Source organism: Mesoplodon bidens, assembly GCF_964165515.1.
Source record: "Mesoplodon bidens genome assembly, contig: HAP1_SCAFFOLD_172, whole genome shotgun sequence".
Taxonomy (NCBI): domain Eukaryota; kingdom Metazoa; phylum Chordata; class Mammalia; order Artiodactyla; family Ziphiidae; genus Mesoplodon; species Mesoplodon bidens.
In genome coordinates, this window is record NW_027671505.1 from 900,682 (window position 1) to 1,044,860 (window position 144,179).

Below are 144,179 nucleotides of genomic sequence, written 5' to 3' on the forward strand. Positions count from 1 at the left end.
GAACCCGTATCCCCTGCATCAGCAGGCGGACTCTCAACCACTGCGCCACCAGGGAGGCCCCTCATTGTAGTTTTGATTTGCATTTCTCTAATAATTAGTGATGTTGAGCAGCTTTTCATGTGCGTCTTGGCCATCTCTGTGTCTTCTTTGAAGAAACGTCTCTTTAGATCTTCTGCCCATTTTTGTATTGGGTTGTTTGTTTTATTAATATTAAGCTGCATGAGCTGTTTATATGTATTGGAGATTAAACCTTTGTCCATTGATTCGTTTGTGAACGTTTTCGCCCATTCTGAGGGTTGCCTTTTTCCATTCCCGTTTTTTTAACAAAGAAAGAAAGCAAGCAAAAGAAGCAGAACACTAATGTGCGTGAAATATGCCTCTTGAAACTGTCGTTTTGAAATATGGACGTCTTTTGAACTTTTTGGTCGATATATGACCCCAGGATATGTTTTCAGGGCAGGTGTCATTTACAGGCCTGTAATGATTTGGAATATCCACTGACCATTAGCGCTGGGATTAAAGCTGCTGTTGTGTGAAACGGCCACAAGGTGGCAGCAGTTCTCCCTTACCAAATCTGGTTACTAGGGCAGCAGAGCCTCAATGGAAGTCGCGTTCTAGATTGGAATGTAGAACGGAATGTGCCAGGAGAAAGCCCCTCAAGTTTGTCTCACTACTTCTTGTTCGTGTTTTTAATTTAATTTTTTATTTTTTATTACAGCAAGTTTGAGTACAACGTTTAGCTTGTTGTAGGTGTGCAAGAGGTGGTTCTTTTACACATATACCTATGTCTGCTCTTCCTGGGATCCTTTTCCCATGTACGTTATGACAGAATGTTGAGTAGTCTTCTCTTGGTACTCCGTAGGTCTTTGGTGATTCTATACGTCTACTGTGTTTGTATATGTCTGTTAACCCCAATATCGTAATGAATTCAATCCTCACACCTTTCCTTTGGTGAACCATAAGTTTGTTTAATGAATCTGTGATTGCCCTTCTCCGTGGAAATATCTGCCCTGGTATCAATTTATAGGTAACACCTATAAGTGATATGATATGATATGTGTCTTTCACTTTCTGACTTACTCCAAGTCACGTGATTACCTCGAGACTCATCTACGGTGCTGCAAATGGCATTGTGTCCTTTTTTTCCTTGGCGAATATTCTGTCTTAGCGAGGTCCATTTTCTGCAATGTGATTCCCCGACGGCTGAGGATTAGCTGACATGGGCAGCCTGACCCTGCCGGCAAGCCCTCCCCAGGTGTGCCTGGGTTGAGGTCAATATAAACAGCACTCCAGGCAGCAATAGCCCCTGCAGCTGTGCCTGACTGCATATTCTCTGCCCCGTCAGCAGTCTAGGGGCTGTGCTGGTGGGAGGGTGTGAGGGTCCACGGCTTTGTGGGTGGCCCGGTGTTAGTGGGGCTCTGCTGGACTTTCGGCAGGAGTTGCCAGGCTGCCACCTGTAAAGAAGAGGATGTGTCACCCATAACTTCCACTGGAATATCTCTCCGGGCTGAGGTGAGGAAGGAAAAAAAGGAGTGGGGGCCGGGACAGGAGGGGTATCTCAGGCAGGGCAATGGAAAGCTTCCAGAAGAGCGCCCGTGGCCAGGACCATCCTGGCTGACCTGCAGGCACCAAGTTGGCCTGTGTGCTGTCGCTGGTGTGGCTCCACGGCCCTTCCTCTAGGCTTTCAAGCCCTTGTACATATTCAGGTGTTTCACCTGGGAAGGGTGGGAAGAGTTCAGCAGCAGCTGGCCTTGGGCTCAGCTCACGTTTACTCACAGAGGCCTCGGCACGGTCCCCCAGCTTTGCAATAAGGACGCTCCTTGCGTGGCCGGGTGGGGCTGCTGGCTGTATGGGAGATGATTCCCCACCTCTGACCAATTTCAGAATTGTTTACCACTGGAGCAAGTGCCTTGGTAGTGTTTTCCTCTGTATAAATGTTAGGTTCAGTTTTCTTTTTCTTTTTCGGTTCAAGTTAGATTTTATTCCTCTTTTATGTATTTATGGATATAAGCATGGAAATAATTCATTCTTATAAATACATCAGTGTGAATGGAAGAACTTTTTTTCTGTTTTATTTTTACATTTTATTTTTAAAAATTTTGAAATTTAATTTAATTTATTTTTTATACAGTAGGTTATTATTAGTTATCTATTTTATGCATATACATGTATACAGGTCAATCCCAATCTCCCAACTCATCCCACCACCACCACCCCATGGCTTCCCCCACTTTGTGTCCATGTCCATACGTTTGTTCTCTACCTCTGTGTCTATATTTCTGCCCTGCAAACCAGTTCATCTGTACCATTTTTCTAGGTTCCACATGTAGGCATTAATATACAATATTTGTTTTTCTCTTTCTGACTTACTTCACTCTGTATGACAGTCTCTAGATCCATCAACTTCTCTACAAATGACTCAGTTTCATTCCTTTTTTTGGCTGAGTAATATTCCATTTTATATATGTACCACATCCTTATCCATTCGTCTGTCTGTGGGCATTTAGGTTGCTTCCATTACCTGGCTATTGTAAATAGTGCTGCAATGAACATTGTGGTGAATGTGTCTTTGTGATTTATGGTTTTCTCTGGGTATATGCCCAGATGTGGGATTGCTGGTTCCTATGGTAATTATCTTTTTAGTTTTTTAAAGGAACCTCCATACTGTTCTCCATAGTGACTGTATCAATTTACATTCCCACCAATAGCGGAAGAGGATTCCTTTTGTCCACACCCTCCCCAGAATTTGTTGTTTGTAGATTATCTGATGATGCCGATTCTCACAGGTGTGAGGTCTTACCTCATTGTAGTTTTGATTTGCATTTCTCTAATAATTAGTGATGTTGAGCAGCTTTTCATGTGCGTCTTGGCCATCTCTGTGTCTTCTTTGAAGAAACGTCTCTTTAGATCTTCTGCCCAATTTTGTATTGGGTTGTTTGTTTTATTAATATTAAGCTGCATGAGCTGTTTATATGTATTGGAGATTAAACCTTTGTCCATTGATTCGTTTGTGAACGTTTTCGCCCATTCTGAGGGTTGCCTTTTTCCATTCCCGTTTTTTTAACAAAGAAAGAAAGCAAGCAAAAGAAGCAGAACACTAATGTGCGTGAAATATGCCTCTTGAAACTGTCGTTTTGAAATATGGACGTCTTTTGAATTTTTTGGTCGATATATGACCCCAGGATATGTTTTCAGGGCAGGTGTCATTTACAGGCCTGTAATGATTTGGAATATCCACTGACCATTAGCGCTGGGATTACAGCTGCTGTTGTGTGAAACGGCCACAAGGTGGCAGCAGTTCTCCCTTACCAAATCTGGTTACTAGGGCAGCAGAGCCTCAATGGAAGTCGCGTTCTAGATTGGAATGTAGAACGGAATGTGCCAGGAGAAAGCCCCTCAAGTTTGTCTCACTACTTCTTGTTCGTGTTTTTAATTTAATTTTTTAATTTTTATTACAGCAAGTTTGAGTACAACGTTTAGCTTGTTGTAGGTGTGCAAGAGGTGGTTCTTTTACACATATACATATGTCTGTTCTTCCTGGGATCCTTTTCCCATGTACGTTATGACAGAATGTTGAGTAGTCTTCTCTTGGTACTCCGTAGGTCTTTGGTGATTCTATACGTCTACTGTGTTTGTATATGTCTGTTAACCCCAATATCGTAATGAATTCAATCCTCACACCTTTCCTTTGGTGAACCATAAGTTTGTTTAATGAATCTGTGATTGCCCTTCTCCGTGGAAATATCTGCCCTGGTATCAATTTATAGGTAACTCCTATAAGTGATATGATATGATATGTGTCTTTCACTTTCTGACTTACTCCAAGTCACGTGATTACCTCGAGACTCATCTACGGTGCTGCAAATGGCATTGTGTCCTTTTTTTCCTTGGCGAATATTCTGTCTTAGCGAGGTCCATTTTCTGCAATGTGATTCCCCGAGGGCTGAGGATTAGCTGACCTGGGCAGCCTGACCCTGCCGGCAAGCCCTCCCCAGGTGTGCCTGGGTTGAGGTCAATATAAACAGCACTCCAGGCAGCAATAGCCCCTGCAGCTGTGCCTGACTCCATATTGTCTGCCCCGTCAGCAGTCTCGGGGCTGTGCTGGTGGGAGGGTGTGAGGGTCCACGGCTTTGTGGGGGGCCCGGTGTGAGTGGGGCTCTGCTGGACTTTCGGCAGGAGTTGCCAGGCTGCCACCTGTAAAGAAGAGGATGTGTCACCCATAACTTCCACTGGAATATCTCTCCGGGCTGAGGTGAGGAAGGAAAAAAAGGAGTGGGGGCCGGGACAGGAGGGGTATCACAGGCAGGGCAATGGAAAGCTTCCAGAAGAGCGCCCGTGGCCAGGACCATCCTGGCTGACCTGCAGGCACCAAGTTGGCCTGCGTGCTGTCGCTGGTGTGGCTCCACGGCCCTTCCTCTAGGCTTTCAAGCCCTTGTACATATTCAGGTGTTTCACCTGGGAAGGGTGGGAACAGTTCAGCAGCAGCTGGCCTGGGGCTCAGCTCACGTTTACTCACAGAGGCCTCGGCACGGTCCCCCAGCTTTGCAATAAGGACGCTCCTTGCGTGGGCGGGCGGGGCTGCTGGCTGTATGGGAGATGATTCCCCACCTCTGACCAATTTCAGAATTGTTTACCACTGGAGCAAGTGCCTTGGTAGTGTTTTCCTCTGTATAAATGTTAGGTTCAGTTTTTTTTTTCTTTTTTGGTTCAAGTTAGATTTTATTCCTCTTTTATGTATTTATGGATATAAGCATGGAAATAATTCATTCTTATAAATACATCAGTGTGAATGGAAGAACTTTTTTTCTGTTTTTTTTTAAAAATTTTGAAATTTAATTTTATTTATTTTTTTATACAGAAGGTTATTATTAGTTATCTATTTTATGCATATACATGAATACAGGTCAATCCCAATCTCCCAACTCATCCCACCACCACCACCCCATGGCTTCCCCCATTTTGTGTCCATGTCCATACGTTTGTTCTCTACCTCTGTGTCTCTATTTCTGCCCTACAAACCAGTTCATCTGTACCATTTTTCTAGTTTCCACATATAGGCATTAATATACAATATTTCTTTTTCTCTTTCTGACTTACTTCACTCTGTATGACAGTCTCTAGATCCATCAACTTCTCTACAAATGACCCAGTTTCATTCCTTTTTTTGGCTGAGTAATATTCCATTTTATATATGTACCACATCTTTATCCATTCGTCTGTCTGTGGGCATTTAGGTTGCTTCCATTACCTGGCTATTGTAAATAGTGCTGCAATGAACATTGTGGTGAATGTGTCTTTGTGATTTATGGTTTTCTCTGGGTATATGCCCAGAAGTGGTATTGCTGGATCCTACGGTAATTCTCTTTTTAGTGTTTGAAAGGAACCTCCATACTGTTCTCCATAGTGACTGTATCAATTTACATTCCCACCAATAGCGGAAGAGGGTTCCTTTTGTCCACACCCTCCCCAGAATTTGTTGTTTGTAGATTATCTGATGATGCCGATTCTCACAGGTGTGAGGTCTTACCTCATTGTAGTTTTGATTTGCATTTCTCTAATAATTAGTGATGTTGAGCAGCTTTTCATGTGCGTCTTGGCCATCTCTGTGTCTTCTTTGAAGTAACGTCTCTTTAGATATTCTGCCCATTTTTGTATTGGGTTGTTTGTTTTATTAATATTAAGCTGCATGAGCTGTTTATATATATTGGAGATTAAACCTTTGTCCATTGATTCGTTTGCGAACGTTTTCGCCCATTCTGAGGGTTGTCTTTTTCCATTCCCGTTTTTTTAACAAAGAAAGAAAGCAAGCAAAAGAAGCAGAACACTAATGTGCGTGAAATATGCCTCTTGAAACTGTCGTTTTGAAATATGGACGTCTTTTGAATTTTTTGGTCGATATATGACCCCAGGATATGTTTTCAGGGCAGGTGTCATTTACAGGCCTGTAATGATTTGGAATATCCACTGACGATTAGCGCTGGGATTAAAGCTGCTGTTGTGTGAAACGGCCACAAGGTGGCAGCAGTTCTCCCTTACCAAATCTGGTTACTAGGGCAGCAGAGCCTCAATGGAAGTCACGTTCTACATTGGAATGTAGAACGGAATGTACCAGGAGAAAGCCCCTCAAGTTTTTCTCACTAATTCTTGTTCGTGTTTTTAATTTAATTTTTTATTTTTTATTACAGCAAGTTTGAGTACAACGTTTAGCTTGTTGTAGGTGTGCAAGAGGTGGTTCTTTTACACATATACATATGTCTGTTCTTCCTGGGATCCTTTTCCCATGTTCGTTATGACAAAATGTTGAGTAGTCTTCTCTTGGTACTCCGTAGGTCTTTGGTGATTATATACGTCTACTGTGTTTGTATATGTCTGTTACCCCCAATATCATAATGAATTCAATCCTCACACCTTTCCTTTGGTGAACCATAAGTTTGTTTAATGAATCTGTGATTGCCCTTCTCCGTGGAAATATCTGCCCTGGTATCAATTTATAGGTAACACCTATAAGTGATATGATATGATATGTGTCTTTCACTTTCTGACTTACTCCAAGTCACGTGATTACCTCGAGACTCATCTACGGTGCTGCAAATGGCATTGTGTCCTTTTTTTCCTTGGCGAATATTCTGTCTTAGCGAGGTCCATTTTCTGCAATGTGATTCCCCGAGGGCTGAGGATTAGCTGACCTGGGCAGCCTGACCCTGCCGGCAAGCCCTCCCCAGGTGTGCCTGTGTTGAGGTCAATATAAACATCACTCCAGGCAGCAATAGCCCCTGCAGTTGTGCCTGACTCCATATTGTCTGCACCGTCAGCAGTCTTGGGGCTGTGCTGGTGGGAGGGTGTGAGGGTCCACGGCTTTGTGGGGGGCCCGGTGTGAGTGGGGCTCTGCTGGACTTTCGGAAGGAGTTGCGAGGCTGCCACCTGTAAAGAAGAGGATGTGTCACCCATAACTTCCACTGGAATATCTCTCCGGGCTGAGGTGAGGAAGGAAAAAATGGAGTGGGGGCCGGGACAGGAGGGGTATCTCAGGCAGGGCAATGGAAAGATTCCAGAAGAGCGCCCGTGGCCAGGACCATCCTGGCTGACCTGCAGGCACCAAGTTGGCCTGCGTGCTGTCGCTGGTGTGGCTCCACGGCCCTTCCTCTAGGCTTTCAAGCCCTTGTACATATTCAGGTGTTTCACCTGGGAAGGGTGGGAAGAGTTCAGCAGCAGCTGGCCTTGGGCTCAGCTCACGTTTACTCACAGAGGCCTCGGCACGGTCCCCCAGCTTTGCAATAAGGACGCTCCTTGCGTGGGCGGGCGGGGCTGCTGGCTGTATGGGAGATGATTCCCCACCTCTGACCAATTTCAGAATTGTTTACCACTGGAGCAAGTGCCTTGGTAGTGTTTTCCTCTGTATAAATGTTAGGTTCAGTTTTTTTTTTCTTTTTTGGTTCAAGTTAGATTTTATTCCTCTTTTATGTATTTATGGATATAAGCATGGAAATAATTCATTCTTATAAATACATCAGTGTGAATGGAAGAACTTTTTCTGTTTTATTTTTACATTTTATTTTTAAAAATTTTGAAATTTAATTTAATTTATTTTTTTTATACAGTAGGTTATTATTAGTTATGTATTTTATGCATATACATGTATACAGGTCAATCCCAATCTCCCAACTCATCCCACCACCACCACCCCATGGCTTCCCCCACTTTGTGTCCATACGTTTGTTCTCTACCACTGTGTCTCTATTTCTGCCCTGCAAACCAGTTCATCTGTACCATTTTTCTAGGTTCCACATATAGGCATTAATATACAATATTTGTTTTTCTCTTTCTGACTTACTTCACTCTGTATGACAGTCTCTAGATCCATCAACTTCTCTACAAATGACTCAGTTTCATTCCTTTTTTTGGCTGAGTAATATTCCATTTTATATATGTACCACATCTTTATCCATACGTCTGTCTGTGGGCATTTAGGTTGATTCCATTACCTGGCTATTGTAAATAGTGCTGCAATAAACATTGTGGTGAATGTGTCTTTGTGATTTATGGTTTTCTCTGGGTATATGCCCAGAAGTGGGATTGCTGGATCCTATGGTAATTCTCTTTTTAGTTTTTTAAAGGAACCTCCATACTGTTCTCCATAGTGACTGTATCAATTTACATTCCCACCAATAGCGGAAGAGGGTTCCTTTTGTCCACACCCTCCCCAGAATTTGTTGTTTGTAGATTATCTGATGATGCCGATTCTCACAGTTGGGAGGTCTAACCTCATTGTACTCTTGATTTGCATTTCTCTAATAATTAGTGATGTTGAGCAGCTTTTCATGTGCGTCTTGGCCATCTCTGTGTCTTCTTTGAAGAAACGTCTCTTTAGATCTTCTGCCCATTTTTGTATTGGGTTGTTTGTTTTATTATTATTAAGCTGCATGAGCTGTTTATATATATTGGAGATTAAACCTTTGTCCATTGATTCGTTTGTGAACGTTTTCGCCCATTCTGAGGGTTGCCTTTTTCCATTCCCGTTTTTTTAACAAAGCAAGAAAGCAAGAAAACGAAGCAGAACACTAATGTGCGTGAAATATGCCTCTTGAAACTGTCGTTTTGAAATATGGACGTCTTTTGAATTTTTTGGTCGATATATGACCCCAGGATATGTTTTCAGGGCAGGTGTCATTTACAGGCCTGTAATGATTTGGAATATCCACTGACCATTAGCGCTGGGATTAAAGCTGCTGTTGTGTGAAACGGCCACAAGGTGGCAGCAGTTCACCCTTACCAAATCTGCTTACTAGGGCAGCAGAGCCTCAATGGAAGTCGCGTTCTAGATTGGAATGTAGAACGGAATGTGCCAGGAGAAAGCCCCTCAAGTTTGTCTCACTACTTCTTGTTCGTGCTTTTAATTTAATTTTTTATTTTTTATTACAGCAAGTTTGAGTACAACGTTTAGCTTGTTGTAGGTGTGCAAGAGGTGGTTCTTTTACACATATACATATGTCTGTTCTTCCTGGGATCCTTTTCCCATGTACGTTATGAGAGAATGTTGAGTAGTCTTCTCTTGGTACTCCGTAGGTCTTTGGTGATTCTATACGTCTACTGTGTTTGTATATGTCTGTTAACCCCAATATCTTAATGAATTCAATCCTCACACCTTTCCTTTGGTGAACCATAAGTTTGTTTAATGAATCTGTGATTGCCCTTCTCCGTGGAAATATCTGCCCTGGTATCAATTTATAGGTAACACCTATAAGTGATATGATATGATATGTGTCTTTCACTTTCTGACTTACTCCAAGTCACGTGATTACCTCGAGACTCATCTACGGTGCTGCAAATGGCATTGTGTCCTTTTTTTCCTTGGCGAATATTCTGTCTTAGCGAGGTCCATTTTCTGCAATGTGATTCCCCGAGGGCTGAGGATTAGCTGACCTGGGCAGCCTGACCCTGCCGGCAAGCCCTCCCCAGGTGTGCCTGGGTTGAGGTCAATATAAACAGCACTCCAGGCAGCAATAGCCCCTGCAGCTGTGCCTGACTGCATATTCTCTGCCCCGTCAGCAGTCTCGGGGCTGTGCTGGTGGGAGGGTGTGAGGGTCCACGGCTTTGTGGGGGGCCCGGTGTGAGTGGGGCTCTGCTGGACTTTCGGCAGGAGTTGCCAGGCTGCCACCTGTAAAGAAGAGGATGTGTCACCCATAACTTCCACTGGAATATCTCTCCGGGCTGAGGTGAGGAAGGAAAAAAAGGAGTGGGGGCCGGGACAGGAGGGGTATCTCAGGCAGGGCAATGGAAAGCTTCCAGAAGAGCGCCCGTGGCCAGGACCATCCTGGCTGACCTGCAGGCACCAAGTTGGCCTGCGTGCTGTCGCTGGTGTGGCTCCACGGCCCTTCCTCTAGGCTTTCAAGCCCTTGTACATATTCAGGTGTTTCACCTGGGAAGGGTGGGAAGAGTTCAGCAGCAGCTGGCCTGGGGCTCAGCTCACATTTACTCACAGAGGCCTCGGCACGGTCCCCCAGCTTTGCAATAAGGACGCTCCTTGCGTGGGCGGGTGGGGCTGCTGGCTGTATGGGAGATGATTCCCCACCTCTGACCAATTTCAGAATTGTTTACCACTGGAGCAAGTGCCTTGGTAGTGTTTTCCTCTGTATAAATGTTAGGTTCAGTTTTTTTTTTCTTTTTTGGTTCAAGTTAGATTTTATTCCTCTTTTATGTATTTATGGATATAAGCATGGAAATAATTCATTCTTATAAATACATCAGAGTGAATGGAAGAACTTTTTTCTGTTTTATTTTTACATTTTATTTCTAAAAATTTTGAAATTTAATTTAATTTATTTTTTTATACAGTAGGTTATTATTAGTTATCTATTTTATGCATATACACGTATACAGGTCAATCCCAATCTCCCAACTCATCCCACCACCACCACCCCATGGCTTCCCCCACTTTGTGTCCATACGTTTGTTCTCTACCTCTGTGTCTCTATTTCTGCCCTGCAAACCAGTTCATCTGTACCATTTTTCTAGGTTCCACATATAGGCATTAATATACAATATTTGTTTTTCTCTTTCTGACTTACTTCACTCTGTATGACAGTCTCTAGATCCATCAACTTCTCTACAAATGACCCAGTTTCATTCCTTTTTTTGGCTGAGTAATATTCCATTTTATATATGTACCACATCTTTATCCATTCGTCTGTCTGTGGGCATTTAGGTTGCTTCCATTACCTGGCTATTGTAAATAGGGCTGCAATGAACATTGTGGTGAATGTGTCTTTGTGATTTATCGTTTTCTCTGGGTATATGCCCAGAAGTGGGATTGCTGGATCCTATGGTAATTCTCTTTTTAGTTTTTTAAAGGAACCTCCATACTGTTCTCCATAATGACTGTATCAATTTACATTCCCACCAATAGCGGAAGAGGGTTCCTTTTGTCCACACCCTCCCCAGAATTTGTTGTTTGTAGATTATCTGATGAGGCCGATTCTCACAGGTGTGAGGTCTTACCTCATTGTAGTTTTGATTTGCATTTCTCTAATAATTAGTGATGTTGAGCAGCTTTTCATGTGCGTCTTGGCCATCTCTGTGTCTTCTTTGAAGAAACGTCTCTTTAGATCTTCTGCCCATTTTTGTATTGGGTTGTTTGTTTTATTAATATTAAGCTGCATGAGCTGTTTATATGTATTGGAGATTAAACCTTTGTCCATTGATTCGTTTGTGAACGTTTTCGCCCATTCTGAGGGTTGCCTTTTTCCATTCCCGTTTTTTTAACAAAGAAAGAAAGCAAGCAAAAGAAGCAGAACACTAATGTGCGTGAAATATGCCTCTTGAAACTGTCGTTTTGAAATATGGACGTCTTTTGAATTTTTTGGTCGATATATGACCCCAGGATATGTTTTCAGGGCAGGTGTCATTTACAGGCCTGTAATGATTTGGAATATCCACTGACCATTAGCGCTGGGATTAAAGCTGCTGTTGTGTGAAACGGCCACAAGGTGGCAGCAGTTCTCCCTTACCAAATCTGGTTACTAGGGCAGCAGAGCCTCAATGGAAGTCGCGTTCTAGATTGGAATGTAGAACGGAATGTGCCAGGAGAAAGCCCCTCAAGTTTGTCTCACTACTTCTTGTTCGTGTTTTTAATTTAATTTTTTATTTTTTATTACAGCAAGTTTGAGTACAACGTTTAGCTTGTTGTAGGTGTGCAAGAGGTGGTTCTTTTACACATATACATATGTCTGTTCTTCCTGGGATCCTTTTCCCATGTACGTTATGACAGAATGTTGAGTAGTCTTCTCTTGGTACTCCCTAGGGCTTTGGTGATTCTATACGTCTACTGTGTTTGTATATGTCTGTTAACCCCAATATCGTAATGAATTCAATCCTCACACCTTTCCTTTGGTGAACCATAAGTTTGTTTAATGAATCTGTGATTGCCCTTCTCCGTGGAAATATCTGCCCTGGTATCAATTTATAGGTAACACCTATAAGTGATATGATATGATATGTGTCTTTCACTTTCTGACTTACTCCAAGTCACGTGATTACCTCGAGAATCATCTACGGTGCTGCAAAAGGCATTGTGTCCTTTTTTTCCTTGGCGAATATTCTGTCTTAGCGAGGTCCATTTTCTGCAATGTGATTCCCCGAGGGCTGAGGATTAGCTGACCTGGGCAGCCTGACCCTGCCGGCAAGCCCTCCCCAGGTGTGCCTGGGTTGAGGTCAATATAAACAGCACTCCAGGCAGCAATAGCCCCTGCAGCTGTGCCTGACTGCATATTCTCTGCCCCGTCAGCAGTCTCTGGGCTGTGCTGGTGGGAGGGTGTGAGGGTCCACGGCTTTGTGGGTGGCCCTGTGTGAGTGGGGCTCTGCTGGACTTTCGGCAGGAGTTGCCAGGCTGCCACCTGTAAAGAAGAGGATGTGTCACCCATAACTTCCACTGGAATATCTCTCCGGGCTGAGGTGAGGAAGGAAAAAAAGGAGTGGGGGCCGGGACAGGAGGGGTATCTCAGGCAGGGCAATGGAAAGCTTCCAGAAGAGCTCCCGTGGCCAGGACCATCCTGGCTGACCTGCAGGCACCAAGTTGGCCTGCGTGCTGTCGCTGGTGTGGCTCCACGGCCCTTCCTCTAGGCTTTCAAGCCCTTGTACATATTCAGGTGTTTCACCTGGGAAGGGTGGGAAGAGTTCAGCAGCAGCTGGCATGGGGCTCAGCTCACGTTTACTCACAGAGTCCTCGGCACGGTCCCCCAGCTTTGCAATAAGGACGCTCCTTGCGTGGGCGGGCGGGGCTGCTGGCTGTATGGGAGATGATTCCCCACCTCTGACCAATTTCAGAATTGTTTACCACTGGAGCAAGTGCCTTGGTAGTGTTTTCCTCTGTATAAATGTTAGGTTCAGTTTTTTTTTTCTTTTTTGGTTCAAGTTAGATTTTATTCCTCTTTTATGTATTTATGGATATAAGCATGGAAATAATTCATTCTTATAAATACATCAGTGTGAATGGAAGAACTATTTTTCTGTTTTATTTTTACATTTTATTTTTAAAAATTTTGAAATTTAATTTATTTTTCTATACAGTAGGTTATTATTAGTTATCTATTTTATGCATATACATGTATACAGGTCAATCCCAATCTCCCAACTCATCCCACCACCACCACCCCATGGCTTCCCCCACTTTGTGTCCATGTCCATACGTTTGTTCTCTACATCTGTGTCTCTATTTCTGCCCTGCAAACCAGTTCATCTGTACCATTTTTCTAGGTTCCACATATAGGCATTAATATACAATATTTGTTTTTCTCTTTCTGACTTACTTCACTCTGTATGACAGTCTCTAGATCCATCAACTTCTCTACAAATGACTCAGTTTCATTCCTTTTTTTGGCTGAGTAATATTCCATTTTATATATGTACCACATCTTTATCCATTCGTCTGTCTGTGGGCATTTAGGTTGCTTCCATTACCTGGCTATTGTAAATAGTGATGCAATGAACATTGTGGTGAATGTGTCTTTGTGATTTATGGTTTTCTCTGGGTATATGCCCAGAAGAGGGATTGCTGGATCCTATGGTAATTCTCTTTTTAGTTTTTTAAAGGAACCTCCATACTGTTCTCCATAGTGACTGTATCAATTTACATTCCCACCAATAGCGGAAGAGGGTTCCTTTTGTCCACACCCTCCCCAGAATTTGTTGTTTGTAGATTATCTGATGAGGCCGATTCTCACAGGTGTGAGGTCTTACCTCATTGTAGTTTTGATTTGCATTTCTCTAATAATTAGTGATGTTGAGCAGCTTTTCATGTGCGTCTTGGCCATCTCTGTGTCTTCTTTGAAGAAACGTCTCTTTAGATCTTCTGCCCATTTTTGTATTGGGTTGTTTGTTTTATTAATATTAAGCTGCATGAGCTGTTTATATGTATTGGAGATTAAACCTTTGTCCATTGATTCGTTTGTGAACGTTTTCGCCCATTCTGAGGGTTGCCTTTTTCCATTCCCGTTTTTTTAACAAAGAAAGAAAGCAAGCAAAAGAAGCAGAACACTAATGTGCGTGAAATATGCCTCTTGAAACTGTCGTTTTGAAATATGGACGTCTTTTGAATTTTTTGGTCTATATATGACCCCAGGATATGTTTTCAGGGCAGGTGTCATTTACAGGCCTGTAATGATTTGCAATATCCACTGACCATTAGCGCTGGGATTAAAGCTGCTGTTGTGTCAAACGGCCACAAGGTGGCAGCAGTTCTCCCTTACCAAATCTGGTTACTAGGGCAGCAGAGCCTCAATGGAAGTCGCGTTCTAGATTGGAATGTAGAACGGAATGTGCCAGGAGAAAGCCCCTCAAGTTTGTCTCACTACTTCTTGTTCGTGTTTTTAATTTAATTTTTTATTTTTTATTACAGCAAGTTTGAGTACAACGTTTAGCTTGTTGTAGGTGTGCAAGAGGTGGTTCTTTTACACATATACATATGTCTGTTCTTCCTGGGATCCTTTTCCCATGTACGTTATGACAGAATGTTGAGTAGTCTTCTCTTGGTACTCCGTAGGTCTTTGTTGAATCTATACGTCTACTGTGTTTGTATATGTCTGTTAACCCCAATATCGTAATGAATTCAATCCTCACACCTTTCCTTTGGTGAACCATAAGTTTGTTTAATGAATCTGTGATTGCCCTTCTCCGTGGAAATATCTGCCCTGGTATCAATTTATAGGTAACACCTATAAGTGATATGATATGATATGTGTCTTTCACTTTCTGACTTACTCCAAGTCACGTGATTACCTCGAGACTCATCTACGGTGCTGCAAATGGCATTGTGTCCTTTTTTTCCTTGGCGAATATTCTGTCTTAGCGAGGTCCATTTTCTGCAATGTGATTCCCCGAGGGCTGAGGATTAGCTGACCTGGGCAGCCTGACCCTGCCGGCAAGCCCTCCCCAGGTGTGCCTGGGTTGAGGTCAATATAAACAGCACTCCAGGCAGCAATAGCCCCTGCAGCTGTGCCTGACTGCATATTGTCTGCCCCGTCAGCAGTCTCGGGGCTGTGCTGGTGGGAGGGTGTGAGGGTCCACGGCTTTGTGGGGGGCCCGGTGTGAGTGGGTCTCTGCTGTACTTTCGGCAGGAGTTGCCAGGCTGCCACCTGTAAAGAAGAGGATGTGTCACCCATAACTTCCACTGGAATATCTCTCCGGGCTGAGGTGAGGAAGGAAAAAAAGGAGTGGGGGCCGGGACAGGAGGGGTATCTCAGGCAGGGCAATGGAAAGCTTCCAGAAGAGCGCCCGTGGCCAGGACCATCCTGGCTGACCTGCAGGCACCAAGTTGGCCTGCGTGCTGTCGCTGGTGTGGCTCCACGGCCCTTCCTCTAGGCTTTCAAGCCCTTGTACATATTCAGGTGTTTCACCTGGGAAGGGTGGGAAGAGTTCAGCAGCAGCTGGCCTGGGGCTCAGCTCACGTTTACTCACAGAGGCCTCGGCACGGTCCCCCAGCTTTGCAATAAGGACGCTCCTTGCGTGGGCGGGCGGGGCTGCTGGCTGTATGGGAGATGATTCCCCACCTCTGACCAATTTCAGAATTGTTTACCACTGGAGCAAGTGCCTTGGTAGTGTTTTCCTCTGTATAAATGTTAGGTTCAGTTTTTTTTTTCTTTTTTGGTTCAAGTTAGATTTTATTCCTCTTTTATGTATTTATGGATATAAGCATGGAAATAATTCATTCTTATAAATACATCAGTGTGAATGGAAGAACTATTTTTCTGTTTTATTTTTACATTTTATTTTTAAAAATTTTGAAATTTAATTTATTTTTCTATACAGTAGGTTATTATTAGTTATCTATTTTATGCATATACATGTATACAGGTCAATCCCAATCTCCCAACTCATCCCACCACCACCACCCCATGGCTTCCCCCACTTTGTGTCCATGTCCATACGTTTGTTCTCTACATCTGTGTCTCTATTTCTGCCCTGCAAACCAGTTCATCTGTACCATTTTTCTAGGTTCCACATATAGGCATTAATATACAATATTTGTTTTTCTCTTTCTGACTTACTTCACTCTGTATGACAGTCTCTAGATCCATCAACTTCTCTACAAATGACTCAGTTTCATTCCTTTTTTTGGCTGAGTAATATTCCATTTTATATATGTACCACATCTTTATCCATTCGTCTGTCTGTGGGCATTTAGGTTGCTTCCATTACCTGGCTATTGTAAATAGTGATGCAATGAACATTGTGGTGAATGTGTCTTTGTGATTTATGGTTTTCTCTGGGTATATGCCCAGAAGTGGGATTGCTGGATCCTATGGTAATTCTCTTTTTAGTTTTTTAAAGGAACCTCCATACTGTTCTCCATAGTGACTGTATCAATTTACATTCCCACCAATAGCGGAAGAGGGTTCCTTTTGTCCACACCCTCCCCAGAATTTGTTGTTTGTAGATTATCTGATGAGGCCGATTCTCACAGGTGTGAGGTCTTACCTCATTGTAGTTTTGATTTGCATTTCTCTAATAATTAGTGATGTTGAGCAGCTTTTCATGTGCGTCTTGGCCCTCTCTGTGTCTTCTTTGAAGAAACGTCTCTTTAGATCTTCTGCCCATTTTTGTATTGGGTTGTTTGTTTTATTAATATTAAGCTGCATGAGCTGTTTATATGTATTGGAGATTAAACCTTTGTCCATTGATTCGTTTGTGAACGTTTTCGCCCATTCTGAGGGTTGCCTTTTTCCATTCCCGTTTTTTTAACAAAGAAAGAAAGCAAGCAAAAGAAGCAGAACACTAATGTGCGTGAAATATGCCTCTTGAAACTGTCGTTTTGAAATATGGACGTCTTTTGAATTTTTTGGTCGATATATGAAACCAGGATATGTTTTCAGGGCAGGTGTCATTTACAGGCCTGTAATGATTTGGAATATCCACTGACCATTAGCGCTGGGATTAAAGCTGCTGTTGTGTGAAACGGCCACAAGGTGGCAGCAGTTCTCCCTTACCAAATCTGCTTACTAGGGCAGCAGAGCCTCAATGGAAGTCGCGTTCTAGATTGGAATGTAGAACGGAATGTGCCAGGAGAAAGCCCCTCAAGTTTGTCTCACTACTTCTTGTTCGTGTTTTTAATTTAATTTTTTATTTTTTATTACAGCAAGTTTGAGTACAACGTTTAGCTTGTTGTAGGTGTGCAAGAGGTGGTTCTTTTACACATATACATATGTCTGTTCTTCCTGGGATCCTTTTCCCATGTACGTTATGACAGAATGTTGAGTAGTCTTCTCTTGGTACTCCGTAGGTCTTTGTTGAATCTATACGTCTACTGTGTTTGTATATGTCTGTTAACCCCAATATCGTAATGAATTCAATCCTCACACCTTTCCTTTGGTGAACCATAAGTTTGTTTAATGAATCTGTGATTGCCCTTCTCCGTGGAAATATCTGCCCTGGTATCAATTTATAGGTAACACCTATAAGTGATATGATATGATATGTGTCTTTCACTTTCTGACTTACTCCAAGTCACGTGATTACCTCGAGACTCATCTACGGTGCTGCAAATGGCATTGTGTCCTTTTTTTCCTTGGCGAATATTCTGTCTTAGCGAGGTCCATTTTCTGCAATGTGATTCCCCGAGGGCTGAGGATTAGCTGACCTGGGCAGCCTGACCCTGCCGGCAAGCCCTCCCCAGGTGTGCCTGGGTTGAGGTCAATATAAACAGCACTCCAGGCAGCAATAGCCCCTGCAGCTGTGCCTGACTGCATATTCTCTGCCCCGTCAGCAGTCTCTGGGCTGTGCTGGTGGGAGGGTGTGAGGGTCCACGGCTTTGTGGGGGGCCCGGTGTGAGTGGGGCTCTGCTGGACTTTCGGCAGGAGTTGCCAGGCTGCCACCTGTAAAGAAGAGGATGTGTCACCCATAACTTCCACTGGAATATCTCTCCGGGCTGAGGTGAGGAAGGAAAAAAAGGAGTGGGGGCCGGGACAGGAGGGGTATATCAGGCAGGGCAATGGAAAGCTTCCAGAAGAGCGCCCGTGGCCAGGACCATCCTGGCTGACCTGCAGGCACCAAGTTGGCCTGCGTGCTGTCGCTGGTGTGGCTCCACGGCCCTTCCTCTAGGCTTTCAAGCCCTTGTACATATTCAGGTGTTTCACCTGGGAAGGGTGGGAAGAGTTCAGCAGCAGCTGGCCTGGGGCTCAGCTCACGTTTCCTCACAGAGGCCTCGGCACGGTCCCCCAGCTTTGCAATAAGGACGCTCCTTGCGTGGGCGGGCGGGGCTGCTGGCTGTATGGGAGATGATTCCCCACCTCTGACCAATTTCAGAATTGTTTACCACTGGAGCAAGTGCCTTGGTAGTGTTTTCCTCTGTATAAATGTTAGGTTCAGTTTTTTTTTTCTTTTTTGGTTCAAGTTAGATTTTATTCCTCTTTTATGTATTTATGGATATAAGCATGGAAATAATTCATTCTTATAAATACATCAGTGTGAATGGAAGAACTATTTTTCTGTTTTATTTTTACATTTTATTTTTAAAAATTTTGAAATTTAATTTAATTTATTTTTCTATACAGTAGGTTATTATTAGTTATCTATTTTATGCATATACATGTATACAGGTCAATCCCAATCTCCCAACTCATCCCACCACCCACACCCCATGGCTTCCCCCACTTTGTGTCCATGTCCATACGTTTGTTCTCTACATCTGTGTCTCTATTTCTGCCCTGCAAACCAGTTCATCTGTACCATTTTTCTAGGTTCCACATATAGGCATTAATATACAATATTTGTTTTTCTCTTTCTGACTTACTTCACTCTGTATGACAGTCTCTAGATCCATCAACTTCTCTACAAATGACTCAGTTTCATTCCTTTTTTTGGCTGAGTAATATTCCATTTTATATATGTACCACATCTTTATCCATTCGTCTGTCTGTGGGCATTTAGGTTGCTTCCATTACCTGGCTATTGTAAATAGTGATGCAATGAACATTGTGGTGAATGTGTCTTTGTGATTTATGGTTTTCTCTGGGTATATGCCCAGAAGTGGGATTGCTGGATCCTATGGTAATTCTCTTTTTAGTTTTTTAAAGGAACCTCCATACTGTTCTCCATAGTGACTGTATCAATTTACATTCCCACCAATAGCGGAAGAGGGTTCCTTTTGTCCACACCCTCCCCAGAATTTGTTGTTTGTAGATTATCTGATGAGGCCGATTCTCACAGGTGTGAGGTCTTACCTCATTGTAGTTTTGATTTGCATTTCTCTAATAATTAGTGATGTTGAGCAGCTTTTCATGTGCGTCTTGGCCCTCTCTGTGTCTTCTTTGAAGAAACGTCTCTTTAGATCTTCTGCCCATTTTTGTATTGGGTTGTTTGTTTTATTAATATTAAGCTGCATGAGCTGTTTATATGTATTGGAGATTAAACCTTTGTCCATTGATTCGTTTGTGAACGTTTTCGCCCATTCTGAGGGTTGCCTTTTTCCATTCCCGTTTTTTTAACAAAGAAAGAAAGCAAGCAAAAGAAGCAGAACACTAATGTGCGTGAAATATGCCTCTTGAAACTGTCGTTTTGGAATATGGACGTCTTTTGAATTTTTTGGTCGATATATGACCCCAGGATATGTTTTCAGGGCAGGTGTCATTTACAGGCCTGTAATGATTTGGAATATCCACTGACCATTAGCGCTGGGATTAAAGCTGCTGTTGTGTGAAACGGCCACAAGGTGGCAGCAGTTCTCCCTTACCAAATCTGCTTACTAGGGCAGCAGAGCCTCAATGGAAGTCGCGTTCTAGATTGGAATGTAGAACGGAATGTGCCAGGAGAAAGCCCCTCAAGTTTGTCTCACTACTTCTTGTTCGTGTTTTTAATTTAATTTTTTATTTTTTATTACAGCAAGTTTGAGTACAACGTTTAGCTTGTTGTAGGTGTGCAAGAGGTGGTTCTTTTACACATATACATATGTCTGTTCTTCCTGGGATCCTTTTCCCATGTACGTTATGACAGAATGTTGAGTAGTCTTCTCTTGGTACTCCGTAGGTCTTTGGTGAATCTATACGTCTACTGTGTTTGTATATGTCTGTTAACCCCAATATCGTAATGAATTCAATCCTCACACCTTTCCTTTGGTGAACCATAAGTTTGTTTAATGAATCTGTGATTGCCCTTCTCCGTGGAAATATCTGCCCTGGTATCAATTTATAGGTAACACCTATAAGTGATATGATATGATATGTGTCTTTCACTTTCTGACTTACTCCAAGTCACGTGATTACCTCGAGACTCATCTACGGTGCTGCAAATGGCATTGTGTCCTTTTTTTCCTTGGCGAATATTCTGTCTTAGCGAGGTCCATTTTCTGCAATGTGATTCCCCGAGGGCTGAGGATTAGCTGACCTGGGCAGCCTGACCCTGCCGGCAAGCCCTCCCCAGGTGTGCCTGGGTTGAGGTCAATATAAACAGCACTCCAGGCAGCAATAGCCCCTGCAGCTGTGCCTGACTGCATATTCTCTGCCCCGTCAGCAGTCTCGGGGCTGTGCTGGTGGGAGGGTGTGAGGGTCCACGGCTTTGTGGGGGGCCCGGTGTGAGTGGGGCTCTGCTGGACTTTCGGCAGGAGTTGCCAGGCTGCCACCTGTAAAGAAGAGGATGTGTCACCCATAACTTCCACTGGAATATCTCTCCGGGCTGAGGTGAGGAAGGAAAAAAAGGAGTGGGGGCCGGGACAGGAGGGGTATCTCAGGCAGGGCAATGGAAAGCTTCCAGAAGAGCGCCCGTGGCCAGGACCATCCTGGCTGACCTGCAGGCACCAAGTTGGCCTGCGTGCTGTCGCTGGTGTGGCTCCACGGCCCTTCCTCTAGGCTTTCAAGCCCTTGTACATATTCAGGTGTTTCACCTGGGAAGGGTGGGAAGAGTTCAGCAGCAGCTGGCCTGGGGCTCAGCTCACGTTTACTCACAGAGGCCTCGGCACGGTCCCCCAGCTTTGCAATAAGGACGCTCCTTGCGTGGGCGGGCGGGGCTGCTGGCTGTATGGGAGATGATTCCCCACCTCTGACCAATTTCAGAATTCTTTACCACTGGAGCAAGTGCCTTGGTAGTGTTTTCCTCTGTATAAATGTTAGGTTCAGTTTTTTTTTTCTTTTTTGGTTCAAGTTAGATTTTATTCCTCTTTTATGTATTTATGGATATAAGCAAGGAAATAATTCATTCTTATAAATACATCAGTGTGAATGGAAGAACTATTTTTCTGTTTTATTTTTACATTTTATTTTTAAAAATTTTGAAATTTAATTTAATTTATTTTTCTATACAGTAGGTTATTATTAGTTATCTATTTTATGCATATACATGTATACAGGTCAATCCCAATCTCCCAACTCATCCCACCACCACCACCCCATGGCTTCCCCCACTTTGAGTCCATGTCCATACGTTTGTTCTCTACCTCTGTGTCTCTATTTCTGCCCTGCAAACCAGTTCATCTGTACCATTTTTCTAGGTTCCACATATAGGCATTAATATACAATATTTGTTTTTCTCTTTCTGACTTACTTCACTCTGTATGACAGTCTCTAGATCCATCAACTTCTCTACAAATGACTCAGTTTCATTCCTTTTTTTGGCTGAGTAATATTCCATTTTATATATGTACCACATCTTTATCCATTCGTCTGTCTGTGGGCATTTAGGTTGCTTCCATTACCTGGCTATTGTAAATAGTGATGCAATGAACATTGTGGTGAATGTGTCTTTGTGATTTATGGTTTTCTCTGGGTATATGCCCAGAAGTGGGATTGCTGGATCCTATGGTAATTCTGTTTTTACTTTTTTAAAGGAACCTCCATACTGTTCTCCATAGTGACTGTATCAATTTACATTCCCACCAATAGCGGAAGAGGGTTCCTTTTGTCCACACCCTCCCCAGAATTTGTTGTTTGTAGATTATCTGATGAGGCCGATTCTCACAGGTGTGAGGTCTTACCTCATTGTAGTTTTGATTTGCATTTCTCTAATAATTAGTGATGTTGAGCAGCTTTTCATGTGCGTCTTGGCCATCTCTGTGTCTTCTTTGAAGAAACGTCTCTTTAGATCTTCTGCCCATTTTTGTATTGGGTTGTTTGTTTTATTAATATTAAGCTGCATGTGCTGTTTATATGTATTGGAGATTAAAACTTTGTCCATTGATTCGTTTGTGAACGTTTTCGCCCATTCTGAGGGTTGCCTTTTTCCATTCCCGTTTTTTTAACAAAGAAAGAAAGCAAGCAAAAGAAGCAGAACACTAATGTGCGTGAAATATGCCTCTTGAAACTGTCGTTTTGAAATATGGACGTCTTTTGAATTTTTTGGTCGATATATGACCCCAGGATATGTTTTCAGGGCAGGTGTCATTTACAGGCCTGTAATGATTTGGAATATCCACTGACCATTAGCGCTGGGATTAAAGTTGCTGTTGTGTGAAACGGCCACAAGGTGGCAGCAGTTCTCCCTTACCAAATCTGCTTACTAGGGCAGCAGAGCCTCAATGGAAGTCGCGTTCTAGATTGGAATGTAGAACGGAATGTGCCAGGAGAAAGCCCCTCAAGTTTGTCTCACTACTTCTTGTTCGTGTTTTTAATTTAATTTTTTATTTTTTATTACAGCAAGTTTGAGTACAACGTTTAGTTTGTTGTAGGTGTGCAAGAGGTGGTTCTTTTACACATATACATATGTCTGTTCTTCCTGGGATCCTTTTCCCATGTACGTTTTGACAGAATGTTGTGTAGTCTTCTCTTGGTACTCCGTAGGTCTTTGGTGAATCTATACGTCTACTGTGTTTGTATATGTCTGTTAACCCCAATATCGTAATGAATTCAATCCTCACACCTTTCCTTTGGTGAACCATAAGTTTGTTTAATGAATCTGTGATTGCCCTTCTCCGTGGAAATATCTGCCCTGGTATCAATTTATAGGTAACACCTATAAGTGATATGATATGATATGTGTCTTTCACTTTCTGACTTACTCCAAGTCACGTGATTACCTCGAGACTCATCTACGGTGCTGCAAATGGCATTGTGTCCTTTTTTTCCTTGGCGAATATTCTGTCTTAGCGAGGTCCATTTTCTGCAATGTGATTCCCCGAGGGCTGAGGATTAGCTGACCTGGGCAGCCTGACCCTGCCGGCAAGCCCTCCCCAGGTGTGCCTGGGTTGAGGTCAATATAAACAGCACTCCAGGCAGCAATAGCCCCTGCAGCTGTGCCTGACTGCATATTCTCTGCCCCGTCAGCAGTCTCGGGGCTGTGCTGGTGGGAGGGTGTGAGGGTCCACGGCTTTGTGGGGGGCCCGGTGTGAGTGGGGCTCTGCTGGACTTTCGGCAGGAGTTGCCAGGCTGCCACCTGTAAAGAAGAGGATATGTCACCCATAACTTCCACTGGAATATCTCTCCGGGCTGAGGTGAGGAAGGAAAAAAAGGGGTGGGGGCCGGGACAGGAGGGGTATCTCAGGCAGGGCAATGGAAAGCTTCCAGAAGAGCGCCCGTGGCCAGGACCATCCTGGCTGACCTGCAGGCACCAAGTTGGCCTGCGTGCTGTCGCTGGTGTGGCTCCACGGCCCTTCCTCTAGGCTTTCAAGCCCTTGTACATATTCAGGTGTTTCACCTGGGAAGGGTGGGAAGAGTTCAGCAGCAGCTGGCCTGGGGCTCAGCTCACGTTTCCTCACAGAGGCCTCGGCACGGTCCCCCAGCTTTGCAATAAGGACGCTCCTTGCGTGGGCGGGCGGGGCTGCTGGCTGTATGGGAGATGATTCCCCACCTCTGACCAATTTCAGAATTGTTTACCACTGGAGCAAGTGCCTTGGTAGTGTTTTCCTCTGTATAAATGTTAGGTTCAGTTTTTTTTTTCTTTTTTGGTTCAAGTTAGATTTTATTCCTCTTTTATGTATTTATGGATATAAGCATGGAAATAATTCATTCTTATAAATACATCAGTGTGAATGGAAGAACTCTTTTTCTGTTTTATTTTTACATTTTATTTTTAAAAATTTTGAAATTTAATTTAATTTATTTTTCTATACAGTAGGTTATTATTAGTTATCTATTTTATGCATATACATGTATACAGGTCAATCCCAATCTCCCAACTCATCCCACCACCACCACCCCATGGCTTCCCCCACTTTGTGTCCATGTCCATACGTTTGTTCTCTACCTCTGTGTCTCTATTTCTGCCCTGCAAACCAGTTCATCTGTACCATTTTTCTAGGTTCCACATATAGGCATTAATATACAATATTTGTTTTTCTCTTTCTGACTTACTTCACTCTGTATGACAGTCTCTAGATCCATCCACTTCTCTACAAAAGACCCAGTTTCATTCCTTTTTTTGGCTGAGTAATATTCCATTTTATATATGTACCACATCTTTATCCATTCGTCTGTCTGTGGGCATTTAGGTTGCTTCCATTACCTGGCTATTGTAAATAGTGCTGCAATGAATATTGTGGTGAATGTGTCTTTGTGATTTATGGTTTTCTCTGGGTATATGCCCAGAAGTGGGATTGCTGGATCCTATGGTAATTCTGTTTTTACTTTTTTAAAGGAACCTCCATACTGTTCTCCATAGTGACTGTATCAATTTACATTCCCACCAATAGCGGAAGAGGGTTCCTTTTGTCCACACCCTCCCCAGAATTTGTTGTTTGCAGATTATCTGATGATGCCGATTCTCACAGGTGTGAGGTCTTACCTCATTGTAGTTTTGATTTGCATTTCTCTAATAATAAGTGATGATGAGCAGCTTTTCATGTGCGTCTTGGCCATCTCTGTGTCTTCTTTGAGGAAACGGCTCTTTAGATCTTCTGCCCATTTTTGTATTGGGTTGTTTGTTTTATTAATATTAAGCTGCATGAGCTGTTTATATGTATTGGAGATTAAACCTTTGTCCATTGATTCGATTGTGAACGTTTTCGCCCATTCTGAGGGTTGCCTTTTTCCATTCCCGTGTTTTTAACAAAGAAAGAAAGCAAGCAAAAGAAGCAGAACACTAATGTGCGTGAAATATGCCTCTTGAAACTGTCGTTTTGAAATATGGACGTCTTTTGAATTTTTTGGTCGATATATGACCCCAGGATATGTTTTCAGGGCAGGTGTCATTTACAGGCCTGTAATGATTTGGAATATCCACTGACCATTAGCGCTGGGATTAAAGCTGCTGTTGTGTGAAACGGCCACAAGGTGGCAGCAGTTCTCCCTTACCAAATCTGCTTACTAGGGCAGCAGAGCCTCAATGGAAGTCGCGTTCTAGATTGGAATGTAGAACGGAATGTGCCAGGAGAAAGCCCCTCAAGTTTGTCTCACTACTTCTTGTTCATGTTTTTAATTTAATTTATTATTTTTTATTACAGCAAGTTTGAGTACAACGTTTAGCTTGTTGTAGGTGTGCAAGAGGTGGTTCTTTTACACATATACATATGTCTGTTCTTCCTGGGATCCTTTTCCCATGTACGTTATGACAGAATGTTGAGTAGTCTTCTCTTGGTACTCCGTAGGTCTTTGGTGATTCTATACGTCTACTGTGTTTGTATCTGTCTGTTAACCCCAATATCGTAATGAATTCAATCCTCACACCTTTCCTTTGGTGAACCATAAGTTTGTTTAATGAATCTGTGATTGCCCTTCTCCGTGGAAATATCTGCCCTGGTATCAATTTATAGGTAACACCTATAAGTGATATGATATGATATGTGTCTTTCACTTTCTGACTTACTCCAAGTCACGTGATTACCTCGAGACACATCTACGGTGCTGCAAATGGCATTGTGTCCTTTTTTTCCTTGGCGAATATTCTGTCTTAGCGAGGTCCATTTTCTGCAATGTGATTCCCCGAGGGCTGAGGATTAGCTGACCTGGGCAGCCTGACCCTGCCGGCAAGCCCTCCCCAGGTGTGCCTGGGTTGAGGTCAATATAAACAGCACTCCAGGCAGCAATAGCCCCTGCAGCTGTGCCTGACTGCATATTCTCTGCCCCTTCAGCAGTCTCGGGGCTGTGCTGGTGGGAGGGTGTGAGGGTACACGGCTTTGTGGGGGGCCCGGTGTGAGTGGGGCTCTGCTGGACTTTCGGCAGGAGTTGCCAGGCTGCCACCTGTAAAGAAGAGGATGTGTCACCCATAACTTCCACTGGAATATCTCTCCGGGCTGAGGTGAGGAAGGAAAAAAAGGAGTGGGGGCCGGGACAGGAGGGGTATCTCAGGCAGGGCAATGGAAAGCTTCCAGAAGAGCGCCCGTGGCCAGGACCATCCTGGCTGACCTGCAGGCACCAAGTTGGCCTGCGTGCTGTCGCTGGTGTGGCTCCACGGCCCTTCCTCTAGGCTTTCAAGCCCTTGTACATATTCAGGAGTTTCACCTGGGAAGGGTGGGAAGAGTTCAGCAGCAGCTGGCCTGGGGCTCAGCTCACGTTTACTCACAGAGGCCTCGGCACGGTCCCCCAGCTTTGCAATAAGGATGCTCCTTGCGTGGGCGGGCGGGGCTGCTGGCTGTATGGGAGATGATTCCCCACCTCTGACCAATTTCAGAATTGTTTACCACTGGAGCAAGTGCCTTGGTAGTGTTTTCCTCTGTATAAATGTTAGGTTCAGTTTTTTTTTTCTTTTTTGGTTCAAGTTAGATTTTATTCCTCTTTTATGTATTTATGGATATAAGCATGGAAATAATTCATTCTTATAAATACATCAGTGTGAATGGAAGAACTCTTTTTCTGTTTTATTTTTACATTTTATTTTTAAAAATTTTGAAATTTAATTTAATTTATTTTTTATACAGTAGGTTATTATTAGTTATCTATTTTATGCATATACATGTATACAGGTCAATCTCAATCTCCCACCTCATCCCACCACCACCACCCCATGGCTTCCCCCAATTTGTGTCCATGTCCATACGTTTGTTCTCTACCTCTGTGTCTCTATTTCTGCCCTGCAAACCAGTTCATCTGTACCATTTTTCTAGGTTCCACATATAGGCATTAATATACAATATTTGTTTTTCTCTCTTTCTGACTTACTTCACTCTGTATGACAGTCTCTAGATCCATCAACTTCTCTACAAATGACTCAGTTTCATTCCTTTTTTTGGCTGAGTAATATTCCATTTTATATATGTACCACATCTTTATCCATTCGTCTGTCTGTGGGCATTTAGGTTGCTTCCATTACCTGGCTATTGTAAATAGTGCTGCAATGAACATTGTGGTGAATGTGTCTTTGTGATTTATGGTTTTCTCTGGGTATATGCCCAGAAGTGGGATTGCTGGATCCTATGGTAATTCTCTTTTTAGTTTTTGAAAGGAACCTCCATACTGTTCTCCATAGTGACTGTATCAATTTACATTCCCACCAATAGCGGAAGAGGGTTCCTTTTGTCCACACCCTCCCCAGAATTTGTTGTTTGTAGATTATCTGATGAGGCCGATTCTCACAGGTGTGAGGTCTTACCTCATTGTAGTTTTGATTTGCATTTCTCTAATAATTAGTGATGTTGAGCAGCTTTTCATGTGCGTCTTGGCCATCTCTGTGTCTTCTTTGAAGAAACGTCTCTTTAGATCTTCTGCCCATTTTTGTATTGGGTTGTTTGTTTTATTAATATTAAGCTGCATGAGCTGTTTATATATATTGGAGATTAAACCTTTGTCCATTGATTCGTTTGTGAACGTTTTCGCCCATTCTGAGGGTTGCCTTTTTCCATTCCCGTTTTTTTAACAAAGAACGAAAGCAAGCAAAACAAGCAGAACACTAATGTGCGTGAAATATGCCTCTTGAAACTGTCGTTTTGAAATATGGACGTCTTTTGAATTTTTTCGTCGATATATGACCCCAGGATATGTTTTCAGGGCAGGTGTCATTTACAGGCCTGTAATGATTTGGAATATCCACTGACCATTAGCGCTGGGATTAAAGCTGCTGTTGTGTGAAACGGCCACAAGGTGGCAGCAGTTCTCCCTTACCAAATCTGGTTACTAGGGCAGCAGAGCCTCAATGGAAGTCGCGTTCTAGATTGGAATGTAGAACGGAATGTGCCAGGAGAAAGCCCTTCAAGTTTGTCTCACTACTTCTTGTTCGTGTTTTTAATTTAATTTTTTATTTTTTATTACAGCAAGTTTGAGTACAACGTTTAGCTTGTTGTAGGTGTGCAAGAGGTGGTTCTTTTACACATATACATATGTCTGTTCTTCCTGGGATCCTTTTCCCATGTACGTTTTGACAGAATGTTGAGTAGTCTTCTCTTGGTACTCCGTAGGTCTTTGGTGATTCTATACGTCTACTGTGTTTGTATATGTCTGTTAACCCCAATATCGTAATGAATTCAATCCTCACACCTTTCCTTTGGTGAACCATAAGTTTGTTTAATGAATCTGTGATTGCCCTTCTCCGTGGAAATATCTGCCCTGGTATCAATTTATAGGTAACACCTATAAGTGATATGATATGATATGTGTCTTTCACTTTCTGACTTAATCCAAGTCACGTGATTACCTCGAGACTCATCTATGGTGCTGCAAATGGCATTGTGTCCTTTTTTTCCTTGGCGAATATTCTGTCTTAGCGAGGTCCATTTTCTGCAATGTGATTCCCCGAGGGCTGAGGATTAGCTGACCTGGGCAGCCTGACCCTGCCGGCAAGCCCTCCCCAGGTGTGCCTGGGTTGAGGTCAATATAAACAGCACTCCAGGCAGCAATAGCCCCTGCAGCTGTGCCTGACTGCATATTCTCTGCCCCGTCAGCAGTCTCGGGGCTGTGCTGGTGGGAGGGTGTGAGGGTCCACGGCTTTGTGGGGGGCCCGGTGTGAGTGGGGCTCTGCTGGACTTTCGGCAGGAGTTGCCAGGCTGCCACCTGTAAAGAAGAGGATGTGTCACCCATAACTTCCACTGGAATATCTCTCCGGGCTGAGGTGAGGAAGGAAAAAAAGGAGTGGGGGCCGGGACAGGAGGGGTATCTCAGGCAGGGCAATGGAATGCTTCCAGAAGAGCGCCCGTGGCCAGGACCATCCTGGCTGACCTGCAAGCACCAAGTTGGCCTGCGTGCTGTCGCTGGTGTGGCTCCACGGCCCTTCCTCTAGGCTTTCAAGCCCTTGTACATATTCAGGTGTTTCACCTGGGAAGGGTGGGAAGAGTTCAGCAGCAGCTGGCCTGGGGCTCAGCTCACGTTTATTCACAGAGGCCTCGGCATGGTCCCCCAGCTTTGCAATAAGGACGCTCCTTGCGTGGGCGGGCGGGGCTGCTGGCTGTATGGGAGATGATTCCCCACCTCTGACCAATTTCAGAATTGTTTACCACTGGAGCAAGTGCCTTGGTAGTGTTTTCCTCTGTATAAATGTTAGGTTCAGTTTTTTTTTTCTTTTTTGGTTCAAGTTAGATTTTATTCCTCTTTTATGTATTTATGGATATAAGCATGGAAATAATTCATTCTTATAAATACATCAGTGTGAATGGAAGAACTTTTTTCTGTTTTATTTTTACATTTTATTTTTAAAAATTTTGAAATTTAATTTAATTTATTTTTCTATACAGTAGGTTATTATTAGTTATCTATTTTATGCATATACATGTATACAGGTCAATCCCAATCTCCCAACTCATCCCACCACCACCACCCCATGGCTTCCCCCACTTTGTGTCTATGTCCATACGTTTGTTCTCTACCTCTGTGTCTCTATTTCTGCCCTGCAAACCAGTTCATCTGTACCATTTTTCTAGGTTCCACATATAGGCATTAATATACAATATTTGTTTTTCTCTTTCTGACTTACTTCACTCTGTATGACAGTCTCTAGATCCATCCACTTCTCTACAAAAGACCCAGTTTCATTCCTTTTTTTGGCTGAGTAATATTCCATTTTATATATGTACCACATCTTTATCCATTCGTCTGTCTGTGGGCATTTAGGTTGCTTCCATTACCTGGCTATTGTAAATAGTGCTGCAATGAACATTGTGGTGAATGTGTCTTTGTGATTTATGGTTTTCTCTGGGTATATGCCCAGAAGTGGGATTGCTGGATCCTATGGTAATTCTCTTTTTAGTTTTTAAAAGGAACCTCCATACTGTTCTCCATAGTGACTGTATCAATTTACATTCCCACCAATAGCGGAAGAGGGTTCCTTTGGTCCACACCCTCCCCAGAATTTGTTGTTTGTAGATTATCTGATGATGCCGATTCTCACAGGTGTGAGGTCTTACCTCATTGTAGTTTTGATTTGCATTTCTCTAATAATTAGTGATGTTGAGCAGCTTTTCATGTGCGTCTTGGCCATCTCTGTGTCTTCTTTGAAGAAACGTCTCTTTAGATCTTCTGCCCATTTTTGTATTGGGTTGTTTGTTTTATTAATATTAAGCTGCATGAGCTGTTTATATATATTGGAGATTAAACCTTTGTCCATTGATTCCTTTGTGAACGTTTTCGCCCATTCTGAGGGTTGCCTTTTTCCATTCCCGTTTTTTTAACAAAGAAAGAAAGCAAGCAAAACAAGCAGAACCCTAATGTGCGTGAAATATGCCTCTTGAAACTGTCGTTTTGAAATATGGACGTCTTTTGAATTTTTTGGTCGATATATGACCCCAGGATATGTTTTCAGGGCAGGTGTCATTTACAGGCCTGTAATGATTTGGAATATCCACTGACCATTAGCGCTGGGATTAAAGCTGCTGTTGTGTGAAACGGCCACAAGGTGGCAGCAGTTCTCCCTTACCAAATCTGGTTACTAGGGCAGCAGAGCCTCAATGGAAGTCGCGTTCTAGATTGGAATGTAGAACGGAATGTGCCAGGAGAAAGCCCCTCAAGTTTGTCTCACTACTTCTTGTTCGTGTTTTTAATTTAATTTTTTATTTTTTATTACAGCAAGTTTGAGTACAACGTTTAGCTTGTTGTAGGTGTGCAAGAGGTGGTTCTTTTACACATATACATATGTCTGTTCTTCCTGGGATCCTTTTCCCATGTACGTTTTGACAGAATGTTGAGTAGTCTTCTCTTGGTACTCCGTAGGTCTTTGGTGAATCTATACGTCTACTGTGTTTGTATATGTCTGTTAACCCCAATATCGTAATGAATTCAATCCTCACACCTTTCCTTTGGTGAACCATAAGTTTGTTTAATGAATCTGTGATTGCCCTTCTCCGTGGAAATATCTGCCCTGGTATCAATTTATAGGTAACACCTATAAGTGATATGATATGATATGTGTCTTTCACTTTCTGACTTACTCCAAGTCACGTGATTACCTCGAGACTCATCTATGGTGCTGCAAATGGCATTGTGTCCTTTTTTTCCTTGGCGAATATTCTGTCTTAGCGAGGTCCATTTTCTGCAATGTGATTCCCCGAGGGCTGAGGATTAGCTGACCTGGGCAGCCTGACCCTGCCGGCAAGCCCTCCCCAGGTGTGCCTGGGTTGAGGTCAATATAAACAGCACTCCAGGCAGCAATAGCCCCTGCAGCTGTGCCTGACTGCATATTCTCTGCCCCGTCAGCAGTCTCGGGGCTGTGCTGGTGGGAGGGTGTGAGGGTCCACGGCTTTGTGGGGGGCCCGGTGTGAGTGGGGCTCTGCTGGACTTTCGGCAGGAGTTGCCAGGCTGCCACCTGTAAAGAAGAGGATATGTCACCCATAACTTCCACTGGAATATCTCTCCGGGCTGAGGTGAGGAAGGAAAAAAAGGAGTGTGGGCCGGGACAGGAGGGGTATCTCAGGCAGGGCAATGGAAAGCTTCCAGAAGAGCGCCCGTGGCCAGGACCATCCTGGCTGACCTGCAGGCACCAAGTTGGCCTGCGTGCTGTCGCTGGTGTGGCTCCACGGCCCTTCCTCTAGGCTTTCAAGCCCTTGTACATATTCAGGTGTTTCACCTGGGAAGGGTGGGAAGAGTTCAGCAGCAGCTGGCCTGGGGCTCAGCTCACGTTTATTCACAGAGGCCTCGGCACGGTCCCCCAGCATTGCAATAAGGACGCTCCTTGCGTGGGCGGGCGGGGCTGCTGGCTGTATGGGAGATGATTCCCCACCTCTGACCAATTTCAGAATTCTTTACCACTGGAGCAAGTGCCTTGGTAGTGTTTTCCTCTGTATAAATGTTAGGTTCAGTTTTTTTTTTCTTTTTTGGTTCAAGTTAGATTTTATTCCTCTTTTATGTATTTATGGATATAAGCATGGAAATAATTCATTCTTATAAATACATCAGTGTGAATGGAAGAACTTTTTTCTGTTTTATTTTTATATTTTATTTTTAAAAATTTTGAAATTTAATTTAATTTATTTTTCTATACAGTAGGTTATTATTAGTTATCTATTTTATGCATATACATGTATACAGGTCAATCCCAATCTCCCAACTCAACCCACCACCACCACCCCATGGCTTCCCCCACTTTGTGTCCATGTCCATACGTTTGTTCTCTACCTCTGTGTCTCTATTTCTGCCCTGCAAACCAGTTCATCTGTACCATTTTTCTAGGTTCCACATATAGGCATTAATATACAATATTTGTTTGTCTCTTTCTGACTTACTTCACTCTGTATGACAGTCTCTAGATCCATCAACTTCTCTACAAATGACCCAGTTTCATTCCTTTTTTTGGCTGAGTAATATTCCATTTTATATATGTACCACATCTTTATCCATTCGTCTGTCTGTGGGCATTTAGGTTGCTTCCATTACCTGGCTATTGTAAATAGTGCTGCAATGAACATTGTGGTGAATGTGTCTTTGTGATTTATGGTTTTCTCTGGGTATATGCCCAGAAGTGGGATTGCTGGATCCTATGGTAATTCTCTTTTTAGTTTTTTAAAGGAACCTCCATACTGTTCTCCATAGTGACTGTATCAATTTACATTCCCACCAATAGCGGAAGAGGGTTCCTTTTGTCCACACCCTCCCCAGAATTTGTTGTTTGTAGATTATCTGATGATGCCGATTCTCACAGGTGTGAGGTCTTACCTCATTGTAGTTTTGATTTGCATTTCTCTAATAATTAGTGATGTTGAGCAGCTTTTCATGTGCGTCTTGGCCATCTCTGTGTCTTCTTTGAAGAAACGTCTCTTTAGATCTTCTGCCCATTTTTGTATTGGGTTGTTTGTTTTATTAATATTAAGCTGCATGAGCTGTTTATATGTATTGGAGATTAAACCTTTGTCCATTGATTCGTTTGTGAACGTTTTCGCCCATTCTGAGGGTTGCCTTTTTCCATTCCCGTTTTTTTAACAAAGAAAGAAAGCAAGCAAAAGAAGCAGAACACTAATGTGCGTGAAATATGCCTCTTGAAACTGTCGTTTTGAAATATGGACGTCTTTTGAATTTTTTGGTCGATATATGACCCCAGGATATGTTTTCAGGGCAGGTGTCATTTACAGGCCTGTAATGATTTGGAATATCCACTGACCATTAGCGCTGGGATTAAAGCTGCTGTTGTGTGAAACGGCCACAAGGTGGCAGCAGTTCTCCCTTACCAAATCTGGTTACTAGGGCAGCAGAGCCTCAATGGAAGTCGCGTTCTAGATTGGAATGTAGAACGGAATGTGCCAGGAGAAAGCCCCTCAAGTTTGTCTCACTACTTCTTGTTCGTGTTTTTAATTTAATTTTTTATTTTTTATTACACCAAGTTTGAGTACAACGTTTAGCTTGTTGTAGGTGTGCAAGAGGTGGTTCTTTTACACATATACATATGTCTGTTCTTCCTGGGATCCTTTTCCCATGTACGTTATGACAGAATGTTGAGTAGTCTTCTCTTGGTACTCCGTAGGTCTTTGGTGATTCTATACGTCTACTGTGTTTGTATATGTCTGTTAACCCCAATATCGTAATGAATTCAATCCTCACACCTTTCCTTTGGTGAACCATAAGTTTGTTTAATGAATCTGTGATTGCCCTTCTCCGTGGAAATATCTGCCCTGGTATCAATTTATAGGTAACACCTATAAGTGATATGATATGATATGTGTCTTTCACTTTCTGACTTACTCCAAGTCACGTGATTACCTCGAGACTCATCTACGGTGCTGCAAATGGCATTGTGTCCTTTTTTTCCTTGGCGAATATTCTGTCTTAGCGAGGTCCATTTTCTGCAATGTGATTCCCCGAGGGCTGAGGATTAGCTGACCTGGGCAGCCTGACCCTGCCGGCAAGCCCTCCCCAGCTGTGCCTGGGTTGAGGTCAATATAAACAGCACTCCAGGCAGCAATAGCCCCTGCAGCTGTGCCTGACTGCATATTCTCTGCCCCGTCAGCAGTCTCGGGGCTGTGCTGGTGGGAGGGTGTGAGGGTCCACGGCTTTGTGGGGGGCCCGGTGTGAGTGGGGCTCTGCTGGACTTTCTGCAGGAGTTGCCAGGCTGCCACCTGTAAAGAAGAGGATGTGTCACCCATAACTTCCACTGGAATATCTCTCCGGGCTGAGGTGAGGAAGGAAAAAAAGGAGTGGGGGCCGGGAAAGGAGGGGTATCTCAGGCAGGGCAATGGAAAGCTTCCAGAAGAGCGCCCGTGGCCAGGACCATCCTGGCTGACCTGCAGGCACCAAGTTGGCCTGCGTGCTGTCGCTGGTGTGGCTCCACGGCCCTTCCTCTAGGCTTTCAAGCCCTTGTACATATTCAGGTGTTTCACCTGGGAAGGGTGGGAAGAGTTCAGCAGCAGCTGGCCTGGGGCTCAGCTCACGTTTATTCACAGAGGCCTCGGCACGGTCCCCCAGCTTTGCAATAAGGACGCTCCTTGCGTGGGCGGGCGGGGCTGCTGGCTGTATGGGAGATGATTCCCCACCTCTGACCAATTTCAGAATTCTTTACCACTGGAGCAAGTGCCTTGGTAGTGTTTTCCTCTGTATAAATGTTAGGTTCAGTTTTTTTTTTCTTTTTTGGTTCAAGTTAGATTTTATTCCTCTTTTATGTATTTATGGATATAAGCATGGAAATAATTCATTCTTATAAATACATCAGTGTGAAAGGAAGAACTTTTTTCTGTTTTATTTTTACATTTTATTTTTAAAAATTTTGAAATTTAATTTAATTTATTTTTCTATACAGTAGGTTATTATTAGTTATCTATTTTATGCATATACATGTATACAGGTCAATCCCAATCTCCCAACTCATCCCACCACCACCACCCCATGGCTTCCCCCACTTTGTGTCCATGTCCATACGTTTGTTCTCTACCTCTGTGTCTCTATTTCTGCCCTGCAAACCAGTTCATCTGTACCATTTTTCTAGGTTCCACATATAGGCATTAATATACAATATTTGTTTTTCTCTTTCTGACTTACTTCACTCTGTATGACAGTCTCTAGATCCATCAACTTCTCTACAAATGACTCAGTTTCATTCCTTTTTTTGGCTGAGTAATATTGCATTTTATATATGTACCACATCTTTATCCATTCGTCTGTCTGTGGGCATTTAGGTTGCTTCCATTACCTGGCTATTGTAAATAGTGCTGCAATGAACATTGTGGTGAATGTGTCTTTGTGATTTATGGTTTTCTCTGGCTATATGCCCAGAAGTGGGATTGCTGGATCCTATGGTAATTCTCTTTTTAGTTTTTTAAAGGAACCTCCATACTGTTCTCCATAGTGACTGTATCAATTTACATTCCCACCAATAGCGGAAGAGGGTTCCTTTTGTCCACACCCTCCCCAGAATTTGTTGTTTGTAGATTATCTGATGAGGCCGATTCTCACAGGTGTGAGGTCTTACCTCATTGTAGTTTTGATTTGCATTTCTCTAATAATTAGTGATGTTGAGCAGCTTTTCATGTGCGTCTTGGCCATCTCTGTGTCTTCTTTGAAGAAACGTCTCTTTAGATCTTCTGCCCATTTTTGTATTGGGTTGTTTGTTTTATTAATATTAAGCTGCATGAGCTGTTTATATATATTGGAGATTAAACCTTTGTCCATTGATTCGTTTGTGAACGTTTTCGCCCATTCTGAGGGTTGCCTTTTTCCATTCCCGTTATTTTAACAAAGAAAGAATGCAAGACAAAGAAGCAGAACACTAATGTGCGTGAAATATGCCTCTTGAAATTGTCGTTTTGAAATATGGACGTCTTTTGAATTTTTTCGTCGATATATGAACCCAGGATATGTTTTCAGGGCAGGTGTCACTTACAGGCCTGTAATGATTTGGAATATCCACTGACCATTAGCGCTGGGATTAAAGCTGCTGTTGTGTGAAACGGCCACAAGGTGGCAGCAGTTCTCCCTTACCAAATCTGGTTACTAGGGCAGCAGAGCCTCAATGGAAGTCGCGTTCTAGCTTGGAATGTAGAACGGAATGTGCCAGGAGAAAGCCCCTCAAGTTTGTCTCACTACTTCTTGTTCGTGTTTTAAATTTAATTTTTTATTTTTTATTACAGCAAGTTTGAGTACAACGTTTAGCTTGTTGTAGGTGTGCAAGAGGTGGTTCTTTTACACATATACATATGTCTGTTCTTCCTGGGATCCTTTTCCCATGTACGTTATGACAGAATGTTGAGTAGTCTTCTCTTGGTACTCCGTAGGTCTTTGGCGATTATATACGTCTACTGTGTTTGTATATGTCTGTTAACCCCAATATCGTAATGAATTCAATCCTCACACCTTTCCTTTGGTGAACCATAAGTTTGTTTAATGAATCTGTGATTGCCCTTCTCCGTGGAAATATCTGCCCTGGTATCATTTTATAGGTAACACCTATAAGTGATATGATATGATATGTGTCTTTCACTTTCTGACTTACTCCAAGTCACGTGATTACCTCGAGACTCATCTACGGTGCTGCAAATGGCATTGTGTCCTTTTTTTCCTTGGCGAATATTCTGTCTTAGCGAGGTCCATTTTCTGCAATGTGATTCCCCGAGGGCTGAGGATTAGCTGACCTGGGCAGCCTGACCCTGCCGGCAAGCCCTCCCCAGGTGTGCCTGGGTTGAGGTCAATATAAACAGCACTCCAGGCAGCAATAGCCCCTGCAGCTGTGCCTGACTGCATATTCTCTGCCCCGTCAGCAGTCTCGGGGCTGTGCTGGTGGGAGGGTGTGAGGGTCCACGGCTTTGTGGGGGGCCCGGTGTGAGTGGGGCTCTGCTGGACTTTCGGCAGGAGTTGCCAGGCTGCCACCTGTAAAGAAGAGGATGTGTCACCCATAACTTCCACTGGAATATCTCTCCGGGCTGAGGTGAGGAAGGAAAAAAAGGAGTGGGGGCCGGGACAGGAGGGGTATCTCAGGCAGGGCAATGGAAAGCTTCCAGAAGAGCGCCCGTGGCCAGGACCATCCTGGCTGACCTGCAGGCACCAAGTTGGCCTGCGTGCTGTCGCTGGTGTGGCTCCACGGCCCTTCCTCTAGGCTTTCAAGCCCTTGTACATATTCAGGTGTTTCACCTGGGAAGGGTGGGAAGAGTTCAGCAGCAGCTGGCCTGGGGCTCAGCTCACGTTTCCTCACAGAGGCCTCGGCACGGTCCCCCAGCTTTGCAATAAGGACGCTCCTTGCGTGGGCGGGCGGGGCTGCTGGCTGTATGGGAGATGATTCCCCACCTCTGACCAATTTCAGAATTGTTTACCACTGGAGCAAGTGCCTTGGTAGTGTTTTCCTCTGTATAAACGTTAGGTTCAGTTTTTTTTTTTCTTTTTTGGTTCAAGTTAGATTTTATTCCTCTTTTATGTATTTATGGATATAAGCATGGAAATAATTCATTCTTATAAATACATCAGTGTGAATGGAAGAACTCTTTTTCTGTTTTATTTTTACATTTTATTTTTAAAACTTTTGAAATTTAATTTAATTTATTTTTCTATACAGTAGGTTATTATTAGTTATCTATTTTATGCATATACATGTATACAGGTCAATCCCAATCTCCCAACTCATCCCACCACCACCACCCCATGGCTTCCCCCACTTTGTGTCCATGTCCATACGTTTGTTCTCTACCTCTGTGTCTCTATTTCTGCCCTGCAAACCAGTTCATCTGTACCATTTTTCTAGGTTCCACATATAGGCATTTATATACAATATTTGTTTTTCTCTTTCTGACTTACTTCACTCTGTATGACAGTCTCTAGATCCATCAACTTCTCTACAAAAGACCCAGTTTCATTCCTTTTTTTGGCTGAGTAATATTCCATTTTATATATATACCACATCTTTATCCATTCGTCTGTCTGTGGGCATTTAGGTTGCTTCCATTACCTGGCTATTGTAAATAGTGCTGCAATGAACATTGTGGTGAATGAGTCTTTGTGATTTATGGTTTTCTCTGGGTATATGCCCAGAAGTGGGATTGCTGGATCCTATGGTAATTCTCTTTTTAGTTTTTTAAAGGAACCTCCATACTGTTCTCCATAGTGACTGTATCAATTTACATTCCCACCAATAGCGGAAGAGGGTTCCTTTTGTCCACACCCTCCCCAGAATTTGTTGTTTGTAGATTATCTGATGAGGCCGATTCTCACAGGTGTGAGGTCTTACCTCATTGTAGTTTTGATTTGCATTTCTCTAATAATTAGTGATGTTGAGCAGCTTTTCATGTGCGTCTTGGCCATCTCTGTGTCTTCTTTGAAGAAACGTCTCTTTAGATCTTCTGCCCATTTTTGTATTGGGTTGTTTGTTTTATTAATATTAAGCTGCATGAGCTGTTTATATGTATTGGAGATTAAACCTTTGTCCATTGATTCGTTTGTGAACGTTTTCGCCCATTCTGAGGCTTGCCTTTTTCCATTCCCGTGTTTTTAACAAAGAAAGAAAGCAAGCAAAAGAAGCAGAACACTAATGTGCGTGAAATATGCCTCTTGAAACTGTCGTTTTGAAATATGGACGTCTTTTGAATTTTTTGGTCGATATATGACCCCAGGATATGTTTTCAGGGCAGGTGTCATTTACAGGCCTGTAATGATTTGGAATATCCACTGACAATTAGCGCTGGGATTAAAGCTGCTGTTGTGTGAAACGGCCACAAGGTGGCAGCAGTTCTCCCTTACCAAATCTGCTTACTAGGGCAGCAGAGCCTCAATGGAAGTCGCGTTCTAGATTGGAATGTAGAACGGAATGTGCCAGGAGAAAGCCCCTCAAGTTTGTCTCACTACTTCTTGTTCGTGTTTTTAATTTAATTTTTTATTTTTTATTACAGCAAGTTTGAGTACAACGTTTAGCTTGTTGTAGGTGTGCAAGAGGTGGTTCTTTTACACATATACATATGTCTGTTCTTCCTGGGATCCTTTTCCCATGTACGTTTTGACAGAATGTTGAGTAGTCTTCTCTTGGTACTCCGTAGGTCTTTGGTGAATCTATACGTCTACTGTGTTTGTATATGTCTGTTAACCCCAATATCGTAATGAATTCAATCCTCACACCTTTCCTTTGGTGAACCATAAGTTTGTTTAATGAATCTGTGATTGCCCTTCTCCGTGGAAATATCTGCCCTGGTATCAATTTATAGGTAACACCTATAAGTGATATGATATGATATGTGTCTTTCACTTTCTGACTTACTCCAAGTCACGTGAGTACCTCGAGACTCATCTACGGTGCTGCAAATGGCATTGTGTCCTTTTTTTCCTTGGCGAATATTCTGTCTTAGCGAGGTCCATTTTCTGCAATGTGATTCCCCGAGGGCTGAGGATTAGCTGACCTGGGCAGCCTGACCCTGCCGGCAAGCCCTCCCCAGGTGTGCCTGGGTTGAGGTCAATATAAACAGCACTCCAGGCAGCAATAGCCCCTGCAGCTGTGCCTGACTCCATATTCTCTGCCCCGTCAGCAGTCTCGGGGCTGTGCTGGTGGGAGGGTGTGAGGGTCCACGGCTTTGTGGGGGGCCCGGTGTGAGTGGGGCTCTGCTGGACTTTCGGCAGGAGTTGCCAGGCTGCCACCTGTAAAGAAGAGGATGTGTCACCCATAACTTCCACTGGAATATCTCTCCGGGCTGAGGTGAGGAAGGAAAAAAAGGGGTGGGGGCCGGGACAGGAGGGGTATCTCAGGCAGGGCAATGGAAAGCTTCCAGAAGAGCGCCCGTGGCCAGGACCATCCTGGCTGACCTGCAGGCACCAAGTTGGCCTGCGTGCTGTCGCTGGTGTGGCTCCACGGCCCTTCCTCTAGGCTTTCAAGCCCTTGTACATATTCAGGTGTTTCACCTGGGAAGGGTGGGAAGAGTTCAGCAGCAGCTGGCCTGGGGCTCAGCTCACGTTTACTCACAGAGGCCTCGGCACGGTCCCCCAGCTTTGCAATAAGGACGCTCCTTGCGTGGGCGGGCGGGGCTGCTGGCTGTATGGGAGATGATTCCCCACCTCTGACCAATTTCAGAATTGTTTACCACTGGAGCAAGTGCCTTGGTAGTGTTTTCCTCTGTATAAATGTTAGGTTCAGTTTTTTTTTTCTTTTTTGGTTCAAGTTAGATTTTATTCCTCTTTTATGTATTTATGGATATAAGCATGGAAATAATTCATTCTTATAAATACATCAGTGTGAATGGAAGAACTTTTTTTCTGTTTTATTTTTACATTTTATTTTTAAAAATTTTGAAATTTAATTTAATTTATTTTTCTATACAGTATGTTATTATTAGTTATCTATTTTATGCATATACATGTATACAGGTCAATCCCAATCTCCCAACTCATCCCACCACCACCACCCCATGGCTTCCCCCACTTTGTGTCCATGTCCATAGGTTTGTTCTCTACCTCTGTGTCTCTATTTCTGCCCTGCAAACCAGTTCATCTGTACCATTTTTCTAGGTTCCACATATAGGCATTAATATACAATATTTGTTTTTCTCTTTCTGACTTACTTCACTCTGTATGACAGTCTCTAGATCCATCAACTTCTCTACAAAAGACCCAGTTTCATTCCTTTTTTTGGCTGAGTAATATTCCATTTTATATATGTACCACATCTTTATCCATTCGTCTGTCTGTGGGCATTTAGGTTGCTTCCATTACCTGGCTATTGTAAAAAGTGCTGCAATGAACATTGTGGTGAATGTGTCTTTGTGATTTATGGTTTTCTCTGGGTATATGCCCAGAAGTGGGATTGCTGGATCCTATGGTAATTCTCTTTTTAGTTTTTGAAAGGAACCTCCATACTGTTCTCCATAGTGACTGTATCAATTTACATTCCCACCAATAGCGGAAAAGGGTTCCTTTTGTCCACACCCTCCCCAGAATTTGTTGTTTTTAGATTATCTGATGAGGCCGATTCTCACAGGTGTGAGGTCTTACCTCATTGTAGTTTTGATTTGCATTTCTCTAATAATTAGTGATGTTGAGCAGCTTTTCATGTGCGTCTTGGCCATCTCTGTGTCTTCTTTGAAGAAACGTCTCTTTAGATCTTCTGCCCATTTTTGTATTGTGGTGTTTGTTTTATTAATATTAAGCTGCATGAGCTGTTTATATGTATTGGAGATTAAACCTTTGTCCATTGATTCGTTTGTGAACGTTTTCGCCCATTCTGAGGCTTGCCTTTTTCCATTCCCGTGTTTTTAACAAAGAAAGAAAGCAAGCAAAAGAAGCAGAACACTAATGTGCGTGAAATATGCCTCTTGAAACTGTCGTTTTGAAATATGGACGTCTTTTGAATTTTTTGGTCGATATATGACCCCAGGATATGTTTTCAGGGCAGGTGTCATTTACAGGCCTGTAATGATTTGGAATATCCACTGACAATTAGCGCTGGGATTAAAGCTGCTGTTGTGTGAAACGGCCACAAGGTGGCAGCAGTTCTCCCTTACCAAATCTGCTTACTAGGGCAGCAGAGCCTCAATGGAAGTCGCGTTCTAGATTGGAATGTAGAACGGAATGTGCCAGGAGAAAGCCCCTCAAGTTTGTCTCACTACTTCTTTTTCGTGTTTTTAATTTAATTTTTTATTTTTTATTACAGCAAGTTTGAGTACAACGTTTAGCTTGTTGTAGGTGTGCAAGAGGTGGTTCTTTTACACATATACATATGTCTGTTCTTCCTGGGATCCTTTTCCCATGTACGTTTTGACAGAATGTTGAGTAGTCTTCTCTTGGTACTCCGTAGGTCTTTGGTGAATCTATACGTCTACTGTGTTTGTATATGTCTGTTAACCCCAATATCGTAATGAATTCAATCCTCACACCTTTCCTTTGGTGAACCATAAGTTTGTTTAATGAATCTGTGATTGCCCTTCTCCGTGGAAATATCTGCCCTGGTATCAATTTATAGGTAACACCTATAAGTGATATGATATGATATGTGTCTTTCACTTTCTGACTTACTCCAAGTCACGTGAGTACCTCGAGACTCATCTACGGTGCTGCAAATGGCATTGTGTCCTTTTTTTCCTTGGCGAATATTCTGTCTTAGCGAGGTCCATTTTCTGCAATGTGATTCCCCGAGGGCTGAGGATTAGCTGACCTGGGCAGCCTGACCCTGCCGGCAAGCCCTCCCCAGGTGTGCCTGGGTTGAGGTCAATATAAACAGCACTCCAGGCAGCAATAGCCCCTGCAGCTGTGCCTGACTCCATATTCTCTGCCCCGTCAGCAGTCTCGGGGCTGTGCTGGTGGGAGGGTGTGAGGGTCCACGGCTTTGTGGGTGGCCCGGTGTGAGTGGGGCTCTGCTGGACTTTCGGCAGGAGTTGCCAGGCTGCCACCTGTAAAGAAGAGGATGTGTCACCCATAACTTCCACTGGAATATCTCTCCGGGCTGAGGTGAGGAAGGAAAAAAAGGGGTGGGGGCCGGGACAGGAGGGGTATCTCAGGCAGGGCAATGGAAAGCTTCCAGAAGAGCGCCCGTGGCCAGGACCATCCTGGCTGACCTGCAGGCACCAAGTTGGCCTGCGTGCTGTCGCTGGTGTGGCTCCACGGCCCTTCCTCTAGGCTTTCAAGCCCTTGTACATATTCAGGTGTTTCACCTGGGAAGGGTGGGAAGAGTTCAGCAGCAGCTGGCCTGGGGCTCAGCTCACGTTTCCTCACAGAGGCCTCGGCACGGTCCCCCAGCTTTGCAATAAGGACGCTCCTTGCGTGGGCGGGCGGGGCTGCTGGCTGTATGGGAGATGATTCCCCACCTCTGACCAATTTCAGAATTGTTTACCACTGGAGCAAGTGCCTTGGTAGTGTTTTCCTCTGTATAAACGTTAGGTTCAGTTTTTTTTTTTCTTTTTTGGTTCAAGTTAGATTTTATTCCTCTTTTATGTATTTATGGATATAAGCATGGAAATAATTCATTCTTATAAATACATCAGTGTGAATGGAAGAACTCTTTTTCTGTTTTATTTTTACATTTTATTTTTAAAACTTTTGAAATTTAATTTAATTTATTTTTCTATACAGTAGGTTATTATTAGTTATCTATTTTATGCATATACATGTATACAGGTCAATCCCAATCTCCCAACTCATCCCACCACCACCACCCCATGGCTTCCCCCACTTTGTGTCCATGTCCATAGGTTTGTTCTCTACCTCTGTGTCTCTATTTCTGCCCTGCAAACCAGTTCATCTGTACCATTTTTCTAGGTTCCACATATAGGCATTAATATACAATATTTGTTTTTCTCTTTCTGACTTACTTCACTCTGTATGACAGTCTCTAGATCCATCAACTTCTCTACAAAAGACCCAGTTTCATTCCTTTTTTTGGCTGAGTAATATTCCATTTTATATATATACCACATCTTTATCCATTCGTCTGTCTGTGGGCATTTAGGTTGCTTCCATTACCTGGCTATTGTAAATAGTGCTGCAATGAACATTGTGGTGAATGTGTCTTTGTGATTTATGGTTTTCTCTGGGTATATGCCCAGAAGTTGGATTGCTGGATCCTATGGTAATTCTCTTTTTAGTTTTTTAAAGGAACCTCCATACTGTTCTCCATAGTGACTGTATCAATTTACATTCCCACCAATAGCGGAAGAGGGTTCCTTTTGTCCACACCCTCCCCAGAATTTGTTGTTTGTAGATTATCTGATGATGCCGATTCTCACAGGTGTGAGGTCTTACCTCATTGTAGTTTTGATTTGCATTTCTCTAATAATTAGTGATGTTGAGCAGCTTTTCATGTGCGTCTTGGCCATCTCTGTGTCTTCTTTGAAGAAACGTCTCTTTAGATCTTCTGCCCATTTTTGTATTGGGTTGTTTGTTTTATTAATATTAAGCTGCATGAGCTGTTTATATATATTGGAGATTAAACCTTTGTCCATTGATTCGTTTGTGAACGTTTTCGCCCATTCTGAGGGTTGCCTTTTTCCATTCCCGTGTTTTTAACAAAGAAAGAAAGCAAGCAAAAGAAGCAGAACACTAATGTGCGTGAAATATGCTTCTTGAAACTGTCGTTTTGAAATATGGACGTCTTTTGAATTTTTTGGTCGATATATGACCCCAGGATATGTTTTCAGGGCAGGTGTCATTTACAGGCCTGTAATGATTTGGAATATCCACTGACCATTAGCGCTGGGATTAAAGCTGCTGTTGTGTGAAACGGCCACAAGGTGGCAGCAGTTCTCCCTTACCAAATCTGGTTACTAGGGCAGCAGAGCCTCAATGGAAGTCGCGTTCTAGATTGGAATGTAGAACGGAATGTGCCAGGAGAAAGCCCCTCAAGTTTGTCTCACTACTTCTTGTTCGTGTTTTTAATTTAATTTTTTATTTTTTATTACAGCAAGTTTGAGTACAACGTTTAGCTTGTTGTAGGTGTGCAAGAGGTGGTTCTTTTACACATATACATATGTCTGTTCTTCCTGGGATCCTTTTCCCATGTACGTTTTGACAGAATGTTGAGTAGTCTTCTCTTGGTACTCCGTAGGTCTTTGGTGAATCTATACGTCTACTGTGTTTGTATATGTCTGTTAACCCCAATATCGTAATGAATTCAATCCTCACACCTTTCCTTTGGTGAACCATAAGTTTGTTTAATGAATCTGTGATTGCCCTTCTCCGTGGAAATATCTGCCCTGGTATCAATTTATAGGTAACACCTATAAGTGATATGATATGATATGTGTCTTTCACTTTCTGACTTACTCCAAGTCACGTGAGTACCTCGAGACTCATCTACGGTGCTGCAAATGGCATTGTGTCCTTTTTTTCCTTGGCGAATATTCTGTCTTAGCGAGGTCCATTTTCTGCAATGTGATTCCCCGAGGGCTGAGGATTAGCTGACCTGGGCAGCCTGACCCTGCCGGCAAGCCCTCCCCAGGTGTGCCTGGGTTGAGGTCAATATAAACAGCACTCCAGGCAGCAATAGCCCCTGCAGCTGTGCCTGACTCCATATTCTCTGCCCCGTCAGCAGTCTCGGGGCTGTGCTGGTGGGAGGGTGTGAGGGTCCACGGCTTTGTGGGGGGCCCGGTGTGAGTGGGGCTCTGCTGGACTTTCGGCAGGAGTTGCCAGGCTGCCACCTGTAAAGAAGAGGATGTGTCACCCATAACTTCCACTGGAATATCTCTCCGGGCTGAGGTGAGGAAGGAAAAAAAGGGGTGGGGGCCGGGACAGGAGGGGTATCTCAGGCAGGGCAATGGAAAGCTTCCAGAAGAGCGCCCGTGGCCAGGACCATCCTGGCTGACCTGCAGGCACCAAGTTGGCCTGCGTGCTGTCGCTGGTGTGGCTCCACGGCCCTTCCTCTAGGCTTTCAAGCCCTTGTACATATTCAGGTGTTTCACCTGGGAAGGGTGGGAAGAGTTCAGCAGCAGCTGGCCTGGGGCTCAGCTCACGTTTACTCACAGAGGCCTCGGCACGGTCCCCCAGCTTTGCAATAAGGACGCTCCTTGCGTGGGCGGGCGGGGCTGCTGGCTGTATGGGAGATGATTCCCCACCTCTGACCAATTTCAGAATTCTTTACCACTGGAGCAAGTGCCTTGGTAGTGTTTTCCTCTGTATAAATGTTAGGTTCAGTTTTTTTTTTCTTTTTTGGTTCAAGTTAGATTTTATTCCTCTTTTATGTATTTATGGATATAAGCATGGAAATAATTCATTCTTATAAATACATCAGTGTGAATGGAAGAACTTTTTTTCTGTTTTATTTTTACATTTTATTTTTAAAAATTTTGAAATTTAATTTAATTTATTTTTCTATACAGTAGGTTATTATTAGTTATCTATTTTATGCATATACATGTATACAGGTCAATCCCAATCTCCCAACTCATCCCACCACCACCACCCCATGGCTTCCCCCACTTTGTGTCCATGTCCATACGTTTGTTCTCTACCTCTGTGTCTCTATTTCTGCCCTGCAAACCAGTTCATCTGTACCATTTTTCTAGGTTCCACATATAGGCATTAATATACAATATTTGTTTTTCTCTTTCTGACTTACTTCACTCTGTATGACAGTCTCTAGATCCATCAACTTCTCTACAAATGACTCAGTTTCATTCCTTTTTTTGGCTGAGTAATATTCCATTTTATATATGTACCACATCTTTATCCATTCGTCTGTCTGTGGGCATTTAGGTTGCTTCCATTACCTGGCTATTGTAAATAGTGCTGCAATGAACATTGTGGTGAATGTGTCTCTGTGATTTATGGTTTTCTCTGGTTATATGCCCAGAAGTGGGATTGCTGGATCCTATGGTAATTCTCTTTTTAGTTTTTTAAAGGAACCTCCATACTGTTCTCCATAGTGACTGTATCAATTTACATTCCCACCAATAGCGGAAGAGGGTTCCTTTTGTCCACACCCTCCCCAGAATTTGTTGTTTGTAGATTATCTGATGAGGCCGATTCTCACAGGTGTGAGGTCTTACCTCATTGTAGTTTTGATTTGCATTTCTCTAATAATTAGTGATGTTGAGCAGCTTTTCATGTGCGTCTTGGCCATCTCTGTGTCTTCTTTGAAGAAACGTCTCTTTAGATCTTCTGCCCATTTTTGTATTGGGTTGTTTGTTTTATTAATATTAAGCTGCATGAGCTGTTTATATGTATTGGAGATTAAACCTTTGTCCATTGATTCGTTTGTGAACGTTTTCGCCCATTCTGAGGCTTGCCTTTTTCCATTCCCGTGTTTTTAACAAAGAAAGAAAGCAAGAAAAGAAGCAGAACACTAATGTGCGTGAAATATGCCTCTTGAAACTGTCGTTTTGAAATATGGACGTCTTTTGAATTTTTTGGTCGATATATGACCCCAGGATATGTTTTCAGGGCAGGTGTCATTTACAGGCCTGTAATGATTTGGAATATCCACTGACAATTAGCGCTGGGATTAAAGCTGCTGTTGTGTGAAACGGCCACAAGGTGGCAGCAGTTCTCCCTTACCAAATCTGGTTACTAGGGCAGCAGAGCCTCAATGGAAGTCGCGTTCTAGATTGGAATGTAGAACGGAATGTGCCAGGAGAAAGCCCCTCAAGTTTGTCTCACTACTTCTTGTTCGTGTTTTTAATTTAATTTTTTATTTTTTATTACAGCAAGTTTGAGTACAACGTTTAGCTTGTTGTAGGTGTGCAAGAGGTGGTTCTTTTACACATATACATATGTCTGTTCTTCCTGGGATCCTTTTCCCATGTACGTTTTGACAGAATGTTGAGTAGTCTTCTCTTGGTACTCCGTAGGTCTTTGGTGAATCTATACGTCTACTGTGTTTGTATATGTCTGTTAACCCCAATATCGTAATGAATTCAATCCTCACACCTTTCCTTTGGTGAACCATAAGTTTGTTTAATGAATCTGTGATTGCCCTTCTCCGTGGAAATATCTGCCCTGGTATCAATTTATAGGTAACACCTATAAGTGATATGATATGATATGTGTCTTTCACTTTCTGACTTACTCCAAGTCACGTGAGTACCTCGAGACTCATCTACGGTGCTGCAAATGGCATTGTGTCCTTTTTTTCCTTGGCGAATATTCTGTCTTAGCGAGGTCCATTTTCTGCAATGTGATTCCCCGAGGGCTGAGGATTAGCTGACCTGGGCAGCCTGACCCTGCCGGCAAGCCCTCCCCAGGTGTGCCTGGGTTGAGGTCAATATAAACAGCACTCCAGGCAGCAATAGCCCCTGCAGCTGTGCCTGACTCCATATTCTCTGCCCCGTCAGCAGTCTCGGGGCTGTGCTGGTGGGAGGGTGTGAGGGTCCACGGCTTTGTGGGTGGCCCGGTGTGAGTGGGGCTCTGCTGGACTTTCGGCAGGAGTTGCCAGGCTGCCACCTGTAAAGAAGAGGATGTGTCACCCATAACTTCCACTGGAATATCTCTCCGGGCTGAGGTGAGGAAGGAAAAAAAGGAGTGGGGGCCGGGACAGGAGGGGTATCTCAGGCAGGGCAATGGAATGCTTCCAGAAGAGCGCCCGTGGCCAGGACCATCCTGGCTGACCTGCAAGCACCAAGTTGGCCTGCGTGCTGTCGCTGGTGTGGCTCCACGGCCCTTCCTCTAGGCTTTCAAGCCCTTGTACATATTCAGGTGTTTCACCTGGGAAGGGTGGGAAGAGTTCAGCAGCAGCTGGCCTGGGGCTCAGCTCACGTTTATTCACAGAGGCCTCGGCATGGTCCCCCAGCTTTGCAATAAAGACGCTCCTTGCGTGGGCGGGCGGGGCTGCTGGCTGTATGGGAGATGATTCCCCACCTCTGACCAATTTCAGAATTGTTTACCACTGGAGCAAGTGCCTTGGTAGTGTTTTCCTCTGTATAAATGTTAGGTTCAGTTTTTTTTTTCTTTTTTGGTTCAAGTTAGATTTTATTCCTCTTTTATGTATTTATGGATATAAGCATGGAAATAATTCATTCTTATAAATACATCAGTGTGAATGGAAGAACTTTTTTCTGTTTTATTTTTACATTTTATTTTTAAAAATTTTGAAATTTAATTTAATTTATTTTTCTATACAGTAGGTTATTATTAGTTATCTATTTTATGCATATACATGTATACAGGTCAATCCCAATCTCCCAACTCATCCCACCACCACCACCCCATGGCTTCCCCCACTTTGTGTCTATGTCCATACGTTTGTTCTCTACCTCTGTGTCTCTATTTCTGCCCTGCAAACCAGTTCATCTGTACCATTTTTCTAGGTTCCACATATAGGCATTAATATACAATATTTGTTTTTCTCTTTCTGACTTACTTCACTCTGTATGACAGTCTCTAGATCCATCAACTTCTCTACAAATGACTCTGTTTCATTCCTTTTTTTGGCTGAGTAATATTCCATTTTATATATGTACCACATCTTTATCCATTCGTCTGTCTGTGGGCATTTAGGTTGCTTCCATTACCTGGCTATTGTAAATAGTGCTGCAATGAACATTGTGGTGAATGTGTCTTTGTGATTTATGGTTTTCTCTGGGTATATGCCCAGAAGTGGGATTGCTGGATCCTATGGTAATTCTCTTTTTAGTTTTTAAAAGGAACCTCCATACTGTTCTCCATAGTGACTGTATCAATTTACATTCCCACCAATAGCGGAAGAGGGTTCCTTTGGTCCACACCCTCCCCAGAATTTGTTGTTTGTAGATTATCTGATGATGCCGATTCTCACAGGTGTGAGGTCTTACCTCATTGTAGTTTTGATTTGCATTTCTCTAATAATTAGTGATGTTGAGCAGCTTTTCATGTGCGTCTTGGCCATCTCTGTGTCTTCTTTGAAGAAACGTCTCTTTAGATCTTCTGCCCATTTTTGTATTGGGTTGTTTGTTTTATTAATATTAAGCTGCATGAGCTGTTTATATATATTGGAGATTAAACCTTTGTCCATTGATTCGTTTGTGAACGTTTTCGCCCATTCTGAGGGTTGCCTTTTTCCATTCCCGTTTTTTTAACAAAGAAAGAAAGCAAGCAAAACAAGCAGAACCCTAATGTGCGTGAAATATGCCTCTTGAAACTGTCGTTTTGAAATATGGACGTCTTTTGAATTTTTTGGTCGATATATGACCCCAGGATATGTTTTCAGGGCAGGTGTCATTTACAGGCCTGTAATGATTTGGAATATCCACTGACCATTAGCGCTGGGATTAAAGCTGCTGTTGTGTGAAACGGCCACAAGGTGGCAGCAGTTCTCCCTTACCAAATCTGGTTACTAGGGCAGCAGAGCCTCAATGGAAGTCGCGTTCTAGATTGGAATGTAGAACGGAATGTGCCAGGAGAAAGCCCCTCAAGTTTGTCTCACTACTTCTTGTTCGTGTTTTTAATTTAATTTTTTATTTTTTATTACAGCAAGTTTGAGTACAACGTTTAGCTTGTTGTAGGTGTGCAAGAGGTGGTTCTTTTACACATATACATATGTCTGTTCTTCCTGGGATCCTTTTCCCATGTACGTTTTGACAGAATGTTGAGTAGTCTTCTCTTGGTACTCCGTAGGTCTTTGGTGAATCTATACGTCTACTGTGTTTGTATATGTCTGTTAACCCCAATATCGTAATGAATTCAATCCTCACACCTTTCCTTTGGTGAACCATAAGTTTGTTTAATGAATCTGTGATTGCCCTTCTCCGTGGAAATATCTGCCCTGGTATCAATTTATAGGTAACACCTATAAGTGATATGATATGATATGTGTCTTTCACTTTCTGACTTACTCCAAGTCACGTGATTACCTCGAGACTCATCTATGGTGCTGCAAATGGCATTGTGTCCTTTTTTTCCTTGGCGAATATTCTGTCTTAGCGAGGTCCATTTTCTGCAATGTGATTCCCCGAGGGCTGAGGATTAGCTGACCTGGGCAGCCTGACCCTGCCGGCAAGCCCTCCCCAGGTGTGCCTGGGTTGAGGTCAATATAAACAGCACTCCAGGCAGCAATAGCCCCTGCAGCTGTGCCTGACTGCATATTCTCTGCCCCGTCAGCAGTCTCGGGGCTGTGCTGGTGGGAGGGTGTGAGGGTCCACGGCTTTGTGGGGGGCCCGGTGTGAGTGGGGCTCTGCTGGACTTTCGGCAGGAGTTGCCAGGCTGCCACCTGTAAAGAAGAGGATATGTCACCCATAACTTCCACTGGAATATCTCTCCGGGCTGAGGTGAGGAAGGAAAAAAAGGAGTGTGGGCCGGGACAGGAGGGGTATCTCAGGCAGGGCAATGGAAAGCTTCCAGAAGAGCGCCCGTGGCCAGGACCATCCTGGCTGACCTGCAGGCACCAAGTTGGCCTGCGTGCTGTCGCTGGTGTGGCTCCACGGCCCTTCCTCTAGGCTTTCAAGCCCTTGTACATATTCAGGTGTTTCACCTGGGAAGGGTGGGAAGAGTTCAACAGCAGCTGGCCTGGGGCTCAGCTCACGTTTATTCACAGAGGCCTCGGCACGGTCCCCCAGCATTGCAATAAGGACGCTCCTTGCGTGGGCGGGCGGGGCTGCTGGCTGTATGGGAGATGATTCCCCACCTCTGACCAATTTCAGAATTCTTTACCACTGGAGCAAGTGCCTTGGTAGTGTTTTCCTCTGTATAAATGTTAGGTTCAGTTTTTTTTTTCTTTTTTGGTTCAAGTTAGATTTTATTCCTCTTTTATGTATTTATGGATATAAGCATGGAAATAATTCATTCTTATAAATACATCAGTGTGAATGGAAGAACTTTTTTCTGTTTTATTTTTATATTTTATTTTTAAAAATTTTGAAATTTAATTTAATTTATTTTTCTATACAGTAGGTTATTATTAGTTATCTATTTTATGCATATACATGTATACAGGTCAATCCCAATCTCCCAACTCAACCCACCACCACCACCCCATGGCTTCCCCCACTTTGTGTCCATGTCCATACGTTTGTTCTCTACCTCTGTGTCTCTATTTCTGCCCTGCAAACCAGTTCATCTGTACCATTTTTCTAGGTTCCACATATAGGCATTAATATACAATATTTGTTTTTCTCTTTCTGACTTACTTCACTCTGTATGACAGTCTCTAGATCCATCAACTTCTCTACAAATGACCCAGTTTCATTCCTTTTTTTGGCTGAGTAATATTCCATTTTATATATGTACCACATCTTTATCCATTCGTCTGTCTGTGGGCATTTAGGTTGCTTCCATTACCTGGCTATTGTAAATAGTGCTGCAATGAACATTGTGGTGAATGTGTCTTTGTGATTTATGGTTTTCTCTGGGTATATGCCCAGAAGTGGGATTGCTGGATCCTATGGTAATTCTCTTTTTAGTTTTTTAAAGGAACCTCCATACTGTTCTCCATAGTGACTGTATCAATTTACATTCCCACCAATAGCGGAAGAGGGTTCCTTTTGTCCACACCCTCCCCAGAATTTGTTGTTTGTAGATTATCTGATGATGCCGATTCTCACAGGTGTGAGGTCTTACCTCATTGTAGTTTTGATTTGCATTTCTCTAATAATTAGTGATGTTGAGCAGCTTTTCATGTGCGTCTTGGCCATCTCTGTGTCTTCTTTGAAGAAACGTCTCTTTAGATCTTCTGCCCATTTTTGTATTGGGTTGTTTGTTTTATTAATATTAAGCTGCATGAGCTGTTTATATGTATTGGAGATTAAACCTTTGTCCATTGATTCGTTTGTGAACGTTTTCGCCCATTCTGAGGGTTGCCTTTTTCCATTCCCGTTTTTTTAACAAAGAAAGAAAGCAAGCAAAAGAAGCAGAACACTAATGTGCGTGAAATATGCCTCTTGAAACTGTCGTTTTGAAATATGGACGTCTTTTGAATTTTTTGGTCGATATATGACCCCAGGATATGTTTTCAGGGCAGGTGTCATTTACAGGCCTGTAATGATTTGGAATATCCACTGACCATTAGCGCTGGGATTAAAGCTGCTGTTGTGTGAAACGGCCACAAGGTGGCAGCAGTTCTCCCTTACCAAATCTGGTTACTAGGGCAGCAGAGCCTCAATGGAAGTCGCGTTCTAGATTGGAATGTAGAACGGAATGTGCCAGGAGAAAGCCCCTCAAGTTTGTCTCACTACTTCTTGTTCGTGTTTTTAATTTAATTTTTTATTTTTTATTACACCAAGTTTGAGTACAACGTTTAGCTTGTTGTAGGTGTGCAAGAGGTGGTTCTTTTACACATATACATATGTCTGTTCTTCCTGGGATCCTTTTCCCATGTACGTTATGACAGAATGTTGAGTAGTCTTCTCTTGGTACTCCGTAGGTCTTTGGTGATTCTATACGTCTACTGTGTTTGTATATGTCTGTTAACCCCAATATCGTAATGAATTCAATCCTCACACCTTTCCTTTGGTGAACCATAAGTTTGTTTAATGAATCTGTGATTGCCCTTCTCCGTGGAAATATCTGCCCTGGTATCAATTTATAGGTAACACCTATAAGTGATATGATATGATATGTGTCTTTCACTTTCTGACTTACTCCAAGTCACGTGATTACCTCGAGACTCATCTACGGTGCTGCAAATGGCATTGTGTCCTTTTTTTCCTTGGCGAATATTCTGTCTTAGCGAGGTCCATTTTCTGCAATGTGATTCCCCGAGGGCTGAGGATTAGCTGACCTGGGCAGCCTGACCCTGCCGGCAAGCCCTCCCCAGCTGTGCCTGGGTTGAGGTCAATATAAACAGCACTCCAGGCAGCAATAGCCCCTGCAGCTGTGCCTGACTGCATATTCTCTGCCCCGTCAGCAGTCTCGGGGCTGTGCTGGTGGGAGGGTGTGAGGGTCCACGGCTTTGTGGGGGGCCCGGTGTGAGTGGGGCTCTGCTGGACTTTCTGCAGGAGTTGCCAGGCTGCCACCTGTAAAGAAGAGGATGTGTCACCCATAACTTCCACTGGAATATCTCTCCGGGCTGAGGTGAGGAAGGAAAAAAAGGAGTGGGGGCCGGGAAAGGAGGGGTATCTCAGGCAGGGCAATGGAAAGCTTCCAGAAGAGCGCCCGTGGCCAGGACCATCCTGGCTGACCTGCAGGCACCAAGTTGGCCTGCGTGCTGTCGCTGGTGTGGCTCCACGGCCCTTCCTCTAGGCTTTCAAGCCCTTGTACATATTCAGGTGTTTCACCTGGGAAGGGTGGGAAGAGTTCAGCAGCAGCTGGCCTGGGGCTCAGCTCACGTTTATTCACAGAGGCCTCGGCACGGTCCCCCAGCTTTGCAATAAGGACGCTCCTTGCGTGGGCGGGCGGGGCTGCTGGCTGTATGGGAGATGATTCCCCACCTCTGACCAATTTCAGAATTGTTTACCACTGGAGCAAGTGCCTTGGTAGTGTTTTCCTCTGTATAAATGTTAGGTTCAGTTTTTTTTTTCTTTTTTGGTTCAAGTTAGATTTTATTCCTCTTTTATGTATTTATGGATATAAGCATGGAAATAATTCATTCTTATAAATACATCAGTGTGAAAGGAAGAACTTTTTTCTGTTTTATTTTTACATTTTATTTTTAAAAAATTTGAAATTTAATTTAATTTATTTTTCTATACAGTAGGTTATTATTAGTTATCTACTTTATGCATATACATGTATACAGGTCAATCCCAATCTCCCAACTCATCCCACCACCACCACCCCATGGCTTCCCCCACTTTGTGTCCATGTCCATACGTTTGTTCTCTACCTCTGTGTCTCTATTTCTGCCCTGCAAACCAGTTCATCTGTACCATTTTTCTAGGTTCCACATATAGGCATTAATATACAATATTTGTTTTTCTCTTTCTGACTTACTTCACTCTGTATGACAGTCTCTAGATCCATCAACTTCTCTACAAATGACTCAGTTTCATTCCTTTTTTTGGCTGAGTAATATTGCATTTTATATATGTACCACATCTTTATCCATTCGTCTGTCTGTGGGCATTTAGGTTGCTTCCATTACCTGGCTATTGTAAATAGTGCTGCAATGAACATTGTGGTGAATGTGTCTTTGTGATTTATGGTTTTCTCTGGGTATATGCCCAGAAGTGGGATTGCTGGATCCTATGGTAATTCTCTTTTTAGTTTTTTAAAGGAACCTCCATACTGTTCTCCATAGTGACTGTATCAATTTACATTCCCACCAATAGCGGAAGAGGGTTCCTTTTGTCCACACCCTCCCCAGAATTTGTTGTTTGTAGATTATCTGATGAGGCCGATTCTCACAGGTGTGAGGTCTTACCTCATTGTAGTTTTGATTTGCATTTCTCTAATAATTAGTGATGTTGAGCAGCTTTTCATGTGCGTCTTGGCCATCTCTGTGTCTTCTTTGAAGAAACGTCTCTTTAGATCTTCTGCCCATTTTTGTATTGGGTTGTTTGTTTTATTAATATTAAGCTGCATGAGCTGTTTATATATATTGGAGATTAAACCTTTGTCCATTGATTCGTTTGTGAACGTTTTCGCCCATTCTGAGGGTTGCCTTTTTCCATTCCCGTTATTTTAACAAAGAAAGAATGCAAGACAAAGAAGCAGAACACTAATGTGCGTGAAATATGCCTCTTGAAACTGTCGTTTTGAAATATGGACGTCTTTTGAATTTTTTCGTCGATATATGAACCCAGGATATGTTTTCAGGGCAGGTGTCACTTACAGGCCTGTAATGATTTGGAATATCCACTGACCATTAGCGCTGGGATTAAAGCTGCTGTTGTGTGAAACGGCCACAAGGTGGCAGCAGTTCTCCCTTACCAAATCTGCTTACTAGGGCAGCAGAGCCTCAATGGAAGTCGCGTTCTAGCTTGGAATGTAGAACGGAATGTGCCAGGAGAAAGCCCCTCAAGTTTGTCTCACTACTTCTTGTTCGTGTTTTAAATTTAATTTTTTATTTTTTATTACAGCAAGTTTGAGTACAACGTTTAGCTTGTTGTAGGTGTGCAAGAGGTGGTTCTTTTACACATATACATATGTCTGTTCTTCCTGGGATCCTTTTCCCATGTACGTTATGACAGAATGTTGAGTAGTCTTCTCTTGGTACTCCGTAGGTCTTTGGCGATTATATACGTCTACTGTGTTTGTATATGTCTGTTAACCCCAATATCGTAATGAATTCAATCCTCACACCTTTCCTTTGGTGAACCATAAGTTTGTTTAATGAATCTGTGATTGCCCTTCTCCGTGGAAATATCTGCCCTGGTATCAATTTATAGGTAACACCTATAAGTGATATGATATGATATGTGTCTTTCACTTTCTGACTTACTCCAAGTCACGTGATTACCTCGAGACTCATCTATGGTGCTGCAAATGGCATTGTGTCCTTTTTTTCCTTGGCGAATATTCTGTCTTAGCGAGGTCCATTTTCTGCAATGTGATTCCCCGAGGGCTGAGGATTAGCTGACCTGGGCAGCCTGACCCTGCCGGCAAGCCCTCCCCAGGTGTGCCTGGGTTGAGGTCAATATAAACAGCACTCCAGGCAGCAATAGCCCCTGCAGCTGTGCCTGACTGCATATTCTCTGCCCCGTCAGCAGTCTCGGGGCTGTGCTGGTGGGAGGGTGTGAGGGTCCACGGCTTTGTGGGGGGCCCGGTGTGAGTGGGGCTCTGCTGGACTTTCGGCAGGAGTTGCCAGGCTGCCACCTGTAAAGAAGAGGATGTGTCACCCATAACTTCCACTGGAATATCTCTCCGGGCTGAGGTGAGGAAGGAAAAAAAGGGGTTGGGGCCGGGAAAGGAGGGGTATCTCAGGCAGGGCAATGGAAAGCTTCCAGAAGAGCGCCCGTGGCCAGGACCATCCTGGCTGACCTGCAGGCACCAAGTTGGCCTGCGTGCTGTCGCTGGTGTGGCTCCACGGCCCTTCCTCTAGGCTTTCAAGCCCTTGTACATATTCAGGTGTTTCACCTGGGAAGGGTGGGAAGAGTTCAGCAGCAGCTGGCCTGGGGCTCAGCTCACGTTTACTCACAGAGGCCTCGGCACGGTCCCCCAGCTTTGCAATAAGGACGCTCCTTGCGTGGGCGGGCTGGGCTGCTGGCTGTATGGGAGATGATTCCCCACCTCTGACCAATTTCAGAATTGTTTACCACTGGAGCAAGTGCCTTGGTAGTGTTTTCCTCTGTATAAATGTTAGGTTCAGTTTTTTTTTTCTTTTTTGGTTCAAGTTAGATTTTATTCCTCTTTTATGTATTTATGGATATAAGCATGGAAATAATTCATTCTTATAAATACATCAGTGTGAATGGAAGAACTTTTTTTCTGTTTTATTTTTACATTTTATTTTTAAAAATTTTGAAATTTAATTTAATTTATTTTTCTATACAGTAGGTTATTATTAGTTATCTATTTTATGCATATACATGTATACAGGTCAATCCCAATCTCCCAACTCATCCCACCACCACCACCCCATGGCTTCCCCCACTTTGTGTCCATGTCCATACGTTTGTTCTCTACCTCTGTGTCTCTATTTCTGCCCTGCAAACCAGTTCATCTGTACCATTTTTCTAGGTTCCACATATAGGCATTAATATACAATATTTGTTTTTCTCTTTCTGACTTACTTCACTCTGTATGACAGTCTCTAGATCCATCAACTTCTCTACAAAAGACCCAGTTTCATTCCTTTTTTTGGCTGAGTAATATTCCATTTTATATATGTACCACATCTTTATCCATTCGTCTGTCTGTGGGCATTTAGGTTGCTTCCATTACCTGGCTATTGTAAATAGTGCTGCAATGAACATTGTGGTGAATGTGTCTTTGTGATTTATGGTTTTCTCTGGGTATATGCCCAGAAGTGGGATTGCTGGATCCTATGGTAATTCTCTTTTTAGTTTTTGAAAGGAACCTCCATACTGTTCTCCATAGTGACTGTATCAATTTACATTCCCACCAATAGCGGAAAAGGGTTCCTTTTGTCCACACCCTCCCCAGAATTTGTTGTTTGTAGATTATCTGATGAGGCCGATTCTCACAGGTGTGAGGTCTTACCTCATTGTAGTTTTGATTTGCATTTCTCTAATAATTAGTGATGTTGAGCAGCTTTTCATGTGCGTCTTGGCCATCTCTGTGTCTTCTTTGAAGAAACGTCTCTTTAGATCTTCTGCCCATTTTTGTATTGGGTTGTTTGTTTTATTAATATTAAGCTGCATGAGCTGTTTATATGTATTGGAGATTAAACCTTTGTCCATTGATTCGTTTGTGAACGTTTTCGCCCATTCTGAGGCTTGCCTTTTTCCATTCCCGTGTTTTTAACAAAGAAAGAAAGCAAGCAAAAGAAGCAGAACACTAATGTGCGTGAAATATGCCTCTTGAAACTGTCGTTTTGAAATATGGACGTCTTTTGAATTTTTTGGTCGATATATGACCCCAGGATATGTTTTCAGGGCAGGTGTCATTTACAGGCCTGTAATGATTTGGAATATCCACTGACCATTAGCGCTGGGATTAAAGCTGCTGTTGTGTGAAACGGCCACAAGGTGGCAGCAGTTCTCCCTTACCAAATCTGCTTACTAGGGCAGCAGAGCCTCAATGGAAGTCGCGTTCTAGATTGGAATGTAGAACGGAATGTGCCAGGAGAAAGCCCCTCAAGTTTGTCTCACTACTTCTTGTTCGTGTTTTTAATTTAATTTTTTATTTTTTATTACAGCAAGTTTGAGTACAACGTTTAGCTTGTTGTAGGTGTGCAAGAGGTGGTTCTTTTACACATATACATATGTCTGTTCTTCCTGGGATCCTTTTCCCATGTACGTTTTGACAGAATGTTGAGTAGTCTTCTCTTGGTACTCCGTAGGTCTTTGGTGAATCTATACGTCTACTGTGTTTGTATATGTCTGTTAACCCCAATATCGTAATGAATTCAATCCTCACACCTTTCCTTTGGTGAACCATAAGTTTGTTTAATGAATCTGTGATTGCCCTTCTCCGTGGAAATATCTGCCCTGGTATCAATTTATAGGTAACACCTATAAGTGATATGATATGATATGTGTCTTTCACTTTCTGACTTACTCCAAGTCACGTGAGTACCTCGAGACTCATCTACGGTGCTGCAAATGGCATTGTGTCCTTTTTTTCCTTGGCGAATATTCTGTCTTAGCGAGGTCCATTTTCTGCAATGTGATTCCCCGAGGGCTGAGGATTAGCTGACCTGGGCAGCCTGACCCTGCCGGCAAGCCCTCCCCAGGTGTGCCTGGGTTGAGGTCAATATAAACAGCACTCCAGGCAGCAATAGCCCCTGCAGCTGTGCCTGACTCCATATTCTCTGCCCCGTCAGCAGTCTCGGGGCTGTGCTGGTGGGAGGGTGTGAGGGTCCACGGCTTTGTGGGGGGCCCGGTGTGAGTGGGGCTCTGCTGGACTTTCGGCAGGAGTTGCCAGGCTGCCACCTGTAAAGAAGAGGATGTGTCACCCATAACTTCCACTGGAATATCTCTCCGGGCTGAGGTGAGGAAGGAAAAAAAGGGGTGGGGGCCGGGACAGGAGGGGTATCTCAGGCAGGGCAATGGAAAGCTTCCAGAAGAGCGCCCGTGGCCAGGACCATCCTGGCTGACCTGCAGGCACCAAGTTGGCCTGCGTGCTGTCGCTGGTGTGGCTCCACGGCCCTTCCTCTAGGCTTTCAAGCCCTTGTACATATTCAGGTGTTTCACCTGGGAAGGGTGGGAAGAGTTCAGCAGCAGCTGGCCTGGGGCTCAGCTCACGTTTACTCACAGAGGCCTCGGCACGGTCCCCCAGCTTTGCAATAAGGACGCTCCTTGCGTGGGCGGGCGGGGCTGCTGGCTGTATGGGAGATGATTCCCCACCTCTGACCAATTTCAGAATTGTTTACCACTGGAGCAAGTGCCTTGGTAGTGTTTTCCTCTGTATAAATGTTAGGTTCAGTTTTTTTTTCTTTTTTGGTTCAAGTTAGATTTTATTCCTCTTTTATGTATTTATGGATATAAGCATGGAAATAATTCATTCTTATAAATACATCAGTGTGAATGGAAGAACTTTTTTTCTGTTTTATTTTTACATTTTATTTTTAAAAATTTTGAAATTTAATTTAATTTATTTTTCTATACAGTAGGTTATTATTAGTTATCTATTTTATGCATATACATGTATACAGGTCAATCCCAATCTCCCAACTCATCCCACCACCACCACCCCATGGCTTCCCCCACTTTGTGTCCATGTCCATAGGTTTGTTCTCTACCTCTGTGTCTCTATTTCTGCCCTGCAAACCAGTTCATCTGTACCATTTTTCTAGGTTCCACATATAGGCATTAATATACAATATTTGTTTTTCTCTTTCTGACTTACTTCACTCTGTATGACAGTCTCTAGATCCATCAACTTCTCTACAAAAGACCCAGTTTCATTCCTTTTTTTGGCTGAGTAATATTCCATTTTATATATATACCACATCTTTATCCATTCGTCTGTCTGTGGGCATTTAGGTTGCTTCCATTACCTGGCTATTGTAAATAGTGCTGCAATGAACATTGTGGTGAATGTGTCTTTGTGATTTATGGTTTTCTCTGGGTATATGCCCAGAAGTTGGATTGCTGGATCCTATGGTAATTCTCTTTTTAGTTTTTTAAAGGAACCTCCATACTGTTCTCCATAGTGACTGTATCAATTTACATTCCCACCAATAGCGGAAGAGGGTTCCTTTTGTCCACACCCTCCCCAGAATTTGTTGTTTGTAGATTATCTGATGAGGCCGATTCTCACAGGTGTGAGGTCTTACCTCATTGTAGTTTTGATTTGCATTTCTCTAATAATTAGTGATGTTGAGCAGCTTTTCATGTGCGTCTTGGCCATCTCTGTGTCTTCTTTGAAGAAACGTCTCTTTAGATCTTCTGCCCATTTTTGTATTGGGTTGTTTGTTTTATTAATATTAAGCTGCATGAGCTGTTTATATGTATTGGAGATTAAACCTTTGTCCATTGATTCGTTTGTGAACGTTTTCGCCCATTCTGAGGCTTGCCTTTTTCCATTCCCGTGTTTTTAACAAAGAAAGAAAGCAAGCAAAAGAAGCAGAACACTAATGTGCGTGAAATATGCCTCTTGAAACTGTCGTTTTGAAATATGGACGTCTTTTGAATTTTTTGGTCGATATATGACCCCAGGATATGTTTTCAGGGCAGGTGTCATTTACAGGCCTGTAATGATTTGGAATATCCACTGACAATTAGCGCTGGGATTAAAGCTGCTGTTGTGTGAAACGGCCACAAGGTGGCAGCAGTTCTCCCTTACCAAATCTGCTTACTAGGGCAGCAGAGCCTCAATGGAAGTCGCGTTCTAGATTGGAATGTAGAACGGAATGTGCCAGGAGAAAGCCCCTCAAGTTTGTCTCACTACTTCTTGTTCGTGTTTTTAATTTAATTTTTTATTTTTTATTACAGCAAGTTTGAGTACAACGTTTAGCTTGTTGTAGGTGTGCAAGAGGTGGTTCTTTTACACATATACATATGTCTGTTCTTCCTGGGATCCTTTTCCCATGTACGTTTTGACAGAATGTTGAGTAGTCTTCTCTTGGTACTCCGTAGGTCTTTGGTGAATCTATACGTCTACTGTGTTTGTATATGTCTGTTAACCCCAATATCGTAATGAATTCAATCCTCACACCTTTCCTTTGGTGAACCATAAGTTTGTTTAATGAATCTGTGATTGCCCTTCTCCGTGGAAATATCTGCCCTGGTATCAATTTATAGGTAACACCTATAAGTGATATGATATGATATGTGTCTTTCACTTTCTGACTTACTCCAAGTCACGTGAGTACCTCGAGACTCATCTACGGTGCTGCAAATGGCATTGTGTCCTTTTTTTCCTTGGCGAATATTCTGTCTTAGCGAGGTCCATTTTCTGCAATGTGATTCCCCGAGGGCTGAGGATTAGCTGACCTGGGCAGCCTGACCCTGCCGGCAAGCCCTCCCCAGGTGTGCCTGGGTTGAGGTCAATATAAACAGCACTCCAGGCAGCAATAGCCCCTGCAGCTGTGCCTGACTCCATATTCTCTGCCCCGTCAGCAGTCTCGGGGCTGTGCTGGTGGGAGGGTGTGAGGGTCCACGGCTTTGTGGGTGGCCCGGTGTGAGTGGGGCTCTGCTGGACTTTCGGCAGGAGTTGCCAGGCTGCCACCTGTAAAGAAGAGGATGTGTCACCCATAACTTCCACTGGAATATCTCTCCGGGCTGAGGTGAGGAAGGAAAAAAAGGGGTGGGGGCCGGGACAGGAGGGGTATCTCAGGCAGGGCAATGGAAAGCTTCCAGAAGAGCGCCCGTGGCCAGGACCATCCTGGCTGACCTGCAGGCACCAAGTTGGCCTGCGTGCTGTCGCTGGTGTGGCTCCACGGCCCTTCCTCTAGGCTTTCAAGCCCTTGTACATATTCAGGTGTTTCACCTGGGAAGGGTGGGAAGAGTTCAGCAGCAGCTGGCCTGGGGCTCAGCTCACGTTTACTCACAGAGGCCTCGGCACGGTCCCCCAGCTTTGCAATAAGGACGCTCCTTGCGTGGGCGGGCGGGGCTGCTGGCTGTATGGGAGATGATTCCCCACCTCTGACCAATTTCAGAATTGTTTACCACTGGAGCAAGTGCCTTGGTAGTGTTTTCCTCTGTATAAATGTTAGGTTCAGTTTTTTTTTCTTTTTTGGTTCAAGTTAGATTTTATTCCTCTTTTATGTATTTATGGATATAAGCATGGAAATAATTCATTCTTATAAATACATCAGTGTGAATGGAAGAACTTTTTTTCTGTTTTATTTTTACATTTTATATTTAAAAATTTTGAAATTTAATTTAATTTATTTTTCTATACAGTAGGTTATTATTAGTTATCTATTTTATGCATATACATGTATACAGGTCAATCCCAATCTCCCAACTCATCCCACCACCACCACCCCATGGCTTCCCCCACTTTGTGTCCATGTCCATAGGTTTGTTCTCTACCTCTGTGTCTCTATTTCTGCCCTGCAAACCAGTTCATCTGTACCATTTTTCTAGGTTCCACATATAGGCATTAATATACAATATTTGTTTTTCTCTTTCTGACTTACTTCACTCTGTATGACAGTCTCTAGATCCATCAACTTCTCTACAAAAGACCCAGTTTCATTCCTTTTTTTGGCTGAGTAATATTCCATTTTATATATATACCACATCTTTATCCATTCGTCTGTCTGTGGGCATTTAGGTTGCTTCCATTACCTGGCTATTGTAAATAGTGCTGCAATGAACATTGTGGTGAATGTGTCTTTGTGATTTATGGTTTTCTCTGGGTATATGCCCAGAAGTTGGATTGCTGGATCCTATGGTAATTCTCTTTTTAGTTTTTTAAAGGAACCTCCATACTGTTCTCCATAGTGACTGTATCAATTTACATTCCCACCAATAGCGGAAGAGGGTTCCTTTTGTCCACACCCTCCCCAGAATTTGTTGTTTGTAGATTATCTGATGAGGCCGATTCTCACAGGTGTGAGGTCTTACCTCATTGTAGTTTTGATTTGCATTTCTCTAATAATTAGTGATGTTGAGCAGCTTTTCATGTGCGTCTTGGCCATCTCTGTGTCTTCTTTGAAGAAACGTCTCTTTAGATCTTCTGCCCATTTTTGTATTGTGGTGTTTGTTTTATTAATATTAAGCTGCATGAGCTGTTTATATGTATTGGAGATTAAACCTTTGTCCATTGATTCGTTTGTGAACGTTTTCGCCCATTCTGAGGCTTGCCTTTTTCCATTCCCGTGTTTTTAACAAAGAAAGAAAGCAAGCAAAAGAAGCAGAACACTAATGTGCGTGAAATATGCCTCTTGAAACTGTCGTTTTGAAATATGGACGTCTTTTGAATTTTTTGGTCGATATATGACCCCAGGATATGTTTTCAGGGCAGGTGTCATTTACAGGCCTGTAATGATTTGGAATATCCACTGACAATTAGCGCTGGGATTAAAGCTGCTGTTGTGTGAAACGGCCACAAGGTGGCAGCAGTTCTCCCTTACCAAATCTGCTTACTAGGGCAGCAGAGCCTCAATGGAAGTCGCGTTCTAGATTGGAATGTAGAACGGAATGTGCCAGGAGAAAGCCCCTCAAGTTTGTCTCACTACTTCTTGTTCGTGTTTTTAATTTAATTTTTTATTTTTTATTACAGCAAGTTTGAGTACAACGTTTAGCTTGTTGTAGGTGTGCAAGAGGTGGTTCTTTTACACATATACATATGTCTGTTCTTCCTGGGATCCTTTTCCCATGTACGTTTTGACAGAATGTTGAGTAGTCTTCTCTTGGTACTCCGTAGGTCTTTGGTGAATCTATACGTCTACTGTGTTTGTATATGTCTGTTAACCCCAATATCGTAATGAATTCAATCCTCACACCTTTCCTTTGGTGAACCATAAGTTTGTTTAATGAATCTGTGATTGCCCTTCTCCGTGGAAATATCTGCCCTGGTATCAATTTATAGGTAACACCTATAAGTGATATGATATGATATGTGTCTTTCACTTTCTGACTTACTCCAAGTCACGTGAGTACCTCGAGACTCATCTACGGTGCTGCAAATGGCATTGTGTCCTTTTTTTCCTTGGCGAATATTCTGTCTTAGCGAGGTCCATTTTCTGCAATGTGATTCCCCGAGGGCTGAGGATTAGCTGACCTGGGCAGCCTGACCCTGCCGGCAAGCCCTCCCCAGGTGTGCCTGGGTTGAGGTCAATATAAACAGCACTCCAGGCAGCAATAGCCCCTGCAGCTGTGCCTGACTCCATATTCTCTGCCCCGTCAGCAGTCTCGGGGCTGTGCTGGTGGGAGGGTGTGAGGGTCCACGGCTTTGTGGGGGGCCCGGTGTGAGTGGGGCTCTGCTGGACTTTCGGCAGGAGTTGCCAGGCTGCCACCTGTAAAGAAGAGGATGTGTCACCCATAACTTCCACTGGAATATCTCTCCGGGCTGAGGTGAGGAAGGAAAAAAAGGGGTGGGGGCCGGGACAGGAGGGGTATCTCAGGCAGGGCAATGGAAAGCTTCCAGAAGAGCGCCCGTGGCCAGGACCATCCTGGCTGACCTGCAGGCACCAAGTTGGCCTGCGTGCTGTCGCTGGTGTGGCTCCACGGCCCTTCCTCTAGGCTTTCAAGCCCTTGTACATATTCAGGTGTTTCACCTGGGAAGGGTGGGAAGAGTTCAGCAGCAGCTGGCCTGGGGCTCAGCTCACGTTTACTCACAGAGGCCTCGGCACGGTCCCCCAGCTTTGCAATAAGGACGCTCCTTGCGTGGGCGGGCGGGGCTGCTGGCTGTATGGGAGATGATTCCCCACCTCTGACCAATTTCAGAATTGTTTACCACTGGAGCAAGTGCCTTGGTAGTGTTTTCCTCTGTATAAATGTTAGGTTCAGTTTTTTTTTTCTTTTTTGGTTCAAGTTAGATTTTATTCCTCTTTTATGTATTTATGGATATAAGCATGGAAATAATTCATTCTTATAAATACATCAGTGTGAATGGAAGAACTTTTTTTCTGTTTTATTTTTACATTTTATTTTTAAAAATTTTGAAATTTAATTTAATTTATTTTTCTATACAGTATGTTATTATTAGTTATCTATTTTATGCATATACATGTATACAGGTCAATCCCAATCTCCCAACTCATCCCACCACCACCACCCCATGGCTTCCCCCACTTTGTGTCCATGTCCATAGGTTTGTTCTCTACCTCTGTGTCTCTATTTCTGCCCTGCAAACCAGTTCATCTGTACCATTTTTCTAGGTTCCACATATAGGCATTAATATACAATATTTGTTTTTCTCTTTCTGACTTACTTCACTCTGTATGACAGTCTCTAGATCCATCAACTTCTCTACAAAAGACCCAGTTTCATTCCTTTTTTTGGCTGAGTAATATTCCATTTTATATATGTACCACATCTTTATCCATTCGTCTGTCTGTGGGCATTTAGGTTGCTTCCATTACCTGGCTATTGTAAATAGTGCTGCAATGAACATTGTGGTGAATGTGTCTTTGTGATTTATGGTTTTCTCTGGGTATATGCCCAGAAGTGGGATTGCTGGATCCTATGGTAATTCTCTTTTTAGTTTTTGAAAGGAACCTCCATACTGTTCTCCATAGTGACTGTATCAATTTACATTCCCACCAATAGCGGAAAAGGGTTCCTTTTGTCCACACCCTCCCCAGAATTTGTTGTTTTTAGATTATCTGATGAGGCCGATTCTCACAGGTGTGAGGTCTTACCTCATTGTAGTTTTGATTTGCATTTCTCTAATAATTAGTGATGTTGAGCAGCTTTTCATGTGCGTCTTGGCCATCTCTGTGTCTTCTTTGAAGAAACGTCTCTTTAGATCTTCTGCCCATTTTTGTATTGTGGTGTTTGTTTTATTAATATTAAGCTGCATGAGCTGTTTATATGTATTGGAGATTAAACCTTTGTCCATTGATTCGTTTGTGAACGTTTTCGCCCATTCTGAGGCTTGCCTTTTTCCATTCCCGTGTTTTTAACAAAGAAAGAAAGCAAGCAAAAGAAGCAGAACACTAATGTGCGTGAAATATGCCTCTTGAAACTGTCGTTTTGAAATATGGACGTCTTTTGAATTTTTTGGTCGATATATGACCCCAGGATATGTTTTCAGGGCAGGTGTCATTTACAGGCCTGTAATGATTTGGAATATCCACTGACAATTAGCGCTGGGATTAAAGCTGCTGTTGTGTGAAACGGCCACAAGGTGGCAGCAGTTCTCCCTTACCAAATCTGCTTACTAGGGCAGCAGAGCCTCAATGGAAGTCGCGTTCTAGATTGGAATGTAGAACGGAATGTGCCAGGAGAAAGCCCCTCAAGTTTGTCTCACTACTTCTTTTTCGTGTTTTTAATTTAATTTTTTATTTTTTATTACAGCAAGTTTGAGTACAACGTTTAGCTTGTTGTAGGTGTGCAAGAGGTGGTTCTTTTACACATATACATATGTCTGTTCTTCCTGGGATCCTTTTCCCATGTACGTTTTGACAGAATGTTGAGTAGTCTTCTCTTGGTACTCCGTAGGTCTTTGGTGAATCTATACGTCTACTGTGTTTGTATATGTCTGTTAACCCCAATATCGTAATGAATTCAATCCTCACACCTTTCCTTTGGTGAACCATAAGTTTGTTTAATGAATCTGTGATTGCCCTTCTCCGTGGAAATATCTGCCCTGGTATCAATTTATAGGTAACACCTATAAGTGATATGATATGATATGTGTCTTTCACTTTCTGACTTACTCCAAGTCACGTGAGTACCTCGAGACTCATCTACGGTGCTGCAAATGGCATTGTGTCCTTTTTTTCCTTGGCGAATATTCTGTCTTAGCGAGGTCCATTTTCTGCAATGTGATTCCCCGAGGGCTGAGGATTAGCTGACCTGGGCAGCCTGACCCTGCCGGCAAGCCCTCCCCAGGTGTGCCTGGGTTGAGGTCAATATAAACAGCACTCCAGGCAGCAATAGCCCCTGCAGCTGTGCCTGACTCCATATTCTCTGCCCCGTCAGCAGTCTCGGGGCTGTGCTGGTGGGAGGGTGTGAGGGTCCACGGCTTTGTGGGTGGCCCGGTGTGAGTGGGGCTCTGCTGGACTTTCGGCAGGAGTTGCCAGGCTGCCACCTGTAAAGAAGAGGATGTGTCACCCATAACTTCCACTGGAATATCTCTCCGGGCTGAGGTGAGGAAGGAAAAAAAGGGGTGGGGGCCGGGACAGGAGGGGTATCTCAGGCAGGGCAATGGAAAGCTTCCAGAAGAGCGCCCGTGGCCAGGACCATCCTGGCTGACCTGCAGGCACCAAGTTGGCCTGCGTGCTGTCGCTGGTGTGGCTCCACGGCCCTTCCTCTAGGCTTTCAAGCCCTTGTACATATTCAGGTGTTTCACCTGGGAAGGGTGGGAAGAGTTCAGCAGCAGCTGGCCTGGGGCTCAGCTCACGTTTCCTCACAGAGGCCTCGGCACGGTCCCCCAGCTTTGCAATAAGGACGCTCCTTGCGTGGGCGGGCGGGGCTGCTGGCTGTATGGGAGATGATTCCCCACCTCTGACCAATTTCAGAATTGTTTACCACTGGAGCAAGTACCTTGGTAGTGTTTTCCTCTGTATAAACGTTAGGTTCAGTTTTTTTTTTTCTTTTTTGGTTCAAGTTAGATTTTATTCCTCTTTTATGTATTTATGGATATAAGCATGGAAATAATTCATTCTTATAAATACATCAGTGTGAATGGAAGAATTCTTTTTCTGTTTTATTTTTACATTTTATTTTTAAAACTTTTGAAATTTAATTTAATTTATTTTTCTATACAGTAGGTTATTATTAGTTATCTATTTTATGCATATACATGTATACAGGTCAATCCCAATCTCCCAACTCATCCCACCACCACCACCCCATGGCTTTCCCCACTTTGTGTCCATGTCCATAGGTTTGTTCTCTACCTCTGTGTCTCTATTTCTGCCCTGCAAACCAGTTCATCTGTACCATTTTTCTAGGTTCCACATATAGGCATTAATATACAATATTTGTTTTTCTCTTTCTGACTTACTTCACTCTGTATGACAGTCTCTAGATCCATCAACTTCTCTACAAAAGACCCAGTTTCATTCCTTTTTTTGGCTGAGTAATATTCCATTTTATATATATACCACATCTTTATCCATTCGTCTGTCTGTGGGCATTTAGGTTGCTTCCATTACCTGGCTATTGTAAATAGTGCTGCAATGAACATTGTGGTGAATGTGTCTTTGTGATTTATGGTTTTCTCTGGGTATATGCCCAGAAGTTGGATTGCTGGATCCTATGGTAATTCTCTTTTTAGTTTTTTAAAGGAACCTCCATACTGTTCTCCATAGTGACTGTATCAATTTACATTCCCACCAATAGCGGAAGAGGGTTCCTTTTGTCCACACCCTCCCCAGAATTTGTTGTTTGTAGATTATCTGATGATGCCGATTCTCACAGGTGTGAGGTCTTACCTCATTGTAGTTTTGATTTGCATTTCTCTAATAATTAGTGATGTTGAGCAGCTTTTCATGTGCGTCTTGGCCATCTCTGTGTCTTCTTTGAAGAAACGTCTCTTTAGATCTTCTGCCCATTTTTGTATTGGGTTGTTTGTTTTATTAATATTAAGCTGCATGAGCTGTTTATATATATTGGAGATTAAACCTTTGTCCATTGATTCGTTTGTGAACGTTTTCGCCCATTCTGAGGGTTGCCTTTTTCCATTCCCGTGTTTTTAACAAAGAAAGAAAGCAAGCAAAAGAAGCAGAACACTAATGTGCGTGAAATATGCTTCTTGAAACTGTCGTTTTGAAATATGGACGTCTTTTGAATTTTTTGGTCGATATATGACCCCAGGATATGTTTTCAGGGCAGGTGTCATTTACAGGCCTGTAATGATTTGGAATATCCACTGACCATTAGCGCTGGGATTAAAGCTGCTGTTGTGTGAAACGGCCACAAGGTGGCAGCAGTTCTCCCTTACCAAATCTGGTTACTAGGGCAGCAGAGCCTCAATGGAAGTCGCGTTCTAGATTGGAATGTAGAACGGAATGTGCCAGGAGAAAGCCCCTCAAGTTTGTCTCACTACTTCTTGTTCGTGTTTTTAATTTAATTTTTTATTTTTTATTACAGCAAGTTTGAGTACAACGTTTAGCTTTTTGTAGGTGTGCAAGAGGTGGTTCTTTTACACATATACATATGTCTGTTCTTCCTGGGATCCTTTTCCCATGTACGTTTTGACAGAATGTTGAGTAGTCTTCTCTTGGTACTCCGTAGGTCTTTGGTGAATCTATACGTCTACTGTGTTTGTATATGTCTGTTAACCCCAATATCGTAATGAATTCAATCCTCACACCTTTCCTTTGGTGAACCATAAGTTTGTTTAATGAATCTGTGATTGCCCTTCTCCGTGGAAATATCTGCCCTGGTATCAATTTATAGGTAACACCTATAAGTGATATGATATGATATGTGTCTTTCACTTTCTGACTTACTCCAAGTCACGTGAGTACCTCGAGACTCATCTACGGTGCTGCAAATGGCATTGTGTCCTTTTTTTCCTTGGCGAATATTCTGTCTTAGCGAGGTCCATTTTCTGCAATGTGATTCCCCGAGGGCTGAGGATTAGCTGACCTGGGCAGCCTGACCCTGCCGGCAAGCCCTCCCCAGGTGTGCCTGGGTTGAGGTCAATATAAACAGCACTCCAGGCAGCAATAGCCCCTGCAGCTGTGCCTGACTCCATATTCTCTGCCCCGTCAGCAGTCTCGGGGCTGTGCTGGTGGGAGGGTGTGAGGGTCCACGGCTTTGTGGGGGGCCCGGTGTGAGTGGGGCTCTGCTGGACTTTCGGCAGGAGTTGCCAGGCTGCCACCTGTAAAGAAGAGGATGTGTCACCCATAACTTCCACTGGAATATCTCTCCGGGCTGAGGTGAGGAAGGAAAAAAAGGGGTGGGGGCCGGGACAGGAGGGGTATCTCAGGCAGGGCAATGGAAAGCTTCCAGAAGAGCGCCCGTGGCCAGGACCATCCTGGCTGACCTGCAGGCACCAAGTTGGCCTGCGTGCTGTCGCTGGTGTGGCTCCACGGCCCTTCCTCTAGGCTTTCAAGCCCTTGTACATATTCAGGTGTTTCACCTGGGAAGGGTGGGAAGAGTTCAGCAGCAGCTGGCCTGGGGCTCAGCTCACGTTTCCTCACAGAGGCCTCGGCACGGTCCCCCAGCTTTGCAATAAGGACGCTCCTTGCGTGGGCGGGCGGGGCTGCTGGCTGTATGGGAGATGATTCCCCACCTCTGACCAATTTCAGAATTCTTTACCACTGGAGCAAGTGCCTTGGTAGTGTTTTCCTCTGTATAAATGTTAGGTTCAGTTTTTTTTTTCTTTTTTGGTTCAAGTTAGATTTTATTCCTCTTTTATGTATTTATGGATATAAGCATGGAAATAATTCATTCTTATAAATACATCAGTGTGAATGGAAGAACTTTTTTTCTGTTTTATTTTTACATTTTATTTTTAAAAATTTTGAAATTTAATTTAATTTATTTTTCTATACAGTAGGTTATTATTAGTTATCTATTTTATGCATATACATGTATACAGGTCAATCCCAATCTCCCAACTCATCCCACCACCACCACCCCATGGCTTCCCCCACTTTGTGTCCATGTCCATACGTTTGTTCTCTACCTCTGTGTCTCTATTTCTGCCCTGCAAACCAGTTCATCTGTACCATTTTTCTAGGTTCCACATATAGGCATTAATATACAATATTTGTTTTTCTCTTTCTGACTTACTTCACTCTGTATGACAGTCTCTAGATCCATCAACTTCTCTACAAATGACTCAGTTTCATTCCTTTTTTTGGCTGAGTAATATTCCATTTTATATATGTACCACATCTTTATCCATTCGTCTGTCTGTGGGCATTTAGGTTGCTTCCATTACCTGGCTATTGTAAATAGTGCTGCAATGAACATTGTGGTGAATGTGTCTCTGTGATTTATGGTTTTCTCTGGGTATATGCCCAGAAGTGGGATTGCTGGATCCTATGGTAATTCTCTTTTTAGTTTTTTAAAGGAACCTCCATACTGTTCTCCATAGTGACTGTATCAATTTACATTCCCACCAATAGCGGAAGAGGGTTCCTTTTGTCCACACCCTCCCCAGAATTTGTTGTTTGTAGATTATCTGATGAGGCCGATTCTCACAGGTGTGAGGTCTTACCTCATTGTAGTTTTGATTTGCATTTCTCTAATAATTAGTGATGTTGAGCAGCTTTTCATGTGCGTCTTGGCCATCTCTGTGTCTTCTTTGAAGAAACGTCTCTTTAGATCTTCTGCCCATTTTTGTATTGGGTTGTTTGTTTTATTAATATTAAGCTGCATGAGCTGTTTATATGTATTGGAGATTAAACCTTTGTCCATTGATTCGTTTGTGAACGTTTTCGCCCATTCTGAGGCTTGCCTTTTTCCATTCCCGTGTTTTTAACAAAGAAAGAAAGCAAGAAAAGAAGCAGAACACTAATGTGCGTGAAATATGCCTCTTGAAACTGTCGTTTTGAAATATGGACGTCTTTTGAATTTTTTGGTCGATATATGACCCCAGGATATGTTTTCAGGGCAGGTGTCATTTACAGGCCTGTAATGATTTGGAATATCCACTGACCATTAGCGCTGGGATTAAAGCTGCTGTTGTGTGAAACGGCCACAAGGTGGCAGCAGTTCTCCCTTACCAAATCTGGTTACTAGGGCAGCAGAGCCTCAATGGAAGTCGCGTTCTAGATTGGAATGTAGAACGGAATGTGCCAGGAGAAAGCCCCTCAAGTTTGTCTCACTACTTCTTGTTCGTGTTTTTAATTTAATTTTTTATTTTTTATTACAGCAAGTTTGAGTACAACGTTTAGCTTGTTGTAGGTGTGCAAGAGGTGGTTCTTTTACACATATACATATGTCTGTTCTTCCTGGGATCCTTTTCCCATGTACGTTTTGACAGAATGTTGAGTAGTCTTCTCTTGGTACTCCGTAGGTCTTTGGTGAATCTATACGTCTACTGTGTTTGTATATGTCTGTTAACCCCAATATCGTAATGAATTCAATCCTCACACCTTTCCTTTGGTGAACCATAAGTTTGTTTAATGAATCTGTGATTGCCCTTCTCCGTGGAAATATCTGCCCTGGTATCAATTTATAGGTAACACCTATAAGTGATATGATATGATATGTGTCTTTCACTTTCTGACTTACTCCAAGTCACGTGAGTACCTCGAGACTCATCTACGGTGCTGCAAATGGCATTGTGTCCTTTTTTTCCTTGGCGAATATTCTGTCTTAGCGAGGTCCATTTTCTGCAATGTGATTCCCCGAGGGCTGAGGATTAGCTGACCTGGGCAGCCTGACCCTGCCGGCAAGCCCTCCCCAGGTGTGCCTGGGTTGAGGTCAATATAAACAGCACTCCAGGCAGCAATAGCCCCTGCAGCTGTGCCTGACTCCATATTCTCTGCCCCGTCAGCAGTCTCGGGGCTGTGCTGGTGGGAGGGTGTGAGGGTCCACGGCTTTGTGGGTGGCCCGGTGTGAGTGGGGCTCTGCTGGACTTTCGGCAGGAGTTGCCAGGCTGCCACCTGTAAAGAAGAGGATGTGTCACCCATAACTTCCACTGGAATATCTCTCCGGGCTGAGGTGAGGAAGGAAAAAAAGGGGTGGGGGCCGGGACAGGAGGGGTATCTCAGGCAGGGCAATGGAAAGCTTCCAGAAGAGCGCCCGTGGCCAGGACCATCCTGGCTGACCTGCAGGCACCAAGTTGGCCTGCGTGCTGTCGCTGGTGTGGCTCCACGGCCCTTCCTCTAGGCTTTCAAGCCCTTGTACATATTCAGGTGTTTCACCTGGGAAGGGTGGGAAGAGTTCAGCAGCAGCTGGCCTGGGGCTCAGCTCACGTTTACTCACAGAGGCCTCGGCACGGTCCCCCAGCTTTGCAATAAGGACGCTCCTTGCGTGGGCGGGCGGGGCTGCTGGCTGTATGGGAGATGATTCCCCACCTCTGACCAATTTCAGAATTGTTTACCACTGGAGCAAGTACCTTGGTAGTGTTTTCCTCTGTATAAACGTTAGGTTCAGTTTTTTTTTTTCTTTTTTGGTTCAAGTTAGATTTTATTCCTCTTTTATGTATTTATGGATATAAGCATGGAAATAATTCATTCTTATAAATACATCAGTGTGAATGGAAGAATTCTTTTTCTGTTTTATTTTTACATTTTATTTTTAAAACTTTTGAAATTTAATTTAATTTATTTTTCTATACAGTAGGTTATTATTAGTTATCTATTTTATGCATATACATGTATACAGGTCAATCCCAATCTCCCAACTCATCCCACCACCACCACCCCATGGCTTTCCCCACTTTGTGTCCATGTCCATAGGTTTGTTCTCTACCTCTGTGTCTCTATTTCTGCCCTGCAAACCAGTTCATCTGTACCATTTTTCTAGGTTCCACATATAGGCATTAATATACAATATTTGTTTTTCTCTTTCTGACTTACTTCACTCTGTATGACAGTCTCTAGATCCATCAACTTCTCTACAAAAGACCCAGTTTCATTCCTTTTTTTGGCTGAGTAATATTCCATTTTATATATATACCACATCTTTATCCATTCGTCTGTCTGTGGGCATTTAGGTTGCTTCCATTACCTGGCTATTGTAAATAGTGCTGCAATGAACATTGTGGTGAATGTGTCTTTGTGATTTATGGTTTTCTCTGGGTATATGCCCAGAAGTTGGATTGCTGGATCCTATGGTAATTCTCTTTTTAGTTTTTTAAAGGAACCTCCATACTGTTCTCCATAGTGACTGTATCAATTTACATTCCCACCAATAGCGGAAGAGGGTTCCTTTTGTCCACACCCTCCCCAGAATTTGTTGTTTGTAGATTATCTGATGATGCCGATTCTCACAGGTGTGAGGTCTTACCTCATTGTAGTTTTGATTTGCATTTCTCTAATAATTAGTGATGTTGAGCAGCTTTTCATGTGCGTCTTGGCCATCTCTGTGTCTTCTTTGAAGAAACGTCTCTTTAGATCTTCTGCCCATTTTTGTATTGGGTTGTTTGTTTTATTAATATTAAGCTGCATGAGCTGTTTATATATATTGGAGATTAAACCTTTGTCCATTGATTCGTTTGTGAACGTTTTCGCCCATTCTGAGGGTTGCCTTTTTCCATTCCCGTGTTTTTAACAAAGAAAGAAAGCAAGCAAAAGGAGCAGAACACTAATGTGCGTGAAATATGCTTCTTGAAACTGTCGTTTTGAAATATGGACGTCTTTTGAATTTTTTGGTCGATATATGACCCCAGGATATGTTTTCAGGGCAGGTGTCATTTACAGGCCTGTAATGATTTGGAATATCCACTGACCATTAGCGCTGGGATTAAAGCTGCTGTTGTGTGAAACGGCCACAAGGTGGCAGCAGTTCTCCCTTACCAAATCTGGTTACTAGGGCAGCAGAGCCTCAATGGAAGTCGCGTTCTAGATTGGAATGTAGAACGGAATGTGCCAGGAGAAAGCCCCTCAAGTTTGTCTCACTACTTCTTGTTCGTGTTTTTAATTTAATTTTTTATTTTTTATTACAGCAAGTTTGAGTACAACGTTTAGCTTGTTGTAGGTGTGCAAGAGGTGGTTCTTTTACACATATACATATGTCTGTTCTTCCTGGGATCCTTTTCCCATGTACGTTTTGACAGAATGTTGAGTAGTCTTCTCTTGGTACTCCGTAGGTCTTTGGTGAATCTATACGTCTACTGTGTTTGTATATGTCTGTTAACCCCAATATCGTAATGAATTCAATCCTCACACCTTTCCTTTGGTGAACCATAAGTTTGTTTAATGAATCTGTGATTGCCCTTCTCCGTGGAAATATCTGCCCTGGTATCAATTTATAGGTAACACCTATAAGTGATATGATATGATATGTGTCTTTCACTTTCTGACTTACTCCAAGTCACGTGAGTACCTCGAGACTCATCTACGGTGCTGCAAATGGCATTGTGTCCTTTTTTTCCTTGGCGAATATTCTGTCTTAGCGAGGTCCATTTTCTGCAATGTGATTCCCCGAGGGCTGAGGATTAGCTGACCTGGGCAGCCTGACCCTGCCGGCAAGCCCTCCCCAGGTGTGCCTGGGTTGAGGTCAATATAAACAGCACTCCAGGCAGCAATAGCCCCTGCAGCTGTGCCTGACTCCATATTCTCTGCCCCGTCAGCAGTCTCGGGGCTGTGCTGGTGGGAGGGTGTGAGGGTCCACGGCTTTGTGGGGGGCCCGGTGTGAGTGGGGCTCTGCTGGACTTTCGGCAGGAGTTGCCAGGCTGCCACCTGTAAAGAAGAGGATGTGTCACCCATAACTTCCACTGGAATATCTCTCCGGGCTGAGGTGAGGAAGGAAAAAAAGGGGTGGGGGCCGGGACAGGAGGGGTATCTCAGGCAGGGCAATGGAAAGCTTCCAGAAGAGCGCCCGTGGCCAGGACCATCCTGGCTGACCTGCAGGCACCAAGTTGGCCTGCGTGCTGTCGCTGGTGTGGCTCCACGGCCCTTCCTCTAGGCTTTCAAGCCCTTGTACATATTCAGGTGTTTCACCTGGGAAGGGTGGGAAGAGTTCAGCAGCAGCTGGCCTGGGGCTCAGCTCACGTTTACTCACAGAGGCCTCGGCACGGTCCCCCAGCTTTGCAATAAGGACGCTCCTTGCGTGGGCGGGCGGGGCTGCTGGCTGTATGGGAGATGATTCCCCACCTCTGACCAATTTCAGAATTCTTTACCACTGGAGCAAGTGCCTTGGTAGTGTTTTCCTCTGTATAAATGTTAGGTTCAGTTTTTTTTTTCTTTTTTGGTTCAAGTTAGATTTTATTCCTCTTTTATGTATTTATGGATATAAGCATGGAAATAATTCATTCTTATAAATACATCAGTGTGAATGGAAGAACTTTTTTTCTGTTTTATTTTTACATTTTATTTTTAAAAATTTTGAAATTTAATTTAATTTATTTTTCTATACAGTAGGTTATTATTAGTTATCTATTTTATGCATATACATGTATACAGGTCAATCCCAATCTCCCAACTCATCCCACCACCACCACCCCATGGCTTCCCCCACTTTGTGTCCATGTCCATACGTTTGTTCTCTACCTCTGTGTCTCTATTTCTGCCCTGCAAACCAGTTCATCTGTACCATTTTTCTAGGTTCCACATATAGGCATTAATATACAATATTTGTTTTTCTCTTTCTGACTTACTTCACTCTGTATGACAGTCTCTAGATCCATCAACTTCTCTACAAATGACTCAGTTTCATTCCTTTTTTTGGCTGAGTAATATTCCATTTTATATATGTACCACATCTTTATCCATTCGTCTGTCTGTGGGCATTTAGGTTGCTTCCATTACCTGGCTATTGTAAATAGTGCTGCAATGAACATTGTGGTGAATGTGTCTCTGTGATTTATGGTTTTCTCTGGGTATATGCCCAGAAGTGGGATTGCTGGATCCTATGGTAATTCTCTTTTTAGTTTTTTAAAGGAACCTCCATACTGTTCTCCATAGTGACTGTATCAATTTACATTCCCACCAATAGCGGAAGAGGGTTCCTTTTGTCCACACCCTCCCCAGAATTTGTTGTTTGTAGATTATCTGATGAGGCCGATTCTCACAGGTGTGAGGTCTTACCTCATTGTAGTTTTGATTTGCATTTCTCTAATAATTAGTGATGTTGAGCAGCTTTTCATGTGCGTCTTGGCCATCTCTGTGTCTTCTTTGAAGAAACGTCTCTTTAGATCTTCTGCCCATTTTTGTATTGGGTTGTTTGTTTTATTAATATTAAGCTGCATGAGCTGTTTATATGTATTGGAGATTAAACCTTTGTCCATTGATTCGTTTGTGAACGTTTTCGCCCATTCTGAGGCTTGCCTTTTTCCATTCCCGTGTTTTTAACAAAGAAAGAAAGCAAGAAAAGAAGCAGAACACTAATGTGCGTGAAATATGCCTCTTGAAACTGTCGTTTTGAAATATGGACGTCTTTTGAATTTTTTGGTCGATATATGACCCCAGGATATGTTTTCAGGGCAGGTGTCATTTACAGGCCTGTAATGATTTGGAATATCCACTGACCATTAGCGCTGGGATTAAAGCTGCTGTTGTGTGAAACGGCCACAAGGTGGCAGCAGTTCTCCCTTACCAAATCTGGTTACTAGGGCAGCAGAGCCTCAATGGAAGTCGCGTTCTAGATTGGAATGTAGAACGGAATGTGCCAGGAGAAAGCCCCTCAAGTTTGTCTCACTACTTCTTGTTCGTGTTTTTAATTTAATTTTTTATTTTTTATTACAGCAAGTTTGAGTACAACGTTTAGCTTGTTGTAGGTGTGCAAGAGGTGGTTCTTTTACACATATACATATGTCTGTTCTTCCTGGGATCCTTTTCCCATGTACGTTTTGACAGAATGTTGAGTAGTCTTCTCTTGGTACTCCGTAGGTCTTTGGTGAATCTATACGTCTACTGTGTTTGTATATGTCTGTTAACCCCAATATCGTAATGAATTCAATCCTCACACCTTTCCTTTGGTGAACCATAAGTTTGTTTAATGAATCTGTGATTGCCCTTCTCCGTGGAAATATCTGCCCTGGTATCAATTTATAGGTAACACCTATAAGTGATATGATATGATATGTGTCTTTCACTTTCTGACTTACTCCAAGTCACGTGAGTACCTCGAGACTCATCTACGGTGCTGCAAATGGCATTGTGTCCTTTTTTTCCTTGGCGAATATTCTGTCTTAGCGAGGTCCATTTTCTGCAATGTGATTCCCCGAGGGCTGAGGATTAGCTGACCTGGGCAGCCTGACCCTGCCGGCAAGCCCTCCCCAGGTGTGCCTGGGTTGAGGTCAATATAAACAGCACTCCAGGCAGCAATAGCCCCTGCAGCTGTGCCTGACTCCATATTCTCTGCCCCGTCAGCAGTCTCGGGGCTGTGCTGGTGGGAGGGTGTGAGGGTCCACGGCTTTGTGGGGGGCCCGGTGTGAGTGGGGCTCTGCTGGACTTTCAGCAGGAGTTGCCAGGCTGCCACCTGTAAAGAAGAGGATGTGTCACCCATAACTTCCACTGGAATATCTCTCCGGGCTGAGGTGAGGAAGGAAAAAAAGGGGTGGGGGCCGGGACAGGAGGGGTATCTCAGGCAGGGCAATGGAAAGCTTCCAGAAGAGCGCCCGTGGCCAGGACCATCCTGGCTGGCCTGCAGGCACCAAGTTGGCCTGCGTGCTGTCGCTGGTGTGGCTCCACGGCCCTTCCTCTAGGCTTTCAAGCCCTTGTACATATTCAGGTGTTTCACCTGGGAAGGGTGGGAAGAGTTCAGCAGCAGCTGGCCTGGGGCTCAGCTCACGTTTACTCACAGAGGCCTCGGCACGGTCCCCCAGCTTTGCAATAAGGACGCTCCTTGCGTGGGCGGGCGGGGCTGCTGGCTGTATGGGAGATGATTCCCCACCTCTGACCAATTTCAGAATTGTTTACCACTGGAGCAAGTGCCTTGGTAGTGTTTTCCTCTGTATAAATGTTAGGTTCAGTTTTTTTTTCTTTTTTGGTTCAAGTTAGATTTTATTCCTCTTTTATGTATTTATGGATATAAGCATGGAAATAATTCATTCTTATAAATACATCAGTGTGAATGGAAGAACTTTTTTTCTGTTTTATTTTTACATTTTATTTTTAAAAATTTTGAAATTTAATTTAATTTATTTTTCTATACAGTAGGTTATTATTAGTTATCTATTTTATGCATATACATGTATACAGGTCAATCCCAATCTCCCAACTCATCCCACCACCACCACCCCATGGCTTCCCCCACTTTGTGTCCATGTCCATAGGTTTGTTCTCTACCTCTGTGTCTCTATTTCTGCCCTGCAAACCAGTTCATCTGTACCATTTTTCTAGGTTCCACATATAGGCATTAATATACAATATTTGTTTTTCTCTTTCTGACTTACTTCACTCTGTATGACAGTCTCTAGATCCATCAACTTCTCTACAAAAGACCCAGTTTCATTCCTTTTTTTGGCTGAGTAATATTCCATTTTATATATATACCACATCTTTATCCATTCGTCTGTCTGTGGGCATTTAGGTTGCTTCCATTACCTGGCTATTGTAAATAGTGCTGCAATGAACATTGTGGTGAATGTGTCTTTGTGATTTATGGTTTTCTCTGGGTATATGCCCAGAAGTGGGATTGCTGGATCCTATGGTAATTCTCTTTTTAGTTTTTTAAAGGAACCTCCATACTGTTCTCCATAGTGACTGTATCAATTTACATTCCCACCAATAGCGGAAGAGGGTTCCTTTTGTCCACACCCTCCCCAGAATTTGTTGTTTGTAGATTATCTGATGATGCCGATTCTCACAGGTGTGAGGTCTTACCTCATTGTAGTTTTGATTTGCATTTCTCTAATAATTAGTGATGTTGAGCAGCTTTTCATGTGCGTCTTGGCCATCTCTGTGTCTTCTTTGAAGAAACGTCTCTTTAGATCTTCTGCCCATTTTTGTATTGGGTTGTTTGTTTTATTAATATTAAGCTGCATGAGCTGTTTATATATATTGGAGATTAAACCTTTGTCCATTGATTCGTTTGTGAACGTTTTCGCCAATTCTGAGGGTTGCCTTTTTCCATTCCCGTTTTTTTAACAAAGAAAGAAAGCAAGCAAAAGGAGCAGAACACTAATGTGCGTGAAATATGCTTCTTGAAACTGTCGTTTTGAAATATGGACGTCTTTTGAATTTTTTGGTCGATATATGACCCCAGGATATGTTTTCAGGGCAGGTGTCATTTACAGGCCTGTAATGATTTGGAATATCCACTGACCATTAGCGCTGGGATTAAAGCTGCTGTTGTGTGAAACGGCCACAAGGTGGCAGCAGTTCTCCCTTACCAAATCTGGTTACTAGGGCAGCAGAGCCTCAATGGAAGTCGCGTTCTAGATTGGAATGTAGAACGGAATGTGCCAGGAGAAAGCCCCTCAAGTTTGTCTCACTACTTCTTGTTCGTGTTTTTAATTTAATTTTTTATTTTTTATTACAGCAAGTTTGAGTACAACGTTTAGCTTGTTGTAGGTGTGCAAGAGGTGGTTCTTTTACACATATACATATGTCTGTTCTTCCTGGGATCCTTTTCCCATGTACGTTTTGACAGAATGTTGAGTAGTCTTCTCTTGGTACTCCGTAGGTCTTTGGTGAATCTATACGTCTACTGTGTTTGTATATGTCTGTTAACCCCAATATCGTAATGAATTCAATCCTCACACCTTTCCTTTGGTGAACCATAAGTTTGTTTAATGAATCTGTGATTGCCCTTCTCCGTGGAAATATCTGCCCTGGTATCAATTTATAGGTAACACCTATAAGTGATATGATATGATATGTGTCTTTCACTTTCTGACTTACTCCAAGTCACGTGAGTACCTCGAGACTCATCTACGGTGCTGCAAATGGCATTGTGTCCTTTTTTTCCTTGGCGAATATTCTGTCTTAGCGAGGTCCATTTTCTGCAATGTGATTCCCCGAGGGCTGAGGATTAGCTGACCTGGGCAGCCTGACCCTGCCGGCAAGCCCTCCCCAGGTGTGCCTGGGTTGAGGTCAATATAAACAGCACTCCAGGCAGCAATAGCCCCTGCAGCTGTGCCTGACTCCATATTCTCTGCCCCGTCAGCAGTCTCGGGGCTGTGCTGGTGGGAGGGTGTGAGGGTCCACGGCTTTGTGGGGGTCCCGGTGTGAGTGGGGCTCTGCTGGACTTTCGGCAGGAGTTGCCAGGCTGCCACCTGTAAAGAAGAGGATGTGTCACCCATAACTTCCACTGGAATATCTCTCCGGGCTGAGGTGAGGAAGGAAAAAAAGGGGTGGGGGCCGGGACAGGAGGGGTATCTCAGGCAGGGCAATGGAAAGCTTCCAGAAGAGCGCCCGTGGCCAGGACCATCCTGGCTGACCTGCAGGCACCAAGTTGGCCTGCGTGCTGTCGCTGGTGTGGCTCCACGGCCCTTCCTCTAGGCTTTCAAGCCCTTGTACATATTCAGGTGTTTCACCTGGGAAGGGTGGGAAGAGTTCAGCAGCAGCTGGCCTGGGGCTCAGCTCACGTTTACTCACAGAGGCCTCGGCACGGTCCCCCAGCTTTGCAATAAGGACGCTCCTTGCGTGGGCGGGCGGGGCTGCTGGCTGTATGGGAGATGATTCCCCACCTCTGACCAATTTCAGAATTCTTTACCACTGGAGCAAGTGCCTTGGTAGTGTTTTCCTCTGTATAAATGTTAGGTTCAGTTTTTTTTTTCTTTTTTGGTTCAAGTTAGATTTTATTCCTCTTTTATGTATTTATGGATATAAGCATGGAAATAATTCATTCTTATAAATACATCAGTGTGAATGGAAGAACTTTTTTTCTGTTTTATTTTTACATTTTATTTTTAAAAATTTTGAAATTTAATTTAATTTATTTTTCTATACAGTAGGTTATTATTAGTTATCTATTTTATGCATATACATGTATACAGGTCAATCCCAATCTCCCAACTCATCCCACCACCACCACCCCATGGCTTCCCCCACTTTGTGTCCATGTCCATACGTTTGTTCTCTACCTCTGTGTCTCTATTTCTGCCCTGCAAACCAGTTCATCTGTACCATTTTTCTAGGTTCCACATATAGGCATTAATATACAATATTTGTTTTTCTCTTTCTGACTTACTTCACTCTGTATGACAGTCTCTAGATCCATCAACTTCTCTACAAATGACTCAGTTTCATTCCTTTTTTTGGCTGAGTAATATTCCATTTTATATATGTACCACATCTTTATCCATTCGTCTGTCTGTGGGCATTTAGGTTGCTTCCATTACCTGGCTATTGTAAATAGTGCTGCAATGAACATTGTGGTGAATGTGTCTCTGTGATTTATGGTTTTCTCTGGGTATATGCCCAGAAGTGGGATTGCTGGATCCTATGGTAATTCTCTTTTTAGTTTTTTAAAGGAACCTCCATACTGTTCTCCATAGTGACTGTATCAATTTACATTCCCACCAATAGCGGAAGAGGGTTCCTTTTGTCCACACCCTCCCCAGAATTTGTTGTTTGTAGATTATCTGATGAGGCCGATTCTCACAGGTGTGAGGTCTTACCTCATTGTAGTTTTGATTTGCATTTCTCTAATAATTAGTGATGTTGAGCAGCTTTTCATGTGCGTCTTGGCCATCTCTGTGTCTTCTTTGAAGAAACGTCTCTTTAGATCTTCTGCCCATTTTTGTATTGGGTTGTTTGTTTTATTAATATTAAGCTGCATGAGCTGTTTATATGTATTGGAGATTAAACCTTTGTCCATTGATTCGTTTGTGAACGTTTTCGCCCATTCTGAGGCTTGCCTTTTTCCATTCCCGTGTTTTTAACAAAGAAAGAAAGCAAGAAAAGAAGCAGAACACTAATGTGCGTGAAATATGCCTCTTGAAACTGTCGTTTTGAAATATGGACGTCTTTTGAATTTTTTGGTCGATATATGACCCCAGGATATGTTTTCAGGGCAGGTGTCATTTACAGGCCTGTAATGATTTGGAATATCCACTGACCATTAGCGCTGGGATTAAAGCTGCTGTTGTGTGAAACGGCCACAAGGTGGCAGCAGTTCTCCCTTACCAAATCTGGTTACTAGGGCAGCAGAGCCTCAATGGAAGTCGCGTTCTAGATTGGAATGTAGAACGGAATGTGCCAGGAGAAAGCCCCTCAAGTTTGTCTCACTACTTCTTGTTCGTGTTTTTAATTTAATTTTTTATTTTTTATTACAGCAAGTTTGAGTACAACGTTTAGCTTGTTGTAGGTGTGCAAGAGGTGGTTCTTTTACACATATACATATGTCTGTTCTTCCTGGGATCCTTTTCCCATGTACGTTTTGACAGAATGTTGAGTAGTCTTCTCTTGGTACTCCGTAGGTCTTTGGTGAATCTATACGTCTACTGTGTTTGTATATGTCTGTTAACCCCAATATCGTAATGAATTCAATCCTCACACCTTTCCTTTGGTGAACCATAAGTTTGTTTAATGAATCTGTGATTGCCCTTCTCCGTGGAAATATCTGCCCTGGTATCAATTTATAGGTAACACCTATAAGTGATATGATATGATATGTGTCTTTCACTTTCTGACTTACTCCAAGTCACGTGAGTACCTCGAGACTCATCTACGGTGCTGCAAATGGCATTGTGTCCTTTTTTTCCTTGGCGAATATTCTGTCTTAGCGAGGTCCATTTTCTGCAATGTGATTCCCCGAGGGCTGAGGATTAGCTGACCTGGGCAGCCTGACCCTGCCGGCAAGCCCTCCCCAGGTGTGCCTGGGTTGAGGTCAATATAAACAGCACTCCAGGCAGCAATAGCCCCTGCAGCTGTGCCTGACTCCATATTCTCTGCCCCGTCAGCAGTCTCGGGGCTGTGCTGGTGGGAGGGTGTGAGGGTCCACGGCTTTGTGGGGGGCCCGGTGTGAGTGGGGCTCTGCTGGACTTTCAGCAGGAGTTGCCAGGCTGCCACCTGTAAAGAAGAGGATGTGTCACCCATAACTTCCACTGGAATATCTCTCCGGGCTGAGGTGAGGAAGGAAAAAAAGGGGTGGGGGCCGGGACAGGAGGGGTATCTCAGGCAGGGCAATGGAAAGCTTCCAGAAGAGCGCCCGTGGCCAGGACCATCCTGGCTGGCCTGCAGGCACCAAGTTGGCCTGCGTGCTGTCGCTGGTGTGGCTCCACGGCCCTTCCTCTAGGCTTTCAAGCCCTTGTACATATTCAGGTGTTTCACCTGGGAAGGGTGGGAAGAGTTCAGCAGCAGCTGGCCTGGGGCTCAGCTCACGTTTACTCACAGAGGCCTCGGCACGGTCCCCCAGCTTTGCAATAAGGACGCTCCTTGCGTGGGCGGGCGGGGCTGCTGGCTGTATGGGAGATGATTCCCCACCTCTGACCAATTTCAGAATTGTTTACCACTGGAGCAAGTGCCTTGGTAGTGTTTTCCTCTGTATAAATGTTAGGTTCAGTTTTTTTTTCTTTTTTGGTTCAAGTTAGATTTTATTCCTCTTTTATGTATTTATGGATATAAGCATGGAAATAATTCATTCTTATAAATACATCAGTGTGAATGGAAGAACTTTTTTTCTGTTTTATTTTTACATTTTATTTTTAAAAATTTTGAAATTTAATTTAATTTATTTTTCTATACAGTAGGTTATTATTAGTTATCTATTTTATGCATATACATGTATACAGGTCAATCCCAATCTCCCAACTCATCCCACCACCACCACCCCATGGCTTCCCCCACTTTGTGTCCATGTCCATAGGTTTGTTCTCTACCTCTGTGTCTCTATTTCTGCCCTGCAAACCAGTTCATCTGTACCATTTTTCTAGGTTCCACATATAGGCATTAATATACAATATTTGTTTTTCTCTTTCTGACTTACTTCACTCTGTATGACAGTCTCTAGATCCATCAACTTCTCTACAAAAGACCCAGTTTCATTCCTTTTTTTGGCTGAGTAATATTCCATTTTATATATATACCACATCTTTATCCATTCGTCTGTCTGTGGGCATTTAGGTTGCTTCCATTACCTGGCTATTGTAAATAGTGCTGCAATGAACATTGTGGTGAATGTGTCTTTGTGATTTATGGTTTTCTCTGGGTATATGCCCAGAAGTGGGATTGCTGGATCCTATGGTAATTCTCTTTTTAGTTTTTTAAAGGAACCTCCATACTGTTCTCCATAGTGACTGTATCAATTTACATTCCCACCAATAGCGGAAGAGGGTTCCTTTTGTCCACACCCTCCCCAGAATTTGTTGTTTGTAGATTATCTGATGATGCCGATTCTCACAGGTGTGAGGTCTTACCTCATTGTAGTTTTGATTTGCATTTCTCTAATAATTAGTGATGTTGAGCAGCTTTTCATGTGCGTCTTGGCCATCTCTGTGTCTTCTTTGAAGAAACGTCTCTTTAGATCTTCTGCCCATTTTTGTATTGGGTTGTTTGTTTTATTAATATTAAGCTGCATGAGCTGTTTATATATATTGGAGATTAAACCTTTGTCCATTGATTCGTTTGTGAACGTTTTCGCCAATTCTGAGGGTTGCCTTTTTCCATTCCCGTTTTTTTAACAAAGAAAGAAAGCAAGCAAAAGGAGCAGAACACTAATGTGCGTGAAATATGCTTCTTGAAACTGTCGTTTTGAAATATGGACGTCTTTTGAATTTTTTGGTCGATATATGACCCCAGGATATGTTTTCAGGGCAGGTGTCATTTACAGGCCTGTAATGATTTGGAATATCCACTGACCATTAGCGCTGGGATTAAAGCTGCTGTTGTGTGAAACGGCCACAAGGTGGCAGCAGTTCTCCCTTACCAAATCTGGTTACTAGGGCAGCAGAGCCTCAATGGAAGTCGCGTTATAGATTGGAATGTAGAACGGAATGTGCCAGGAGAAAGCCCCTCAAGTTTGTCTCACTACTTCTTGTTCGTGTTTTTAATTTAATTTTTTATTTTTTATTACAGCAAGTTTGAGTACAACGTTTAGCTTGTTGTAGGTGTGCAAGAGGTGGTTCCTTTACACATATACATATGTCTGTTCTTCCTGGGATCCTTTTCCCATGTACGTTATGACAGAATGTTGAGTAGTCTTCTCTTGGTACTCCGTAGGTCTTTGGTGATTATATACGTCTACTGTGTTTGTATATGTCTGTTAACCCCAATATCGTAATGAATTCAATCCTCACACCTTTCCTTTGGTGAACCATAAGTTTGTTTAATGAATCTGTGATTGCCCTTCTCCGTGGAAATATCTGCCCTGGTATCAATTTATAGGTAACACCTATAAGTGATATGATATGATATGTGTCTTTCACTTTCTGACTTACTCCAAGTCACGTGATTACCTCGAGACTCATCTACGGTGCTGCAAATGGCATTGTGTCCTTTTTTTCCTTGGCGAATATTCTGTCTTAGCGAGGTCCATTTTCTGCAATGTGATTCCCCGAGGGCTGAGGATTAGCTGACCTGGGCAGCCTGACCCTGCCGGCAAGCCCTCCCCAGGTGTGCCTGGGTTGAGGTCAATATAAACAGCACTCCAGGCAGCAATAGCCCCTGCAGCTGTGCCTGACTGCATATTCTCTGCCCCGTCAGCAGTCTCGGGGCTGTGCTGGTGGGAGGGTGTGAGGGTCCACGGCTTTGTGGGGGGCCCGGTGTGAGTGGGGCTCTGCTGGACTTTCGGCAGGAGTTGCCAGGCTGCCACCTGTAAAGAAGAGGATGTGTCACCCATAACTTCCACTGGAATATCTCTCCGGGCTGAGGTGAGGAAGGAAAAAAAGGAGTGGGGGCCGGGACAGGATGGGTATCTCAGGCAGGGCAATGGAAAGCTTCCAGAAGAGCGCCCGTGGCCAGGACCATCCTGGCTGACCTGCAGGCACCAAGTTGGCCTGCGTGCTGTCGCTGGTGTGGCTCCACGGCCCTTCCTCTAGGCTTTCAAGCCCTTGTACATATTCAGGTGTTTCACCTGGGAAGGGTGGGAAGAGTTCAGCAGCAGCTGGCCTGGGGCTCAGCTCACGTTTCCTCACAGAGGCCTCGGCACGGTCCCCCAGCTTTGCAATAAGGACGCTCCTTGCGTGGGCGGGCGGGGCTGCTGGCTGTATGGGAGATGATTCCCCACCTCTGACCAATTTCAGAATTGTTTACCACTGGAGCAAGTGCCTTGGTAGTGTTTTCCTCTGTATAAACGTTAGGTTCAGTTTTTTTTCTTTTTTGGTTCAAGTTAGATTTTATTCCTCTTTTATGTATTTATGGATATAAGCATGGAAATAATTCATTCTTATAAATACATCAGTGTGAATGGAAGAACTCTTTTTCTGTTTTATTTTTACATTTTATTTTTAAAAATTTTGAAATTTAATTTAATTTATTTTTTATACAGTAGGTTATTATTAGTTATCTATTTTATGCATATACATGTATACATGTCAATCCCAATCTCCCAACTCATCCCACCACCACCACCCCATGGCTTCCCCCACTTTGTGTCCATGTCCATAGGTTTGTTCTCTACCTCTGTGTCTCTATTTCTGCCCTGCAAACCAGTTCATCTGTACCATTTTTCTAGGTTCCACATATAGGCATTAATATACAATATTTGTTTTTCTCTTTCTGACTTACTTCACTCTGTATGACAGTCTCTAGATCCATCAACTTCTCTACAAATGACTCAGTTTCATTCCTTTTTTTGGCTGAGTAATATTCCATTTTATATATGTACCACATCTTTATCCATTCGTTTGTCTGTGGGCATTTAGGTTGCTTCCATTACCTGGCTATTGTAAATAGTGCTGCAATGAACATTGTGGTGAATGTGTCTTTGTGATTTATGGTTTTCTGTGGGTATATGCCCAGAAGTGGGATTGCTGGATCCTATGGTAATTCTCTTTTTAGTTTTTTAAAGGAACCTCCATACTGTTCTCCATAGTGACTGTATCAATTTACATTCCCACCAATAGCGGAAGAGGGTTCCTTTTGTCCACACCCTCCCCAGAATTTGTTGTTTGTAGATTATCTGATGATGCCGATTCTCACAGGTGTGAGGTCTTACCTCATTGTAGTTTTGATTTGCATTTCTCTAATAATTAGTGATGTTGAGCAGCTTTTCATGTGCGTCTTGGCCATCTCTGTGTCTTCTTTGAAGAAACGTCTCTTTAGATCTTCTGCCCATTTTTGTATTGGGTTGTTTGTTTTATTAATATTAAGCTGCATGAGCTGTTTATATGTATTGGAGATTAAACCTTTGTCCATTGATTCGTTTGTGAACGTTTTCGCCCATTCTGAGGGTTGCCTTTTTCCATTCCCGTTTTTTTAACAAAGAAAGAAAGCAAGCAAAAGAAGCAGAACACTAATGTGCGTGAAATATGCCTCTTGAAACTGTCGTTTTGAAATATGGACGTCTTTTGAATTTTTTGGTCGATATATGACCCCAGGATATGTTTTCAGGGCAGGTGTCATTTACAGGCCTGTAATGATTTGGAATATCCACTGACCATTAGCGCTGGGATTAAAGCTGCTGTTGTGTGAAACGGCCACAAGGTGGCAGCAGTTCTCCCTTACCAAATCTGGTTACTAGGGCAGCAGAGCCTCAATGGAAGTCGCGTTCTAGATTGGAATGTAGAACGGAATGTGCCAGGAGAAAGCCCCTCAAGTTTGTCTCACTACTTCTTGTTCGTGTTTTTAATTTAATTTTTTATTTTTTATTACAGCAAGTTTGAGTACAACGTTTAGCTTTTTGTAGGTGTGTAAGAGGTGGTTCTTTTACACATATACATATGTCTGTTCTTCCTGGGATCCTTTTCCCATGTACGTTATGACAGAATGTTGAGTAGTCTTCTCTTGGAACTCCGTAGGTCTTTGGCGATTATATACGTCTACTGTGTTTGTATATGTCTGTTAACCCCAATATCGTAATGAATTCAATCCTCACACCTTTCCTTTGGTGAACCATAAGTTTGTTTAATGAATCTGTGATTGCCCTTCTCCGTGGAAATATCTGCCCTGGTATCAATTTATAGGTAACACCTATAAGTGATATGATATGATATGTGTCTTTCACTTTCTGACTTACTCCAAGTCACGTGATTACCTCGAGACTCATCTACGGTGCTGCAAATGGCATTGTGTCCTTTTTTTCCTTGGCGAATATTCTGTCTTAGCGAGGTCCATTTTCTGCAATGTGATTCCCCGAGGGCTTAGGATTAGCTGACCTGGGCAGCCTGACCCTGCCGGCAAGCCCTCCCCAGGTGTGCCTGGGTTGAGGTCAATATAAACAGCACACCAGGGAGCCATAGCCCCTGCAGCTGTGCCTGACTGCATATTCTCTGCCCCGTCAGCAGTCTCGGGGCTGTGCTGGTGGGAGGGTGTGAGGGTCCACGGCTTTGTGGGGGGCCCGGTGTGAGTGGGGCTCTGCTGGACTTTCGGCAGGAGATGCCAGGCTGCCACCTGTAAAGAAGAGGATGTGTCACCCATAACTTCCACTGGAATATCTCTCCGGGCTGAGGTGAGGAAGGAAAAAACGGAGTGGGGGCCGGGACAGGATGGGTATCTCAGGCAGGGCAATAGAAAGCTTCCAGAAGAGCGCCCGTGGCCAGGATCATCCTGGCTGGCCTGCAGGCACCAAGCTGGCCTGCGTGCTGTCGCTGGTGTGGCTCCACGGCCCTTCCTCTAGGCTTTCAAGCCCTTGTACATATTCAGGTGTTTCACCTGGGAAGGGTGGGAAGAGTTCAGCAGCAGCTGGCCTCGGGCTCAGCTCACGTTTACTCACAGAGGCCTCGGCACGGTCCCCCAGCTTTGCAATAAGGACGCTCCTTGCGTGGGCGGGCGGGGCTGCTGGCTGTATGGGAGATGATTCCCCACCTCTGACCAATTTCAGAATTGTTTACCACTGGAGCAAGTGCCTTGGTAGTGTTTTCCTCTGTATAAACGTTAGGTTCAGTTTTTTTTTTTCTTTTTTGGTTCAAGTTAGATTTTATTCCTCTTTTATGTATTTATGAATATAAGCATGGAAATAATTCATTCTTATAAATACATCAGTGTGAATGGATAAACTTTTTTTCTGTTTTATTTTTACATTTTATTTTTAAAAATTTTGAAATTTAATTTAATTTATTTTTTTATACAGTAGGTTATTATTAGTTATCTATTTTATGCTTATACATGTATACAGGTCAATCCCAATCTCCCAACTCATCCCACCACCACCACCCCATGGCTTCCCCCACTTTGTGTCCATGTCCATACGTTTGTTCTCTACCTCTGTGTCTCTATTTCTGCCCTGCAAACCAGTTCATCTGTACCATTTTTCTAGGTTCCACATATAGGCATTAATATACAATATTTGTTTTTCTCTTTCTGACTTACTTCACTCTGTATGACAGTCTCTAGATCCATCAACTTCTCTACAAATGACTCAGTTTCATTCCTTTTTTGGCTGAGTAATATTCCATTTTATATATGTACCACATCTTTATCCATTCGTCTGTCTGTGGGCATTTTGGTTGCTTCCATTACCTGGCTATTGTAAATAGTGCTGCAATGAACATTGTGGTGAATGTGTCTTTGTGATTTATGGTTTTCTCTGGGTATATGCCCAGAAGTGGGATTGCTGGATCCTATGGTAATTCACTTTTTAGTTTTTTAAAGGAACCTCCATACTGTTCTCCATAGTGACTGTATCAATTTACATTCCCACCAATAGCGGAAGAGGGTTCCTTTTGTCCACACCCTCCCCAGAATTTGTTGTTTGTAGATTATCTGATGATGCCGATTCTCACAGGTGTGAGGTCTTACCTCATTGTAGTTTTGATTTGCATTTCTCTAATAATTAGTGATGTTGAGCAGCTTTTCATGAGAGTCTTGGCCATCTCTGTGTCGTCTTTGAAGAAACGTCTCTTTAGATCTTCTGCCCATTTTTGTATTGGGTTGTTTGTTTTATTAATATTAAGCTGCATGAGCTGTTTATATATATTGGAGATTAAACCTTTGTCCATTGATTCGTTTGTGAACGTTTTCGCCCATTCTGAGGGTTGCCTTTTTCCATTCCCGTTTTTTTAACAAAGAAAGAAAGCAAGCAAAAGAAGCAGAACACTAATGTGCGTGAAATATGCCTCTTGAAACTATCGTTTTGAAATATGGACGTCTTTTGAATTTTTTGGTCGATATATGACCCCAGGATATGTTTTCAGGGCAGGTGTCACTTACAGGCCTGTAATGATTTGGAATATCCACTGACCATTAGCGCTGGGATTAAAGCTGCTGTTGTGTGAAACGGCCACAAGGTGGCAGCAGTTCTCCCTTACCAAATCTGCTTACTAGGGCAGCAGAGCCTCAATGGAAGTCGCGTTCTAGATTGGAATGTAGAACGGAATGTGCCAGGAGAAAGCCCCTCAAGTTTGTCTCACTACTTCTTGTTCGTGTTTTTAATTTAATTTTTTATTTTTTATTACAGCAAGTTTGAGTACAACGTTTAGCTTGTTGTAGGTGTGCAAGAGGTGGTTCTTTTACACATATACATATGTCTGTTCTTCCTGGGATCCTTTTCCCATGTACGTTATGACAGAATGTTGAGTAGTCTTCTCTTGGAACTCCGTAGGTCTTTGGCGATTATATACGTCTACTGTGTTTGTATATGTCTGTTAACCCCAATATCGTAATGAATTCAATCCTCACACCTTTCCTTTGGTGAACCATAAGTTTGTTTAATGAATCTGTGATTGCCCTTCTCCGTGGAAATATCTGCCCTGGTATCAATTTATAGGTAACACCTATAAGTGATATGATATGATATGTGTCTTTCACTTTCTGACTTACTCCAAGTCACGTGATTACCTCGAGACTCATCTACGGTGCTGCAAATGGCATTGTGTCCTTTTTTTCCTTGGCGAATATTCTGTCTTAGCGAGGTCCATTTTCTGCAATGTGATTCCCCGAGGGCTTAGGATTAGCTGACCTGGGCAGCCTGACCCTGCCGGCAAGCCCTCCCCAGGTGTGCCTGGGTTGAGGTCAATATAAACAGCACACCAGGGAGCAATAGCCCCTGCAGCTGTGCCTGACTGCATATTCTCTGCCCCGTCAGCAGTCTCGGGGCTGTGCTGGTGGGAGGGTGTGAGGGTCCACGGCTTTGTGGGGGGCCCGGTGTGAGTGGGGCTCTGCTGGACTTTCGGCAGGAGATGCCAGGCTGCCACCTGTAAAGAAGAGGATGTGTCACCCATAACTTCCACTGGAATATCTCTCCGGGCTGAGGTGAGGAAGGAAAAAACGGAGTGGGGGCCGGGACAGGATGGGTATCTCAGGCAGGGCAATAGAAAGCTTCCAGAAGAGCGCCCGTGGCCAGGATCATCCTGGCTGGCCTGCAGGCACCAAGCTGGCCTGCGTGCTGTCGCTGGTGTGGCTCCACGGCCCTTCCTCTAGGCTTTCAAGCCCTTGTACATATTCAGGTGTTTCACCTGGGAAGGGTGGGAAGAGTTCAGCAGCAGCTGGCCTCGGGCTCAGCTCACGTTTACTCACAGAGGCCTCGGCACGGTCCCCCAGCTTTGCAATAAGGACGCTCCTTGCGTGGGTGGGCGGGGCTGCTGGCTGTATGGGAGATGATTCCCCACCTCTGACCAATTTCAGAATTGTTTACCACTGGAGCAAGTGCCTTGGTAGTGTTTTCCTCTGTATAAACGTTAGGTTCAGTTTTTTTTTCTTTTTTGGTTCAAGTTAGATTTTATTCCTCTTTTATGTATTTATGAATATAAGCATGGAAATGATTCATTCTTATAAATACATCAGTGTGAATGGATAAAGTTTTTTTCTGTTTTATTTTTACATTTTATTTTTAAAAATTTTGAAATTTAATTTAATTTATTTTTTTATACAGTAGGTTATTATTAGTTATCTATTTTATGCTTATACATGTATACAGGTCAATCCCAATCTCCCAACTCATCCCACCACCACCACCCCATGGCTTCCCCCACTTTGTGTCCATGTCCATACGTTTGTTCTCTACCTCTGTGTCTCTATTTCTGCCCTGCAAACCAGTTCATCTGTACCATTTTTCTAGGTTCCACATATAGGCATTAATATACAATATTTGTTTTTCTCTTTCTGACTTACTTCACTCTGTATGACAGTCTCTAGATCCATCAACTTCTCTACAAATGACTCAGTTTCATTCCTTTTTTGGCTGAGTAATATTCCATTTTATATATGTACCACATCTTTATCCATTCGTCTGTCTGTGGGCATTTTGGTTGCTTCCATTACCTGGCTATTGTAAATAGTGCTGCAATGAACATTGTGGTGAATGTGTCTTTGTGATTTATGGTTTTCTCTGGGTATATGCCCAGAAGTGGGATTGCTGGATCCTATGGTAATTCACTTTTTAGTTTTTTAAAGGAACCTCCATACTGTTCTCCATAGTGACTGTATCAATTTACATTCCCACCAATAGCGGAAGAGGGTTCCTTTTGTCCACACCCTCCCCAGAATTTGTTGTTTGTAGATTATCTGATGATGCCGATTCTCACAGGTGTGAGGTCTTACCTCATTGTAGTTTTGATTTGCATTTCTCTAATAATTAGTGATGTTGAGCAGCTTTTCATGAGAGTCTTGGCCATCTCTGTGTCGTCTTTGAAGAAACGTCTCTTTAGATCTTCTGCCCATTTTTGTATTGGGTTGTTTGTTTTATTAATATTAAGCTGCATGAGCTGTTTATATATATTGGAGATTAAACCTTTGTCCATTGATTCGTTTGTGAACGTTTTCGCCCATTCTGAGGGTTGCCTTTTTCCATTCCCGTTTTTTTAACAAAGAAAGAAAGCAAGCAAAAGAAGCAGAACACTAATGTGCGTGAAATATGCCTCTTGAAACTATCGTTTTGAAATATGGACGTCTTTTGAATTTTTTGGTCGATATATGACCCCAGGATATGTTTTCAGGGCAGGTGTCACTTACAGGCCTGTAATGATTTGGAATATCCACTGACCATTAGCGCTGGGATTAAAGCTGCTGTTGTGTGAAACGGCCACAAGGTGGCAGCAGTTCTCCCTTACCAAATCTGCTTACTAGGGCAGCAGAGCCTCAATGGAAGTCGCGTTCTAGATTGGAATGTAGAACGGAATGTGCCAGGAGAAAGCCCCTCAAGTTTGTCTCACTACTTCTTGTTCGTGTTTTTAATTTAATTTTTTATTTTTTATTACAGCAAGTTTGAGTACAACGTTTAGCTTGTTGTAGGTGTGCAAGAGGTGGTTCTTTTACACATATACATATGTCTGTTCTTCCTGGGATCCTTTTCCCATGTACGTTATGACAGAATGTTGAGTAGTCTTCTCTTGGTACTCCGTAGGTCTTTGGCGATTATATACGTCTACTGTGTTTGTATATGTCTGTTAACCCCAATATCGTAATGAATTCAATCCTCACACCTTTCCTTTGGTGAACCATAAGTTTGTTTAATGAATCTGTGATTGCCCTTCTCCGTGGAAATATCTGCCCTGGTATCAATTTATAGGTAACACCTATAAGTGATATGATATGATATGTGTCTTTCACTTTCTGACTTACTCCAAGTCACGTGATTACCTCGAGACTCATCTACGGTGCTGCAAATGGCATTGTGTCCTTTTTTTCCTTGGCGAATATTCTGTCTTAGCGAGGTCCATTTTCTGCAATGTGATTCCCCGAGGGCTGAGGATTAGCTGACCTGGGCAGCCTGACCCTGCCGGCAAGCCCTCCCCAGGTGTGCCTGGGTTGAGGTCAATATAAACAGCACTCCAGGCAGCAATAGCCCCTGCAGCTCTGCCTGACTGCATATTCTCTGCCCCGTCAGCAGTCTCGGGGCTGTGCTGGTGGGAGGGTGTGAGGGTCCACGGCTTTGTGGGGGGCCCGGTGTGAGTGGGGCTCTGCTGGACTTTCGGCAGGAGTTGCCAGGCTGCCACCTGTAAAGAAGAGGATGTGTCACCCATAACTTCCACTGGAATATCTCTCCGGGCTGAGGTGAGGAAGGAAAAAAAGGAGTGGGGGCCGGGACAGGAGGGGTATCTCAGGCAGGGCAATGGAAAGCTTCCAGAAGAGCGCCCGTGGCCATTACCATCCTGGCTGACCTGCAGGCACCAAGTTGGCCTGCGTGCTGTCGCTGGTGTGGCTCCACGGCCCTTCCTCTAGGCTTTCAAGCCCTTGTACATATTCAGGTGTTTCACCTGGGAAGGGTGGGAAGAGTTCAGCAGCAGCTGGCCTGGGGCTCAGCTCACGTTTACTCACAGAGGCCTCGGCACGGTCCCCCAGCTTTGCAATAAGGACGCTCCTTGCGTGGGCGGGCGGGGCTGCTGTCTGTATGGGAGATGATTCCCCACCTCTGACCAATTTCAGAATTGTTTACCACTGGAGCAAGTGCCTTGGTAGTGTTTTCCTCTGTATAAACGTTAGGTTCAGTTTTTTTTCTTTTTTGGTTCAAGTTAGATTTTATTCCTCTTTTATGTATTTATGGATATAAGCATGGAAATAATTCATTCTTATAAATACATCAGTGTGAATGGAAGAACTCTTTTTCTGTTTTATTTTTACATTTTATTTTTAAAAATTTTGAAATTTAATTTAATTTATTTTTTTATACAGTAGGTTATTATTAGTTATCTATTTTATGCATATACATGTATACAGGTCAATCCCAATCTCCCAACTCATCCCATCACCACCATCCCATGGCTTCCCCCACTTTGTGTCCATGTCCATACGTTTGTTCTCTACCTCTGTGTCTCTATTTCTGCCCTGCAAACCAGTTCATCTGTACCATTTTTCTAGGTTCCACATATAGGCATTAATATACAATATTTGTTTTTCTCTTTCTGACTTACTTCACTCTGTATGACAGTCTCTAGATCCATCAACTTCTCTACAAATGACTCAGTTTCATTCCTTTTTTTGGCTGAGTAATATTCCATTTTATATATGTACCACATCTTTATCCATTCGTCTGTCTGTGGGCATTTAGGTTGCTTCCATTACCTGGCTATTGTAAATAGTGCTGCAATGAACATTGTGGTGAATGTGTCTTTGTGATTTATCGTTTTCTCTGGGTATATGCCCAGAAGTGGGATTGCTGGATCCTATGGTAATTCTCTTTTTAGTTTTTGAAAGGAACCTCCATACTGTTCTCCATAGTGACTGTATCAATTTACATTCCCACCAATAGCGGAAGAGGGTTCCTTTTGTCCACACCCTCCCCAGAATTTGTTGTTTGTAGATTATCTGATGAGGCCGATTCTCACAGGTGTGAGGTCTTACCTCATTGTAGTTTTGATTTGCATTTCTCTAATAATTAGTGATGTTGAGCAGCTTTTCATGTGCGTCTTGGCCATCTCTGTGTCTTCTTTGAAGAAACGTCTCTTTAGATCTTCTGCCCATTTTTGTATTGGGTTGTTTGTTTTATTAATATTAAGCTGCATGAGCTGTTTATATGTATTGGAGATTAAACCTTTGTCCATTGATTCGTTTGTGAACGTTTTCGCCCATTCTGAGGGTTGCCTTTTTCCATTCCCGTTTTTTTAACAAAGAAAGAAAGCAAGCAAAAGAAGCAGAACACTAATGTGCGTGATATATGCCTCTTGAAACTGTCGTTTTGAAATATGGACGTCTTTTGAATTTTTTGGTCGATATATGACCCCAGGATATGTTTTCAGGGCAGGTGTCATTTACAGGCCTCTAATGATTTGGAATATCCACTGACCATTAGCGCTGGGATTAAAGCTGCTGTTGTGTGAAACGGCCACAAGGTGGCAGCAGTTCTCCCTTACCAAATCTGCTTACTAGGGCAGCAGAGCCTCAATGGAAGTCGCGTTCTAGATTGGAATGTAGAACGGAATGTGCCAGGAGAAAGCCCCTCAAGTTTGTCTCACTACTTCTTGTTCGTGTTTTAATTTAATTTTTTATTTTTTATTACAGCAAGTTTGAGTACAACGTTTAGCTTGTTGTAGGTGTGTAAGAGGTGGTTCTTTTACACATATACATATGTCTGTTCTTCCTGGGATCCTTTTCCCATGTACGTTATGACAGAATGTTGAGTAGTCTTCTCTTGGAACTCCGTAGGTCTTTGGCGATTATATACGTCTACTGTGTTTGTATATGTCTGTTAACCCCAATATCGTAATGAATTCAATCCTCACACCTTTCCTTTGGTGAACCATAAGTTTGTTTAATGAATCTGTGATTGCCCTTCTCTGTGGAAATATCTGCCCTGGTATCAATTTATAGGTAACACCTATAAGTGATATGATATGATATGTGTCTTTCACTTTCTGACTTACTCCAAGTCACGTGATTACCTCGAGACTCATCTACGGTGCTGCAAATGGCATTGTGTCCTTTTTTTCCTTGGCGAATATTCTGTCTTAGCGAGGTCCATTTTCTGCAATGTGATTCCCCGAGGGCTGAGGATTAGCTGACCTGGGCAGCCTGACCCTGCCGGCAAGCCCTCCCCAGGTGTGCCTGGGTTGAGGTCAATATAAACAGCACACCAGGCAGCAATAGCCCCTGCAGCTGTGCCTGACTCCATATTCTCTGCCCCGTCAGCAGTCTCGGGGCTGGGTTGGTGGGAGGGTGTGAGGGTCCACGGCTTTGTGGGGGGCCCGGTGTGAGTGGGGCTCTGCTGGACTTTCGGCAGGAGATGCCAGGCTGCCACCTGTAAAGAAGAGGATGTGTCACCCATAACTTCCACTGGAATATCTCTCCGGGCTGAGGTGAGGAAGGAAAAAACGGAGTGGGGGCCGGGACAGGATGGGTATCTCAGGCAGGGCAATAGAAAGCTTCCAGAAGAGCGCCCGTGGCCAGGATCATCCTGGCTGGCCTGCAGGCACCAAGCTGGCCTGCGTGCTGTCGCTGGTGTGGCTCCACGGCCCTTCCTCCAGGCTTTCAAGCCCTTGTACATATTCAGGTGTTTCACCTGGGAAGGGTGGGAAGAGTTCAGCAGCAGCTGGCCTCGGGCTCAGCTCACGTTTACTCACAGAGGCCTCGGCACGGTCCCCCAGCTTTGCAATAAGGACGCTCCTTGCGTGGGCGGGCGGGGCTGCTGGCTGTATGGGAGATGATTCCCCACCTCTGACCAATTTCAGAATTGTTTACCACTGGAGCAAGTGCCTTGGTAGTGTTTTCCTCTGTATAAACGTTAGGTTCAGTTTTTTTTTCTTTTTTGGTTCAAGTTAGATTTTATTCCTCTTTTATGTATTTATGAATATAAGCATGGAAATAATTCATTCTTATAAATACATCAGTGTGAATGGAAGAACTTTTTTTCTGTTTTATTTTTACATTTTATTTTTAAAAATTTTGAAATTTAATTTAATTTATTTTTTTATACAGTAGGTTATTATTAGTTATCTATTTTATGCTTATACATGTATACAGGTCAATCCCAATCTCCCAACTCATCCCACCACCACCACCCCATGGCTTCCCCCACTTTGTGTCCATGTCCATACGTTTGTTCTCTACCTCTGTGTTTCTATTTCTGCCCTGCAAACCAGTTCATCTGTACCATTTTTCTAGGTTCCACATATAGGCATTAATATACAATATTTGTTTTTCTCTTTCTGACTTACTTCACTCTGTATGACAGTCTCTAGATCCATCAACTTCTCTACAAATGACTCAGTTTCATTCCTTTTTTTGGCTGAGTAATATTCCATTTTATATATGTACCACATCTTTATCCATTCGTCTGTCTGTGGGCATTTAGGTTGCTTCCATTACCTGGCTATTGTAAATAGTGCTGCAATGAACATTGTGGTGAATGTGTCTTTGTGATTTATGGTTTTCTCTGGGTATATGCCCAGAAGTGGGATTGCTGGATCCTATGGTAATTCTCTTTTTAGTTTTTTAAAGGAACCTCCATACTGTTCTCCATAGTGACTGTATCAATTTACATTCCCACCAATAGCGGAAGAGGGTTCCTTTTGTCCACACCCTCCCCAGAATTTGTTGTTTGTAGATTATCTGATGAGGCCGATTCTCACAGGTGTGAGGTCTTACCTCATTGTAGTTTTGATTTGCATTTCTCTAATAATTAGTGATGTTGAGCAGCTTTTCATGAGCGTCTTGGCCATCTCTGTGTCTTCTTTGAAGAAACGTCTCTTTAGATCTTCTGCCCATTTTTGTATTGGGTTGTTTGTTTTATTAATATTAAGCTGCATGAGCTGTTTATATATATTGGAGATTAAACCTTTGTCCATTGATTCGTTTGTGAACGTTTTCGCCCATTCTGAGGGTTGCCTTTTTCCATTCCCGTTTTTTTAACAAAGAAAGAAAGCAAGCAAAAGAAGCAGAACACTAATGTGCGTGAAATATGCCTCTTGAAACTGTCGTTTTGAAATATGGACGTCTTTTGAATTTTTTGGTCGATATATGACCCCAGGATATGTTTTCAGGGCAGGTGTCACTTACAGGCCTGTAGTGATTTGGAATATCCACTGACCATTAGCGCTGGGATTAAAGCTGCTGTTGTGTGAAACGGCCACAAGGTGGCAGCAGTTCTCCCTTACCAAATCTGCTTACTAGGGCAGCAGAGCCTCAATGGAAGTCGCGTTCTAGATTGGAATGTAGAACGGAATGTGCCAGGAGAAAGCTCCTCAAGTTTGTCTCACTACTTCTTGTTCGTGTTTTTAATTTAATTTTTTAGTTTTTTATTACAGCAAGTTTGAGTACAACGTTTAGCTTGTTGTAGGTGTGCAAGAGGTGGTTCTTTTACACATATAAATATGTCTGTTCTTCCTGGGATCCTTTTCCCATGTACGTTATGACAGAATGTTGAGTAGTCTTCTCTTGGTACTCCGTAGGTCTTTGGCGATTATATACGTCTACTGTGTTTGTATATGTCTGTTAACCCCAATATCGTAATGAATTCAATCCTCACACCTTTCCTTTGGTGAACCATAAGTTTGTTTAATGAATCTGTGATTGCCCTTCTCCGTGGAAATATCTGCCCTGGTATCAATTTATAGGTAACACCTATAAGTGATATGATATGATATGTGTCTTTCACTTTCTGACTTACTCCAAGTCACGTGATTACCTCGAGACTCATCTATGGTGCTGCAAATGGCATTGTGTCCTTTTTTTCCTTGGCGAATATTCTGTCTTAGCGAGGTCCATTTTCTGCAATGTGATTCCCCGAGGGCTGAGGATTAGCTGACCTGGGCAGCCTGACCCTGCCGGCAAGCCCTCCCCAGGTGTGCCTGGGTTGAGGTCAATATAAACAGCACTCCAGGCAGCAATAGCCCCTGCAGCTGTGCCTGACTGCATATTCTCTGCCCCGTCAGCAGTCTCGGGGCTGTGCTGGTGGGAGGGTGTGAGGGTCCACGGCTTTGTGGGGGGCCCGGTGTGAGTGGGGCTCTGCTGGACTTTCGGCAGGAGTTGCCAGGCTGCCACCTGTAAAGAAGAGGATGTGTCACCCATAACTTCCACTGGAATATCTCTCCGGGCTGAGGTGAGGAAGGAAAAAAAGGAGTGGGGGCCGGGACAGGATGGGTATCTCAGGCAGGGCAATGGAAAGCTTCCAGAAGAGCGCCCGTGGCCATTACCCTCCTGGCTGACCTGCAGGCACCAAGTTGGCCTGCGTGCTGTCGCTGGTGTGGCTCCACGGCCCTTCCTCTAGGCTTTCAAGCCCTTGTACATATTCAGGTGTTTCACCTGGGAAGGGTGGGAAGAGTTCAGCAGCAGCTGGCCTGGGGCTCAGCTCACGTTTACTCACAGAGGCCTCGGCATGGTCCCCCAGCTTTGCAATAAGGACGCTCCTTGCGTGGGCGGGCGGGGCTGCTGGCTGTATGGGAGATGATTCCCCACCTCTGACCAATTTCAGAATTGTTTACCACTGGAGCAAGTGCCTTGGTAGTGTTTTCCTCTGTATAAATGTTAGGTTCAGTTTTTTTTCTTTTTTGGTTCAAGTTAGATTTTATTCCTCTTTTATGTATTTATGGATATAAGCATGGAAATAATTCATTCTTATAAATACATCAGTGTGAATGGAAGAACTCTTTTTCTGTTTTATTTTTACATTTTATTTTTAAAAATTTTGAAATTTAATTTAATTTAATTTTTTATACTGTAGGTTATTATTAGTTATCTATTTTATGCATATACATGTATACAGGTCAATCCCAATCTCCCAACTCATCCCACCACCACCACCCCATGGCTTCCCCCACTTTGTGTCCATGTCCATACGTTTGTTCTCTACCTCTGTGTCTCTATTTCTGCCCTGCAAACCAGTTCATCTGTACCATTTTTCTAGGTTCCACATATAGGCATTAATATACAATATTTGTTTTTCTCTTTCTGACTTACTTCACTCTGTATGACAGTCTCTAGATCCATCAACTTCTCTACAAATGACTCAGTTTCATTCCTTTTTTTGGCTGAGTAATATTCCATTTTATATATGTACCACATCTTTATCCATTCGTCTGTCTGTGGGCATTTAGGTTGCTTCCATTACCTGGCTATTGTAAATAGTGCTGCAATGAACATTGTGGTGAATGTGTCTTTGTGATTTATGGTTTTCTCTGGGTATATGCCCAGAACTGGGATTGCTGGATCCTATGGTAATTCTCTTTTTAGTTTTTGAAAGGAACCTCCATACTGTTCTCCATAGTGACTGTATCAATTTACATTCCCACCAATAGCGGAAGAGGGTTCCTTTTGTCCACACCCTCCCCAGAATTTGTTGTTTGTAGATTATCTGATGATGCCGATTCTCACAGGTGTGAGGTCTTACCTCATTGTAGTTTTGATTTGCATTTCTCTAATAATTAGTGATGTTGAGTAGCTTTTCATGTGCGTCTTGGCCATCTCTGTGTCTTCTTTGAAGAAACGTCTCTTTAGATCTTCTGCCCATTTTTGTATTGGGTTGTTTGTTTTATTAATATTAAGCTGCATGAGCTGTTTATATATATTGGAGATTAAACCTTTGTCCATTGATTCGTTTGTGAACGTTTTCGCCCATTCTGAGGGTTGCCTTTTTCCATTCCCGTTTTTTTAACAAAGAAAGAAAGCAAGCAAAAGAAGCAGAACACTAATGTGCCTGAAATATGCCTCTTGAAACTGTCGTTTTGAAATATGGACGTCTTTTGAATTTTTTGGTCGATATATGACCCCAGGATATGTTTTCAGGGCAGGTGTCATTTACAGGCCTGTAATGATTTGGAATATCCACTGACCATTAGCGCTGGGATTAAAGCTGCTGTTGTGTGAAACGGCCACAAGGTGGCAGCAGTTCTCCCTTACCAAATCTGCTTACTAGGGCATCAGAGCCTCAATGGAAGTCGCGTTCTAGATTGGAATGTAGAACGGAATGTGCCAGGAGAAAGCCCCTCAAGTTTGTCTCACTACTTCTTGTTCGTGTTTTAATTTAATTTTTTATTTTTTATTACAGCAAGTTTGAGTACAACGTTTAGCTTGTTGTAGGTGTGTAAGAGGTGGTTCTTTTACACATATACATATGTCTGTTCTTCCTGGGATCCTTTTCCCATGTACGTTATGACAGAATGTTGAGTAGTCTTCTCTTGGAACTCCGTAGGTCTTTGGCGATTATATACGTCTACTGTGTTTGTATATGTCTGTTAACCCCAATATCGTAATGAATTCAATCCTCACACCTTTCCTTTGGTGAACCATAAGTTTGTTTAATGAATCTGTGATTGCCCTTCTCCGTGGAAATATCTGCCCTGGTATCAATTTATAGGTAACACCTATAAGTGATATGATATGATATGTGTCTTTCACTTTCTGACTTACTCCAAGTCACGTGATTACCTCGAGACTCATCTACGGTGCTGCAAATGGCATTGTGTCCTTTTTTTCCTTGGCGAATATTCTGTCTTAGCGAGGTCCATTTTCTGCAATGTGATTCCCCGAGGGCTGAGGATTAGCTGACCTGGGCAGCCTGACCCTGCCGGCAAGCCCTCCCCAGGTGTGCCTGGGTTGAGGTCAATATAAACAGCACACCAGGCAGCAATAGCCCCTGCAGCTGTGCCTGACTCCATATTCTCTGCCCCGTCAGCAGTCTCGGGGCTGGGTTGGTGGGAGGGTGTGAGGGTCCACGGCTTTGTGGGGGGCCCGGTGTGAGTGGGGCTCTGCTGGACTTTCGGCAGGAGATGCCAGGCTGCCACCTGTAAAGAAGAGGATGTGTCACCCATAACTTCCACTGGAATATCTCTCCGGGCTGAGGTGAGGAAGGAAAAAACGGAGTGGGGGCCGGGACAGGATGGGTATCTCAGGCAGGGCAATAGAAAGCTTCCAGAAGAGCGCCCGTGGCCAGGATCATCCTGGCTGGCCTGCAGGCACCAAGCTGGCCTGCGTGCTGTCGCTGGTGTGGCTCCACGGCCCTTCCTCTAGGCTTTCAAGCCCTTGTACATATTCAGGTGTTTCACCTGGGAAGGGTGGGAAGAGTTCAGCAGCAGCTGGCCTCGGGCTCAGCTCACGTTTACTCACAGAGGCCTCGGCACGGTCCCCCAGCTTTGCAATAAGGACGCTCCTTGCGTGGGTGGGCGGGGCTGCTGGCTGTATGGGAGATGATTCCCCACCTCTGACCAATTTCAGAATTGTTTACCACTGGAGCAAGTGCCTTGGTAGTGTTTTCCTCTGTATAAACGTTAGGTTCAGTTTTTTTTTCTTTTTTGGTTCAAGTTAGATTTTATTCCTCTTTTATGTATTTATGAATATAAGCATGGAAATAATTCATTCTTATAAATACATCAGTGTGAATGGAAGAACTTTTTTTCTGTTTTATTTTTACATTTTATTTTTAAAAATTTTGAAATTTAATTTAATTTATTTTTTTATACAGTAGGTTATTATTAGTTATCTATTTTATGCTTATACATGTATACAGGTCAATCCCAATCTCCCAACTCATCCCACCACCACCACCCCATGGCTTCCCCCACTTTGTGTCCATGTCCATACGTTTGTTCTCTACCTCTGTGTTTCTATTTCTGCCCTGCAAACCAGTTCATCTGTACCATTTTTCTAGGTTCCACATATAGGCATTAATATACAATATTTGTTTTTCTCTTTCTGACTTACTTCACTCTGTATGACAGTCTCTAGATCCATCAACTTCTCTACAAATGACTCAGTTTCATTCCTTTTTTTGGCTGAGTAATATTCCATTTTATATATGTACCACATCTTTATCCATTCGTCTGTCTGTGGGCATTTAGGTTGCTTCCATTACCTGGCTATTGTAAATAGTGCTGCAATGAACATTGTGGTGAATGTGTCTTTGTGATTTATGGTTTTCTCTGGGTATATGCCCAGAAGTGGGATTGCTGGATCCTATGGTAATTCTCTTTTTAGTTTTTTAAAGGAACCTCCATACTGTTCTCCATAGTGACTGTATCAATTTACATTCCCACCAATAGCGGAAGAGGGTTCCTTTTGTCCACACCCTCCCCAGAATTTGTTGTTTGTAGATTATCTGATGATGCCGATTCTCACAGGTGTGAGGTCTTACCTCATTGTAGTTTTGATTTGCATTTCTCTAATAATTAGTGATGTTGAGCAGCTTTTCATGAGCGTCTTGGCCATCTCTGTGTCTTCTTTGAAGAAACGTCTCTTTAGATCTTCTGCCCATTTTTGTATTGGGTTGTTTGTTTTATTAATATTAAGCTGCATGAGCTGTTTATATATATTGGAGATTAAACCTTTGTCCATTGATTCGTTTGTGAACGTTTTCGCCCATTCTGAGGGTTGCCTTTTTCCATTCCCGTTTTTTTAACAAAGAAAGAAAGCAAGCAAAAGAAGCAGAACACTAATGTGCGTGAAATATGCCTCTTGAAACTGTCGTTTTGAAATATGGACGTCTTTTGAATTTTTTGGTCGATATATGACCCCAGGATATGTTTTCAGGGCAGGTGTCACTTACAGGCCTGTAATGATTTGGAATATCCACTGACCATTAGCGCTGGGATTAAAGCTGCTGTTGTGTGAAACGGCCACAAGGTGGCAGCAGTTCTCCCTTACCAAATCTGGTTACTAGGGCAGCAGAGCCTCAATGGAAGTCGCGTTCTAGATTGGAATGTAGAACGGAATGTGCCAGGAGAAAGCCCCTCAAGTTTGTCTCACTACTTCTTGTTCGTGTTTTTAATTTAATTTTTTATTTTTTATTACAGCAAGTTTGAGTACAACGTTTAGCTTGTTGTAGGTGTGCAAGAGGTGGTTCTTTTACACATATACATATGTCTGTTCTTCCTGGGATCCTTTTCCCATGTACGTTATGACAGAATGTTGAGTAGTCTTCTCTTGGTACTCCGTAGGTCTTTGGCGATTATATACGTCTACTGTGTTTGTATATGTCTGTTAACCCCAATATCGTAATGAATTCAATCCTCACACCTTTCCTTTGGTGAACCATAAGTTTGTTTAATGAATCTGTGATTGCCCTTCTCCGTGGAAATATCTGCCCTGGTATCAATTTATAGGTAACACCTATAAGTGATATGATATGATATGTGTCTTTCACTTTCTGACTTACTCCAAGTCACGTGATTACCTCGAGACTCATCTATGGTGCTGCAAATGGCATTGTGTCCTTTTTTTCCTTGGCGAATATTCTGTCTTAGCGAGGTCCATTTTCTGCAATGTGATTCCCCGAGGGCTGAGGATTAGCTGACCTGGGCAGCCTGACCCTGCCGGCAAGCCCTCCCCAGGTGTGCCTGGGTTGAGGTCAATATAAACAGCACTCCAGGCAGCAATAGCCCCTGCAGCTGTGCCTGACTGCATATTCTCTGCCCCGTCAGCAGTCTCGGGGCTGTGCTGGTGGGAGGGTGTGAGGGTCCACGGCTTTGTGGGGGGCCCGGTGTGAGTGGGGCTCTGCTGGACTTTCGGCAGGAGTTGCCAGGCTGCCACCTGTAAAGAAGAGGATGTGTCACCCATAACTTCCACTGGAATATCTCTCCGGGCTGAGGTGAGGAAGGAAAAAAAGGAGTGGGGGCCGGGACAGGATGGGTATCTCAGGCAGGGCAATGGAAAGCTTCCAGAAGAGCGCCCGTGGCCATTACCCTCCTGGCTGACCTGCAGGCACCAAGTTGGCCTGCGTGCTGTCGCTGGTGTGGCTCCACGGCCCTTCCTCTAGGCTTTCAAGCCCTTGTACATATTCAGGTGTTTCACCTGGGAAGGGTGGGAAGAGTTCAGCAGCAGCTGGCCTGGGGCTCAGCTCACGTTTACTCACAGAGGCCTCGGCACGGTCCCCCAGCTTTGCAATAAGGACGCTCCTTGCGTGGGCGGGCGGGGCTGCTGGCTGTATGGGAGATGATTCCCCACCTCTGACCAATTTCAGAATTGTTTACCACTGGAGCAAGTGCCTTGGTAGTGTTTTCCTCTGTATAAATGTTAGGTTCAGTTTTTTTTCTTTTTTGGTTCAAGTTAGATTTTATTCCTCTTTTATGTATTTATGGATATAAGCATGGAAATAATTCATTCTTATAAATACATCAGTGTGAATGGAAGAACTCTTTTTCTGTTTTATTTTTACATTTTATTTTTAAAAATTTTGAAATTTAATTTAATTTAATTTTTTATACTGTAGGTTATTATTAGTTATCTATTTTATGCATATACATGTATACAGGTCAATCCCAATCTCCCAACTCATCCCACCACCACCACCCCATGGCTTCCCCCACTTTGTGTCCATGTCCATACGTTTGTTCTCTACCTCTGTGTCTCTATTTCTGCCCTGCAAACCAGTTCATCTGTACCATTTTTCTAGGTTCCACATATAGGCATTAATATACAATATTTGTTTTTCTCTTTCTGACTTACTTCACTCTGTATGACAGTCTCTAGATCCATCAACTTCTCTACAAATGACTCAGTTTCATTCCTTTTTTTGGCTGAGTAATATTCCATTTTATATATGTACCACATCTTTATCCATTCGTCTGTCTGTGGGCATTTAGGTTGCTTCCATTACCTGGCTATTGTAAATAGTGCTGCAATGAACATTGTGGTGAATGTGTCTTTGTGATTTATGGTTTTCTCTGGGTATATGCCCAGAACTGGGATTGCTGGATCCTATGGTAATTCTCTTTTTAGTTTTTGAAAGGAACCTCCATACTGTTCTCCATAGTGACTGTATCAATTTACATTCCCACCAATAGCGGAAGAGGGTTCCTTTTGTCCACACCCTCCCCAGAATTTGTTGTTTGTAGATTATCTGATGAGGCCGATTCTCACAGGTGTGAGGTCTTACCTCATTGTAGTTTTGATTTGCATTTCTCTAATAATTAGTGATGTTGAGTAGCTTTTCATGTGCGTCTTGGCCATCTCTGTGTCTTCTTTGAAGAAACGTCTCTTTAGATCTTCTGCCCATTTTTGTATTGGGTTGTTTGTTTTATTAATATTAAGCTGCATGAGCTGTTTATATATATTGGAGATTAAACCTTTGTCCATTGATTCGTTTGTGAACGTTTTCGCCCATTCTGAGGGTTGCCTTTTTCCATTCCCGTTTTTTTAACAAAGAAAGAAAGCAAGCAAAAGAAGCAGAACACTAATGTGCCTGAAATATGCCTCTTGAAACTGTCGTTTTGAAATATGGACGTCTTTTGAATTTTTTGGTCGATATATGACCCCAGGATATGTTTTCAGGGCAGGTGTCATTTACAGGCCTGTAATGATTTGGAATATCCACTGACCATTAGCGCTGGGATTAAAGCTGCTGTTGTGTGAAACGGCCACAAGGTGGCAGCAGTTCTCCCTTACCAAATCTGCTTACTAGGGCAGCAGAGCCTCAATGGAAGTCGCGTTCTAGATTGGAATGTAGAACGGAATGTGCCAGGAGAAAGCCCCTCAAGTTTGTCTCACTACTTCTTGTTCGTGTTTTAATTTAATTTTTTATTTTTTATTACAGCAAGTTTGAGTACAACGTTTAGCTTGTTGTAGGTGTGTAAGAGGTGGTTCTTTTACACATATACATATGTCTGTTCTTCCTGGGATCCTTTTCCCATGTACGTTATGACAGAATGTTGAGTAGTCTTCTCTTGGAACTCCGTAGGTCTTTGGCGATTATATACGTCTACTGTGTTTGTATATGTCTGTTAACCCCAATATCGTAATGAATTCAATCCTCACACCTTTCCTTTGGTGAACCATAAGTTTGTTGAATGAATCTGTGATTGCCCTTCTCCGTGGAAATATCTGCCCTGGTATCAATTTATAGGTAACACCTATAAGTGATATGATATGATATGTGTCTTTCACTTTCTGACTTACTCCAAGTCACGTGATTACCTCGAGACTCATCTACGGTGCTGCAAATGGCATTGTGTCCTTTTTTTCCTTGGCGAATATTCTGTCTTAGCGAGGTCCATTTTCTGCAATGTGATTCCCCGAGGGCTGAGGATTAGCTGACCTGGGCAGCCTGACCCTGCCGGCAAGCCCTCCCCAGGTGTGCCTGGGTTGAGGTCAATATAAACAGCACACCAGGCAGCAATAGCCCCTGCAGCTGTGCCTGACTCCATATTCTCTGCCCCGTCAGCAGTCTCGGGGCTGGGTTGGTGGGAGGGTGTGAGGGTCCACGGCTTTGTGGGGGGCCCGGTGTGAGTGGGGCTCTGCTGGACTTTCGGCAGGAGATGCCAGGCTGCCACCTGTAAAGAAGAGGATGTGTCACCCATAACTTCCACTGGAATATCTCTCCGGGCTGAGGTGAGGAAGGAAAAAACGGAGTGGGGGCCGGGACAGGATGGGTATCTCAGGCAGGGCAATAGAAAGCTTCCAGAAGAGCGCCCGTGGCCAGGATCATCCTGGCTGGCCTGCAGGCACCAAGCTGGCCTGCGTGCTGTCGCTGGTGTGGCTCCACGGCCCTTCCTCTAGGCTTTCAAGCCCTTGTACATATTCAGGTGTTTCACCTGGGAAGGGTGGGAAGAGTTCAGCAGCAGCTGGCCTCGGGCTCAGCTCACGTTTACTCACAGAGGCCTCGGCACGGTCCCCCAGCTTTGCAATAAGGACGCTCCTTGCGTGGGTGGGCGGGGCTGCTGGCTGTATGGGAGATGATTCCCCACCTCTGACCAATTTCAGAATTGTTTACCACTGGAGCAAGTGCCTTGGTAGTGTTTTCCTCTGTATAAACGTTAGGTTCAGTTTTTTTTTCTTTTTTGGTTCAAGTTAGATTTTATTCCTCTTTTATGTATTTATGAATATAAGCATGGAAATAATTCATTCTTATAAATACATCAGTGTGAATGGAAGAACTTTTTTTCTGTTTTATTTTTACATTTTATTTTTAAAAATTTTGAAATTTAATTTAATTTATTTTTTTATACAGTAGGTTATTATTAGTTATCTATTTTATGCTTATACATGTATACAGGTCAATCCCAATCTCCCAACTCATCCCACCACCACCACCCCATGGCTTCCCCCACTTTGTGTCCATGTCCATACGTTTGTTCTCTACCTCTGTGTTTCTATTTCTGCCCTGCAAACCAGTTCATCTGTACCATTTTTCTAGGTTCCACATATAGGCATTAATATACAATATTTGTTTTTCTCTTTCTGACTTACTTCACTCTGTATGACAGTCTCTAGATCCATCAACTTCTCTACAAATGACTCAGTTTCATTCCTTTTTTTGGCTGAGTAATATTCCATTTTATATATGTACCACATCTTTATCCATTCGTCTGTCTGTGGGCATTTAGGTTGCTTCCATTACCTGGCTATTGTAAATAGTGCTGCAATGAACATTGTGGTGAATGTGTCTTTGTGATTTATGGTTTTCTCTGGGTATATGCCCAGAAGTGGGATTGCTGGATCCTATGGTAATTCTCTTTTTAGTTTTTTAAAGGAACCTCCATACTGTTCTCCATAGTGACTGTATCAATTTACATTCCCACCAATAGCGGAAGAGGGTTCCTTTTGTCCACACCCTCCCCAGAATTTGTTGTTTGTAGATTATCTGATGATGCCGATTCTCACAGGTGTGAGGTCTTACCTCATTGTAGTTTTGATTTGCATTTCTCTAATAATTAGTGATGTTGAGCAGCTTTTCATGAGCGTCTTGGCCATCTCTGTGTCTTCTTTGAAGAAACGTCTCTTTAGATCTTCTGCCCATTTTTGTATTGGGTTGTTTGTTTTATTAATATTAAGCTGCATGAGCTGTTTATATATATTGGAGATTAAACCTTTGTCCATTGATTCGTTTGTGAACGTTTTCGCCCATTCTGAGGGTTGCCTTTTTCCATTCCCGTTTTTTTAACAAAGAAAGAAAGCAAGCAAAAGAAGCAGAACACTAATGTGCGTGAAATATGCCTCTTGAAACTGTCGTTTTGAAATATGGACGTCTTTTGAATTTTTTGGTCGATATATGACCCCAGGATATGTTTTCAGGGCAGGTGTCACTTACAGGCCTGTAATGATTTGGAATATCCACTGACCATTAGCGCTGGGATTAAAGCTGCTGTTGTGTGAAACGGCCACAAGGTGGCAGCAGTTCTCCCTTACCAAATCTGGTTACTAGGGCAGCAGAGCCTCAATGGAAGTCGCGTTCTAGATTGGAATGTAGAACGGAATGTGCCAGGAGAAAGCCCCTCAAGTTTGTCTCACTACTTCTTGTTCGTGTTTTTAATTTAATTTTTTATTTTTTATTACAGCAAGTTTGAGTACAACGTTTAGCTTGTTGTAGGTGTGCAAGAGGTGGTTCTTTTACACATATACATATGTCTGTTCTTCCTGGGATCCTTTTCCCATGTACGTTATGACAGAATGTTGAGTAGTCTTCTCTTGGTACTCCGTAGGTCTTTGGCGATTATATACGTCTACTGTGTTTGTATATGTCTGTTAACCCCAATATCGTAATGAATTCAATCCTCACACCTTTCCTTTGGTGAACCATAAGTTTGTTTAATGAATCTGTGATTGCCCTTCTCCGTGGAAATATCTGCCCTGGTATCAATTTATAGGTAACACCTATAAGTGATATGATATGATATGTGTCTTTCACTTTCTGACTTACTCCAAGTCACGTGATTACCTCGAGACTCATCTATGGTGCTGCAAATGGCATTGTGTCCTTTTTTTCCTTGGCGAATATTCTGTCTTAGCGAGGTCCATTTTCTGCAATGTGATTCCCCGAGGGCTGAGGATTAGCTGACCTGGGCAGCCTGACCCTGCCGGCAAGCCCTCCCCAGGTGTGCCTGGGTTGAGGTCAATATAAACAGCACTCCAGGCAGCAATAGCCCCTGCAGCTGTGCCTGACTGCATATTCTCTGCCCCGTCAGCAGTCTCGGGGCTGTGCTGGTGGGAGGGTGTGAGGGTCCACGGCTTTGTGGGGGGCCCGGTGTGAGTGGGGCTCTGCTGGACTTTCGGCAGGAGTTGCCAGGCTGCCACCTGTAAAGAAGAGGATGTGTCACCCATAACTTCCACTGGAATATCTCTCCGGGCTGAGGTGAGGAAGGAAAAAAAGGAGTGGGGGCCGGGACAGGATGGGTATCTCAGGCAGGGCAATGGAAAGCTTCCAGAAGAGCGCCCGTGGCCATTACCCTCCTGGCTGACCTGCAGGCACCAAGTTGGCCTGCGTGCTGTCGCTGGTGTGGCTCCACGGCCCTTCCTCTAGGCTTTCAAGCCCTTGTACATATTCAGGTGTTTCACCTGGGAAGGGTGGGAAGAGTTCAGCAGCAGCTGGCCTGGGGCTCAGCTCACGTTTACTCACAGAGGCCTCGGCACGGTCCCCCAGCTTTGCAATAAGGACGCTCCTTGCGTGGGCGGGCGGGGCTGCTGGCTGTATGGGAGATGATTCCCCACCTCTGACCAATTTCAGAATTGTTTACCACTGGAGCAAGTGCCTTGGTAGTGTTTTCCTCTGTATAAATGTTAGGTTCAGTTTTTTTTCTTTTTTGGTTCAAGTTAGATTTTATTCCTCTTTTATGTATTTATGGATATAAGCATGGAAATAATTCATTCTTATAAATACATCAGTGTGAATGGAAGAACTCTTTTTCTGTTTTATTTTTACATTTTATTTTTAAAAATTTTGAAATTTAATTTAATTTAATTTTTTATACTGTAGGTTATTATTAGTTATCTATTTTATGCATATACATGTATACAGGTCAATCCCAATCTCCCAACTCATCCCACCACCACCACCCCATGGCTTCCCCCACTTTGTGTCCATGTCCATACGTTTGTTCTCTACCTCTGTGTCTCTATTTCTGCCCTGCAAACCAGTTCATCTGTACCATTTTTCTAGGTTCCACATATAGGCATTAATATACAATATTTGTTTTTCTCTTTCTGACTTACTTCACTCTGTATGACAGTCTCTAGATCCATCAACTTCTCTACAAATGACTCAGTTTCATTCCTTTTTTTGGCTGAGTAATATTCCATTTTATATATGTACCACATCTTTATCCATTCGTCTGTCTGTGGGCATTTAGGTTGCTTCCATTACCTGGCTATTGTAAATAGTGCTGCAATGAACATTGTGGTGAATGTGTCTTTGTGATTTATGGTTTTCTCTGGGTATATGCCCAGAACTGGGATTGCTGGATCCTATGGTAATTCTCTTTTTAGTTTTTGAAAGGAACCTCCATACTGTTCTCCATAGTGACTGTATCAATTTACATTCCCACCAATAGCGGAAGAGGGTTCCTTTTGTCCACACCCTCCCCAGAATTTGTTGTTTGTAGATTATCTGATGAGGCCGATTCTCACAGGTGTGAGGTCTTACCTCATTGTAGTTTTGATTTGCATTTCTCTAATAATTAGTGATGTTGAGCAGCTTTTCATGTGCGTCTTGGCCATCTCTGTGTCTTCTTTGAAGAAACGTCTCTTTAGATCTTCTGCCCATTTTTGTATTGGGTTGTTTGTTTTATTAATATTAAGCTGCATGAGCTGTTTATATGTATTGGAGATTAAACCTTTGTCCATTGATTCGTTTGTGAACGTTTTCGCCCATTCTGAGTGTTGCCTTTCTCCATTCCCGTTTTTTTAACAAAGAAAGAAAGCAAGCAAAAGAAGCAGAACACTAATGTGCGTGAAATATGCCTCTTGAAACTGTCGTTTTGAAATATGGACGTCTTTTGAATTTTTTGGTCGATATATGACCCCAGGATATGTTTTCAGGGCAGGTGACATTTACAGGCCTGTAATGATTTGGAATATCCACTGACCATTAGCGCTGGGATTAAATCTGCTGTTGTGTGAAACGGCCACAAGGTGGCAGCAGTTCTCCCTTACCTAATCTGGTTACTAGGGCAGCAGAGCCTCAATGGAAGTCGCGTTCTAGATTGGAATGTAGAACGGAATGTGCCAGGAGAAAGCCCCTCAAGTTTGTCTCACTACTTCTTGTTCGTGTTTTTAATTTAATTTTTTATTTTTTATTACAGCAAGTTTGAGTACAACGTTTAGCTTGTTGTAGGTGTGCAAGAGGTGGTTCTTTTACACATATACATATGTCTGTTCTTCCTGGGATCCTTTTCCCATGTACGTTTTGACAGAATGTTGAGTAGTCTTCTCTTGGTACTCCGTAGGTCTTTGGTGAATCTATACGTCTACTGTGTTTGTATATGTCTGTTAACCCCAATATCGTAATGAATTCAATCCTCACACCTTTCCTTTGGTGAACCATAAGTTTGTTTAATGAATCTGTGATTGCCCTTCTCCGTGGAAATATCTGCCCTGGTATCAATTTATAGGTAACACCTATAAGTGATATGATATGATATGTGTCTTTCACTTTCTGACTTACTCCAAGTCACGTGATTACCTCGAGACTCATCTACGGTGCTGCAAATGGCATTGTGTCCTTTTTTTCCTTGGCGAATATTCTGTCTTAGCGAGGTCCATTTTCTGCAATGTGATTCCCCGAGGGCTGAGGATTAGCTGACCTTGGCAGCCTGACCCTGCCGGCAAGCCCTCCCCAGGTGTGCCTGGGTTGAGGTCAATATAAACAGCACTCCAGGCAGCAATAGCCCCTGCAGCTGTGCCTGACTGCATATTCTCTGCCCCGTCAGCAGTCTCGGGGCTGTGCTGGTGGGAGGGTGTGAGGGTCCACGGCTTTGTGGGGGGCCCGGTGTGAGTGGGGCTCTGCTGGACTTTCGGCAGGAGTTGCCAGGCTGCCACCTGTAAAAAGAGGATGTGTCACCCATAACTTCCACTGGAATATCTCTCCGGGCTGAGGTGAGGAAGGAAAAAAAGGAGTGGGGCCCGGGACAGAAGGGGTATCTCAGGCAGGGCAATGGAAAGCTTCCAGAAGAGCGCCCGTGGCCAGGACCATCCTGGCTGACCTGCAGGCACCAAGTTGGCCTGCGTGCTGTCGCTGGTGTGGCTCCACGGCCCTTCCTCTAGGCTTTCAAGCCCTTGTACATATTCAGGTGTTTCACCTGGGAAGGGTGGGAAGAGTTCAGCAGCAGCTGGCCTGGGGCTCAGCTCACGTTTCCTCACAGAGGCCTCGGCACGGTCCCCCAGCTTTGCAATAAGGACGCTCCTTGCGTGGGCGGGCGGGGCTGCTGGCTGTATGGGAGATGATTCCCCACCTCTGACCAATTTCAGAATTGTTTACCACTGGAGCAAGTGCCTTGGTAGTGTTTTCCTCTGTATAAATGTTAGGTTCAGTTTTTTTTTTCTTTTTTGGTTCAAGTTAGATTTTATTCCTCTTTTATGTATTTATGGATATAAGCATGGAAATAATTCATTCTTATAAATACATCAGTGTGAATGGAAGAACTTTTTTTCTGTTTTATTTTTACATTTTATTTTTAAAAATTTTGAAATTTAATTTAATTTATTTTTTTATACAGTAGGTTATTATTAGTTATCTATTTTATGCATAGACATGTATACAGGTCAATCCCAATCTCCCAACTCATCCCACCACCACCACCCCATGGCTTCCCCCACTTTGTGTCCATGTCCATACGTTTGTTCTCTACCTCTGTGTCTCTCTTTCTGCCCTGCAAACCAGTTCATCTGTACCATTTTTCTAGGTTCCACATATAGGCATTAATATACAATATTTGTTTTTTTCTTTCTGACTTACTTCACTCTGTAGGACAGTCTCTAGATCCATCAACTTCTCTACAAATGACCCAGTTTCATTCCTTTTTTTGGCTGAGTAATATTCCATTTTATATATGTACCACATCTTTATGCATTCGTCTGTCTGTGGGCATTTAGGTTGCTTCCATTACCTGGCTATTGTAAATAGTGCTGCAATGAACATTGCGGTGAATGTGTCTTTGTGATTTATGGTTTTCTCTGGGTATATGCCCAGAAGTGGGATTGCTGGATCCTATGGTAATTCTCTTTTTAGTTTTTTAAAGGAACCTCCATACTGTTCTCCATAGTGACTGTATCAATTTACATTCCCACCAATAGCGGAAGAGGGTTCCTTTTGTCCACACCCTCCCCAGAATTTGTTGTTTGTAGATTATCTGATGATGCCGATTCTCACAGGTGTGAGGTCTTACCTCATTGTAGTTTTGATTTGCATTTCTCTAATAATTAGTGCTGTTGAGCAGCTTTTCATGTGCGTCTTGGCCATCTCTGTGTCTTCTTTGAAGAAACGTCTCTTTAGATCTTCTGCCCATTTTTGTATTGGATTGTTTGTTTTATTAATATTAAGCTGCATGAGCTGTTTATATGTATTGGAGATTAAACCTTTGTCCATTGATTCGTTTGTGAACGTTTTCGCCCATTCTGAGGGTTGCCTTTTTCCATTCCCGTTTTTTTAACAAAGAAAGAAAGCAAGCAAAAGAAGCAGAACACTAATGTGCGTGAAATATGCCTCTTGAAACTGTCGTTTTGAAATATGGACGTCTTTTGAATTTTTTGGTCGATATATGACCCCAGGATATGTTTTCAGGGCAGGTGTCATTTACAGGCCTGTAATGATTTGGAATATCCACTGACCATTAGCGCTGGGATTAAAGCTGCTGTTGTGTGAAACGGCCACAAGGTGGCAGCAGTTCTCCCTTACCAAATCTGGTTACTAGGGCAGCAGAGCCTCAATGGAAGTCGCGTTCTAGATTGGAATGTAGAACAGAATGTGCCAGGAGAAAGCCCCTCAAGTTTGTCTCACTACTTCTTGTTCGTGTTTTTAATTTAATTTTTTATTACAGCACGTTTGAGTACAACGTTTAGCTTGTTGTAGGTGTGCAAGAGGTGGTTCTTTTACACATATACATATGTCTGTTCTTCCTGGGATCCTTTTCCCATGTACGTTATGACAGAATGTTGAGTAGTCTTCTCTTGGTACTCCGTAGGTCTTTGGTGATTCTATACGTCTACTGTGTTTGTATATGTCTGTTAACCCCAATATCGTAATGAATTCAATCCTCACACCTTTCCTTTGGTGAACCATAAGTTTGTTTAATGAATCTGTGATTGCCCTTCTCCGTGGAAATATCTGCCCTGGTATCAATTTATAGGTAACACCTATAAGTGATATGATATGATATGTGTCTTTCACTTTCTGACTTACTCCAAGTCACGTGATTACCTCGAGACTCATCTACGGTGCTGCAAATGGCATTGTGTCCTTTTTTTCCTTGGCGAATATTCTGTCTTAGCGAGGTCCATTTTCTGCAATGTGATTCCCCGAGGGCTGAGGATTAGCTGACCTGGGCAGCCTGACCCTGCCGGCAAGCCCTCCCCAGGTGTGCCTGGTTTGAGGTCAATATAAACAGCACTCCAGGCAGCAATAGCCCCTGCAGCTGTGCCTGACTCCATATTCTCTGCCCCGTCAGCAGTCTCGGGGCTGTGCTGGTGGGAGGGTGTGAGGGTCCACGGCTTTGTGGGGGGCCCGGTGTGAGTGGGGCTCTGCTGGACTTTCGGCAGGAGTTGCCAGGCTGCCACCTGTAAAGAAGAGGATGTGTCACCCATAACTTCCACTGGAATATCTCTCCGGGCTGAGGTGAGGAAGGAAAAAAAGGAGTGGGGGCCGGGACAGGAGGGGTATCTCAGGCAGGGCAATGGAAAGCTTCCAGAAGAGCGCCCGTGGCCAGGACCATCCTGGCTGACCTGCAGGCACCAGGTTGGCCTGCGTGCTGTCGCTGGTGTGGCTCCACGGCCCTTCCTCTAGGCTTTCAAGCCCTTGTACATATTCAGGTGTTTCACCTGGGAAGGGTGGGAAGAGTTCAGCAGCAGCTGGCCTGGGGCTCAGCTCACGTTTACTCACAGAGGCCTCGGCACGGTCCCCCAGCTTTGCAGTAAGGACGCTCCTTGCGTGGGCGGGCGGGGCTGCTGGCTGTATGGGAGATGATTCCCCACCTCTGACCAATTTCAGAATTGTTTACCACTGGAGCAAGTGCCTTGGTAGTGTTTTCCTCTGTATAAATGTTAGGTTCAGTTTTTTTTTTCTTTTTTGGTTCAAGTTAGATTTTATTCCTCTTTTATGTATTTATGGATATAAGCATGGAAATAATTCATTCTTATAAATACATCAGTGTGAATGGAAGAACTTTTTTTCTGTTTTATTTTTACATTTTATTTTTAAAAATTTTGAAATTTAATTTTATTTATTTTTTTTATACAGTAGGTTATTATTAGTTATCTATTTTATGCATATACATGTATACAGGTCAATCCCAATCTCCCAACTCATCCCACCACCACCACCCCATGGCTTCCCCCACTTTGTGTCCATGTCCATACGTTTGTTCTCTACCTCTGTGTCTCTATTTCTGCCCTGCAAACCAGTTCATCTGTACCATTTTTCTAGGTTCCACATATAGGCATTAATATACAATATTTGTTTTTCTCTTTCTGACTTACTTCACTCTGTATGACAGTCTCTAGATCCATCAACTTCTCTACAAATGACCCAGTTTCATTCCTTTTTATGGCTGAGTAATATTCCATTTTATATATGTACCACATCTTTATCCATTCATCTGTCTGTGGGCATTTAGGTTGCTTCCATTACCTGGCTATTGTAAATAGTGCTGCAATGAACATTGCGGTGAATGTGTCTTTGTGATTTATGGTTTTCTCTGGGTATATGCCCAGAACTGGGATTGCTGGATCCTATGGTAATTCTCTTTTTAGTTTTTTAAAGGAACCTCCATACTGTTCTCCATAGTGACTGTATCAATTTACATTCCCACCAATAGCGGAAGAGGGTTCCTTTTGTCCACACCCTCCCCAGAATTTGGTGTTTGTAGATTATCTGATGATGCCGATTCTCACAGGTGTGAGGTCTTACCTCATTGTAGTTTTGATTTGCATTTCTCTAATAATTAGTGCTGTTGAGCAGCTTTTCATGTGCGTCTTGGCCATCTCTGTGTCTTCTTTGAAGAAACGTCTCTTTAGATCTTCTGCCCATTTTTGTATTGGATTGTTTGTTTTATTAATATTAAGCTGCATGAGCTGTTTATATGTATTGGAGATTAAACCTTTGTCCATTGATTCGTTTGTGAACGTTTTCGCCCATTCTGAGGGTTGCCTTTTTCCATTCCCGTTTTTTTAACAAAGAAAGAAAGCAAGCAAAAGAAGCAGAACACTAATGTGCGTGAAATATGCCTCTTGAAACTGTCGTTTTGAAATATGGACGTCTTTTGAATTTTTTGGTCGATATATGACCCCAGGATATGTTTTCAGGGCAGGTGTCATTTACAGGCCTGTAATGATTTGGAATATCCACTGACCATTAGCGCTGGGATTAAAGCTGCTGTTGTGTGAAACGGCCACAAGGTGGCAGCAGTTCTCCCTTACCAAATCTGGTTACTAGGGCAGCAGAGCCTCAATGGAAGTCGCGTTCTAGATTGGAATGTAGAACAGAATGTGCCAGGAGAAAGCCCCTCAAGTTTGTCTCACTACTTCTTGTTCGTGTTTTTAATTTAATTTTTTATTACAGCACGTTTGAGTACAACGTTTAGCTTGTTGTAGGTGTGCAAGAGGTGGTTCTTTTACACATATACATATGTCTGTTCTTCCTGGGATCCTTTTCCCATGTACGTTATGACAGAATGTTGAGTAGTCTTCTCTTGGTACTCCGTAGGTCTTTGGTGATTCTATACGTCTACTGTGTTTGTATATGTCTGTTAACCCCAATATCGTAATGAATTCAATCCTCACACCTTTCCTTTGGTGAACCATAAGTTTGTTTAATGAATCTGTGATTGCCCTTCTCCGTGGAAATATCTGCCCTGGTATCAATTTATAGGTAACACCTATAAGTGATATGATATGATATGTGTCTTTCACTTTCTGACTTACTCCAAGTCACGTGATTACCTCGAGACTCATCTACGGTGCTGCAAATGGCATTGTGTCCTTTTTTTCCTTGGCGAATATTCTGTCTTAGCGAGGTCCATTTTCTGCAATGTGATTCCCCGAGGGCTGAGGATTAGCTGACCTGGGCAGCCTGACCCTGCCGGCAAGCCCTCCCCAGGTGTGCCTGGGTTGAGGTCAATATAAACAGCACTCCAGGCAGCAATAGCCCCTGCAGCTGTGCCTGACTCCATATTCTCTGCCCCGTCAGCAGTCTCGGGGCTGTGCTGGTGGGAGGGTGTGAGGGTCCACGGCTTTGTGGGGGGCCCGGTGTGAGTGGGGCTCTGCTGGACTTTCGGCAGGAGTTGCCAGGCTGCCACCTGTAAAGAAGAGGATGTGTCACCCATAACTTCCACTGGAATATCTCTCCGGGCTGAGGTGAGGAAGGAAAAAAAGGAGTGGGGGCCGGGACAGGAGGGGTATCTCAGGCAGGGCAATGGAAAGCTTCCAGAAGAGCGCCCGTGGCCAGGACCATCCTGGCTGACCTGCAGGCACCAAGTTGGCCTGCGTGCTGTCGCTGGTGTGGCTCCACGGCCATTCCTCTAGGCTTTCAAGCCCTTGTACATATTCAGGTGTTTCACCTGGGAAGGGTGGGAAGAGTTCAGCAGCAGCTGGCCAGGGGCTCAGCTCACGTTTACTCACAGAGGCCTCGGCACGGTCCCCCAGCTTTGCAATAAGGACGCTCCTTGCGTGGGCGGGCGGGGCTGCTGGCTGTATGGGAGATGATTCCCCACCTCTGACCAATTTCAGAATTGTTTACCACTGGAGCCAGTGCGTTGGTAGTGTTTTCCTCTGTATAAATGTTAGGTTCAGTTTTTTTTCTTTTTTGGTTCAAGTTAGATTTTATTCCTCTTTTATGTATTTATGGATATAAGCATGGAAATAATTCATTCTTATAAATACATCAGTGTGAACGGAAGAAGTTTTTTTCTGTTTTATTTTTACATTTTATTTTTAAAAATTTTGAAATTTAATTTAATTTATTTTTTTATACAGTAGGTTATTATTAGTTATCTATTTTATGCATATACATGTATACAGGTCAATCCCAATCTCCCAACTCATCCCACCACCACCACCCCATGGCTTCCCCCACTTTGTGTCCATGTCCATACGTTTGTTCTCTACCTCTGTGTCTCTATTTCTGCCCTGCAAACCAGTTCATCTGTACCATTTTTCTAGGTTCCACATATAGGCATTAATATACAATATTTGTTTTTCTCTTTCTGACTTACTTCACTCTGTATGACAGTCTCTAGATCCATCAACTTCTCTACAAATGACCCAGTTTCATTCCTTTTTTTGGCTGAGTAATATTCCATTTTATATATGTACCACATCTTTATCCATTCGTCTGTCTGTGGGCATTTATGTTGCTTCCATTACCTGGCTATTGTAAATAGTGCTGCAATGAACATTGTGGTGAATGTGTCTTTGTGATTTATGGTTTTCTCTGGGTATATGCCCAGAAGTGGGATTGCTGGATCCTATGGTAATTCTCTTTTTAGTTTTTTAAAGGAACCTCCATACTGTTCTCCATAGTGACTGTATCAATTTACATTCCCACCAATAGCGGAAGAGGGTTCCTTTTGTCCACACCCTCCCCAGAATTTGTTGTTTGTAGATTATCTGATGAGGCCGATTCTCACAGGTGTGAGGTCTTACCTCATTGTAGTTTTGATTTGCATTTCTCTAATAATTAGTGATGTTGAGCAGCTTTTCATGTGCGTCTTGGACATCTCTGTGTCTTCTTTGAAGAAACGTCTCTTTAGATCTTCTGCCCATTTTTGTATTGGGTTGTTTGTTTTATTAATATTAAGCTGCATGAGCTGTTTATATATATTGGAGATTAAACCTTTGTCCATTGATTCGTTTGTGAACGTTTTCGCCCATTCTGAGGCTTGCCTTTTTCCATTCCCGTGTTTTTAACAAAGAAAGAAAGCAAGCAAAAGAAGCAGAACACTAATGTGCGTGAAATATGCCTCTTGAAACTGTCGTTTTGAAATATGGACGTCTTTTGAATTTTTTGGTCGATATATGACCCCAGGATATGTTTTCAGGGCAGGTGTCATTTACAGGCCTGTAATGATTTGGAATATCCACTGACCATTAGCGCTGGGATTAAAGCTGCTGTTGTGTGAAACGGCCACAAGGTGGCAGCAGTTCTCCCTTACCAAATCTGGTTACTAGGGCAGCAGAGCCTCAATGGAAGTCGCGTTCTAGATTGGAATGTAGAACGGAATGTGCCAGGAGAAAGCCCCTCAAGTTTGTCTCACTACTTCTTGTTCGTGTTTTTAATTTAATTTTTTATTTTTTATTACAGCAAGTTTGAGTACAACGTTTAGCTTGTTGTAGGTGTGCAAGAGGTGGTTCTTTTACACATATACGTATGTGTGTTCTTCCTGGGATCCTTTTCCCATGTACGTTATGACAGAATGTTGAGTAGTCTTCTCTTGGTACTCCGTAGGTCTTTGGTGATTCTATACGTCTACTGTGTTTGTATATGTCTGTTAACCCCAATATCGTAATGAATTCAATCCTCACACCTTTCCTTTGGTGAACCATAAGTTTGTTTAATGAATCTGTGATTGCCCTTCTCCGTGGAAATGTCTGCCCTGGTATCAATTTATAGGTAACACCTATAAGTGATATGATATGATATGTGTCTTTCACTTTCTGACTTACTCCAAGTCACGTGATTACCTCGAGACTCATCTACGGTGCTGCAAATGTCATTGTGTCCTTTTTTTCCTTGGCGAATATTCTGTCTTAGCGAGGTCCATTTTCTGCAATGTGATTCCCCGAGGGCTGAGGATTAGCTGACCTGGGCAGCCTGACCCTGCCGGCAAGCCCTCCCCAGGTGTGCCTGTGTTGAGGTCAATATAAACATCACTCCAGGCAGCAATAGCCCCTGCAGTTGTGCCTGACTCCATATTGTCTGCACCGTCAGCAGTCTTGGGGCTGTGCTGGTGGGAGGGTGTGAGGGTCCACGGCTTTGTGGGGGGCCCGGTGTGAGTGGGGCTCTGCTGGACTTTCGGAAGGAGTTGCGAGGCTGCCACCTGTAAAGAAGAGGATGTGTCACCCATAACTTCCACTGGAATATCTCTCCGGGCTGAGGTGAGGAAGGAAAAAATGGAGTGGGGGCCGGGACAGGAGGGGTATCTCAGGCAGGGCAATGGAAAGATTCCAGAAGAGCGCCCGTGGCCAGGACCATCCTGGCTGACCTGCAGGCACCAAGTTGGCCTGCGTGCTGTCGCTGGTGTGTCTCCACGGCCCTTCCTCTAGGCTTTCAAGCCCTTGTACATATTCAGGTGTTTCACCTGGGAAGGGTGGGAAGAGTTCAGCAGCAGCTGGCCTTGGGCTCAGCTCACGTTTCCTCACAGAGGCCTCGGCACGGTCCCCCAGCTTTGCAATAAGGACGCTCCTTGCGTGGGCGGGCGGGGCTGCTGGCTGTATGGGAGATGATTCCCCACCTCTGACCAATTTCAGAATTGTTTACCACTGGAGCAAGTGCCTTGGTAGTGTTTTCCTCTGTATAAATGTTAGGTTCAGTTTTTTTTTTCTTTTTTGGTTCAAGTTAGATTTTATTCCTCTTTTATGTATTTATGGATATAAGCATGGAAATAATTCATTCTTATAAATACATCAGTGTGAATGGAAGAACTTTTTTCTGTTTTATTTTTACATTTTATTTTTAAAAATTTTGAAATTTAATTTAATTTATTTTTTTTATACAGTAGGTTATTATTAGTTATCTATTTTATGCATATACACGTATACAGGTCAATCCCAATCTCCCAACTCATCCCACCACCACCACCCCATGGCTTCCCCCACTTTGTGTCCATACGTTTGTTCTCTACCACTGTGTCTCTATTTCTGCCCTGCAAACCAGTTCATCTGTACCATTTTTCTAGGTTCCACATATAGGCATTAATATACAATATTTGTTTTTCTCTTTCTGACTTACTTCACTCTGTATGACAGTCTCTAGATCCATCAACTTCTCTACAAATGACCCAGTTTCATTCCTTTTTTTGGCTGAGTAATATTCCAGTTTATACATGTACCACATCTTCATCCATTCGTCTGTCTGTGGGCATTTAGGTTGCTTCCATTACCTGGCTATTGTAAATAGTGCTGCAATGAACATTGTGGTCAATGTGTCTTTGTGATTTATGGTTTTCTCTGGGTATATGCCCAGAAGTGGGATTGCTGGATCCTATGGTAATTCTCTTTTTAGTTTTTTAAAGGAACCTCCATACTGTTCTCCATAGTGACTGTATCAATTTACATTCCCACCAATAGCGGAAGAGGGTTCCTTTTGTCCACACCCTCCCCAGAATTTGTTGTTTGTAGATTATCTGATGATGCCGATTCTAACAGGTGTGAGGTCTTACCTCATTGTAGTTTTGATTTGCATTTCTCTAATAATTAGTGATGTTGAGCAGCTTTTCATGTGCGTCTTGGCCATCTCTGTGTCTTCTTTGAAGAAACGTCTCTTTAGATCTTCTGCCCATTTTTGTATTGGGTTGTTTGTCTTATTAATATTAAGCTGCATGAGCTGTTTATATATATTGGAGATTAAACCTTTGTCCATTGATTCGTTTATGAACGTTTTCACCCATTCTGAGGGTTGCCTTTTTCCATTCCCGTTTTTTTAACAATGAAAGAAAGCAAGCAAAAGAAGCAGAACACTAATGTGCGTGAAATATGCCTCTTGAAACTGTCGTTTTGAAATATGGACGTCTTTTGAATTTTTTGGTCGATATATGACCCCAGGATATGTTTTCAGGGCAGGTGTCATTTACAGGCCTGTAATGATTTGGAATATCCCCTGACCATTAGCGCTGGGATTACAGCTGCTGTTGTGTGAAACGGCCACAAGGTGGCAGCAGTTCTCCCTTACCAAATCTGGTTACTAGGGCAGCAGAACCTCCATGGAAGTCGCGTTCTAGATTGGAATGTAGAACGGAATGTGCCAGGAGAAAGCCCCTCAAGTTTGTCTCACTACTTCTTGTTCGTGTTTTTAATTTAATTTTTTATTTTTTATTACAGCAAGTTTGAGTACAACGTTTAGCTTGTTGTAGGTGTGCAAGAGGTGGTTCTTTTACACATATACATATGTCTGTTCTTCCTGGGATCCTTTTCCCATGTACGTTATGACAGAATGTTGAGTAGTCTTCTCTTGGTACTCCGTAGGTCTTTGGTGATTCTATACGTCTACTGTGTTTGTATATGTCTGTTAACCCCAATATCGTAATGAATTCAATCCTCACACCTTTCCTTTGGTGAACCATAAGTTTGTTTAATGAATCTGTGATTGCCCTTCTCCGTGGAAATATCTGCCCTGGTATCAATTTATAGGTAACACCTATAAGTGATATGATATGATATGTGTCTTTCACTTTCTGACTTACTCCAAGTCACGTGATTACCTCGAGACTCATCTACGGTGCTGCAAATGGCATTGTGTCCTTTTTTTCCTTGGCGAATATTCTGTCTTAGCGAGGTCCATTTTCTGCAATGTGATTCCCCGAGGGCTGAGGATTAGCTGACCTGGGCAGCCTGACCCTGCCGGCAAGCACTCCCCAGGTGTGCCTGGGTTGAGGTCAATATAAACAGCACTCCAGGCAGCAATAGCCCCTGCAGCTGTGCCTGACTCCATATTGTCTGCCCCGTCAGCAGTCTCGGGGCTGTGCTGGTGGGAGGGTGTGAGGATCCACGGCTTTCTGGGGGGCCCGGTGTGAGTGGGGCTCTGCTGGACTTTTGGCAGGAGTTGCCAGGCTGCCACCTGTAAAGAAGAGGATGTGTCACCCATAACTTCCACTGGAATATCTCTCCGGGCTGAGGTGAGGAAGGAAAAAAAGGAGTGGGGGCCGGGACAGGAGGGGTATCACAGGCAGGGCAATGGAAAGCTTCCAGAAGAGCGCCCGTGGCCAGGACCATCCTGGCTGACCTGCAGGCACCAAGTTGGCCTGCGTGCTGTCGCTGGTGTGGCTCCACGGCCCTTCCTCTAGGCTTTCAAGCCCTTGTACATATTCAGGTGTTTCACCTGGGAAGGGTGGGAAGAGTTCAGCAGCAGCTGGCCTGGGGCTCAGCTCACGTTTACTCACAGAGGCCTCGGCACGGTCCTCCAGCTTTGAAATAAGGACGCTCCTTGCGTGGGCGGGCGGGGCTGCTGGCTGTATGGGAGATGATTCCCCACCTCTGACCAATTTCAGAATTGTTTACCACTGGAGCAAGTGCCTTGGTAGTGTTTTCCTCTGTATAAATGTTAGGTTCAGTTTTCTTTTTCTTTTTTGGTTCAAGTTAGATTTTATTCCTCTTTTATGTATTTATGGATATAAGCATGGAAATAATTCATTCTTATAAATACATCAGTGTGAATGGAAGAACTTTTTTTCTGTTTTATTTTTACATTTTATTTTTTAAAATTTTGAAATTTAATTTAATTTATTTTTTTTATACAGTAGGTTATTATTAGTTATCTATTTTATGCATATACATGTATACAGGTCAATCCCAATCTCCCAACTCATCCCACCACCACCACCCCATGGCTTCCCCCACTTTGTGTCCATGTCCATACGTTTGTTCTCTACCTCTGTGTCTCTATTTCTGCCCTGCAAACCAGTTCATCTGTACCATTTTTCTAGGTTCCACATATAGGCATTAATATACAATATTTGTTTTTCTCTTTCTGACTTACTTCACTCTGTATGACAGTCTCTAGATCCATCAACTTCTCTACAAATGACTCAGTTTCATTCCTTTTTTTGGCTGAGTAATATTCCATTTTATATATGTACCACATCCTTATCCATTCGTCTGTCTGTGGGCATTTAGGTTGCTTCCATTACCTGGCTATTGTAAATAGTGCTGCAATGAACATTGTGGTGAATGTGTCTTTGTGATTTATGGTTTTCTCTGGGTATATGCCCAGAAGTGGGATTGCTGGTTCCTATGGTAATTATCTTTTTAGTTTTTTAAAGGAACCTCCATACTGTTCTCCATAGTGACTGTATCAATTTACATTCCCACCAATAGCGGAAGAGGGTTCCTTTTGTCCACACCCTCCCCAGAATTTGTTGTTTGTAGATTATCTGATGATGCCGATTCTCACAGGTGTGAGGTCTTACCTCATTGTAGTTTTGATTTGCATTTCTCTAATAATTAGTGATGTTGAGCAGCTTTTCATGTGCGTCTTGGCCATCTCTGTGTCTTCTTTGAAGAAACGTCTCTTTAGATCTTCTGCCCATTTTTGTATTGGGTTGTTTGTTTTATTAATATTAAGCTGCATGAGCTGTTTATATGTATTGGAGATTAAACCTTTGTCCATTGATTCGTTTGTGAACGTTTTCGCCCATTCTGAGGGTTGCCTTTTTCCATTCCCGTTTTTTTAACAAAGAAAGAAAGCAAGCAAAAGAAGCAGAACACTAATGTGCGTGAAATATGCCTCTTGAAACTGTCGTTTTGAAATATGGACGTCTTTTGAATTTTTTGGTCGATATATGACCCCAGGATATGTTTTCAGGGCAGGTGTCATTTACAGGCCTGTAATGATTTGGAATATCCACTGACCATTAGCGCTGGGATTAAAGCTGCTGTTGTGTGAAACGGCCACAAGGTGGCAGCAGTTCTCCCTTACCAAATCTGGTTACTAGGGCAGCAGAGCCTCAATGGAAGTCGCGTTCTAGATTGGAATGTAGAACGGAATGTGCCAGGAGAAAGCCCCTCAAGTTTGTCTCACTACTTCTTGTTCGTGTTTTTAATTTAATTTTTTATTTTTTATAACAGCAAGTTTGAGTACAACGTTTAGCTTGTTGTAGGTGTGCAAGAGGTGGTTCTTTTACACATATACATATGTCTTTTCTTCCTGGGATCCTTTTCCCATGTACGTTATGACAGAATGTTGAGTAGTCTTCTCTTGGTACTCCGTAGGTCTTTGGTGAATCTATACGTCTACTGTGTTTGTATATGTCTGTTAACCCCAATATCGTAATGAATTCAATCCTCACACCTTTCCTTTGGTGAACCATAAGTTTGTTTAATGAATCTGTGATTGCCCTTCTCCGTGGAAATATCTGCCCTGGTATCAATTTATAGGTAACACCTATAAGTGATATGATATGATATGTGTCTTTCACTTTCTGACTTACTCCAAGTCACGTGATTACCTCGAGACTCATCTACGGTGCTGCAAATGGCATTGTGTCCTTTTTTTCCTTGGCGAATATTCTGTCTTAGCGAGGTCCATTTTCTGCAATGTGATTCCCCGAGGGCTGAGGATTAGCTGACCTTGGCAGCCTGACCCTGCCGGCAAGCCCTCCCCAGGTGTGCCTGGGTTGAGGTCAATATAAACAGCACTCCAGGCAGCAATAGCCCCTGCAGCTGTGCCTGACTGCATATTCTCTGCCCCGTCAGCAGTCTAGGGGCTGTGCTGGTGGGAGGGTGTGAGGGTCCACGGCTTTGTGGGTGGCCCGGTGTTAGTGGGGCTCTGCTGGACTTTCGGCAGGAGTTGCCAGGCTGCCACCTGTAAAGAAGAGGATGTGTCACCCATAACTTCCACTGGAATATCTCTCCGGGCTGAGGTGAGGAAGGAAAAAAAGGAGTGGGGGCCGGGACAGGAGGGGTATCTCAGGCAGGGCAATGGAAAGCTTCCAGAAGAGCGCCCGTGGCCAGGACCATCCTGGCTGACCTGCAGGCACCAAGTTGGCCTGTGTGCTGTCGCTGGTGTGGCTCCACGGCCCTTCCTCTAGGCTTTCAAGCCCTTGTACATATTCAGGTGTTTCACCTGGGAAGGGTGGGAAGAGTTCAGCAGCAGCTGGCCTTGGGCTCAGCTCACGTTTACTCACAGAGGCCTCGGCACGGTCCCCCAGCTTTGCAATAAGGACGCTCCTTGCGTGGCCGGGTGGGGCTGCTGGCTGTATGGGAGTTGATTCCCCACCTCTGACCAATTTCAGAATTGTTTACCACTGGAGCAAGTGCCTTGGTAGTGTTTTCCTCTGTATAAATGTTAGGTTCAGTTTTCTTTTTCTTTTTCGGTTCCAGTTAGATTTTATTCCTCTTTTATGTATTTATGGATATAAGCATGGAAATAATTCATTCTTATAAATACATCAGTGTGAATGGAAGAACTTTTTTTCTGTTTTATTTTTACATTTTATTTTTAAAAATTTTGAAATTTAATTTAATTTATTTTTTTATACAGTAGGTTATTATTAGTTATCTATTTTATGCATATACATGTATACAGGTCAATCCCAATCTCCCAACTCATCCCACCACCACCACCCCATGGCTTCCCCCACTTTGTGTCCATGTCCATACGTTTGTTCTCTACCTCTGTGTCTCTATTTCTGCCCTGCAAACCAGTTCATCTGTACCATTTTTCTAGGTTCCACATATAGGCATTAATATACAATATTTGTTTTTCTCTTTCTGACTTACTTCACTCTGTATGACAGTCTCTAGATCCATCAACTTCTCTACAAATGACTCAGTTTCATTCCTTTTTTTGGCTGAGTAATATTCCATTTTATATATGTACCACATCCTTATCCATTCGTCTGTCTGTGGGCATTTAGGTTGCTTCCATTACCTGGCTATTGTAAATAGTGCTGCAATGAACATTGTGGTGAATGTGTCTTTGTGATTTATGGTTTTCTCTGGGTATATGCCCAGAAGTGGGATTGCTGGTTCCTATGGTAATTATCTTTTTAGTTTTTTAAAGGAACCTCCATACTGTTCTCCATAGTGACTGTATCAATTTACATTCCCACCAATAGCGGAAGAGGGTTCCTTTTGTCCACACCCTCCCCAGAATTTGTTGTTTGTAGATTATCTGATGATGCCGATTCTCATAGGTGTGAGGTCTTACCTCATTGTAGTTTTGATTTGCATTTCTCTAATAATTAGTGATGTTGAGCAGCTTTTCATGTGCGTCTTGGCCATCTCTGTGTCTTCTTTGAAGAAACGTCTCTTTAGATCTTCTGCCCATTTTTGTATTGGGTTGTTTGTTTTATTAATATTAAGCTGCATGAGCTGTTTATATGTATTGGAGATTAAACCTTTGTCCATTGATTCGTTTGTGAACGTTTTCGCCCATTCTGAGGGTTGCCTTTTTCCATTCCCGTTTTTTTAACAAAGAAAGAAAGCAAGCAAAAGAAGCAGAACACTAATGTGCGTGAAATATGCCTCTTGAAACTGTCGTTTTGAAATATGGACGTCTTTTGAATTTTTTGGTCGATATATGACCCCAGGATATGTTTTCAGGGCAGGTGTCATTTACAGGCCTGTAATGATTTGGAATATCCACTGACCATTAGCGCTGGGATTACAGCTGCTGTTGTGTGAAACGGCCACAAGGTGGCAGCAGTTCTCCCTTACCAAATCTGGTTACTAGGGCAGCAGAGCCTCAATGGAAGTCGCGTTCTAGATTGGAATGTAGAATGGAATGTGCCAGGAGAAAGCCCCTCAAGTTTGTCTCACTACTTCTTGTTCGTGTTTTTAATTTAATTTTTTATTTTTTATTACAGCAAGTTTGAGTACAACGTTTAGCTTGTTGTAGGTGTGCAAGAGGTGGTTCTTTTACACATATACATATGTCTGTTCTTCCTGGGATCCTTTTCCCATGTACGTTATGACAGAATGTTGAGTAGTCTTCTCTTGGTACTCCGTAGGTCTTTGGTGATTCTATACGTCTACTGTGTTTGTATATGTCTGTTAACCCCAATATCGTAATGAATTCAATCCTCACACCTTTCCTTTGGTGAACCATAAGTTTGTTTAATGAATCTGTGATTGCCCTTCTCCGTGGAAATATCTGCCCTGGTATCAATTTATAGGTAACTCCTATAAGTGATATGATATGATATGTGTCTTTCACTTTCTGACTTACTCCAAGTCACGTGATTACCTCGAGACTCATCTACGGTGCTGCAAATGGCATTGTGTCCTTTTTTTCCTTGGCGAATATTCTGTCTTAGCGAGGTCCATTTTCTGCAATGTGATTCCCCGAGGGCTGAGGATTAGCTGACCTGGGCAGCCTGACCCTGCCGGCAAGCCCTCCCCAGGTGTGCCTGGGTTGAGGTCAATATAAACAGCACTCCAGGCAGCAATAGCCCCTGCAGCTGTGCCTGACTCCATATTGTCTGCCCCGTCAGCAGTCTCGGGGCTGTGCTGGTGGGAGGGTGTGAGGGTCCACGGCTTTGTGGGGGGCCCGGTGTGAGTGGGGCTCTGCTGGACTTTCGGCAGGAGTTGCCAGGCTGCCACCTGTAAAGAAGAGGATGTGTCACCCATAACTTCCACTGGAATATCTCTCCGGGCTGAGGTGAGGAAGGAAAAAAAGGAGTGGGGGCCGGGACAGGAGGGGTATCACAGGCAGGGCAATGGAAAGCTTCCAGAAGAGCGCCCGTGGCCAGGACCATCCTGGCTGACCTGCAGGCACCAAGTTGGCCTGCGTGCTGTCGCTGGTGTGGCTCCACGGCCCTTCCTCTAGGCTTTCAAGCCCTTGTACATATTCAGGTGTTTCACCTGGGAAGGGTGGGAACAGTTCAGCAGCAGCTGGCCTGGGGCTCAGCTCACGTTTACTCACAGAGGCCTCGGCACGGTCCCCCAGCTTTGCAATAAGGACGCTCCTTGCGTGAGCGGGCGGGGCTGCTGGCTGTATGGGAGATGATTCCCCACCTCTGACCAATTTCAGAATTGTTTACCACTGGAGCAAGTGCCTTGGTAGTGTTTTCCTCTGTATAAATGTTAGGTTCAGTTTTTTTTTTCTTTTTTGTTTCAAGTTAGATTTTATTCCTCTTTTATGTATTTATGGATATAAGCATGGAAATAATTCATTCTTATAAATACATCAGTGTGAATGGAAGAACTTTTTTTCTGTTTTTTTTTAAAAATTTTGAAATTTAATTTTATTTATTTTTTTATACAGAAGGTTATTATTAGTTATCTATTTTATGCATATACATGAATACAGGTCAATCCCAATCTCCCAACTCATCCCACCACCACCACACCATGGCTTCCCCCACTTTGTGTCCATGTCCATACGTTTGTTCTCTACCTCTGTGTCTCTATTTCTGCCCTACAAACCAGTTCATCTGTACCATTTTTCTAGTTTCCACATATAGGCATTACTATACAATATTTCTTTTTCTCTTTCTGACTTACTTCACTCTGTATGACAGTCTCTAGATCCATCAACTTCTCTACAAATGACCCAGTTTCATTCCTTTTTTTGGCTGAGTAATATTCCATTTTATATATGTACCACATCTTTATCCATTCGTCTGTCTGTGGGCATTTAGGTTGCTTCCATTACCTGGCTATTGTAAATAGTGCTGCAATGAACATTGTGGTGAATGTGTCTTTGTGATTTATGGTTTTCTCTGGGTATATGCCCAGAAGTGGTATTGCTGGATCCTACGGTAATTCTCTTTTTAGTGTTTGAAAGGAACCTCCATACTGTTCTCCATAGTGACTGTATCAATTTACATTCCCACCAATAGCGGAAGAGGGTTCCTTTTGTCCACACCCTCCCCAGAATTTGTTGTTTGTAGATTATCTGATGATGCCGATTCTCACAGGTGTGAGGTCTTACCTCATTGTAGTTTTGATTTGCATTTCTCTAATAATTAGTGATGTTGAGCAGCTTTTCATGTGCGTCTTGGCCATCTCTGTGTCTTCTTTGAAGAAACGTCTCTTTAGATCTTCTGCCCATTTTTGTATTGGGTTGTTTGTTTTATTAATATTAAGCTGCATGAGCTGTTTATATATATTGGAGATTAAACCTTTGTCCATTGATTCGTTTGCGAACGTTTTCGCCCATTCTGAGGGTTGTCTTTTTCCATTCCCGTTTTTTTAACAAAGAAAGAAAGCAAGCAAAAGAAGCAGAACACTAATGTGCGTGAAATATGCCTCTTGAAACTGTCGTTTTGAAATATGGACGTCTTTTGAATTTTTTGGTCGATATATGACCCCAGGATATGTTTTCAGGGCAGGTGTCATTTACAGGCCTGTAATGATTTGGAATATCCACTGACCATTAGCGCTGGGATTAAAGCTGCTGTTGTGTGAAACGGCCACAAGGTGGCAGCAGTTCTCCCTTACCAAATCTGGTTACTAGGGCAGCAGAGCCTCAATGGAAGTCACGTTCTACATTGGAATGTAGAACGGAATGTACCAGGAGAAAGCCCCTCAAGTTTTTCTCACTAATTCTTGTTCGTGTTTTTAATTTAATTTTTTATTTTTTATTACAGCAAGTTTGAGTACAACGTTTAGCTTGTTGTAGGTGTGCAAGAGGTGGTTCTTTTACACATATACATATGTCTGTTCTTCCTGGGATCCTTTTCCCATGTTCGTTATGACAAAATGTTGAGTAGTCTTCTCTTGGTACTCCGTAGGTCTTTGGTGATTATATACGTCTACTGTGTTTGTATATGTCTGTTAACCCCAATATCATAATGAATTCAATCCTCACACCTTTCCTTTGGTGAACCATAAGTTTGTTTAATGAATCTGTGATTGCCCTTCTCCGTGGAAATATCTGCCCTGGTATCAATTTATAGGTAACACCTATAAGTGATATGATATGATATGTGTCTTTCACTTTCTGACTTACTCCAAGTCACGTGATTACCTCGAGACTCATCTACGGTGCTGCAAATGGCATTGTGTCCTTTTTTTCCTTGGCGAATATTCTGTCTTAGCGAGGTCCATTTTCTGCAATGTGATTCCCCGAGGGCTGAGGATTAGCTGACCTGGGCAGCCTGACCCTGCCGGCAAGCCCTCCCCAGGTGTGCCTGGGTTGAGGTCAATATAAACAGCACTCCAGGCAGCAATAGCCCCTGCAGCTCTGCCTGACTGCATATTCTCTGCCCCGTCAGCAGTCTCGGGGCTGTGCTGGTGGGAGGGTGTGAGGGTCCACGGCTTTGTGGGGGGCCCGGTGTGAGTGGGGCTCTGCTGGACTTTCGGCAGGAGTTGCCAGGCTGCCACCTGTAAAGAAGAGGATGTGTCACCCATAACTTCCACTGGAATATCTCTCCGGGCTGAGGTGAGGAAGGAAAAAAAGGAGTGGGGGCCGGGACAGGAGGGGTATCTCAGGCAGGGCAATGGAAAGCTTCCAGAAGAGCGCCCGTGGCCAGGACCATCCTGGCTGACCTGCAGGCACCAAGTTGGCCTGCGTGCTGTCGCTGGTGTGGCTCCACGGCCCTTCCTCTAGGCTTTCAAGCCCTTGTACATATTCAGGTGTTTCACCTGGGAAGGGTGGGAAGAGTTCAGCAGCAGCTGGCCTTGGGCTCAGCTCACGTTTCCTCACAGAGGCCTCGGCACGGTCCCCCAGCTTTGCAATAAGGACGCTCCTTGCGTGGGCGGGCGGGGCTGCTGGCTGTATGGGAGATGATTCCCCACCTCTGACCAATTTCAGAATTGTTTACCACTGGAGCAAGTGCCTTGGTAGTGTTTTCCTCTGTATAAATGTTAGGTTCAGTTTTTTTTTTTCTTTTTTGGTTCAAGTTAGATTTTATTCCTCTTTTATGTATTTATGGATATAAGCATGGAAATAATTCATTCTTATAAATACATCAGTGTGAATGGAAGAACTTTTTTCTGTTTTATTTTTACATTTTATTTTTAAAAATTTTGAAATTTAATTTAATTTATTTTTTTTATACAGTAGGTTATTATTAGTTATGTATTTTATGCATATACACGTATACAGGTCAATCCCAATCTCCCAACTCATCCCACCACCACCACCCCATGGCTTCCCCCACTTTGTGTCCATACGTTTGTTCTCTACCACTGTGTCTCTATTTCTGCCCTGCAAACCAGTTCATCTGTACCATTTTTCTAGGTTCCACATATAGGCATTAATATACAATATTTGTTTTTCTCTTTCTGACTTACTTCACTCTGTATGACAGTCTCTAGATCCATCAACTTCTCTACAAATGACTCAGTTTCATTCCTTTTTTTGGCTGAGTAATATTCCATTTTATATATGTACCACATCTTTATCCATTCGTCTGTCTGTGGGCATTTAGGTTGCTTCCATTACCTGGCTATTGTAAATAGTGCTGCAATGAACATTGTGGTGAATGTGTCTTTGTGATTTATGGTTTTCTCTGGGTATATGCCCAGAAGTGGGATTGCTGGATCCTATGGTAATTCTCTTTTTAGTTTTTTAAAGGAACCTCCATACTGTTCTCCATAGTGACTGTATCAATTTACATTCCCACCAATAGCGGAAGAGGGTTCCTTTTGTCCACACCCTCCCCAGAATTTGTTGTTTGTAGATTATCTGTTGATGCCGATTCTCACAGGTGGGAGGTCTAACCTCATTGTAGTCTTGATTTGCATTTCTCTAATAATTAGTGATGTTGAGCAGCTTTTCATGTGCGTCTTGGACATCTCTGTGTCTTCTTTGAAGAAACGTCTCTTTAGATCTTCTGCCCATTTTTGTATTGGGTTGTTTGTTTTATTATTATTAAGCTGCATGAGCTGTTTATATATATTGGAGATTAAACCTTTGTCCATTGATTCGTTTGTGAACGTTTTCGCCCATTCTGAGGGTTGCCTTTTTCCATTCCCGTTTTTTTAACAAAGCAAGAAAGCAAGCAAACGAAGCAGAACACTAATGTGCGTGAAATATGCCTCTTGAAACTGTCGTTTTGAAATATGGACGTCTTTTGAATTTTTTGGTCGATATATGACCCCAGGATATGTTTTCAGGGCAGGTGTCATTTACAGGCCTGTAATGATTTGGAATATCCACTGACCATTAGCGCTGGAATTAAAGCTGCTGTTGTGTGAAACGGCCACAAGGTGGCAGCAGTTCACCCTTACCAAATCTGCTTACTAGGGCAGCAGAGCCTCAATGGAAGTCGCGTTCTAGATTGGAATGTAGAACGGAATGTGCCAGGAGAAAGCCCCTCAAGTTTGTCTCACTACTTCTTGTTCGTGTTTTTAATTTAATTTTTTATTTTTTATTACAGCAAGTTTGAGTACAACGTTTAGCTTGTTGTAGGTGTGCAAGAGGTGGTTCTTTTACACATATACATATGTCTGTTCTTCCTGGGATCCTTTTCCCATGTACGTTATGACAGAATGTTGAGTAGTCTTCTCTTGGTACTCCGTAGGTCTTTGGTGATTCTATACGTCTACTGTGTTTGTATATGTCTGTTAACCCCAATATCGTAATGAATTCAATCCTCACACCTTTCCTTTGGTGAACCATAAGTTTGTTGAATGAATCTGTGATTGCCCTTCTCCGTGGAAATATCTGCCCTGGTATCAATTTATAGGTAACACCTATAAGTGATATGATATGATATGTGTCTTTCACTTTCTGACTTACTCCAAGTCACGTGATTACCTCGAGACTCATCTACGGTGCTGCAAATGGCATTGTGTCCTTCTTTTCCTTGGCGAATATTCTGTCTTAGCGAGGTCCATTTTCTGCAATGTGATTCCCCGAGGGCTGAGGATTAGCTGACCTGGGCAGCCTGACCCTGCCGGCAAGCCCTCCCCAGGTGTGCCTGGGTTGAGGTCAATATAAACAGCACTCCAGGCAGCAATAGCCCCTGCAGCTGTGCCTGACTGCATATTCTCTGCCCCGTCAGCAGTCTCGGGGCTGTGCTGGTGGGAGGGTGTGAGGGTCCACGGCTTTGTGGGGGGCCCGGTGTGAGTGGGGCTCTGCTGGACTTTCGGCAGGAGTTGCCAGGCTGCCACCTGTAAAGAAGAGGATGTGTCACCCATAACTTCCACTGGAATATCTCTCCGGGCTGAGGTGAGGAAGGAAAAAAAGGAGTGGGGGCCGGGACAGGAGGGGTATCTCAGGCAGGGCAATGGAAAGCTTCCAGAAGAGCGCCCGTGGCCAGGACCATCCTGGCTGACCTGCAGGCACCAAGTTGGCCTGCGTGCTGTCGCTGGTGTGGCTCCACGGCCCTTCCTCTAGGCTTTCAAGCCCTTGTACATATTCAGGTGTTTCACCTGGGAAGGGTGGGAAGAGTTCAGCAGCAGCTGGCCTGGGGCTCAGCTCACGTTTACTCACAGAGGCCTCGGCACGGTCCCCCAGCTTTGCAATAAGGACGCTCCTTGCGTGGGCGGGCGGGGCTGCTGGCTGTATGGGAGATGATTCCCCACCTCTGACCAATTTCAGAATTGTTTACCACTGGAGCAAGTGCCTTGGTAGTGTTTTCCTCTGTATAAATGTTAGGTTCAGTTTTTTTTTTCTTTTTTGGTTCAAGTTAGATTTTATTCCTCTTTTATGTATTTATGGATATAAGCATGGAAATAATTCATTCTTATAAATACATCAGTGTGAATGGAAGAACTTTTTTCTGTTTTATTTTTACATTTTATTTTTAAAAATTTTGAAATTTAATTTAATTTATTTTTTTATACAGTAGGTTATTATTAGTTATCTATTTTATGCATATACACGTATACAGGTCAATCCCAATCTCCCAACTCATCCCACCACCACCACCCCATGGCTTCCCCCACTTTGTGTCCATACGTTTGTTCTCTACCTCTGTGTCTCTATTTCTGCCCTGCAAACCAGTTCATCTGTACCATTTTTCTAGGTTCCACATATAGGCATTAATATACAATATTTGTTTTTCTCTTTCTGACTTACTTCACTCTGTATGACAGTCTCTAGATCCATCAACTTCTCTACAAATGACCCAGTTTCATTCCTTTTTTTGGCTGAGTAATATTCCATTTTATATATGTACCACATCTTTATCCATTCGTCTGTCTGTGGGCATTTAGGTTGCTTCCATTACCTGGCTATTGTAAATAGTGCTGCAATGAACATTGTGGTGAATGTGTCTTTGTGATTTATGGTTTTCTCTGGGTATATGCCCAGAAGTGGGATTGCTGGATCCTATGGTAATTCTCTTTTTAGTTTTTTAAAGGAACCTCCATACTGTTCTCCATAGTGACTGTATCAATTTACATTCCCACCAATAGCGGAAGAGGGTTCCTTTTGTCCACACCCTCCCCAGAATTTGTTGTTTGTAGATTATCTGATGAGGCCGATTCTCACAGGTGTGAGGTCTTACCTCATTGTAGTTTTGATTTGCATTTCTCTAATAATTAGTGATGTTGAGCAGCTTTTCATGTGCGTCTTGGCCATCTTTGTGTCTTCTTTGAAGAAACGTCTCATTAGATCTTCTGCCCCTTTTTGTATTGGGTTGTTTGTTTTATTAATATTAAGCTGCATGAGCTGTTTATATATATTGGAGATTAAACCTTTGTCCATTGATTCGTTTGTGAACGTTTTCGCCCATTCTGAGGGTTGCCTTTTTCCATTCCCATTTTTTTAACAAAGAAAGAAAGCAAGCAAAAGAAGCAGAACACTAATGTGCGTGAAATATGCCTCTTGAAACTGTCGTTTTGAAATATGGACGTCTTTTGAATTTTTTGGTCGATATATGACCCCAGGATATGTTTTCAGGGCAGGTGTCATTTACAGGCCTGTAATGATTTGGAATATCCACTGACCATTAGCGCTGGGATTAAAGCTGCTGTTGTGTGAAACTGCCACAAGGTGGCAGCAGTTCTCCCTTACCAAATCTGCTTACTTGGGCAGCAGAGCCTCAATGGAAGTCCCGTTCTAGATTGGAATGTAGAACGGAATGTGCCAGGAGAAAGCCCCTCAAGTTTGTCTCACTACTTCTTGTTCGTGTTTTTAATTTAATTTTTTATTTTTTATTACAGCACGTTTGAGTACAACGTTTAGCTTGTTGTAGGTGTGCAAGAGGTGGTTCTTTTACACATATACATATGTCTGTTCTTCCTGGGATCCTTTTCCCATGTACGTTATGACAGAATGTTGAGTAGTCTTCTCTTGGTACTCCGTAGGTCTTTGGTGATTCTATACGTCTACTGTGTTTGTATATGTCTGTTAACCCCAATATCGTAATGAATTCAATCCTCACACCTTTCCTTTGGTGAACCATAAGTTTGTTTAATGAATCTGTGATTGCCCTTCTCCGTGGAAATATCTGCCCTGGTATCAATTTATAGGTAACACCTATAAGTGATATGATATGATATGTGTCTTTCACTTTCTGACTTACTCCAAGTCACGTGATTACCTCGAGACTCATCTACGGTGCTGCAAATGGCATTGTGTCCTTTTTTTCCTTGGCGAATATTCTGTCTTAGCGAGGTCCATTTTCTGCAATGTGATTCCCCGAGGGCTGAGGATTAGCTGACCTGGGCAGCCTGACCCTGCCGGCAAGCCCTCCCCAGGTGTGCCTGGGTTGAGGTCAATATAAACAGCACTCCAGGCAGCAATAGCCCCTGCAGCTGTGCCTGTCTGCATATTCTCTGCCCCGTCAGCAGTCGCGGGGCTGTGCTGGTGGGAGGGTGTGAGGGTCCACGGCTTTGTGGGGGGCCCGGTTGAGTGGGGCTCTGCTGGACTTTCGGCAGGAGTTGCCAGGCTGCCACCTGTAAAGAAGAGGATGTGTCACCCATAACTTCCACTGGAATATCTCTCCGGGCTGAGGTGAGGAAGGAAAAAAAGGAGTGGGGGCCGGGACAGGAGGGGTATCTCAGGCAGGGCAATGGAAAGCTTCCAGAAGAGCGCCCGTTGACAGGACCATCCTGGCTGACCTGCAGGCACCAAGTTGGCCTCTGTGCTGTCGCTGGTGTGGCTCCACGGCCCTTCCTCTAGGCTTTCAAGCCCTTGTACATATTCAGGTGTTTCACCTGGGAAGGGTGGGAAGAGTTCAGCAGCAGCTGGCCTGGGGCTCAGCTCACGTTTACTCACAGAGGCCTCGGCACGGTCCCCCAGCTTTGCAATAAGGACGCTCCTTGCGTGGCCGGGTGGGGCTGCTGGCTGTATGGGAGATGATTCCCCACCTCTGACCAATTTCAGAATTGTTTACCACTGGAGAAAGTGCCTTGGTAGTGTTTTCCTCTGTATAAATGTTAGGTTCAGTTTTCTTTTTCTTTTTCGGTTCAAGTTAGATTTTATTCCTCTTTTATGTATTTATGGATATAAGCATGGAAATAATTCATTCTTATAAATACATCAGTGTGAATGGAAGAACTTTTTTTCTGTTTTATTTTTACATTTTATTTTTAAAAATTTTGAAATTTAATTTAATTTATTTTTTTATACAGTAGGTTATTATTAGTTATCTATTTTATGCATATACATGTATACAGGTCAATCCCAATCTCCCAACTCATCCCACCACCACCACCCCATGGCTTCCCCCACTTTGTGTCCATGTCCATACGTTTGTTCTCTACCTCTGTGTCTCTATTTCTGCCCTGCAAACCAGTTCATCTGTACCATTTTTCTAGGTTCCACATATAGGCATTAATATACAATATTTGTTTTTCTCTTTCTGACTTACTTCACTCTGTATGACAGTCTCTAGATCCATCAACTTCTCTACAAATGACTCAGTTTCATTCCTTTTTTTGGCTGAGTAATATTCCATTTTATATATGTACCACATCTTTATCCATTCGTCTGTCTGTGGGCGTTTAGGTTGCTTCCATTACCTGGCTATTGTAAATAGTGATGCAATGAACATTGTGGTGAATGTGTCTTTGTGATTTATGGTTTTCTCTGGGTATATGCCCAGAAGTGGGATTGCTGGATCCTATGGTAATTCTCTTTTTAGTTTTTTAAAGGAACCTCCATACTGTTCTCCATAGTGACTCTATCAATTTACATTCCCACCAATAGCGGAAGAGGGTTCCTTTTGTCCACACCCTCCCCAGAATTTGTTGTTTGTAGATTATCTGATGATGCCGATTCTCACAGGTGTGAGGTCTAACCTCATTGTAGTTTTGATTTGCATTTCTCTAATAATTAGTGATGTTGAGCAGCTTTTCATGTGCGTCTTGGCCATCTCTGTGTCTTCTTTGAAGAAACGTCTCTTCAGATCTTCTGCCCATTTTTGTATTGGGTTGTTTGTTTTATTATTATTAAGCTGCATGAGCTGTTTATATATATTGGAGATTAAACCTTTGTCCATTGATTCGTTTGTGAACGTTTTCGCCCATTGTGAGGGTTGCCTTTTTCCATTCCCGTTTTTTTAACAAAGCAAGAAAGCAAGCAAACGAAGCAGAACACTAATGTGCGTGAAATATGCCTCTTGAAACTGTCGTTTTGAAATATGGACGTCTTTTGAATTTTTTCGTCGATATATGACCCCAGGATATGTTTTCAGGGCAGGTGTCACTTACAGGCATGTAATGATTTGGAATATCCACTGACCATTAGCGCTGGGATTAAAGCTGCTGTTGTGTGAAACGGCCACAAGGTGGCAGCAGTTCTCCCTTACCAAATCTGGTTACTAGGGCAGCAGAGCCTCAATGGAAGTCGCATTCTAGATTGGAATGTAGAACGGAATGTGCCAGGAGAAAGCCCCTCAAGTTTGTCTCACTACTTCTTGTTCGTGTTTTTAATTTAATTTTTTATTTTTTATTACAGCAAGTTTGAGTACAACGTTTAGCTTGTTGTAGGTGTGCAAGAGGTGGTTCTTTTACACATATACATATGTCTGTTCTTCCTGGGATCCTTTTCCCATGTACGTTATGACAGAATGTTGAGTAGTCTTCTCTTGGTACTCCGTAGGTCTTTGGTGATTCTATACGTCTACTGTGTTTGTATATGTCTGTTAACCCCAATATCGTAATGAATTCAATCCTCACACCTTTCCTTTGGTGAACCATAAGTTTGTTTAATGAATCTGTGATTGCCCTTCTCCGTGGAAATATCTGCCCTGGTATCAATTTATAGGTAACACCTATAAGTGATATGATATGATATGTGTCTTTCACTTTCTGACTTACTCCAAGTCACGTGATTACCTCGAGACTCATCTACGGTGCTGCAAATGGCATTGTGTCCTTTTTTTCCTTGGCAAATATTCTGTCTTAGCGAGGTCCATTTTCTGCAATGTGATTCCCCGAGGGCTGAGGATTAGCTGACTTGGGCAGCCTGACCCTGCCGGCAATCCCTCCCCAGGTGTGCCTGGGTTGAGGTCAATATAAACAGCACTCCAGGCAGCAATAGCCCCTGCAGCTGTGCCTGACTCCATATTCTCTGCACCGTCAGCAGTCTCGGGGCTGTGCTGGTGGGAGGGTGTGAGGGTCCACGGCTTTGTGGGGGGCCCGGTGTGAGTGGGGCTCTGCTGGACTTTCGGCAGGAGTTGCCAGGCTGCCACCTGTAAAGAAGAGGATGTGTCACCCATAACTTCCACTGGAATATCTCTCCGGGCTGAGGTGAGGAAGGAAAAAAAGGAGTGGGGGCCGGGACAGGAGGGGTATCACAGGCAGGGCAATGGAAAGCTTCCAGAAGAGCGCCCGTGGCCAGGACCATCCTGGCTGACCTGCAGGCACCAAGTTGGCCTGCGTGCTGTCGCTGGTGTGGCTCCACGGCCCTTCCTCTAGGCTTTCAAGCCCTTGTACATATTCAGGTGTTTCACCTGGGAAGGGTGGGAAGAGTTCAGCAGCAGCTGGCCTGGGGCTCAGCTCACGTTTACTCACAGAGGCCTCGGCACGGTCCCCCAGCTTTGCAATAAGGACGCTCCTTGCGTGGGCGGGCGGGGCTGCTGGCTGTATGGGAGATGATTCCCCACCTCTGACCAATTTCAGAATTGTTTACCACTGGAGCAAGTGCCTTGGTAGTGTTTTCCTCTGTATAAATGTTAGGTTCAGTTTTTTTTTCTTTTTTGGTTCAAGTTAGATTTTATTCCTCTTTTATGTATTTATGGATATAAGCATGGAAATAATTCATTCTTATAAATACATCAGTGTGAATGGAAGAACTTTTTTTCTGTTTTATTTTTACATTTTATTTTTAAAAATTTTGAAATTTAATTTAATTTATTTTTTTATACAGTAGGTTATTATTAGTTATCTATTTTATGCATAAACATGTATACAGGTCAATCCCAATCTCCCAACTCATCCCACCACCACCACCCCATGGCTTCCCACACTTTGTGTCCATACGTTTGTTCTCTACCTCTGTGTCTCTATTTCTGCCCTGCAAACCAGTTCATCTGTACCATTTTTCTAGGTTCCACATATAGGCTTTAATATACAATATTTGTTTTTCTCTTTCTGACTTACTTCACTCTGTATGACAGTCTCTACATCCATCAACTTCTCTACAAATGACCCAGTTTCATTCCTTTTTTTGGCTGAGTAATATTCCATTTTATATATGTACCACATCTTTATCCATTCGTCTGTCTGTGGGCATTTAGGTTGCTTCCATTACCTGGCTATTGTAAATAGTGCTGCAATGAACATTGTGGTGAATGTGTCTTTGTGATTTATGGTTTTCTCTGGGTATATGCCCAGAAGTGGGATTGCTGGATCCTATGGTAATTCTCTTTTTAGTTTTTTAAAGGAACCTCCATACTGTTCTCCATAGTGACTGTATCAATTTACATTCCCACCAATAGCGGAAGAGGGTTCCTTTGGTCCACACCCTCCCCAGAATTTGTTGTTTGTAGATTATCTGATGAGGCCGATTCTCACAGGTGTGAGGTCTTACCTCATTGTAGTTTTGATTTGCATTTCTCTAATAATTAGTGATGTTGAGCAGCTTTTCATGTGCGTCTTGGCCATCTCTGTGTCTTCTTTGAAGAAACGTCTCTTTAGATCTTCTGCCCATTTTTGTATTGGGTTGTTTGTTTTATTAATATTAAGCTGCATGAGCTGTTTATATATATTGGAGATTAAACCTTTGTCCATTGATTCGTTTGTGAACGTTTTCGCCCATTCTGAGTGTTGCCTTTTTCCATTCTCGTTTTTTTAACAAAGAAAGAAAGAAATCAAAAGAAGCAGAACACTAATGTGCGTGAAATATGCCTCTTGAAACTGTCGTTTTGAAATATGGACGTCTTTTGAATTTTTTGGTCGATATATGACCCCAGGATTTGTTTTCAGGGCAGGTGTCATTTACAGGCCTGTAATGATTTGGAATATCCACTGACCATTAGCGCTGGGATTAAAGCTGCTGTTGTGTGAAACAGCCACAAGGTGGCAGCAGTTCTCCCTTACCAAATCTGGTTACTAGGGCAGCAGAGCCTCAATGGAAGTCGCGTTCTAGATTGGAATGTAGAACGGAATGTACCAGGAGAAAGCCCCTCAAGTTTGTCTCACTACTTCTTGTTCGTGTTTTTAATTTAATTTTTTATTTTTTATTACAGCAAGTTTGAGTAAAACGTTTAGCTTGTTGTAGGTGTGCAAGAGGTGGTTCTTTTACACATATACATATGTCTGTTCTTCCTGGGATCCTTTTCCCATGTACGTTATGACAGAATGTTGAGTAGTCTTCTCTTGGTACTCCGTAGGTCTTTGGTGATTCTATACGTCTACTGTGTTTGTATATGTCTGTTAACCCCAATATCGTAATGAATTCAATCCTCACACCTTTCCTTTGGTGAACCATAAGTTTGTTTAATGAATCTGTGATTGCCCTTCTCCGTGGAAATATCTGCCCTGGTATCAATTTATAGGTAACACCTATAACTGACATGATATGATATGTGTCTTTCACTTTCTGACTTACTCCAAGTCACGTGATTACGTCGAGACTCATCTACGGTGCTGCAAATGGCATTGTGTCCTTTTTTTCCTTGGCGAATATTCTGTCTTAGCGAGGTCCATTTTCTGCAATGTGATTCCCCTAGGGCTGAGGATTAGCTGACCTCTGCAGCCTGACCCTGCCGGCAAGCCCTCCCCAGGTGTGCCTGAGTTGAGGTCAATATAAACAGCACTACAGGCAGCAATAGCCCCTGCAGCTGTGCCTGACTCCATATTGTCTGCACCGTCAGCAGTCTCGTGGCTGTGCTGGTGGGAGGGTGTGAGGGTCCACGGCTTTGTGGGGGGCCCGGTGTGAGTGGGGCTCTGCTGGACTTTCGGCAGGAGTTGCCAGGCTGCCACCTGTAAAGAAGAGGATGTGTCACCCATAACTTCCACTGGAATATCTCTCCGGGCTGAGGTGAGGAAGGAAAAAAAGGAGTGGGGGCCGGGACAGGAGAGGTATCTCAGGCAGGGCAATGGAAAGCTTCCAGAAGAGCGCCCGTGGCCAGGACCATCCTGGCTGACCTGCAGGCACCAAGTTGGCCTGCGTGCTGTCGCTGGTGTGGCTCCACGGCCCTTCCTCTAGGCTTTCAAGCCCTTGTACATATTCAGGTGTTTCACCTGGGAAGGGTGGGAAGAGTTCAGCAGCAGCTGGCCTGGGGCTCAGCCCACGT